This window comes from Saimiri boliviensis, chromosome 2, assembly GCF_048565385.1.
Source record: "Saimiri boliviensis isolate mSaiBol1 chromosome 2, mSaiBol1.pri, whole genome shotgun sequence".
Taxonomy (NCBI): Eukaryota; Metazoa; Chordata; class Mammalia; order Primates; family Cebidae; genus Saimiri; species Saimiri boliviensis.
In genome coordinates this window covers 236,869,668-237,013,846 of record NC_133450.1, presented here as the reverse complement: position 1 = coordinate 237,013,846, position 144,179 = coordinate 236,869,668, and the positions used below count along the sequence as shown (strand labels likewise).

The 144,179-nt window shown below is 43.0% G+C and overlaps 1 protein-coding gene across 5 annotated transcripts; it reads left to right on the top strand.

Moving 5' to 3' along the window:
• The first annotated feature begins 37,420 nt into the window (after positions 1–37,420).
• Positions 37,421–129,733, top strand: SPIN1 (spindlin 1). 5 transcript variants are annotated; one of them, XM_074395550.1, is made up of 6 exons: positions 37,421–37,518; positions 71,115–71,324; positions 97,396–97,444; positions 112,187–112,440; positions 118,022–118,255; positions 124,555–129,733. In XM_074395550.1, exons 2-6 carry the CDS (start codon positions 71,273–71,275, stop codon positions 124,752–124,754), a joined length of 789 nt encoding a protein of 262 aa, XP_074251651.1. In that variant the 5' UTR covers positions 37,421–37,518; positions 71,115–71,272; the 3' UTR covers positions 124,755–129,733. The 5 variants fall into 5 exon arrangements, with proteins under 5 accessions (XP_074251651.1, XP_074251653.1, XP_039330856.1 ...); XM_039474922.2 differs by lacking the exon at positions 37,421–37,518 and adding an exon at positions 38,235–38,388; XM_010348793.3 differs by lacking the exon at positions 37,421–37,518 and adding an exon at positions 38,889–39,256.
• The last annotated feature ends 14,446 nt before the right edge of the window (positions 129,734–144,179 follow it).

Below are 144,179 nucleotides of genomic sequence, written 5' to 3'. Positions count from 1 at the left end.
CTTGTTGAGTGACAGAAATCGACTTGGGATTGTTATAACTTACGTGAAACTGAGAACAGCACCACCAAATGCACTGGTACTCTGAAAACCTTGTAAAGGGAAGAACATGAAGAACTAACAACTCTGAACCTTAAGGAAACTTCCATCAGTCTTGTCTTAGGAGGAAAGTAGATAGCTTATGTCCCGGCAGATGAGGTAATTAGACAGGCCCTCCACTGTGAATTTATGTGTTCCAGCCCCTTGGGAAGTAAACTGCCTGAAGCCAATCAACTAGTGGGTATTAGTGCCAAGGAGCAGGTGACAAATCGCCCCCTGCTCATTATAACGGAAGCCAGAATGCCTCAGCTCTCAGGGAGGGAGGTGTGAACCCCTCACATCCTCTCCTGCAGTGGGGCACTTCATGAAAACTAGAGAATTACTTCCCTTTATTCTTGATAGTCAATAACAATCACTTATTTGGGGAGAAATATTAGGCTTAAAAACAAGCAAACAAAAACACGAAAAAACAGGCCAGGCGCGGTGGCTCAAGCCTGTAATCCCAGCACTTTGGGAGGCCAAGATAGGTGGATCACGAGGTCAAGAGATCGAGACCATCCTGGTCAACATGGTGAAACCCCGTATCTACTAAAAATACAAAAAATTAGCTGGGCATGGTGGCACGTGCCTGTAATCCCAGCTACTCAGGAGGCTGAGGCAGGAGAATTGCCTGAACCCAGGAGGCGGAGGTTGCGGTGAGCCGAGATCGCGCCATTGCACTCCAGCCTGGGTAACAGGAGCGAAACTCCGTCTCAAAAAAAAAAAAAAAAAAAAAAAAAAAAAAACAATAATGAAAATTGTGTTGACTTAGATGGACACTTTGATTAATCATTCTCCTATAAATTATATTTGATAGGTGAGGGCACGGTGGCTCATGCCTGTAATGCCTGTAATCCCAGCACTTTGGGAGGCTGAGGTGAGCAGATCACCTGAGGTGAGGAGTTCGAGACCAGCCTGGCCAACGTGTTAAAACCTTGTCTCTACTAAAAATACAAAAATTAGCCAGGCATGGTGGTGTGCAACTGTAATCCCAGCTACTCAGGAGTCCGAGGCAGGAGAACAGCTTGAACCTGGGAGGTAGAGGTTATAGTGAGCCAAGATGGTGCTGCTGCACTCCAGCCTGGGCGACAGAGTGAGACTCCGCCTCAAAAGAAAAGAAAAGAAAAGAAAAGAAAAGAAAAGAAAAGAAAAGAAAAGAAAAAAGAATGTCAACAGTATATATCAAAAGCACTTTCTTTTTTTTTTTTTTTTTTGAGACGGAGTTTCGCTCTTGTTACCCAGGCTGGAGTGCAATGGCGCGATCTCGGCTCACCGCAACCTCCGCCTCCTGGGTTCAGGCAATTCTCCTGCCTCAGCCTCCTGAGTAGCTGGGATTACAGGCACGCGCCACCATGCCCAGCTAATTTTTTTGTATTTTTAGTAGAGACGGGGTTTCACCATGTTGACCAGGATGGTCTCGATCTCTTGACCTCGTGATCCACCCGCCTCGGCCTCCCAAAGTGCTGGGATTACAGGCTTGAGCCACCGCGCCCAGCCCTAAGGACACTCTTTCCCGCATTTTGTACTTCAGTGGCCGCACAGTAAGGGATGACAAGAATCTGAAAACACTGCCCACTCGTTCATTCACCAAATCAAAAAACTCACAACTCTTTCCCCCCAAAAGTTAACAGAACCAGAAACAGCCACCAGGCTACTTCTCTATTTCCAACCTGGGCCGGTTCACCCCTCCATAGGCAACCTAGCAGTCCCCCGCTCCCAGGAAGTCACCATATTGATGCGTAACTTAGTGTGGACACCCGATCGGCATAGCACACTACAGCACAGAACTCTCGGACTCAAGAGATCCTCCAGCCTCAGCCTCCCGAGTAGCTGGGACTACAGGCACTGCGTCCAGCTCTATTTCCTTCTCAACCATGTTAAAGAAAAATTATTCCAATTCTTGTTAAAATGATTGGGAAGACTTATCTAAGATTATTGCATCAGAGGAGAGAGATCTCCCTTATCTCTGAAGGCACAAGGACACAGAGAAGCATCTGAACAAACATGCCTTTCAAGTCCAAGGTCAATTACCGTCGGAGGCTGAACTCCAAAGGCAGGAGAGACAGCTGGGACTGATAGCCAAAGAGCAGGGTGGGGTCAGTGAGTGGAAAATTACTGACAGGAGGCACCAAGGGTCAGGAGATTCTGGCTAACCCAGCCTAACGAGACTCTTGCTAAAGGTAGGCTAGGAACTTAGAAAGCATCACCTTATCAAAGGTGGAGGATGATCAACTTGACGAGACATCAAGGGTGACCAGATTTCAAGGAAGACGAGACTCTCATAAAACTGACTCTCAAAGATCTCTTTATAAAGGCACTCATGATCTAACCACCTCCCAAGACTACACCTGATACCATCACTTTAGGGATTTCTACTTATAAATGTAGGGGGGACACAAACAGACTATAGCAGTATTATTAGCTTTTAATAATCCCACACTTTGGCTGGGCAGGCCAATCACCTGAGGTCAGGAGTTCAAGACCAGCCTGGCCAACATGGTGAAATCCTATCTCTACTAAAAATACAAAAATCAAGTCCATTCCTGTAATCCCAGCTACTTGGGTGGCTGGGGCAGGAAAACTTCTTGAACCCAGGAGGCGGAGGTTGCAGTGGGTAGAGATCACACCACTGTACTCCAGCCTCTGTGACAGAGTAAGACTCCATCTCAAAAAAAAAAAAAAAAAATTAGCTGGGTGTAGTGGCTTGTGTTTTAGTTATCGGGAGGCTGAGGTGGGAGGATCCATTAAGCCAGGGAAGTTGAGGCTGTGGTGAGTTGGGATCATGCCGCTGTACTCCAGCCTGAGCAACAGAGTGAGACCCTGTCTCAAAAAAACAACAACAAAAAAGTTGTCGGCCGGGTGCGGTGGCTCAAGCCTGTAATCCCAGCACTTTGGGAGGCCGAGGCGGGTGGATCACGAGGTCGAGAGTTCGAGACCATCCTGGTCAACATGGCGAAACCCCGCCTCTACTAAAAATACAAAACATTAGCTGGGCATGGTGGCACGTGCCTGTAATCCCAGCTACTCAGGAGGCTGAGGCAGGAGAATTGCCTGAACCCAGGAGGCGGAGGTTGCGGTGAGCCGAGATCGCGCCATTGCACTCCAGCCTGGGTAACAAGAGCGAAACTCCGTCTCAAAAAAAAAAAAAAAAAAGTTGTCTGTGCTCTTACCCAGAAGCTCCCCTCAGTCTCAGAGGCCACCAGATAGGGCATTGGTGCCTCATCTATCCCAATGCTAGATCACAGTGGGAGCTCTGGCTCCAGGGTCCTGCTGTGTCAAACCCTAGGACAATCACAGCAGTCCTCTGACAACAGGGATGAGCCTTGCATTCCAATAACATGTCAACCTAATGGTTCCATGGAGAATATGTGGAGAATTCCACTGTGGCCCTTTGCTGGCGTCTCTAGGATGCAGCCTCTCCAGGGAAGGCTGGTGAGTGAGCCTGTGTCCAACAAGATTTGAATCTGCACAGCAGGAACCTACCCAGCAGCTCCAGTGACAGGCACGTGAGGGTCCTGGCTCCTAGTGCAAAAGCACATACAAAGGAGAAATAAGGAAGCTTAATTTTCCCCGTGGAAAATAAGAGACTCCTGCAGCTTTTCCCTCTTTCTTTCCTTCCTTCCTTCCTTCCTTCCTTCCTTCCTTTTGAGATGGAGTCTCACTCTGTGGCCCAGGCTGGAGTGCAGTGGAGCGATCATAGGTCACTGTAATCTTTTTTTTTTTTTTTTTTTGAGACAGAGTCTTGCTCCATCGCCAGGTGCCAGGCTGGAGTGCAGTGGCGCGATCTCGGCTCACTGCAACCTCTGCTTCCTGGGTTCAAGCAATTCTCCTGCCTCAGCCTTCCAAGTAGCTGGGACTACAGGCGTGGACCACCACGCCCAGCTAATTTTTGTATTTTTAGTAGAGACAGGGTTTCACCTTGTTGGCGAGGATGGTCTTGATCTCTTGACCTCAAGATCCGCCGGCCTCCGCCTCCCAAAGTGCTGGGATTACAGGCGTGAGCCACCATACCTGGCCAGGTCACTGTAATCTTGAACTCCTGGGTTCAAGCAATCCTCCCACCTTGGCCTTCCAAGTCACTGGGACCACAGGCACACACCAACATGCCTAATTTTTAAATCTTCTGTGGAGATGGGGGTCTGCTGGGTTCAGTGGCTCACATCTGTAATGTCAGCACTTTGGGAGGCCAAAGTGGGAGGATTACTTGAGAACAGGAGTTCAAGATCACCCTGGGTGACATAGAAAGACCTTTCGTCACAAAAAATGCAAAAATGTTAACTGGGCTTGGTGACATGCATCTATAGTCCCAGCTGCTTAGGAGGCTGAGGTGGGAGGATTGCTTGAGCCCAGAAGTTCAAGGCTGCAATGAGCTGTAATCATGCCACTGCACTCCAGCCTGGGTGATAGAATAAGACCCTGTCTCAAAAAAATAAAAGAAAATGAGAGCTGGCATCTCACTCTATTTGTCCAGGCTATTCCTGAACTCCCACCTCAGCCTCCCAAAGCTTTGCAGTTACAGGTGTGGGCCGTCCACTGTACTCAGCCACCTTTTCTTTCTTTCACGTTTTCTTCCTTTCTACCTTTTCACTGCAACCTCTGCCTCCTGGGCCCAAGCCATTCTCCCACCTCAGTCTCCCACACAGCTGAGACTACAGGCATGCACCACCATACCTGGCTAATTTTTTTGTATTTTTAGTAGAGATGGGTTTTCACCATGTAGGCGAGGCTGGTCTCAAACTCCTGACCTCAAGTGATTCACCCACCTGGGCCTTCCAAAGTGCAGGGATTATAGGCTTAAGCCACCATGCCCAGCCGAGATGGTGTTTTGCCATATTGCCCATGGCTGGTCTGGAACTCCTGGGCTCAGAGCGATCCACCTACCTTAACCTCCCAAAGTGCTGGGATTGGCAAGGAAGGGCAGCTCACGTCTGTTATCCTAGCTACTTGGGAGCAGGAGGTTGCAGTGAGCCGAGCTGAGATCACACCACTGCATAACGGAGTGAGACTTTGTCTCAAAAAAAAGGCGGGGGTGGGTTGGGATTATAGATGTGAGCCACCACACCCCTGCTACCTTTTCTTTCAATATCTTTCTCTGACCTTTTCTTCTTTTTTGTTTTTGTTTCTGAGATGAAGTTTCACTCTTGTTGCCCAGGCAATGATCTCAGCTCACTGCAACCTCCACCTCCCGGGTTCAAGTGATTCTCCTGCCTCAGCCTCCTGAGTAGCTGGGATTACAGGCATGCATCACCTTGCCTGGTTAATTTTGTATTTTTAGTAAAGATGGGGTTTCTCCATGTTGGTCAGGCAGGTCTTAAACTCCTGACCTCAGGTGATCCGCCCACCTCGGCCTCCCAAAGTGCTGGGATTACAGGCGTAAGCCACCACCCCACAGCCTGTCTGTCCTTTTAAAATATGTGTAAATCTTCTTTTTTTTTTTTTTTTTTTTTCTTTTGAGACGGAGTTTCGCTCTTGTTACCCAGGCTGGAGTGCAATGGCGCGATCTCGGCTCACCGCAACCTCCGCCTCCTGGGCTCAGGCAATTCTCCTGCCTCAGCCTCCTGAGTAGCTGGGATTACAGGCCCGCGCCACCACGCCCAGCTAGTTTTTTTGTATTTTTAGTAGAGACGGGGTTTCACATGTTGGCCAGGATGGTCTCGATCTCTCGACCTCGTGATCCACCCGCCTCGGCCTCCCAAAGTGCTGGGATTACAGGCTTGAGCCACCGTGCCCGGCCAAAAATATGTGTAAATCTTCTAATGGCCAAAGAAGCCTCTTGCCTGCCTCCCAATGCCATGAATGTTTCCTCAAGGACCCAAGAGACATCTCCATGAGATGTAATCATCAAGAAAGAAGATGCCCCTGTCTCCCAGTTTGAAATGCAATTACCAAGGAGGAGAACGGCCCTGTCTCCCAGTTTGCAGAGAGGAGCTGGCTTCCCTTGCCACCTGACTCCACACTGCAAACCTACTTACTGCAATATGCTGCAGCCACTTGCCTGTACAAAAGAGGGAAATTTCTTTCAGTCTTTGCAATCTTCCAGCAGATTGCCTGTGATGCACATCACTCTATTTGATGCTTATTCGATAAGGAAACTGTTTTCTTTCTCATATACCTTCATAGAGAGGTTTTCTGGCTTGGAAGGGGATTTTGTTTTAAAATCCATTTTCAAAGCACTGGCCAGTAACAGCCCCCAGCGCACTTCCCTCGGGCCCCAGGGGAGGGCTGTTTTTCCTCTTGCATCTTGGAAGCACCCAGGAGCTCCAGAAAAGACCAAGACTGGCCGGGCATGGTGGCTCACACCTGTAATCCCAGCACTTTGGGAGGCTGAGGCAGGCGGATTGCCTGTGCTCTGGAGTTTTAAACCAGCCTGGGCAAGATGGTGAAACCCCATCTCTACTAAAACACAAACAAACAAAAATTAGCTGGGCGTTGTGGCATGCGCCTGTAGTCACAGCTACTCAAGAGGCTGAGGCTGGAGAATTGCTTGAACTCGGGAGGTGGAGGTTGCAGTGAGATCACACCATTGCACTCCAGCCTGGGTGACAGAAGGAGACTCCGTCTCCAAAAAAAAAGCAAGACCCAGAGGGGCTCCAGGCCAATTACCCTCAGTCAGAATTTCTGAATAAGAAATAAAATAAGAAAATAAAAGGGAAATTTAAAAAAAATGTTTAGCCGGGCACGGTGGCTCAAGCCTGTAATCCCAGCACTTTGGGAGGCCAAGGCGGGTGGATCACAAGGTCAAGAGATCGAGACCATCCTGGTCAACATGGTGAAACCTCGTCTCTACTAAAGATACAAAAAATTAGCTGGGCATGGTGGCGCGTGCCTGTAATCCCAGCTACTCAGGAGGCTGAGGCAGGAGAATTGCCTGAACCCAGGAGGCGGAGGTTGCGGTGAGCCGAGATCGCGCCATTGCACTCCAGCCTGGGTAACAAGAGCGAAACTCCGTCTCAAAAAAAAAAAAAAAAAAATGTTTAAACTCTCCAGGTGATTCCAGTGTGCAAGCATACCTGGGGTTTGCCACCCTGGGAGGACCAAAGAAACCAACCGACAAACCCACTGCCAGTGGAACTGGACCCTTACGTAGAACTATAAAGACACAAAAACATGGCCCAACTTCACCCTTAAAAGACTTCCCATCTTCCTGCTCCAGGTCCCTTGAGGCTTGCCTGCTTCCTCATTCTTCATAAGCTCGGTTCTTTAGTCCTTTCATTGAGGGAACAACATCCTGGCATTAAATTTCCTTTTGTGGCCGGGTACAGTGGCTCACACCTCGTATTAGTCTGTTTTCACGCTGCTGATAAAGACATACCTGAGTCTGGGAAGAAAAAGGGGTTTAATTAGACTTACAGTTCCACGTGACTGGAGACATCTAGGAATCATGGTGGGAGGTGAAAGGCACTTCTTATGTGGTGGCAGCAAGAGAAAATGAGGAAGAAGCAAAAGTGTAAACCCCTGATTAACTCATCAGCTCTCATGAGATGTATTCACTATCATGAGAACAGCATGGGAAAGACCAGCCCCCATGGTTCACTTACCTTCCCCTGGGTCCTTCCCACAACGCATGGAAATTCTGGGAGATACAATTCAAGTTGAGATTTGGGTGGGGACACAGCCAAACCATATTACACCTGTAATCCCAACATTTTGGGGGGCCAAGGTGGGAGGATTGCTTGAGCCCAGGAGTTCAAGACCAGCCTGATGCCATCTCTACCAAAAACGCTAAATTAGCTAAGTGTGGTGGTATGTCCCTATAGTCCCAGCTACTCAGGAGGCTGAGGTGGGTGAATTGCCTGAGCTCAGGAATTCGAGACCAGCCTGGGCAACATGGTGAAACCCCATCTCTACTAAAATACAAAATATAAGCCAGGCGTGGCACCACCACGCTCAGCTAATTTTTTTTGTCTTTAGTAGAAACAGGGTTTTACCATGTTGGCCAGGCTGGTCTCGAACTCCTGACCTCATGATCTGCCTGCCTCGGCCTCGCAGAGTGCTGGGATTACAGGCATGAACCACCTAGTCTGGTCTTTTCCTTCTTCTTTTTTTTTTTTTTTCTTTTAACACCATGGCTGGAGTGTAATGGCATGATCTCAGATCACTGCAACTTCTGCCTCCTGGGTTCAAGTGATTTTCCTGCCTTAGCCTCCCAAGTAGCTAGGATTACAGGCATGCGCCACCATGCCTGGCTAATTTTTTGTATTTTTAGTAGAGACAGGATTTCACCATGTTGGCCAGACTGGTTTCGAACTCCTGACCTCAAGTGATCCTCCTACCTCAGCTTCCCAAAGTACTGGGATTACAGGTATAAGCTACTGCACCCGACTGACCACACTTCTCAAATACTACATGATGATAACCTTCTGTTCACATTTGATAGTTTACCTTAGAAGTAAGCAGGTTTACTAATTAATTCCCCTTGGGAAGATCTTGTGACTTGATAGTGATATTCTGTCTCTGAGTAAAGAATCTTATCGAGCCGGGCGCGGTGGCTCAAGCCTGTAATCCCAGCACTTTGGGAGGCCGAGGCGGGTGGATCACAAGGTCAAGAGATCAAGACCATCCTGGTCAACATGGTGAAACCCCGACTCTACTAAAAATACAAAAAATTAGCTGGGCATGGTGGCGCGTGCCTGTAATCCCAGCTACTCAGGAGGCTGAGGCAGGAGAATTGCCTGAACCCAGGATGCAGAGGTTGCGGTGAGCCGAGATCGCGCCATTGCACTCCAGCCTGGGTAACAAGAGCGAAACTCCTCCTCAAAAAAAAAAAAAAAAAAAAAAAAAAGAATCTTATGGAAAGTACCACAAATTGTTGATGTACTGATGAATGCATAGTCTGCTGACACTGAATAGGATGCTGATTTATTTTAAGACTAGCTGAAGCATGAGGTTCTACCGATTGTCTTGCTTGTAGGAATTTTTTAGCCCATATGATGTAATCTGTAGTTAATGATCACGACTTCTGTATTGTACCTGCCTATGAAAAGAGAACAACTCCAGTATAAGAAATCTTCCTCCCTTCTTTTAAACTTTCTTACAAAAACCTTTTCAGGAGTTCGAGACCAGCCTAGCCAACCTGGTGAAACCCCGTCTCTACTAAAACTACAAAAATTAGCTGGACGTCGTGGTGCACACCTGTAATCTCAACTGCTTGGGAGGCCGAGGCAGGAGAATTACTTGAACCTGGGAAGCGGAGGTTGCAGTGAGCCAAGATTGCAACATTGCACTCCAGGCTGGGCAACAGAGCAAGACTCTTCTGAAAAACAAAAACAAAAACAAAAAAAACTTTTCACCATGGTGGGGTGTGGCAGCTCATACCTGTAATTCCAGCACTTTGAGAGGCCGAGGCGGGAGGATCCCTTGAGGCCAGAAGTTTGAGACCTGCCTGGGCAACACAGTGAGACTCCCTCTCTATTTTAAAAAATTAAAAATAAAAAACAGCCGGGCGCGGTGGCTCAAGCCTGTAATCCCAGCACTTTAGGAGGCCGAGGCGGGTGGATCACAAGGTCGAGAGATCGAGACCATCCTGGTCAACATGGTGAAACCCTGTCTCTACTAAAAATACAAAAAACTAGCTGGGCGTGGTGGCGCGTGCCTGTAATCCCAGCTACTCAGGAGGCTGAGGCAGGAGAATTGCCTGAACCCAGGAGGCGGAGGTTGCGGTGAGCCGAGATCCTGCCATTGCACTCCAGCCTGGGTAACAAGAGCGAAACTCCGTCTCAAAAAATAAATAAATAAATAAATAAATAAATAAACAAATAAAAAATAAATAAATAAAAAACAACAACAAAACCTTTCACCTAGTGACACACTCCAGAACAACTCCAAGTTTGTTGATGGGTCTTCCTAGGCCAATCCTCACCTTCAGCTTTCAGTAATCACTTACACAATTATTTCTCTCTCAACAGCCTCAGTTTTGGTAGACAAAACCAGCCGACTCACTGCCCCAGTCACTCCTCTATGAGGTTTTCACACTCTAGGCTACCACACACCTACCCAAATCACCCGAGAGCCAGGAACCAGACAACTAACAGACAGCCCCTACACTCCAGGGGCCACTGAGATTATGCAAACTAGCCAATCTTAAACCTGCTTTTGCTGCCCCTCCCATTCCTTCCTGTGGAAAAGTCTAAAGAAACTTACTCACAGTTTTACCCTCCTCTTTCTTCCTCCTGACTAAACCTGATGCTTCCCCACCCAGAACCGCCCCACCTATCCACCCTATCCCCATAGCATGACCTCTCCTCTTGGAAACTGTGAGTAATTATGTTATAAATGAAATATACCTAGTCTTTGTCCCTAGTTAACACAGAGCACCTAAACCCCTTCGAATTTCTTAAGAGATACTTCTGTCTTTTGCTTTCTTTTTTTTTTGAGACTTAGTCTCACTCCGTCACCGGGCTGGAGTGCAAAGGTGTGATCTCAGCTCACTGCAATCTCTGCCTCCCAGGTTCAAGTGATTCTCCTGCCACAGCCTCCCAAGTAGCTGAGATTACAGGCGTGCACCACCACGCCCAGCTAATTTTTGTATTTTTAGTAGAGATGGGGTTTCACTATGTTGGCCAGGATGGTCTCGAGCTCCTGACCTTGTGATCTGCCTGCCTCGGCCTCCGAAAGTGCTGGGAATACAGGCATGAGCCACTGCACCCTGCCATCTTTTGCTCTTCTTTTGATCACACCCGAATTTGTGCTGATGAGGTGACTTACAGTGGGGCTGCTATCTATGCTAGCTTCAGGATGAGATTGGTCACCAGAAAGACCAAAAATGTAATCAGAGGGTGGGAACTATCAGCACCACCTTCCCACCTCTGGAAAGAGGATGGGCTAAAGATTAGGCGCTGTAAAAACTCTTTTTTTTTTTTTTTTTTTGATGATGGAGTTTCGCTCTTGTTACCCAGGCTGGAGTGCAATGGCGTGATCTCGGCTCATTGCAACCTCCGCCTCCTGGCTTCAGGCAATTCTCCTGCCTCAGCCTCCTGAGTTGCTGGGATTACAGGCACGTGCCACCATGCCCAGCTAATTTTTTTTTGTATTTTTTTTTTAGTAGAGACGGGGTTTCACCATGTTGACCAGGATGGTCTTGATCTCTCGACCTCGTGATCCACCCGCCTCGGCCTCCCAAAGTGCTGGGACTACAGGCTTGAGCCACCGTGCCCGGCTTGTAAAAACTCTTTAACAGGCCAGGTGTGATGGTTCACGCCTGTAATCCCAGCACTTTGGGAGGCCCAGGCAGGTGGATTACCAGAGGTTAGGAGTTCCATACAAACCTGACCAACATGGGAAAACCTTGATGAGCTTGGAGTTGGTGAACACTTGGAAGTACCTGGAGGGTGGCGCACCCAGACAGGGCCTGAGAGCTCTGCGCCCCTTTCCCGCACTGTCTTACCCTTAGCATCTCTTCAATCTGGCTGTTCCAGAGTTGTATCCTTTATGGTAAACCAGCACATGTAAGTCACTGTTTCCTGGAGTTCTGTGAGGGGTCTTAGGAAATTAGTCCAACCCAAGGAGTGGATTGTGGAAACCCCCAATTTAAAGCCCATCAGTCTTGTCAGACTGAACCCTCCAGTGGTGGGATCTGATGCTGTTTCCACGTAGTTAAAGTCAGAATGGAATTGAGTACACCCAACTGGTGTCTGCTGAGGAACTGCCTTGTGTTTGGGGAAAAGAAACCCCCACACATCTGGTTACAGAAGTGTTCTGTGGTGAGTCTGAATGTACAGAGGGGGAAAAAAAATCTGTTTTTCCTTTACAGTAATAAACTCTCTTTTCATTGCCATCTCTCCTGTTCTGTTATCCTCAGTACACCTTAAATTTTGTATCAATACACCGTATTATAAAACATTATGTCACTGTCTCTAGAAGTAAGCTCTGTTATTGGGGAAAGAGACTAGAACTGGCTGGGAACGGTGACTCACGCCTATAATCCCAGCACTTTGGGAGGCCAAGGTGGGCGGACCAGTTGAGGTCAGGAGTTCAAAACCAGCCTGGTGAACATGGTGGTGAAACCCCGTCTATACGATAAATACAAAAATTAACCTTGCATGGTGGCACGCGCCTGTAATCTCAACTACTCAGGAGGCTGAGGCAAGAGAATAGCTTGAACCTGGGAGGAGAAGTTTGCAGTGAGTTGAGACTTGCCACTGCCCTCCAGCCTGGGCAACAAGACTGAAACTTCGTTTCAAAAAAAAAAAAAAGAGAGAGAGAGAGAGAAAGAGACTGGAACTGCCCAATGGGTTCGCCTTGCCTACTGCCTAGACAAAGCTATATAAACACAGGGAAATTGCAATACAGAAAGAGCAATTCATGGAGATCTGGCTGTGCCGGAGACCAGAGCTGTATTACTACTCAAATCAGTCTCCTGGAGTATTCAGGGATCAGAGTTTTTAAGGACAATTTGGTGGATCCGGGGAGGCCAGTGAGGCGGGAGTGCTGATTGGTCAGGGATGAAATCACAGGGAATCCAAGCTGTCTTCTTGTGCTGAGTCTGTTCCTGGGTGGCGGCCACAAGATCAGATGAGCCAGTTTATTGATCTGGGTGCTGCCAGCTGATCCATCAAGTGCAGGGTCTGCAAAATATCTCAATCACTCATCTTAGGAGCAGTTTAGGGAGGGCCAGAACCCTGTAGCCTTCAGCTGCATGACTCCTAAACCATAATTTCTAAACCTGTGGCTAATGTTAGTCCTACAAAGGCAGTCTAGTCCCCACACAAGAAGGAGGTCTGCTTTGGGAAAGGGTTTTTTTGGTCTTTGTTTTAAACTATAAACTAAGTTTCTCCCAAAGTTAGCACTGCCTACATTCAGGAATAAACAAAGACAGCATAGAGGTTAGAAGCAAGAAGAAGGCAATTTAGTTAGATCTTTTTCATTGTCTCAGTCATACTTTTGCAAAGGCATTTTCTTTTTTCTTTTTTCTTTGTTTTGTTTTGTTTTTTTTTTTTTTGAAACGGAGTTTCGCTCCTGTTACCCAGGCTGGAGTGCAATGGCGCGATCTCGGCTCACCGCAACCTCTGCCTCCTGGGTTCAGGCAATTCTCCTGCCTCAGCCTCCTGAGTAGCTGGGACTACAGGCACGAGCCACCATGCCCAGCTAATTTTTTTGTATTTTTAGTAGAGACGGGGTTTCACCACGTTGACCAGGATGGTCTCGATCTCTCGACCTCGTGATCCACCCGCCTCGGCCTCCCAAAGTGCTGGGATTACAGGCTCGAGCCACCGCGCCCGGCCTTCTTTTTTATTTTTACAAAGACAGGGTTTCACCATGTTGGTCAGGCTGGTCTTGAACTCCTGACCTCAGGTGATCCACCCGCCTTGGCCTCCAAAGCGCTTGGATTACAGGTGTGAGCCACCGCGCCCAGCCTGCAAAGGCATTTTCAAGACCTTTGTGTAGTGTGGACACCCGGCATGGTCCATGAGCCCAGAAGCATTATTTAAATATGGTTAAACCAAACACAAAGTCAAAGTCATACATTTCTTGGATATAACGTTGTACCAAAAAAAAAAAAAAAAAAAAAGAATTAAGAAAGTTTGGACACATTTAAATATTGAATAATACTTTGTTGACTACCAGGCAAAAATGAAATCCAGGGAACTCACCACCCAGTCATTCCTGTGGACCTGAGGTCCCTGGTCAGTCTGCTGTCTTCTGTCCTTCTTTTGATGTTTGTTCCTTTTTTTTTGAGACGGAGTCTCCCTCTTTCACCCAGGTTAGAGTGCAGTGGTGCGATCTCGGCTCACTGAAACCTCCGCTTCCCGGATTCAAGCAATTCTTTTGCCTCAGCCTCCTAAGTAGTTGGGATTACAGGTGTGCACCACCATGCCTGGCTATTATTTTTCCCCATGCTGCCCGCCCCCACCCCCCCAATTTTGTGTGTGTTTTTAGTAGCCACGGGGTTTTACCATGTTGAGCAGGGTGGTCTCAAACTCCTGACTTCATGTGATCTGCCCGCCTCAGCCTCCCAAAGTGCTGGAATTACAGGCGTGAGCCACTGCTCCCGGCCATGACATTTGTTTCATATATAATACCCAGGACTGTTAGTTGTACTTAGTATGAGGCATAAGGAAACTACCACAACTCACACATATGAAATAGATAATTTGAATAGCTGCATAACTATTAAAGAATTTGAATTCATAATTTAAAAACTCTCAAAAAGGAAAAATTCATGGACAGATGGTTTCATTGGAGACTCCTGCCAAATGCTTAAAAAAATTAACACCAGTTGTACACAATCACTTTTAGAAAATAGGAGAGAAGGGAATATTTCCCGACTGATTTTATGAAGTTACTATCAGCCTAATGCCAAAACCAATTAAAGTATAAAAAAAATAGACCAGGCACAGTGACTCTCATCTGTAATCCCAGTACTTTGGGAGGCTGAGATGGGAGGGTCACTTGAGCCCAGGAGTTCCAGAGACTAGCCTGGGTAACTGGTAAGACCCCATCTCTATTTAAAAATAAATAAACTGATTAATTAAAACAAAAAACTACAAACCTATAACCCTCATGAGTAGACATGCAAAACTCCTTAATAAAACAACAATATATTTTTAGAAATTATACAACATGTCTGAGTAGGGTTGATTTTAAGGATGCAATCGTAGTTTAATATTTGAAAATCAGTGTAATCTATTACATTAACAGCTTAAACAGAAGCAAATCACATAGTCATGTCAATAGATGGAGTAAAAGCTTTTGACGAAGTTCAACACCCATTAATGATTAAAAATTTCAGAAAAAAAGGAATAGAAAAAACACTTCCTTCATCTACTAAAAACCTACAGCTGCCAGGCACGGGCTCATGGCTGTAATTCCAACGCTTTGAGAGGCTGAGGCAAGAGGATCTCTTGAGTCCCTGGGCTCAAGACTAGCCTGGGCAACATAGAGAGACCCTGTTTCTACACACACACACACACAAAAAAAGCAAAATTAAAAGAAAATTAGCTGAGCATGGTGGCTCTTGCAAAGCATCAGGATCACTTGAGCCTGGGAGGCAAGGCTGTGGTAAGCTGTGATCATACCACTGCACTCCAGCCTTGGTGACAGAGTGAGTGACACTCTGTCTCCAAAGAAAACAAATTAACAAGCCAGGCACGGTGGCTCAAGCCTGTAATCCCAGCACTTTGGGAGGCCAAGGCGGGTGGATCAGAAGGTCAAGAGATTGAGACCATCCTGGTCAACATGGTGAAACCCCTTCTTCTCTACTAAAAATACAAAAAAAATTAGCTGGGCATGGTGGCGTGTGCCTGTAATCCCAGCTACTCAGGAGGCTGAGGCAGGAGAATTGCCTGAACCCAGGAGGCGGAGGTTGCGGTGAGCCGAGATCGCGCCATTGCACTCCAGCCTGGGTAACAAGAGCGAAACTCTGTCTCAAAGAAAAAAAAAAAAAGAAAAGAAAACAAATTAACGAACAAACCTACAGTTGACATACTTGATAGCGAAACACTTAATGTTTTCCCTTTAAGATCAGGAACAAGACCGAAAAAAAAAAGATCAGGAACAAGGAAAGGATGTGAGCTCTTATCAGTCTTAATTTAACATAATGCTGAAAGTTATATGCAGTGTATAAAGCAAGAAAAGGAAATCAAAGGCACACAAACCACCTGGATCAGAAAGGAAGAAATAAACTTGTCCATGGCTGGGCACAGTGACTCACCTCTACAATCCCAGCACTTTGGGAGCCAGGCTGGGAGGATCACTTGAGATCAGGATTTCAAGTCCAGCTTGGCCAACATGGTAAAACCTATCTCTACTAAAAATACAAAAACTTAGCTGGGCGCGGCAGTGCAGGTCTGTAGTCCCAGATGCTCAGGAGACCGAGGCATGAGAATCACTTGAACCTGGAAAGTGAAGGCGGCAGTGGGCCCAGACGGCGCCACTGCACTCCAGCCTGGGCAACGGAGCCAGACTCCATGTGAAAAAGAAAATTGCTGGGTGTGGTGGCTCACCCCTGTAGTCCCAGCACTAAATAAATGAGGAGACATACCATATTGATGGATTAAAAGACGGAACATAGTAAAAACGGCAATTCCTTCCAAGGAATTGATATACAGGCATAATGCAATTCCTATCAAAACGGCAGCAAGATGATCTGTAGATATAGGCAAGATCATTCTAAAATGTGTATGGAAGGGCAACAGAACCACAATAGCCAAAGGAATTTTGAAGAAGAATAAAGTAGGAGCAATCAGTTTACTTGATTTCAAGACGTGTAATACAGCTACAGTAATCAAGTTGTTTGGTATTGGTAGAGGAATAGACACGTATATTAACACAACATAACATAACCTAACAGAGACCCAGGAATAGACCCACGTAAATATGCCCAACTGACTAGGCAAAAGCAATCCAACAGAGGAAAGATAACGTCTTCGCAAGATGGTACTGGAGCAATTGTACATCAAAAAGCAAAAAAGATGAATCTCAACCAAGTCGCACACCTTATAGAAAAACTAGCTGGGCACAGTGGCTCCCACCTGTCATCTCAGCACTTGGAGAGGCCGAGGCGGGCAGATCACGAGGTCAAGAGATGGAGACCATCCTGACCTACATAGTGAAATCCTGTCTCTATTAAAAATACAAAAAATTAGCCAGGTGTGGTGCGTGCTTGTAATCCCAGCTACTAAGGAGGCTGAGGCGGGAGAATCACTTGAACTGGGAGGTGGAGGTCGCAGGGAGCCGAGATCCTGCCATTGCACTCCAGCCTATCGTCAGAGATTCCGTCTCAAACAAACAAAAAAAAAAAAAAAAAAGAAAAGAAAAGAAAAGAAAAACTCTTTTGGCCGGGCTCAGTGGCCCACACCTGTAATCCCAGTACTTTGGGAGGCCGAGGTGGGTGGATCACAAAGTCTGGAGTTTAAGATGGCCTGGGCAAGATGGTGAAACCCAGTCTCTCCTGAAAACACAAAAAATTAGCTGGGCATGGTGGCAAGCGCCTGTAATCCCAGCTACATGGTAGACTGAGGCATATAATTGCTTGAACCTGGGAGGTGGAGGTTGCAGTGAGCAGAGATTGCCCCACCGCACTCCAGCCTGGAAAACAGAGTAAAGAAAGAAGAGAAGAGAGGAGAAGAGAAGAGAAAAAAGAAGAAAGGAAAAAGAAAGAGAGGAAGGAAGGCAGGTAGGTGGAAGGAAGGAAGGAGAGAGAGAAAGGGAGAAGGGAAGGGAGGGAGGGAAGAGAAAGAAGGAAGGAAGGAAATAAAGAAAGAGAAAGAAAGATCTTCCCAATGTTTAGGAAGGGAGGCAGAAGGAAACATACATATCTATAGCTCTCTTTTCTCACATAGAGAAATGTAGATAGAAAATACACACACAAAAAGACCCAAGAATAACTTTAAAAAATAAACTGCTTTCAGCAGGTCATAGACTTAAAACAAAAAACAAACAAACAAAAAAAAACCATGAACACCGGGCGCGGTGGCTCAAGCCTGTAATCCCAGCACTTTGGGAGGCTGAGGCTGGTGAATCACGAGGTCAATAGATCAAGACCATCCTGGTCAACATGGTGAAACCCCGTCTCTACTAAAAATACAAAACATTAGCTGGACATGGTGGCACGTGCCTGTAATCCCAGCTACTCAGGAGGCTGAGGCAGGAGAATTGCCTGAACCCAGGAGGCGGAGGTTGTGGTGAGCCGAGATCGCGCCATTGCACTCCAGCCTGGGTAACAAGAGCGAAACTCCGTCTCAAAAAAAAAAAAAAAAAAAAAAAAAACATGAACAGCCTGGGTGAAGTGGCTCAGGCCTATAATCCCAGCACTTTGGGGGGCCCAAGGCAGGCAGATCACTTAACGGCAGGAGTTTGAGATCAGCCTGGCCAACATGGTAAAACCCCGTCTCTACTAAAAATACAAAAATTGGCCGGGCGCGGTGGCTCAAGCCTGTAATCCCAGCACTTTAGGAGGCCGAGGCGGGTGGATCACAAGGTCGAGAGATCGAGACCAACCTGGTCAACATGGTGAAACCCCGTCTCTACTAAAAATACAAAAATTAGCTGGGCGTGGTGGCACGTGCCTATAATCCTAGCTACTCAGGAGGCTGAGGCAGGAGAATTGCCTGAACCCAGGGGGCGGAGGTTGCGGTGAGCCGAGATCGCGCCATTGCACTCCAGCCTGGGTAACAAGAGCGAAACTCCGTCTCAAAAAAAAAAAAAAATACAGAAATTAGCCTGCCTTGGTTGTGGGCGCCTGTAATCCCAGTTTCTTGTGTGGCTGAGGCATGAAAATTCACTTGAACCAAGGAGGGGAAGGTTGAAATCAGCTGAGATCACACCACTGCACTCCAGCCTGGGCAACAGAGCAAGACATTGTCTCAAAAAAAAGAAAAAAAGAGGTGGGGTGGGGGCGTGGGTGGGAATGGAGACAGCAAACCACCAGGGCAGGTATGTACCTATGCAACAATCCTGCAGGTTGCAGGATGTGCACATGTAACCCAGAGCCCAAAGTACAATTTAAAAAAAAAAAAAAAGAAAGAAAGAAAAAAAGAAATGAACAGTACAATGTCTAAGATAAAGAAAAACAAAGCAAACAAACAAAACACTGGATAGGATTAACAGCATCTTAGACAAGGCAGAAGAAAAGATGCCATTGGAAGATCAAGCAATAGAAATCATGCCAAATTGGGGCCGGGCGCGGTGGCTCAAGCCTGTAATCCCAGCACTTTGGGAGGCCGAGGCGGGTGGATCACGAGGTCGAGAGATCGAGACCATCCTGGTCAACATGGTGAAACCCCGTCTCTACTAAAAATACAAAAAATCAGCTGGGCATGGTGGCGCGTGCCTGTAGTCCCAGCTACTCAGGAGGCCGAGGCAGGAGAATTGCCTGAATCCAGGAGGCGGAGGTTGCGGTGAGCCAAGATCGTGCCATTGCATTCCAGCCTGGGTAACAAGAACGAAACTCCGTCTCAAAAAAAAAAAAAAAAAAGAAAAAAGAAAAGTAAACTGAAAAATAAATTGGTGAGCTATGGGATAACATCAAATGGCCTAACATATTTGGGCCAAAAATTTTTGAAGAAAGAATGGCCCGTGTTGTCAAATTTGATGAAACTATAAACCCACAGCTCAAACAAACGACAAAACCCAACAACCTCAAGCAGAAGGAGCATGAAGAAAATTACACCAAAGTACAATATAATAAAATTGCTGTCCAGGTGTGGTGGCTCACACCTGTAATCCTAGCACTTTGGGAAGCCCAGGTGGATAAATTGCTTGAGTCCATGAGTTTGGGACCAGCCTGGGCAACATGGCAAAACCCTGTCTCTCCAAAAAAACCACAAAAATTAGCCAGGCATGGTGGCACACACCTGAAGTCCCAGCTACTCAGGGGGAGGCTGAGGTGGAAGGATGGCTTGAGTCTGAGAGGCAGAGGTTGCAGTGAGCCAAGATCTCGTCACTGTACTCCAGCCTGAGTGACAGAGTGAGATCTCATCTCCAAAACAAACAAATAAATAAACAAAATTGCTTAAAGTGAGATATAAGGCTAGGCACGGTGGCTCACACCTGTAATCCTAGTGAGAAAGGTAGAAAATGGCAAGGCAGGCAGTTAGGATGAGTCATTGGTTGAATTCTTTCATACAGAAGAGCAGCCGGAATCATCAAGCTTCAGGAACAGACAAGGGACCTTGCAAGGGGGCTTGCCTAAGTCAGGCCCACAGCTGCACAGATCAGAAAGGATATACAGCGGCCGGGCACGATGGCTCACGCCTGTAATCCCAGCACTTTGGGAGGCTGAGGCAGGTGGATCACGAGGTCAAGAGATCAAGACCATCCTGGTCAACATGGTGAAACCCCGTCTCTACTAAAAATACAAAAAATTAGCTGGGCATGGTGGCACGTGCCTGTAATCCCAGCTACTCAGGAGGCTGAGGCAGGAGAATTGCCTGAACCCAGGAGGCGGAGGTTGCGGTGAGCCGAGGTCGTGCCATTGCACTCCAGCCTGGGTAACGGGAGCGAAACTCCGTCTCAAAAAAAAAAAAAAAAAGAAAGAAAGAAAGAAAGAAAGAAAGGATATACAGGTGACACGTCCACAATAGAAAAATTCTGTCCCCTGACACATATGCAGTAAAGGGAACAAAACAATATGGAGTAACTCAAGCTAACGGCCCGAATGCACATGAGGAAGAAGGAGTGGAGCCACCAGAAATTTGCACCTTATGCAAATGAGATGCCTAAGCCTCATAGGTTTCTTACAAAAGCCTTTACATTCAACTGTAAAATCAGTAGGCTGGGTGCAGTGGCTCACCGCTGTAATCCCAGCACTTTGGAAGGCCTCTAATTCTTTTTTTTTTTTTTTTTTTGAGACAGAGTGTCGCTCTTGTTACCCAGGCTGGAGTGCAATGGCACGATCTCGGCTCACTGCAACCTCCGCCTCCTGGGTTCAGGCAATTCTCCTGCCTCAGCCTCCTGAGTAGCTGGGATTACAGGCACGTGCCACCATGCCCAACTAATGTTTTGTATTTTTAGTAGAGATGGGGTTTCACCACGTTGACCAGGATGGTCTCGATCTCTCGACTTCGTGATCCACCCGCCTTGGCCTCCCAAAGTGCTGGGATTACAGGCTTGAGCCACCGGCGCCCGGCCAGAAGACCTCTAATTCTTCACCTCCTATTAACACAACATCATTAGCACAAAGTCACCACAAGTCCTCTGGTCAGGCATGGCTCCCTCTGTGCAGATGCTCTAGGAAGTACACACTGGCGTATTCCCACCACGAACCCCTAAACTTCCTTCTTCTGCAGTGTTTCACTCTCAACCCAGGAATCTGAAGCAATGATTTCTAAATCATGTAATTTGAGGGGGAGAGGTGATGAGAAGGTTGATATGTTTAATTGGTAACTAAGGCATAGAAAAATCAGCTAAACTTGGGCTGATTAGTTGATGGCTCATGCCTGTAATCCCGGCACTTTGGGAGGCTGAGGCGGGCAGATCACCTGAGGTCAGGAGTTCGAGACTACCCAGACCAACATGGAGAAACCCAGTTTCTTTACAAAAATTAGCTGGGCATGGTGGCGCGTGCCTGTAATCCCAGCTACTCAGGAGGCTGAGGCAGGAGAACTGCTTGAACCCGGGAGACAGAGGTTGCAGTGAGCTGAGATTGTACCACTGCACTCCAGCCTGGGTGACAGCATGAGACTCCGTCTCAGAAAAATAAAAAATAAGCTAAACTCTAACGGCCGGGCGCAGTGGCTCAAGCCTGTAATCCCAGCACTTTGGGAGGCCGAGGCGGGTGGATCACGAGGTCGAGAGATCGAGACCATCCTGGTCAACATGGTGAAACCCCGTCTCTACTAAAAATATACAAAAAACTAGCTGGGCGTGGTGGCGCGTGCCTGTAATCCCAGCTACTTAGGAGGCTGAGGCAGGAGAATTGCCTGAACCCAGGAGGCGGAGGTTGCGGTGAGCCGAGATCGCGGCATTGCACTCCAGGCTGGGTAACAAGAGCAAAACTCCGTCTCAAAAAAAAAAAAGCTAAACTCGTGTCATTTTTTCATATGTAGAAAACACCTACACACACACACACACACACACACACATGGTACATTCACATATGGGCATGCTCAACAGGTTTTTAACTGCCCAAACACATTTGGAATTCATCTGTGTAGAACATTCCAACACTCCTGCCTCAAAGGATGGTTGATCAGAAGACTGAAGATAACAAACAAAATTCTTGGCCTTTGGTTTGCAAAATAGGCTTCTGAGGTTTCAAGGCAGAGATTTTAGTTTGAGACAACAAAGTTTTGAAGTCTGCAAGATCTGTTTGAGATTCAAATGCCAAATTTCCTTTTTCTTTTTTTTCTCTCAAGTGCCAAATTTCTAAAGATATATTTACTTTAGGAATATGAAAAGATTGCATGAGATTAGCACTCTGCTGTCCCCTGCGATAAAGATACCTTCCTCTGTCTGGGCAGGAGACAGTTGCTGATGCCATGAAAGGCATGAAAGCCTTTGGGTCAGGGCATGAGAGCGTTCTCTGGCACTTGGCTGCCATTGCCTAGGAGTTAGTGTCTTGGCTGAGTCTTGGGGTATCATTTCTGTCCTGGCCTGCCTACACCTTCTTAACCTATTTATGCTCGAGGCTGCAATTTTGTGTGTATGAAAAATCAGACCTTGGCAATGATCTTGAGCAATAGAATATAAATAACTCTGGCAAGCTTAGGGTTCCAATAATGGAACACTAGTTAAATATTATCCAGGACATGTATTATCTGCTGGAATGCCAAGGCTCCCCTGCCTGTGCCACAGCGTTTGTGCACCTCTCAGACTCATCTTGACACTCAGAGAGGCTGTGGGCAGGCCTAGCACCCCCGCTGAGACTGGGCACTTTTCATGTACACTCTGACTATAGTCAGTAGATGACCTAGTCTTGGAGGAAAACTGTGAAAGTAACCACCCCCAAGGTCACTGTTTGAAAGCACTGTGGTTTCTTAGATTTAATCTATTCTATTCCATGCTGATGATTTATGGTTTTCACATCAAAGAAGTGAGCACTTACACTTTTTACCCTTAGGGCAAATCTGGCCAGGGGAGGAGGGGATTAGTTGGTCTCTCACACACAGGAACAGGCATTTTCAAACACAGATGCAGATGTAGAACCAGTAACCCTTTGGAAAGCTTGTCTTTTGTTTTAGGGAAATTATCTGTGGGCTGGCTAGTATATAAACTAACATTTACACTTGATAAAGACTGAAAGTGGAATATTTTGATTATTTGACATTGTGAGTCATGTGAAAAACACTTTTTTTGTTTGTTTGTTTTTTTGACTTTTTTTTTTTTTTTGAGATGGAGTTTCCCTCTTGTTACCCAGGCTGGAGTGCAATCGATTGATATCAGTTCACTGCAGCCTCTGCCTCCCGGGTTCAGGCAATTCTCCTGCCTCAGCCTCCCGAGTAGCTGGGACTACAGGCATGCACCACCATGCCCAGCTAATTTATGTATTTTTAGTAGAGATGGGGTTTCACCATGTTGACCAGGATGATCTCGATCTCTTTTTTTTTTTTTTTTTTGAGACGGAGTTTCGCTCTTGTTACCCAGGCTGGAGTGCAATGGCGCGATCTCGGCTCACCGCAACCTCCGCCTCCTGGGTTCAGGTAATTCTCCTGCCTCAGCCTCCTGAGTAGCTGGGATTACAGGCACGCGCCACCATGCCCAGCTGATTTTTTGTATTTTAGTAGAGACGGGGTTTCACCATGTTGACCAGGATGGTCTCGATCTCTTGACCTCGTGATCCACCCACCTCAGCCTCCCAAAGAGCTGGGATTATAGGCGTGAGCCACCGCACCCAGCCCGAAAAACATGTTTAAAGACAAAATTGGCCTGGCTCAGTGGCTCACCCCTGTAATCCCAACACTTTGGGAGACTGAAGTGGGTAGATCACCTGAGGTTAGGAGTTTGAGAACAGCCTGGCCAACATGACAAACACCCATCACTATTAAAAATACAAAAATTAGGCCAGGTGTGGTGGCTCACGCCTGTAATCCCAGCAGTTTGGTATGCTGAGGAGCGTGGATTATGAGGTCAGGAGTTCAAGACCAGCCTGGCCAATATGGTGAAAACCCGTCTCCACTAAAAAAAAAATACAAAAAATTAGCTGAGTGTGGTGGCATGCAGTTGTATTCCCAGCTGCTTGGGAGGCTGAGGCGGGAGAATTGCTTAAACCTGGAAGGTGGAGGTTGCAGTGAGCCGAGATCACGCCACTGCACTCCAGCCCAGGCAACAGAGCAAGACTTCATTTCAAAACAAAACAAAACAAAAATACAAAAATTAGCCAGACATGATGGCGCACACCTGCAGTCCCAGGTATTCAGGAGGCTGAGGCACCAGAACCATTTGAACCTGGGAGGCAGAGGTTGCAGTGAGCCGAGATTGTGCCATAATCTCCATTGCACTCCAGCTTGAGTGACAGAGACTCTGTCTCAAAAATAAATAAAGACAAAATCAAAAATTAATCCTCTCCAGTGCTTAAAGTTATATTCTATAATTTTAAGGTATTTTTTTCTTTTCTTTTTTTTTTTGAGACTAAGTCTCGCTCTGTCGCCCAAGCTGGGGTGCATTGGTGCAATCTCAGTTCACAGCAACCTCCGCCCCCAAGTTCCAGGTTCAAGCAATTCTCCTACCCCAGCCTCCTGAGTAGCTGGGACTACAGGTGCCTGCCACCACGCCTGGCTAATTTTTTTTTGTATTTTTAGTAGAGATGGGGTTTCACAGCATTGGCCAGGCTGGTCTCAAACTCCTGACCTTGTGATCCACCCGCCTCGGCCTCACAAAGTGCTGGCATGACAGATGTGAGCCACCACACTCAGCCCAATTTAAAGTTTTTAAAAAACAAACAAGTGTTTCTGAACAAGGGAGTAAAAAAATCTGTTATCTTGGTATAGGAAAGATGTTTCTAAACAGTGTAAAAACTAAAGAAGCAGGGCAAGAAAATAGTGCCAAATTTGACTATAAACAAATTTTAGGCGAGGTATGGTGGCTCATGCCTACGATCTCAGCACTTTGGGAGGCCATGGCACGAGAGGATCACTTGAACCCAGGAGTTTGAGACCAGCCTGGGCAACATTGCAAGACTTCCTATCAAAAAAAAAAAAAAAAAAAAAAAAAAAAAAAAAAAAAAAAATTGGCCTGTGCATGATGGTATGTGCCTGAGGTCTCGTTTACTTGGGAGGCTGAGGTGGATGGCTCGCTTGAGCCTAGAGCATGAGGACACAGTAAACTGATGATTGCACCACTGCAGGAAAATAAATACCATAAACAAAATAAAAACTGAAATAAAAAATTGGGTAAAAATTTTGCTACATATGTGACAACAGATCAATATTCTTCAACATGTAAGGAGTTCCTGAAAATAGAGGAGAAAAACCAAAAATCCCAATAGATTAGACCATAATATGAACAATTCACAAAGAATAAATTTCAAAAAAATTTTTTTGCTTTATTCTTTAACAGCTTTTTTGAGATACAATTCATGTATTATACGATTCAGCTTTTAGTATATTCATAGTTGTGCATTCATTATCATAATCAATTTTGTAACATTTTTATTACTCTAGAAAGAAATGTAAGCACCTGACTAATTCTTCCAGCCCACTGTGTAACCTCCCAGTGGGTTCACTTTGCCCTCTGCCTAGACAGAGCTAATTTATCAAGACAGGGGAATGGCATATAGAAAGAGTAATTCACAGAGAACTGGCTGTACAGGAGACCAGAGGTTTTTCTGTTTGTTTGTTTGTTTTTGAGATGAAGTTTCACTCTTGTTGCCCAGGCTAGAGTGTAATGGCAAAATCTTGGCTCACATCAACCTCTCCCTCCTGGGTTCAAGCGATCCTCCTGCCTCAGCTCTCGAATAGCTGGGATTACAGGTGCACACCACAATGCACAATTTTTTGTATTTTTAGTAGAGACAGAGTTTTAGTCAGCTCCTGGGTGGGGGCCACAAGATCAGATGAGCCAGTTTATTGATCTGGGTGGTACCAGCTGATTCATCAAGTGCAGGTCTGGAAAATATCTCAAGCACTGACCTTAGGAGCAGCTTAAGAAGGGTCAGAATTGTGCAGCCTCCAGATGCATGACTCCTAAACCATAATTTCTAATCTTGTGGCTAATGTTGGTCCTACAAAGGCAGTCTAGTTATTAGGCAAGAAGGAGGTCTCCTTTTGAAAAAGGGCTATTAGGGTCTTTTTTTGGGGGGGGGGGTCTTTGTTTTAAACTATAAGTTTCTTCCAAAGTTTAGTTCAGCGTACCCCCGGAATGAACAAGGACAGCTTGGTGATTAGAAGCAAGATGGAGCTGGTTAAGTTAGATCTCTTTCACCGTCTCAATCATAATTTTACAAAGGTGGTTTCAATTGCAAAGACAAAATTATAATAATTCACTGAGACCACGACATTGCAGTAAAGAAAGACTTCAATTGATATGAGGCTGTTCACACCACACGAGAGACAGAGTTATTACTCAAATCAATGTTACCAAAGGCTTGAAGGTTTGGGGTGTGTTAAAAATAGTTCAATCGGCAGGGAGTTAGGATATAGGTGCTGATGATTGGTTGAGGATTCAATCATAGGTGTGTGGAAAATGATCCTTATGTCTGAGTCTGCTTCTCAGTGGGTGCCCAGGACTGGTTGAGTCATGGGCCTGGGTGGGGCCATCTAGTAGTCAAAAATGCAAAGCCTGGAAAGACATCTCAAAAGGCCAATCTTAGGCTCTACAGTAGTGACGTTATTTACAGGAATAATTGGGGAAGTTGCTAATCTTGTGGCCTCTGGAGTAATGTCTGGTAACCTTTTAAATAATTTTGCAAAGACAGTTTCAGAAACTGTGTTCTCCTTAGCCATCACCCCTCACTTCCCTATTCTCCCCAGTCCTAGGCATCAGTATAATTTATCTCTATGATTTTGTCTTCCAATTCATGAACATAGGATGCTTTTTAACTTGCGTTGGCATTTAATTACCTTCAACATTATTTTATCCTTTTGGAATCTATTATAAGTAGAATTATTTTCTTAATTTTATTTTCAGTTTGTTCATTGCTACTGTATAGAAATATAACTGATTTTTGCCGGGCGCGGTGGCTCAAGCCTGTAATCCCAGCACTTTGGGAGGCCGAGGCGGGTGGATCACGAGGTCAAGAGATCAAGACCATCCTGGTCAACAAGTGAAACCCCGTCTCTACTAAAAAAGTACAAAAAATTAGCTGGGCATGGTGGCATGTGCCTGTAATCCCAACTACTCAGGAGGCTGAGGCAGGAGAATTGCCTGAACCCAGGAGGCGGAGGTTGCGGTGAGCCGAGATCGCGCCATTGCACTCCAGCCTGGGTAACAAGAGTGAAACTCCGTCTCAAAAAAAAAAAAAAAAAAAGAGAAATATAACTGATTTTTGTATATTGATCACATATCCTAAAATCTTGCTGAACTCATTTATTAGTTCTAAGAGGTTTTTTTTTCCTTTTTTTTTTTTCTTTCTCTTGCCTCAGCTCCCTGAGTAGCTGGGATTACAGGCACGCGCCACCATGCCCAGCTAATGTTTTGTATTTTTAGTAGAGACGGGGTTTCACCGTGTTGACCAGGATGGTCTCGATCTCTCGACCTCGTGATCCACCCGCCTCGGCCTCCCAAAGTGCTGGGATTACAGACGTGAGCCACCGCGCCCGGCCTTTTTTTCCTTTTTTGATGTAATAGTATTGCTTTTGTGTAAAGTTCTAAGAGTTTTTTAGTGGATTCTTTAGGAAGAAATTACTTTTAAATACATAAAAAGAGATCAACTTCTATATTAATAAGATAAATACAAATCCAGATTATCACAGGGTATGATAAATTCACCTACTAAATTGGCAAAGATCTAAAATTTTGATATCATTGTGTAGGTGGGTTATCTATTAAGACAAATACTCATACTTTTTCTTCAGAATCCTGAAATCACCATTGCAAAAGTATAACTGACCTAGGCTGGGTTAAAGAGACCTGACCTAGGCCGGGTACAGTGGCTCATGCCTGTAATCCCAGCGCTTTGGGAGGTTGAGGCAGGTGGACCACCTGAGGTCAGGAGTTCAAGACCAGCCTGGTCAATATGGTGAAACCCCATCTCTACTAAATATACAAAAATTAGCTGGACATGGTGGTGGGTACCTGTAATCTCAGCTACTCAGGAGGCTGAGGCAGGAGAGTCGCTTGAACCCAGGAGGGGGACGTTGCAGTGAGCCAAGATCACACCATTGCACTCCAGTCTGGGTGACAAGAGCAAAACTGTCCCCCACCAAAAGAAAAAAAAAGATCTGACCTTACCAACTCCATCTTGCTTCTAACCTCCAAGCTGTCTTTGTTCATGCCTGGGGGTAGGCTGAACTAACTTCGGGAATAACTTATGTTAGAAACAAATGCTTATTCCTTGGTGCCGAAAAGAAGAACCAGCGCGCAAAGAACTTTTCTCAGCAAGGCGATTTTACTTTCCGCAGAAAGGGTGCTTTTTGGAAGTCTGATTGGCATGACAGCACATGAGATAAAGAAAAGCAGTTTTTATCCCTGATGCATTGAGTCCTTACTGGTATGCCTTATCTCCATTGGCTGGAGCTGGACTGCACTATCTAGACTGATCTCGATTGACTAAGAACTTAAAACTTTCCTAAATGGGTAAAGGCACAATGAAGAACAAAGAAAGGAAGGGGGTTGTTTACAGGAAACTAGGAGAGTAATAACATTTCCAAATAAGGAGGAGGCATAGGCTTTAGGCCAGGAGATGCCTGGGCATATTCGGACATGTCTGAGCAGGCTATAGGCCAGAACAAATAACTTGGTTAAAGTACAAGGACATAGAGTGTACTTATTCCCTTACTATATTTAGCAGCTACATCGGGCTTAACAAGCAGTTACTAGCAAAAAGCAAGGAAACTTGAAGGAAGATAGTTTTTTGTTTTTGGTCTTTTTTTGAGAAACTATTATTTCTATCACATTATTTACTCTTCAACAAAAATGGAAACTTTGAAGAGGAACTTTTTACTTTTCACACTTACAGTTTGAAGCAAAGATGATAACAGCCCTTTCCCAAAAAAACTGCCTTCTCACCTGGGGACTAGACTGTCTTTGTAGGACTAACAAATTAGTCAAAAGATTAGAAATGATGGTTTAGGAGTCATGCAGCTGGAGGCTACAAGATTCTGACCCTCCCCAAATTGCTCCCGGGTATAAACAACGTTATTGTAAAACTGAAGATCAGTGCTCGAGATATTTTGCGGACCTGGCACTCGATGGATCAGCTGGCACCACCTGGCTTGATAAACTGGCTCATCTGATTTTGTGGCCTCCATTCAGGAACTTACTCAGCTCAAGAGGACAGCTTCAACTCCCTATGATTTCATCTCCCACCCAATCAGCACTCCAGAGTCACTGACCCCACCCCTCACCCATCAAAGTATCCTTCAAAACTCTGCTCCCTGAATGCTTAGGGAGACTGATTTGAGTAATAATAAAATTCCCATCTTCGTACAGCCAGCTCTGTGTGAATTACTCTTTGTCTATTGCAATTCCCTGTCTTGATAAATAAGCTCTGTCTAGCCAGCAGGCAAGGTGAACCTGTTGGGTGGTTATAAATTTATAAAATATCCTCCTTCTCAACTTAACCATAATGTTGCCATCTTCCTGCTCCCCAATTAAACAATTATCAACGATCGTCAAGTACCCAGTTTACTTGCTGTTTGACAATTATTGTTATTATTATTATTGAGACAGAGTTTCCTTTGCTCTTGTTGCCCAGGCTGCTCTATTTTTAGTAGAGGTGGGGTTTCTCTATGTTGGTCAGGCTGGTCTCGAACTCCTGACCTCAAGTGATCCACCTGCCTCGGCCTCTCAAAGTGCTGGGATTACGGGTGTGAGGCACCATGCCCAGCCTTATTATTACTTTTGAGACAGACTTTCACTCTTGTCACCCAGGCTGGAGTGCAGTGCTGCTATCTCAGCTGACTACAATCTCTGCCTCCCGGGTTCAAGGGATTCTCCTGCTTCAGCCTCCCAAGTAGCTGGAATTACAGGCACCTGCCACCGCACCTAGCTAATTTTTGTGTTTGTAGTAGAGGCAGGGTTTCACCATGTTAGCCAGGTTGGTCTTGAACTCCTGACCTCAAGTGATCTGCCTGCCTCGGCCTCCTAAAGTGCTGGGATTACAGGTGTGAGCCACTGCACCCATCCTGACAATTATTATTATACTATCCTTTTCATCAGCACTACATCAGGTCAAGTCCTGTCCCGAAAAGTTTATTACAGGAGTCTTCTACATTGTCTCCTGTATCTCAAAATTCCTCTTCTACATTTTCTTCTAGATAGCACCAGACTGACTCAGCCAAGTTTATTCCACAAACCTGACCAAACATCTCGAATGGTTTCCAGCTGTATGGTGAAACTCCTTTGTATATATATGTAGTTCTTTACAGAACTTGTTTTGATTCTTGACATAACTCTGTAAGAATGGGTAAGGAGAGTTTAAATTCCCCCAATATCCTTGAGCTTCATAACCCCTGTGTCCTAATAAATCCACATGACCCAGTATTCCTAGACCACATCATGCATTTATTCATAATAAGCAGTTGTTGAACCCTTCCTGTGCTCTAGGAGTATACTGATAAAAACAGAGTTTGTTGTGCCCTCTGGACTTTATAATGGGGTAAGAGAACAGGGGATATACAAGTAAACAAATTGATACCCGTGCAATTACAAAAAGCGATCGATTGCCGGGCGCAGTGGCTCACGCCTGTAATCCCAGCACTTTGGGAGGCCGAGGCGGGTGGATCACGAGGTCGAGAGATCGAGACCAACCTGGTCAACATGGTGAAACCCCGTCTCTACTAAAAATACAAAACATTAGCTGGGCATGGTGGCGCGTGCCTGTAATCCCAGCTACTCAGGAGGCTGAGGCAGGAGAATTGCCTGAACCCAGGAGGCGGAGGTTGCGGTGAGCCGAGATCACGTCATTGCACTCCAGCCTGGATAACAAGAGTGAAACTCCGTCTCAAAAAAAAAAAAAAGCGACCGATGCTACAAGTAGAAACAATAAGAACTAAGTAAAAGAGAACAGTGGGCAATCTACCTGTGCAGGTGATCAGGGGAGGCTTCTCTGAGGAGGTGACGTTTAAAAGCATTTATTTGCCTGCTGTGCAGAAAATGACCTGTAGGGAGGTGGGGTGTCAGCCAAGGGAAATGGAAAGAAGCCTGGTAGTTGGCCAGATGGCTGAACTCTGCTCCTGCTGTTTCAAGTCCTTCATTCAGCAAACATTTCTTGAGCACTATGTGATGTTTCCCCCCTCCCCCACCTTGTGATGTATATAGACTTTGTGTCCCCCCGGCCCAGAGGCTAATGAAAAATGATATCTGCTGAACCAGTGAACGGAAGGGCTGTTCTGGTTTTCTTTATACAGACAGGGACAATTTCAGTTGTTTGAGAGAAGCCTGGAAGGGCATGCACTGTAATTTGTGATTTTGCTGAGGCTCCAGGAGCATGGCATTAAGCCATAGTATAAATGAGTGTGGAGAGAGGGTGCCTTCTGAGGGACATAGTTCCTGGATTCTCTTTGCCCCTTGTAGTCTCACTGCTGCTGCCGGGCTTCCATCGGATAGTGGCAGGCTAGTTTGGGGGAGAAAAAAACATATTTTTCCTCAACCATCTCTGAGTTCTTTGAGATGGACTGCTAGAACAAAAGACAGATTAACAAGAGAAAAGCAAACAAGTTTATTAACATGACTACCTTATAACTACGTGGGAGATAACTCAGAAATCAGACAATCTCAAGAGTAGATATCAAAGAATTCGCTTCAAACGTAACATCATTCCCTGACAGAAAGAACGATGGGCATAGGCCAAAACACCCTCATCCTCCCCCCTAGGACTGCCTGGCCAAGAGGTGCAGAGTAAACAAAAGCCAGGTCTGTGATGCAGATTGAGCTTGTGCTTTTTGCATTAAGAGTTTTCAGTGATTTAGTCATCCTTTTCTTCCTGTTACAGAGAGGAAGACACCATTACAGATGCAGATTTTCTTTATAGAGTAAGTTTCTCTTGCTGAACTTCACCACTGGCTCCCTCTCCCTTTAATAGAAATGTAAATAACATCTCTAGGAGGCCATTGATTTCCACTGAGCTCCTGTACCAGCTTCAGCAGACCAAACCAAGTCCCTCCTGCTAAAGATTGTTGTCACCAAACTGAAACTAAGTTAGCTGACCTGAGAAATCAGGAGAGAGAGATAAAAGTCACATTTCCAAACAGGCCAGCTTTAGCTGGCATGACAAGGGAGTCTCCTCTGCTTTAACCTTTACAAGGAAAGCAACTTTCAAACTATCAATTTGCTTTTTGTTCTTTGTTTCTGCTTCCTTCAGCCTTTTACCTAAGGACTAAGTTATGATATATACTTACATATTTATATATTTATCTTGCCCAAATTCCTATCTAAGGGTTCTGGGGAGTCATGTCCTACAAACCATAAATTCTCATCAAATGGGTTTTATTTAACACTGTATATCATGACTTACTTCCCAATCTGACTCTGGCATAACAAGGAAGAAAATCAGAATATTTACCCCAAATCATGTTTCTCTGCCATATCTTGAAATGGCCCTGCAAAGCCATCGCTTATGGGAAAAATCCACATTCTGCAGAGAATCCCCTTTCCCCCTCAACCTTTTTTTTTTTTTTTTTTTTTTTTTTTTAAACTTTCCTTCCTTTCCAGATCCAGGAGATAATCAACCAAGAGCCAGGCACACTTTTAGGTCCAATAAGAAACATTTTACAATCTGTTTACTCCGAAGTCTGCTATCTGAGAGCTTCCTCTGCACAATAAAACTTGGTCCCCACAATCCTATATCTTACCCTGAACATTTCCTTTCTATTGATCCCAGGTCTTCACATAAACTCAACCGACTGTCAACCAGAAAATGTTTAAATTTACCTATAGCCTGAAAGCCCCCTCTTTGAGTTGTCCTATCTTTCAGAACAAAACCAACGTATTTCTTTTTTTACTTATTAATAGTGGGCTTCACCCAAACAGGTAAAAGTTTTTTTTTTTTTTTTTTTTTTTTTGAGACGGAGTTTCGCTCTTGTTACCCAGGCTGGAGTGCAATGGCGCGATCTCGGCTCACCGCAACCTCCGCCTCCTGGGTTCAGGCAATTCTCCTGCCTCAGCCTCCTGAGTAGCTGGGATTACAGGCACGCGCCACCATGCCCAGCTAATTTTTTGTATTTTTAGTAAAGACGGGGTTTCACCTTGTTGACCAGGATGGTCTCGATCTCTTGACCTTGTGATCCACCCGCCTCGGCCTCCCAAAGTGCTGGGATTACAGGCTTGAGCCACCGCGCCCGGCCTTTTTTTTTTTTTTTTTTTAAAGATGGGGTTTTATCATGTTGGTCAGGCTGGTCTTGAACTCCTGCCTCAGGTGATCCGCCCGCCTTGGCCTCCAAAGTGCTTGGATTACAGGCGTGAGCCACCACGCCCGGCCCCATGTATTTCTTAAATGTATTTGATTGATGTTTCATGCCTCCCTAAAATATATAAAACCAAGCTGTACCCTGACCACCTTGGGCATAGGTTCTCGGGACCACCCGAAGGCTGTGTCACGGGCCACGGTCACTCATGTTTGGCTCAGAATAAATCTCTTAAAGATTTACTCTCAACATATCCATCCAAAACCCTCACTGCCCACATTGCAGAGGTGAGCTCTCGAAACCTCTTCTTGTTCTGAGGGTTGCATGATTGGTGAATGTTCTTTGCTCAAATAAGCTCTCTTAAACTTGTCTGATATTTTTCTTTGTCAGGAAGAAGCTTTAGTGTGGAGTCCAGTGGTCTGAGGCTTCCTGAGAAGCAAACTAAATGGACCCCACCATTCAAGACTCAACTCTAGCAAGGTGATGGGATGGTGGGATGAAGGGTCAGAGGATGGGGGCTGGGCCTGGGACTGGGTGTGGCTCCTCCAGAGAACATCTGGGTTTTTTTTTTCTTTTAAAAACCAGTTACGCCGGGCGCGGTGGCTCAAGCCTGTAATCCCAGTACTTTGGGAGGCCAAGGCGGGTGGATCACGAGGTCAAGAGATCGAGACCATCCTGGTCAACATGGTAAAACCCCGTCTCTACTAAAAATACAAAAAATTAGCTGGGCGTGGTGGTGCGTGCCTGTAATCCCAGCTACTCAGGAGGCTGAGGCAGGAGAATTGCCTGAGCCCAGGAGGCGGAGGTTGCGGTGAGCCGAGATCGCGCCATTGCACTCCAGCCTGGGTAACAAGAGCGAAACTCCGTCTCAAAAAAAAAAAAAAAAAAACCCAGTTACTTCCCATGGAAGAATAACTTCTGTATTGCAGTTGTGGAGAAAACATGGGGATGCCATCCATAGGCTCTAAGCCATTAGTAAGCCCTGAGCCAGTGTGGAACTTGCCCAAGCTTGTCTGGAACTCCTGGGTTCACACAATCCTCCTGCTGAGGCCCCCCAAAGTGCTCAAAGTGCCGAGATTACCGCTGTGAGCCACAGCACCCAGCCTCATAGTGTCTCTATTGACCTCTACTCTCATAGACTTTTGTCTATGCCGTGGAGATACAGCGGAGAATAGAGGAAAGGATGTATGCTCTGGGAGATTACAAGACTATGATAACGTGACAGAGGGCTAGAGAAGGCATGGAGCACGCTCCCACCCTTGCCAGCCTCCTGGAAGCCAGGCGAGCGGGCAGCACCTGGAGAGGCTCCCAGCAGGGCTGCGTGTGCTCAGTTTGTTTCTGACCCTGTCTCTGTGCTTTCGTTATTTGCTCCCCTCCTCTGGTCTTAACGCCGACCATCCAGGCAGGTGCTGGTCACTTCGGTTCTGACCCACAGCCGGGACTCCACACTTCCTCACATGGAGCCTGTGTCAATTGTGGCTCTCAGTCAGAGATCTGGCTCAGTGCCTCATCACATCCAACGCAGAAGAGATGCCTCTGTCTCAATGAGGCCACCATCCTATCAGAATTCACGTTAGGTGTCTCAGTCCATTTTCTGTTGCTTGAAACTGGGTAATTTATAAAGAAAGAGAATTTTTTTTGTTTTGTTTTGTTTTTTTTTGAGACGGAGTTTCTCTTGTTACCCAGGCTGGAGTGCAATGGCACAATCTCGGCTCACCGCAACCTCCGCCTCCTGGGTTCAGGCAATTCTCCTGCCTCAGCCTCCTGAGTAGCTGGGATTACAGGCACGCGCCACCATGCCCAGCTAATTTTTTGTATTTTTTAGTAGAGACGGGGTTTCACCATGTTGACCAGGATGGTCTCGATCTATCAACCTCGTGATCCACCCGCCTCGGCCTCCCAAAGTGCTGGGATTACAGGCTTGAGCCACTGCGCCCGGCCTTTTTTTTTTTTTTTTTTTAATATGGAGTTTTACTCTGTCACCCAGGCTGGAGTGCAGTGGCATAATCTTGGCTTACTGCAACCTCTGCCTCCTGGGTTCAAACGATTCTCACACATCAGACTCCCGAGTAGCTGGGACTACAGGCACATACCACCGCACCTGGCTAATTTTTGTTTTTGTTTTTTATTTTTTGAGACGGAGTTTCGCTCTTGTTACCCAGGCTGGAGTGCAATGGCACGATCTTGGCTCACCGCAACCTCCGCCTCCTGGGTTCAGGCAATTCTCCTGCCTCAGCCTCCTGAGTAGCTGGGATTACAGGCACGTGCCACCATGCCCAGCTAATGTTTTGTATTTTTAGTAGACACGGGGTTTCACCATGTTGACCAGGATGGTCTCGATCTCTTGACCTCGTGATCCACCCGCCTCGGCCTCCCAAAGTGCTGCGGTTACAGGCTTGAGCCACCGCGCCCGGCCTAAACCTGGCTAATTTTTGTATTTTTAGTAGAGCTGGGGTTTCACCGTGTTGGCCAGGTTGGTTTCGAACTACTGACCTCAAGTGACCCACTCACCTCGGCCTACCAAAGTGTTGGGATTATTACAGCTGTGAGCCACTGTGCTCAGCCTTTAATTTAAAAATAATTTATTTATTTATTTATTTAATTTTATTTTATTTTTTTGAGACGGAGTTTCGCTCTTGTTACCCAGGCTGGAGTGCAATGGCGTGATCTCGGCTCACCGCAACCTCCGCCTCCTGGGTTCAGGCAATTCTCCTGCCTCAGCCTCCTGAGTAGCTGGGATTACAGGCACATGCCACCATGCCCAGCTAATTTTTAGTATTTTTAGTAGAGACGGGGTTTCACCATGTTGACCAGGATGGTCTCGATCTCTTGACCTCGTGATCCACCCGCCTCGGCCTCCCAAAGTGCTGGGATTACAGGCTTGAGCCACCGCGCCCGGCATTTATTTATTTTAGAGTTGGGGTATTGCTATGTTGCCCTTGTGGAACTCCTGGGCTCAAGCCATTCTTCTGCCTTTGCCTCCCAAACTGTTGGGATTACAGGCGTGAGCTCCAGTCCTGTGTATTCTCCATAGCTCCCAGTGTGACCATTACTAGAGGCAAAATTTAAATCAGGGGCTGGGGATGGAGAGGGAGGTAGGGCAGCATATTTCACTTTGAAGACATTTTCTGTAAATTTTGGAGTGGGTGTGCTACTGACATCTAGTGGGTGGAGGTCAGGGATGCTGTCAAACATCCTACAAAGCATGGAACAGACCCCACACAAAAGGATTATTCCATCCCAAAAGTCAACAGTGCTTAGGTGGAGAAATTCAGGGCTCTAACCAGTGAGATGAAATGTTCCAACCAGCAGAATTCTGGGCACCTACTTTCTTCCCATCCCTCCTTGTTTCTGAGCTAACCCCACTATATAAGACATTAAACAGTCTGGACGCAATGGCTCACACCTGTCATCCTAGCACTTTGGGAGGCTGAGGCCGATGGATTGCTTGAAAGCAGGAGTTTGAGAACAGCCTGGCCAACATGGCAAAACCTCATCTCTACTAAACAAATAAAAAAAAAATTAGCTGAGTCGGTCATGGTAGCTGACTCCTGTAATCCCAGCACTTTTGGAGGCCAAGGCGGGTGGATAACCTGAGGTCGGGAGTTTGAGACCAACCTGACCAACATGGAGAAACCCGAACTCTACTAAAAATACAAAATTAGACTGGCGTGGTGACGCATGCCTGTAATCCCAGTTACTCGGGAGGCTGAGGCAGAAGAATCGCTTGAATCCGGGAGGCGGGGGTTGAGGTGAGCCGAGATAGCACCATTGTACTCCAGCCTGGGCAACTCCGTCTCAAAAACAAAATTTGCTGGACGTGGTGGTACATGCTTGTAGTCCCAGCTACTCCGGAGGCTGAGGCACTGAGAATTACTTGAACCCGGGAGGCGAGGTTGCAGTGAGCCAAGACTGCGCCACTGCACTCCAGCCTGGGCAACAGAGTGAGACTGTCTCTCACACACACACGACATTAAATACACAAATCAAAGTGAATAATCTCTCAACACTTGTGAACCTGTCAGTACAGCGATGCACTTTTATATCCCGGTATTGAAATTAGCCCTCTAGTTGGCCTGTGAACGTCCCATGCCTGCCAAGTGTGTCATCTGAGACAAGCACTTCAATTTGAGCAGGCACATATCAATCTTATTTGGAAGAAAAGGTGCCAGTAAAAGCCCAAAGAGTATCGCTACCTAATAATTGTGCTGCACTTTGGAGTGTTCAAGGTGCTTTCCAATAAGATGTTCTGAAATTTGATCTGAAGACGCTTTGGGAGGCGGTTTATTAGGAAGCGGCTGTCCTGCCGCACTCGAGGAACCGGGTCAGTGACCTGCTCCAGGACACGGGGCTGGCGGGGACTGGACAGCGGCCGGCTGGACTCAGCCTCCAAGTCCCGCACTCGATTCTGCAGGAATAAAAACTGCTCTTCATGCGACCTCTCTCCCTTCTCCCGTAAACAAGCAACAAAATGCTGAAAAGGCATCCTAACTGAAACGGAAGTCAAATGAATTCGCCTGCGATCACGGGAATTTTTGGCTCTTAACCTTGCGAGTGGAGCCGGGTGAGTTCCATTTGCGGCGGGGGGCTGGACACAGGTTTCCGGGCTTCCAGAGCCACGTCCCGTCCCCACACAGCCTAGGCCAGCCCAGGTGCTGGTAGGTGAGGCTCCGGGGCTCCAGCTGCCCTGAGCTACCCGGGCAGGGCTCTGCGCGGGGAGGCGGCAAGCGGGGTGAGCGGGCGACGCCGCCGGCCTCTGCGCAGTGCGGTGGTGAAGACGCCTCTTCCAGGGAGCCACAGGAAGCAGATCCGTCCTTTCCAAGGGCTCGCGTCCCGCGGCCCTGAACCGGCGCGCTGGAGGAGCGCCGCGGCGTTCCCGAGGTTCAGGGCTCCCAAGGCTCGCAGCCCAGGCCCGTGATCCGGCTTCCTCGGTATTCGCGCTGCGCCCCTCAGGACGTCCGACTTGCGGCTTACGTCCCAGGACAAAGGGGGCCTGTTCTTCCTGAAAGTCCTACTGCGCGAAAACGAAGCCCTTCTCTGGCTGCCTGCCTTCCGGGCGAAGCTGCGGCCCCGCCGGCTCCGGGGCTCCGTGCGCCGGCCACCGCCCATTCCCGGCGCGCACCTGGAAGTCCCGAGCTTGGCCCCGCCCTGCCGCCCGCCAGGTGAGCGGCGCCAGGCCCCGCCCCCGCTCCCCCCGCCCTGCTCCACCGCGCCTGCGCAGTCGGCCGTCGGCGCCAGGCGCCGGGGCGGCGCGGCCGTCGCAGTTCGGCGGGCGCAGTGCGCGTGCGCCTTGGCTGCTGGGGGGCGGGCGGCGTCCGCGGCGAGGGAGCGGGGGCGGGGAGGCGCCGTCTGGCTCGGGCTGGGGCCGGCGGGAGCGCGAACGAGCGACGGCGGCAACCGTGGGCCTGTGGACGGCGGCCTCAGCGGCCAGCAGGTAAGGTCCGCGCGGGGCGAGCGTGGGTCGTGCAGGCCCGTGAGGGGGTGCGGGTTGCGGGCGGGCCAGGGGTGCGGCAGCCTGGCCGGGGGCGCAGGTGAGCGCGGCCCGCGCGGGGCCCGGCGGAGCATTGTCCGGCGGGCGGCGCCCGCACAGCGCCCCCTGCCGGCCGGGCCGCGGCGGGGACCCGGGCGGGGCGGGCCTGGGCCTCGGGGCGGGCGCGCGCTCCTTTGTTCGCCGGCCCCCACTCCTCCGTTCCCCCGTCTCCGCCGCCCCCCGCCAACATGGCCGCCACCCTCCTGTCCCCAGTTGCCCGGCCGCCGCCGGCCCCTTAGCGCGCGCTTTGTTTGGAGCAGAGCTGGGAGGCCCGCGGGCGGGGGGCGGCGGCGCTGCGCAGTCGGGCGCGGGGAGGGGGCGCTGCGCCAGAATGCGGGCGGGGAGGGGGAGCGTTGCATAATCCTGGGCCGGCGACGGGGGCGGGGCGGGGGGAGGGGCGGGACCCCGGCGCGGCGGGTAGGGTCACCCCGGGGACGCGGGCCTGCCCTCGGGCCACCCCTCCCAGGCCCGGGGGATGGCCGCGGTCCTCGCAAGTTGCAGGCTGCCGGAACGCCCACCGGCCGGTCCTCGCGCCCGCGCAGCCCCCTTCCCCGTGCGCCCGTCTCCTCGCCGCCCTCCGTGGAGGCGCGGCGATAGGGTTGCGTGCTCTGGAGGGAGACACGCAGTTTTCCTCTCCGTCGTGAGTGACCTTGGATGTGTTCGTCAAGGAATGAATGCGTCGAAGTGTGCGATGCGGGACCTGCGCAGCGCCTCGGGTTTGGCTTTCTCCAGCGTCTTAGTGCATTGATTGTGCCTTCTCGGTTTTACAGAGGTTCGTTTTTTGAGTAATGGCTTCAGTGATGTCAACCCATACGCATTTCAAAGTTTGTTTATGCAATTGTTTTTACATTTATTCTTTTTATTTATAATTTTCGAATTAGATTTTGTGTTTTGGAGAGATTTTTCCGTACCTGGTGAAAGTGTTTTTAATCTTGGTAAATATGGATTATTTGGCTATTTTATCACGTTCGTCAGAAAGCAATGCCAGGAACATTTAAATGTTTTAAAGGCTTTCGCTCTGCGATGACTTGTGCCAAAGACGGCATACATACCAAAATTGGAATACCTGTCTAACTTTTTTTTAATTGGAATTTTCTGGAAGGAATTCTATGCAGTCTGAAAGGATTGATGAAGAGTACAATAATTGTTTTTTACATCGCATTTGTTAAGCAGTGATAATTAGACAAACTTGGAGATTTATACCTGGACATACTGAGTTTTTGGACACTCTTGAAGTGAAGTTTTGGAAAGGGCAGGTGAAATGAGGCTTATTCCAACCTCCCCTTCTCCCCCTCAGTTTGGTTAAAAGGCAAACACCAAAATATTGCTGTAGCTGCTAATTTACAGAACGTTCATTATCAGATTTGATAATTATATATTAAGGTTGTATAATATGTGTATGTGAGAGTTATAGGTAGTAGGTCGTACAGTCTTATGAAAAATACAATTTCTTTATAATCTTCTGAGTAGCGAAACGTTTACTGTTAAAATGGTTATGAATTGTCAAGGCAATAGGGCCAGTATATGTCTTCAGTTATCTTTTTATGCCTGAAATCCAGGCAACAGTGTAAATGAATGTTCCCTGGGACAGCCATTGCAATACCGTATGTTGGTCATTGGTGTCCTTACAGTTTATCTCAGATAATGGTGTGTCTCCCTTGTGAACTGAGGGGTGATGATATTGCTGTGGCTTGTGTGTGCCCCTCTACATTTTGTGGGTACTATCTCAAATTTGGCTATCATATTGAGAAGATGAGGGTTACTAATTTGGTTTTAACTGGAAGAAATTTAGGCGGTTTTCACTTCCCAGTGACTTACTTGATTGCACATAGTTACAGCATTACTGGTTGCACTCCTTAATTGCTAGCAACTTTTTTCTAGTATGTTAGGTATACGTTCTTTTGGTTTCTCTTTTAAAATAATATTTGCTGAGAAGGTATTTAAATGTTAATACTGTATTTGTTTATTTTTATTGGATGCTTAATTAAATGTGTTTTCTTTCCCTTTTCCTGAATGAAAAGAAATTGGAAGAAGAGAATCAACTTTTTTTTTTTGAGCCGGAGTTTCGCTCGTTACCCAGGCTGGAGTGCAATGGCGCGATCTCGGCTCACCGCAACCTCCGCCTCCTGAGTTCAGGCAGTTCTCCTGCCTCAGCGCGTGCCACCATGCCCAGCTAATTTTTTTTGTATTTTTAGTAGAGATGGGGTTTCACCATATTGACCAGGATGGTCTCAATCATTTGACCTTGCGATCCACCCGCCTCGGCCTCCCAAAGTGCTGGGATTACAGGCTTGAGCCACCGTGCCCGACCTGAGAATTAACTATTTTGTGCAAGTATTTTGTTCAGTTTAGAAGATATGGTATTGTGAAAACAGTGTAGTCTCTGGAGTTAGACCTGGAGTCAGAATGTATATCTAACATACTAGAAAAAAGATGCTTGGAAGAATGGCCTTCCAAGTCAGAAGCATCTGGGTTGAAATGGACCAGCATCCTTACTGGTCGAAAGCCACATGACTCATTCATCATGCAGCCTTTTTGTTAAAGAAAAAAATTTTTTTAATGCTACTCGAATATTTCTAATTTTTTTCTCTATACACACGTTTGTTACTGAAAATCGCGAAAATAGCACATTGAAGGTCCTTTTATTGGAGTTCAAACATTTGAAAACCAGAAAATTTAATTATGCTGTAGCCAAACTACCCAATGTTTTCTTTACATTCCTGTCCCACAAGTGGCTTTACTTTGATTCTTGATGTTGGGCTTCATCTCACTGACTTCAGCCTTCTAACACATATGGGAATCTTAGGACCTACTGGCTCTTGGGGTCACATCAGAGAGGAAAGCTAAAGTATGTTGAAGTTATTCAAACACATTCAAGCTACATAGATCTCTTATAAATTACTGGTATCATGGTAGAAATGAAAAGATAACAAAAAAAGACATCACAGAACTCTTTTATCAAGGTTATTGGTATATAGGCTGTCCTAGCATAGAGTAGCTTTCTCAACCTGGTGCATAAATTTACTAGCAAGAAAAGTACAAGAGTAATATTCAGGGTTGAATTGACTTGGTGTCATGATTCTGTTCTAGCATTCTCAGGCTGTGATACACACAAACTACAGCCACATTGGAATGGTTCCCTTCTTGATGCATTTTGGACTCCCTTTAGGCCAGTGTCTACTAGTTCTTTTTCAAGCCAAGGAAATCCGTTGAGTAACAAGTATCTCAATTTTACCCTATTTTCTTTCTGCATAGATAGCAGTGTTCTTCCTTCTCCTACTCCCAAGGCAAGCCATTTCTGATGTCCTGGAAGATTCTCTTCTATCCAGTTGTTGGAACGAATCTTCTCATAGAAGGGAAGGGGGATTTGGTACTAGGGTTGAAAGTCGTGTTGCTATGGTTCTTTATTGACATCTCTGAAGAGGCCCCTGAGTCGTCCCGGAAATTTTCTTCAGTGAGCATTTATGAAGCCTCTGAGGTCAAGGTTGGGTTAAACTTTTGTGGTTGGGTCCATCCGAGGTCTCCTCAACAGCACTAAGCTCTTCCTGGATCTTTGGGACCCAGTGGAAAGTGATTCCAGCTCTCAAATTGCTGCAAGGAATTCTATGACCCAGAAAGAGCCTGAAAACCCAAACTCCAGCAAATAATGGTTCAAGAGCCAACCCCCAGAGCCTTTTAAAACTTTCAATTCCTTATCTATAAACTGGGATAAAACCTATTGTATAAGGCTATTCTGAGAGTTACATGAAATGGATTTATAGAGTTCTCAGTACAGTTCCTGAAATACAGCAGCTGATGCCAGTAGATTTCCTTCCCTTTTCTACTTTTGAACTTTGCTGTAGTTATTAGCATTTTTTTGATGTTGAGAAGTAAACCATTGGCTTAGTTGTCCATCAGTATTCAGTCCAAATTAATTTGAAATTAGTTGTTTACTGGGAGCCTCTTCATGACCTTAAAATTGCCATTAACCATTTATAGAACAGGTGGTGTTTGACTAAATACGTAAACAGGGCCAGGCATGGTGGCTCACGTCTGTAATTCCAGCACTTTGGGAGTCCGAGGTGGGCAGATCACCTGAGGTTGGGAGTTCGAGACCACTCTGACATGGTGGTGCATACCTCCATCTCCAAAGAATTAGCAGGGTCTGGCTACTCAGGAGGCTGAGGCAGAAGAATTGCATGAACCCAGGATGCGGAGGTTGCAGCGAGCAAGGAGCCGAGATCATGCCATTGCACTCCAGCCCAGGAGAAACCCCATCTCTACTAGAAATTCAAAATTAGCCAGACGCGGTGGTGCACACCTGTAATCCCAGCTACTTGGGAGGCTGAGGTAGGAGAAACGCTTGAATCCGGGAGGCAGAGGTTGCAGTGAGCTGAGATCATGCCTTTGCACTCCAGCCTGGACAACAAGAGCGAAATTCTGTCTGAGGAAAAATAAATATAAAAAAAAACCAGAGATGTATCTTTACAGACTTTGTAGTCTAATAGAGGAGATACAAATGCATATGGTGAGGGAATTTTGCACTAAAGGGTATCTGGGAAGAGAAGGTGATTCTACAGAATATCAGAATGGGAGAGGAAAGACATCTGGCTGGAGGGGAAAGCAGGAGCAGAGGCACGAAAGGAGTTAGAGAGGGACTTCAGTCCCAACCAAAAGTTAGCCCTTGTTTCCTTTCTTCCCTCCCTCCTTCCCTTTCCCTTTCTCTTTCCCTTTCATTCTTTTTCCTTTCCCTTTCCTTTTCTTCCTTTGTGAGTATGTTTATTTATAGTGCAGGATGAGAACACCTACCTCATCGGGTGAGCTTAAATGAAGTGAAATGATTCACAGACTCCTGGTATTCAGTAAATGCCCAGTTGATATTGATGATGTCACCACTGCCAACACCACCTGTAGTTTCCTATAGCTGGTCTGTCTGGGGATGAATCTGGAGGCCATATTTTAAGTTCTGTATATAACATTAAGGTGGTTGGTGATTAATTTGTAGGTAGGGGAAAGCCATTGAAAGATAGGGACAGGATTGGACCTGTGTTTTAGAACAGTATTAAAGGGGCTTTGGAGAAATCTGCCCATGTGGGAGCTTACTTTCTAGAGTCTAGTCTGTTAGAGAAGCTGGTGAAGTCATTTGAGGCATGGAGTATGGGTCTAAAGTCAGAATATTTAAAATTAAAAATTTTTTTTTTTTTTGAGACGGAGTTTCGCTCTTGTTACCCAGGCTGGAGTGCAATGGCGCGATCTCGGCTCACCGCAACCTCCGCCCCCTGGGTTCAGGCAATTCTCCTGCCTCAGCCTCCTGAGTAGCTGGGATTACAGGCACGCGCCACCATGCCCAGCTAATTTTTGTATTTTTTTTAGTAGAGACGGGGTTTCACCATGTTGACCAGGATGGTCTCGATCTCTTGACCTCGTGATTCACCCGCCTCGGCCTCCCAAAGTGCTGGGATTACAGGCGTGAGCCACCGTGCCTGGCCTCTTAAAAAATTTTTTAATTTTTAAAAAATTTCTCTGGTCAGGGTGGAGAAGACAAAGTCAGAATATTTAATGTTATGTTAAATGTTCTTTTGTTTCCTGAGGGGAGAAGGGAGAAAGGATTTATTTAATGTAAATCTTATTTTATCCAAACGTTGAGAGAATAGATGAAGAGACTGGTAAGGCATTTTTGTACCATTTGAGATGTTAGATTATAGTAGCATCTTAACAAAATAGGCAGAATTTTTAAAAAAACTAGATTATATTTGTTTGTAGTTTTTTTGTTTTGTTTTGTTTTTGTTTTTTTGAGATGAAGTTTCGCTCTTGTTAGCCAGGCTGGAGTGCAATGGCTCGATCTCAGCCCACTGCAATCTCCGCCTCCTGGGTTGAAGCGATTCTCCTGCCTCAGCCTCCCGAGTAGCTGGGAATACAGACGCGCACCACCATGCCCAACTAATTTTTGTATTTTTAGTAGAGATGGGGTTTCACCATGTTGACCAGGATGGTCTCGATCTCTTGACCTTGTGATCCACCTGCCTTGGCCTCCCAAAGTGCTGGGATTACAGGCGTGAGCCACCGTGCCCCCCCTGTTGGTAGTTGTTTATGTTTGGGCCTGTCTGGATATTTGAATTACTATTACTTGACACAGGCAATAAGGAGAGAAAAGAATGTACTTTTTACTGCTTTGGTTTTTTCTTTTTTTTTTTTTGATGGAGTCTCACATTGTTGCCTGGGCTGGAGTGCAATGGCGTGATCTTGGCTGCTTGCTCGGTGCAACCTCCACATCCTGGGTTCATGCGATTCTCCTGCCTCAGCCTCCTGAGTAGCTGGAAGCACTCAGGAACACACCACCACACCCTGCTAATTCTTTGTGTTTTGTTTTTTTTTTTGAGACGGAGTTTTGCTCTTGTTACCCAGGCTGGAGTGCAATGGCGCGATCTCGGCTCACTGCAACCTCCGCCTCCTGGGTTCAGGCAATTCTCCTGCCTCAGCCTCCTGAGTAGCTGGGATTACAGGCACGTGCCACCATGCCCAGCTAATTTTTCGTATTTTTAGTAGAGACGGGGTTTCACCATGTTGTCCAGGATGGTCTCGATCTCTCGACCTCGTGATCCACCCGCCTCAGCCTCCCAAAGTGCTGGGATTACAAGCTCGAGCCACCGCGCCCGGCCTCTTTGTGTTTTTTTTTTTAAGTAGAGACAGGGTTTCACTATGTTGACCAGACTGGTCTCAAACACCTGACCTCATAATCTGCTTGCCTCAGACTCCCAAAGTGCAGGGATTACAGGTGTGAGCCACTGTGCCTGGCCTCTGCCATCCCCCAGAAGGAGTCACACTCTGTCGCCAGGCTGGAGTGTGGTGGCATAATCTCAGCTCACTGCAGCCTCTGCCTCCTGAGTTCAAGTGATTCTCCTGCCTCAGCTTCCCAAGTAGCTGGGATTACAGGCGTGTGCCCCCACACCTAGCTTATTTTTGTATATTTTAGTAGGGAGTTTCACCATGTTGACCAGGATGGTCTTGATCTCTTGATTTTGTGACTCAGCCTCTCACTGTGCCTGGCCAGATTTTTTTTTTTTTTTGGTGGAAAGGGTTTGAATTACGCTGTTTTTGCTTTCTCTTTAGAGCCTAATTATAGACCCATAGATTTTTATGTATCCAATATGTGTGTGTGGTTTTTTTTTGAGACAGAGTTTCGCTCTGTCACCCAACCAGAGTGCAGTGGCGCAATCTTGGCTCACTGCAGCCTCCACCTCGGTTCAAGCAATTCTTCTGCCTCAGCCTCCTGAGTAGCTGGGAGTACAGGTGTGTGCCACCATGCCCAGATAATTTTTGTATTTTTGGTAGAGAGGGGTTTCACCATGTTGGTCAGGCTGATCTCAAACTTCTGACCTTGTGATCCGCCTGCCTCGACTTCCCAAGTGCTGGGATTACAGGCATGAACCACTGTGCCCAGACTTTTTCTTTCTTTTTTTTTTTCTTTTCTTTTCTTTTTCTTTTTTTTTTTTTTTGAGACAGTTTTGCTCTGTCACCCTGGCTGGAGTGCAGTGGTGTGATCTTGGCTTACTGCAACCTCCGCCTCTTGGGTTCAAGTGATTCTCTTCCCTCAGCCTCCCAAGTAGCTGGGACTACAGGAATGTGCCACCATGCCTGGCTAATTTTTTGTATTTTTAGTAGAGACGGGGTTTCACCTTGTTGGTCTGGCTGGTCTCAAACTCCTGACCTCAAGTGATCCACCCACCTCAGCCTCCCAAAGTGCTGGGATCACAGGCGTGAGCCACTATGCCTGACTTTATCCAATGTGTTTTAATGAAATACTCACTGTTTTTCCTTAGCTTGTCACAACATGGACATGTTGAGGTCCTTTCAAGCTAGTTCTCTTTCCTTTGACGTGACACATAACTGAAGCCTTTCTTGCTTTCTGACACAAAATGTCTGAGGTTCACTATGTGCTTTTCCTGCCAAGTACGTATCAGTCATTTCTTTTTTTTCTTCTTCAATTCAGGTAAGTCATTTCTTTTAGCTTGTTTTATTGATGAATAGAATTTAGATACTAAAATCTGGGTGTTACATGTTCTTGCTGTTAGGATGTCCATGCTTTCATTGGACAGCCATGGGAAACGTACAGATTTGGACTTTTATATTGCTGTTTCTAGTTCAAATTTAACATCACAGTTTTTACTGTGAGTTTATCCTTTTTTCTCTAACGTTGAAAATTAACATTCTGAGAGAGATCCAAGATGGCTGATCACTAGCAGCTCGGGATTGTAGCTCCCAGTGAAAGCACAGAGAACGAGAGGGTGCCACACTTTCAGATTAATTTTTGTTGCTCACACACCAGGAGATTCCCAGCGGAGGAGCCCCTTGGGTCGCCAGTGTGACTCTCGTGGCCGGTGTGGCCGTTTTGCCAGCACGTCAGCGCAGTGGTTCTTGCTGCACAGTCAGAAAAGCACCAGCAATCTTAACCGCTGTTTTAGCCAGTGCAGTGGGTTGCTCAGATTCCGGCGCTGGGAATCATCAAGTTGGACGTCCACTCAGAAACCCAATTAGAAAGTCTGTAATTACAAAGACAACAGGTGGATAAATTTATAACGAAGGGAAGAAACCAGCCTAAAAAAGCTGAGAATACCCAAAATCAGAACGCCTCTCCCTCTACAGGTGATCATAGTTCCTCATCAGCAATGGAACAAGGCCTGATGGAGAAGGAGTGTGTTCCATTAACAGAAGCAGGCTTCAGAAGGTGGATAAGAAACTTCTGTGAGTTAAAAGAACTCGTTCTAACCCAATGCAAAGAAACTAAGAACTTAGAAAAAAGGTTCGACGAAATGCTAATGTGACGAAGAGAATGAATCCAAGCTGGAAAATACGCTGCAGGATATTATTCAGGAAAACTCCCAACCTAGCAAGGCAGGACAATATTCAACTCCAGGTAATACAGAGAACACCACAAAGATATTCCTCAAGAAGACCAACCTCAAGGCACATAATTGTCAGATTCACCAGGGTTGAAATGAAGGAGAAAATACTAAGGGCAGCCAGAGAGAAAGGTCAGGTTACCCACAAAGGGAAGCCTATCAGACTCACAGCAGATCTCAGCAGAAACCCTACAAGCCAGAAGAGAGTGGGGACCAATATTCAACATCCTTAAAGAAAACAACTTTCGACCTAGAATTTCATATCCTGCCAAACTAAGCTTCATAAGTGAAGGAAAAATAAAATCTTTTGTGAACAAGCAAGCACTCAGAGAATTCATCACCACCAGGCCTGCTTTCCAAGAGCTTCTGAAAGAACCACTATACACAGAAAGGAGCAACCAGTATCAGCCTTTCCAAAAATACACCAAAAATTAAAGAGCATCAACATAATGAAGAATTTACATCAATTAACCGGCAAAACAGCCAGCTAACATCAAATGGCAGTATTAAACTCACATATGTTATTATTATTATTATTATTATTTTTTTTTTTTTTTTTTTGAGACGGAGTTTCGCTCTTGTTACCCAGGCTGGAGTGCAATGGCGCGATCTCGGCTCACCGCAACCTCCGCCTCCTGGGCTCAGGCAATTCTCCTGCCTCAGCCTCCTAAGTAGCTGGGATTACAGGCACGCGCCACCACGCCCAACTAGTTTTTTGTATTTTTAGTAGAGACGGGGTTTCACTATGTTGACCAGGATGGTCTCGATCTCTCGACCTCGTGATCCACCCGCCTCGGCCTCCCAAAGTGCTGGGATTACAGGCTTGAGCCACCGCGCCTGGCATGTTATTATTAATCCTAAATTTAAATTGACTAAATCTTCCAATCAAAAGACACAGCCAAAACCCATCAGTATGCTGCATCCAGACCCATCTCACATGCAAGGATACACAAAGACTCAAAGGGAGGGAGAAAGATTTACCAACCAAATGGAGAGCATAAATAAATAAATAAAAAGCAGGAGTTGCAATTCTCACCTCTGATAAAATAGACTTTAAAGCAACAAAGATCAAAAGAGGCAAAGACGGACATTACATAAGGGTAAGAAGATCAATGCAACAAGAAGAGCTAATGGTCCTAAATATGTACACACCCAATACAGGAGCACCCAGGTGCATAAGACTTATAAAGAGACTTAGACTCCCACAAAATAATAGTGGGACACTTCAATATCAAAATTAGACAGATCAATGAGACAGAAAATTAACAAGGATATCCAGGACTTGAACTCAGATCCGGAACAAGTAAACTTAATAAACATTTATAGAACTCTCCACTTTTTTTTTTTTTTTTTTTTTTTGAGACGGAGTTTCGCTCTTGTTACCCAGGCTGGAGTGCAATGACGCGATCTCGGCTCGCCGCAACCTCCGCCTCCTGGTTTCAGGCAATTCTCCTGCCTCAGCCTCCTGAGTAGCTGGGATTACAGGCACACGCCACCATGCCCAGCTAATTTTTTGTATTTTTAGTAGAGACAGGGTTTCACCAGGTTGACCAGGATGGTCTCGATCTCTCAACCTCGTGATCCACCTGCCTCGGCCTCCCAAAGTGCTGGGATTACAGGCTTGAGCCACCGTGCCCGGCCAGAACTCTCCACTTTAAATATACAAAATATACACTCTTATTAACACCACATCACACCTACTTACAGGTTTAAATGAAATATTGGTTGGCTGCTTGTTTGTTATTTTCTTCCCTCATTTTTTCCATTATTAAGCACAATTATTGGTGTAAAAGAGGTTTTCAATACCCATTTTTAGACTGCATTCTAGCCTGGGCTATAAAGCAACACTTCCGTTCTCTCTCCCTCTTCCTCTTCTCTTTCTTCCTCTCCTTCATTCTTTTATTTTTCTTTCTTTAAAAAAAAATTCTTAGCAACATTAACATAATTGCTTTATCTTGCAGTACAAATGTTGTAGTTTGAAAATAACACTGATAACAATAAAGCAACTGTAGGTTTATGTTTGGTTATGGTTCTTTTTGTTCTTCAGGTGTACCCACATAAGCATGTACAGTCGACCTTCTGATTTGTAAGGCCATTTGAAAAGATTTTCTCTAATGATATGTGATAATTGGTTATTTTTCTGAAATTCTTTTAAGAATTGTGTTTTTTATTTAATGTGGTTTTTAATGTGTAGAACATGTATGTGAACATTTATGTAGTTCAGAGGTTGACGCTGTGTTAAAAAGTTATGTGCACAGCCTCACTTTCCTTTTTTTTTTGAGACAGTCTCACTCTGTCACCCAGGCTGGAGTGTAGCGCCATCTCGGCTCACTGTAGCCTCTGCTCCCCGGATTCAAGCGATTCTTCTACCTCAGGCTCCTGAGTAGCTGGGATTACGGTCCCCTGCCAGTGTGCCTGGCTAATTTTTGTATTTTTGGTAGAGACAAGGTTTCACCATTTTGGCCAGGCTGGTCTCGAACTCCTGACCTCATGATCCACCTACCTCAGTCTTCGAAAGTGCTGGAATTACAGGCGTGAGCCACCTCACCGAGCCCACAGACTCACTTTCATTCTGTGCCTCCACAAATTTTTCTCCTTTCTCAGATAATTGTTTCTGCTTTTTTTCTTTTGGTATTTCATTTTTGCAAATGTAAGCACATCTGTATTTTTTTATTTCCCTTTCTTAATAGGCAGCATTCTATGCACACTGCTCTGCGTCCTTTTGCTTCATATATTCTGGAGATCGCTTCATAGAAGCTGTGTATTTTGTGCTTGCAGCTCATCGCCTGATGATGAACATTTGGGTTGTTGATGTTCTCTTGGCTGTTACAATTATTGGGGCAATGAATAACCTGTCATATATTGTTTTGTATTTGTGCAGATACAGCTTTAAGGTAGATTGTTAGGTGAAAGTAAACATTTGTAATTTTGTTCGTGTCAAAACAATTACATTTTCTTTCTGTTTTTTTATTTTTTATTTTTATTTTTATTTTTTTTGACACGGAGTTTCGCTCCTGTTACCCAGGCTGGAGTGCAATGGCGCGATCTTGGCTCACTGCAACCTCCGCCTCCTGGGTTCAGGCAATTCTCCTGCCTCAGCCTCCTGAGTAGCTGGGATTACAGGCACGCACCACCACGCCCACCTAATTTTTTTGTGTTTTTAATAGAGACGGGGTTTCCCCATGTTGCCCAGGATGGTCTCAATCTCTTGACCTCATGATCCACCCGCCGCGGCCTCCCAAAGTGCTGGGATTACAGGCTTGAGCCACCGCGCCCGGCAAACCTAATAAACCTTTTAATTTTTTTTTTTTAACTATTTGTCTCTTTAAATAGCACTTAGTTTAAAACAGTCTCAGTATAATGTGTATCCATTGTGGTATATGTGGTCTGTTGTTGACAGAAACGTCATTAGGTGGTGCATGACTAATTACTTTGGGCCTCAGCTTCATCTTATACCATTTTCCCCCTTGCTGTCTTTGCTCCAGCTGTGTGGGGCCTCCTTCATTCTCCTGTGCTCACCGTCTTCTCCACCAGGAATCTTGGCACTTGTTCTCTCCCTCTGCCTGGAGTGCCTTTCTTTGTTAACAGTTATCCCTGGTCTTCAGAGTTTGGCTCAGGCATCACTTTGTAATAAAATTTTCTGTGTGCGTGCTTGCAAATTTTTACTAAGGTAAGAGCTTGGACTGTGCCGATATTTATCACCCACTCCAACAGGTGTCCGTTGTCTGAAGTTTTTTTTTTTCTTGAGACAGAGTCTTGCTCTGTTGTCCAGGCTTGAGTGCAGTGGTGCAATCTGAGCTCACTGTAGCCGTCGCTCTCCAGGTTCTGGTGATTCTTCTTCCTCAGTCTCCCGGATAGCTGGGACTACAGGTGTATGCCACCATGCCTGGCTAATTTTTCATTTTTTATTTTTTTTATTTTTAGTAGAGATGGGATTTCACCCTGTTGGCCAGGCTGGTCTTGAACTCCTGACCTCAAGTGATCTACCTGCCTTGGCCTCCCGGAATGCTGGGATTACAGGTGTGAGCCACCACTCCTGGCCTGAAGTCGTTTTTTTTTTTTTTTTTTTTTTTTTTTTTTTTTTTTTGAGATGGAGTTTTGCTCTTATTACCCAGGCTGGAGTGCAATGGCGCGATCTCGGCTCACCGCAACCTCCGCCTCCTGGGTTCAGGCAATTCTCCTGCCTCAGCCTCCTGAGTAGCTGGGATTACAGGCACGCACCACCATGCCCAGCTAATTTTTTGTATTTTTAGTAGAGACGGGGTTTCACCATGTTGACCAGGATGGTCTCGATCTTTTGACCTCGTGATCCACCCGCCTTGGCCTCCCAAAGTGCCGGGATTACAGGCTTGAGCCACCGCGCCCGGCTTGAAGTTGTTTTTGAGACAAGGTCTCACTCCGGTTGCCCAGGCTGTAGTGCAGTGGCTCAGTTTTGGTTCATTGCCGGCTCGACCCTCCCGGGGCTCAGGTGATCTTCCCATCTCAGCTTCCAGACTAGCTGAGACTACAGGCATGTGGCACCATGCCTGGCTAGTTAATTTTTGTATTTTTGGTAGAGACAGGTTTTTGCCTTGTTGCCCAGGCCGGTGTTGAGCTCCTGGACTCAAGCGGTCTGCCTCAGCCTCCCAAAGTGCAGGCATTACAGGCATGCGCCACCACGCCCAGCTGTCTGAAGTTCTCCAGCTTTTTTCGTGACCTTTCTGCAGTCAAGTCCTCTTGGTGCCTACCACAATTACAGTGTTATCTTAGTTTATGTAATTTAATTAATTTTAGTTTTCCCACAAAGGCTGAGTTTCATGAAAGCAAAACCGTTCCTGTTTTTAACTATAATTACTTTTCTAGTACCTAGCTCAGTGTCTGGTTCCTGAGGGCTCAAGCTACCCTGTGCAGTAGCTAGAATTAAATAATGAGGAAATCGAGGCTTGTGTAGTTGATTAAATGTCTTGTTTGCTGCACAGATGTCTCATATAGTGATTAGGAAGTAACAGTTTGGTGACTTCTAATTGTAATTTTTCTTTCAGGATCAAACGGTTTAGAAAAATCCACTAGGATGGATAAAGAAAACAGTATATGGGGGGGGGGTATGTGTGTATGTGTTAAGGCATTTGTTACAGGGATTTGAGTTCACACAGTGTAGGAGTTGGCTAAGCAGTTTCTTTCTTTCTTTCTTTTTTTTTGAGACGGAGTTTCGCTCTTGTTGCCCAGGCTGGAGTGCAATGGCGCGATCTCGGCTCACCGCAACCTCTGCCTCCCGGGTTCAGGCGATTCTCCTGCCTCAGCCTCCTGAGTAGCTGGGATTACAGGCACACGCCACCATGCCCAGCTAATTTTTTTGTATTTTTAGTAGAGAAGAAGGGGTTTCACCATGTTGACCAGGATGGTCTCAATCTCTTGACCTCCTGATCCACCCGCCTTGGCCTCCCAAAGTGCTGGGATTACAGGCTTGAGCCGCTGCGCCCGGCCGGCTAAGCAGTTTCTATCAGGCTATTGTCTTTCTGCTCCATAATTGAGTTTGAAGTCCACAGAGCAGTGGTTTGAGAAAGGAAGATGGATGTAAAATGGGGAAGTTGCCATAGGCAGGGAGGATGGAAAGCCATGCTACTTCTAGCTGCCTCTGTTCTGCTTGTGTGGGTGGCCTGTAAGAGCTGGATCCTTGGCAAATGTAGCCCGGGAGGCACAGAAGCTTAAGGAGAACCCAGAGGAACAGAGGAAGGTAGAGTGGATGTGGCTGTGGTTCTAGGCCAGCCACTGCCTCACAGGACTGGGGCGAGTCAGAAGATGAGCAGCAACAGTGTGTGCAAGCTGCAGGGTGGTTGCTGTATCTCTGCACCCCTCAACTGCTGCACAAGAATCTCTTGAGCCTTGCAAGTTGGAAACATAAAGGAAAGGAAATTCTGAGGAATGTAGTTCAGCTCAGCCAAGTTCAAACCATCCAAAGAATAATGAGCTCAGGCTTCTGGATTTTTAGCTCAGGTAACACTTAAGGAATCTGAAGGTTTCTGTGACTGCTCTAAAAGTGCAAATGTAATTCCCAATTTGTGGGTGAGATCATTGATTGGTAGGAATGGAATCCTGAATGTTCGGATTGGAGACATATGGTCAGATTCTGTTCAAACTGGAGACCTTAAATCTTTAAATGTTGCTCAGCTACCTTTGAGGGAGAAGCAGCCTTTCCAGCCCTTCCCAGAGGAACTTAATCTCCCTTTGCCTGAAAAACCTGTAATTGGCCTCCCTTTGGGTAGTTGCCTTGTAAGATACTGTCTTTCTGGGAATCTGCCCAGTAATCCTTCTTTCTTGTAGATCTGTGACTGGACTGTTCTTGCAGCAGGTCCCAGAGAGTGAGGTAACCATGAGAAAGGCATGCTACACTCTGAAAGGTTGTATAGTTTTGGCACTATATGGTCATGACCCTCAAGGAATATTTGTGGCAATGGATCTTAGGGGCATCGTATAATAGTGGAAGGAACATAAAGTTGGATCAGGCAGAATTTATTGATATGGGCTCACTACGTAGAGATTCTGAATTCAGTGTTAACAGTTCGAGGAGTTAGAAAGGGCTCTAACAGTTGAGTTGATTGGCTGAGGCCCATCCTACGAGGTCTAATGTCACAATTAGATTTTTTTCCGGCCTAACAGGGAACTCCACTGAACACTCATCTTGTATGAGTGTATATTTGGCCTGGCATAGTGGCTAATACCTGAAATCCCAGCACTTTGGGAGGCCAAGGCAGCAGATGAGCTAAGGTCAGGAGTTCGAGACCAGCCTGGCTAACATGGCGATGCCCCATCTCTACTAAAAATACAGAAATTAATGTGGTGGCCCATGCCTGTAATCCCAGCTGCTCAGCAGGCTGAGGCAGGAGAATCGCTTGAACCGGGGAGGCAGAGGTTGCATTAAGCCGAAATTGTGCCAACGCACTTCAGCCTGGGCAACAAGAGCTAAACTCCATATCAAAAAAAAAAAAAAAAAGGCCAGGTGCAGTGGCTCAAGTCTATAATCCCAGCACTTTGGGAGGCCGAGGTGGGCGGATCACTTGAGGCCAGGAGTTCAAGACCAGCCTTGACAGTACAATATGGTGAAACCCCGTCTATTAAAAAAAAGAAAGAAAGAAAAAAAGAGAAATGTGTTAATAGTTTGATTTTGCATTTGTCAGTTTCTCTTTAGTTGTGATACTTTTTGCTTTATACATTATCTTATGAGGGTATATTCTTAGATGCTTAGGTATTCAGAGCTTTATAGTTAATAAATAATTTTAGATTATATATAGATTAACATATAGATTATAATTATTAACATTAATTAATAATAATGATAGTTACAGGCACGAGCTTCTGGCCTGATTTTTTTTTTTGAAGGATACTTTTGATGTGTGCGGAATGGTAAGTTGTCAGTTTTCTTTAAGGCGTTAAACTGTTGAATTCTGACCAGGTGCAGTGGCTCACATCTGTAATTCCAGCACTTTGGGAGGCCAAGGGGAGAGGATAACTGGATCTCAGGAGTTTGAGACCAGCCTGGGTAACATAGTGAGACTTCATCTCTAATTCTTTTTATTTTTTTAATTTTTATTATTTATGTATGTATTTATTTTTTGAGACGGAGTTTCGCTCTTGTTACCCAGGCTGGAGTGCAATGGCGTGATCTCGGCTCACCGCAACCTCCGCCTCCTGGGTTCAGGCAATTCTCCTGCCTCAGCCTCCTGAGTAGCTGAGACTACAGGCACGCCCCACCACGCCCAGCTGATTTTTTGCATTTTTAGTAGAGACGGGGTTTCACCATGTTGTCCAGGATGGTCTCGATCTCTTGACCTCATGATCCGCCCGCCTCGGCCTCCCAAAGTGCTGGGATTACAGGCGTGAGCCACCGCGCCCGGCCCTAATTCTTTTTAAATAAAAGAGAAGCTATTGAATTGTATCGTCAGTTTTCATTCTTTTTATAAGAGGTAAACTGTCAGTTTTAATATTCGTTCCCATGTCTGGAATCTCTCTTGATTTTTTGTGGTGAGGGCTGTTCAGAGGACAGAGTCTTGCTCTGTCACCCAGGCTGGAGTGTAGTGGTGGAGTCTTGACTCACTGCAGCCTTGACCTCCCAGGCTCAAGTGATCCTCCTACCTCAGCCTTCCGAGCAGCAGCTGGGAGTATAGGCCCGAGTCACCCTGTGCCTGGCTATTTTTTATAGTTTTTGTAGAGAGAAGCAGGGTTTTGCCATGTTGCCCAGACTGGTCTTGAACTCCTGGGCTCAAGGGATCTGCCTGCTCAGTCTCTCAAAGTGCTGAGATTACAGGCACAAGCCACCATCGTGCCCAGCCTGGAATCTCTTTTGGTACTTCAGGCTTTACAGTTTTTTTATGTCTTTGGTTTTCAGCTGTTTTACTGTGATGTGGGTATATATATGATGTATTTGGGTATATATTTCTTTCTTTCTTTTTCTTTCTCTTTTTTTTTTTTTTTTTGAGACAAAGTCTTGCTCTGTCACCAGGCTGGAGTACAGTGGCATTATCTTGGCTTACTGCAACCTCTAACTCCTTGGTTCAAGCGATTCTCCTGCCTCAGCCTCCTGAGTAGCTGGGATTACAGGCATGTGCCACTGCACCCAGCTAATTTTTGTATCTTTAGTAGTGACAGGTTTTCACCATGTTGGCCAGGATGGTCTCAATCTCCGGACCTTGTGATCCGCCGGTCTTGGCTCCCCTAAGTGCTGGAATTACAGGTGTAAGCCACCGTGCCTGGCCTCGGGTATATATTTCTTTATTCATCCTGCTTGGATGCTTGGATTTTATTGAACCCATGAGGGGATGTCTTTCATTAGTTTTGAAAAGTTGGCAGGCATTATCTTCTCAACCATATCTGCTATTCCCCCTTTACCCCTCCTCCCCTGCCTTCTGAGAGCTCACTTAAACACGTTAGACCTTGGTCTCTTACCCTCTTTGTGCTTCATCCTGGATATTTTTATCTGGTCTCTCTTTGTTCAATAATTGTTAACAAGGTTAACTTACTGTTAATCCTATACGTTAGTGTGTGTGTGTGTGTGTGTGTGTGTGTGGTTTTTTTTTTTACTTTTGGAATATCCTTTTTTTTTTTCTTTTTTTTTGCTTCTGGAATATCTGATTTATTGATAGTTGTCTGTTGGAAGTTTTCAATCTTGTGTTTTCTTTATTTGAACATTGTAATTATAGCGACTTTAGTTTTCATTTAATGATTTCATTTGTTGGTACACTATTCTCCTAGCTTAAGGTATGATTTTGCAGTTCTAACACTTGGCAGCCCTGTGGGGCCTGTTTTTTAATTTTTAAGTTGGTTTTCTCTGTTATCCAGGCTGGAATGCAGTGGTGTAATTATAGTCACTGCAGCCTTGAACTCCTGCACTCAAAGGATCCTCCTACCTCAGCCTCCCAAGTAGCTGGGACTGTAGGTGTGGGCCATGATACCTGGCTAATTTCTTATTTACATCTGTTTTAGAGATGGGAGTTTCATTGTGTTGCCCAGGCTGGTCTCTAACTCCTGACCTCAAGGGATCTTCCCACTTCAGCCTTCTGAGTTGCTGGAATTACAAATATGTGTTACCATGCCAGGCTCTGCTTCATTTTGCTTGTTTGTTTTTTTCTGCTGGTTTTTATTCATTTTGTCTCTTTGTTGGCTGTGTGTGTGTGCGTGCGTGCACGCATGTGTGCGCGTGTATGTGTGTACATATGTACACATCTAGTAGATTACATTTCAAATATTGTTTGAAAAATTTGGGGTCTAGGATGATATATCCAGAGAGGATGTATGCTTGCTTCTACCCCAGGCACCTCAGGGAATAGGCAGTCTGGGATCACCTTGGTTCTGTTTTAGGGATAAAGATGAGTTGAAGTTGAGCTACACATCTTAGAGCCTGGCTGCTTCCCTTTTCCTCCACTTCCTAAGTGCAGCAATTCAGGATTCCATCTTGAAGGTAGATGAGTTTACCTGTCACTCTGCAATCCCCGTTGGTATTTTCTGAATTTTAGTTATTTCTCCTAATCTTAGCAAGCTGTCAGATTCTCAGCTGCCCTTAACACTTGGCAGTTGTTCTCAGGGACCAAGTGGTTATAAATGTAGGGTTTCCCTCGTTAGAATTCTGTCTCTCTGATACCTTACTATCTTTCAAGTTATTTGATGCTTTCATGCATATATTTGGTGTCTGTTCAACTTTTTTTTTTTCTTTTTTTTGGTGAGGCAGGGTCTCGCTTTGTTGCCCAGGCTAGAGTGCAGTGGCATGATCATGGTTTCCTGCAGCCTTGGCCTCCTATGCTCAAGCAGTCCTTCTGACTCAGCCTCCCTAGTAGCTATGACTGTAGGCATACATCGCTATGCCTGACTAATTTTTTAAATTTTCAGTAGAGATGAGATCTCCCTATGTAGCTCCGGCTGGTCGTGAATGTCTGGATTCAAGCAATCCTCCCTTGCCTCCAAAGTGCTGGGATTACAGGCATGAACCACTGTGCCTGGCTTGTGTTCAACTTTTTCTCATGGTAGTTTTCAGTTATATACAGAAGTCAAGAACGTGGTGCAAAAGAACCCCGTTTGTTTCCTTGACGCAGTTCCGGTAGTCGTCGCTGTAGCGTCCTTGCTTCTGGTGAAACAGGATGTTCCAAGCTCCTGTAATGTCCTTCTCTTCATCTGGAATTGGCTATTTCTCTAAGAAACTCTGGCTTCTCATGGCTTTTTACTAGAGATATCCTTGTAAATTTTACTTTAATTTTGTAGCTGTTGGGGGGATTATCAGTCCATTATTACCAAGAGTTGACCATTTGCACTGACACTTGCAGGTGGCCTTCAGAAACCTATCAAAGATCCAGAAAGATTGCTTGTTGTCCATAGTTTTAGGTAGACAGGGTTGTGCTGTGGACCGTTTGACAGTTTCATGAAACCAATGGCTGCCTTTTCAGAATCTTTCTGAACACAATGAATGAAATACACAGGATCACAACAGAAAACAGTGATATCGAAACAGTTACACAAATATTACTACCTTGTTAAATAGAAGACTATGACGTCTTTGTCCGTAATTTAAGTGACAAGACAATATTGTTGATATATAGATAATTCACATTTTGTTTTTGTTTTTGTTTTTTTTTTTGAGACGGAGTTTCGCCCTTGTTACCCAGGCTGGAGTGCAATGGCGCGATCTCGGCTCACCGCAACCTCCGCCTCCTGGGCTCAGGCAATTCTCCTGCCTCAGCCTCCTGAGTAGCTGGGATTACAGGCACGCGCCACCATGCCCAGCTAATTTTTTTTTTAATATTTTTAGTAGAGATGGGGTTTCGCCATGTTGACCAGGATGGTCTCGATCTCCTGACCTCGTGATCCACCCGCCTCGGCCTCCCAAAGTGCTGGGATTACAGGCTTGAGCCACCGTGCCCGGCCGTTTGTTTGTTTTGAGATGGAGTTTTGCTGTCACCCAGGCTAGAGTGCAGTGATGCAATCTTGACTCACTACAGCCTCTGCCTCCTGGGTTCAAGCAATTCTCCTGCCTCAGCCTCCTGAGTAGCTGGGACTACAGATGTGTGCCATGACACCTGGCTGATTTTTGTAATTTTAGTAGAGATGATGGAGTTTTATCATGTTGGCCAGGCTGGTCTCTTAACTCCTGACATCAGGTGATCTGCCTGCCTCAGACTTCCAAAGTGCTGGGATTACAGGCGTCATCCACTTGCCTGGCATGCATATATATATATTTGTTTTTTTAGATGGAGTCTTGCCCTTTTGCCCAGGCTGGAGTGCAGTGGTGCGATTTTGGCTCACTGCAACCTCAGCATTCCAGGTTCGAGTGATTTTTTTTTTTTTTTTTGAGGCGGAGTTTCGCTCTTGTTACCCAGGCTGGAGTGCAATGGCACGATCTCGGCTCACCGCAACCTCCGCCTCCTGGGTTCAGGCAATTCTCCTGTCTCAGCCTCTTGAGTAGCTGGGATTATAGGGACGCGCCACCATGCCCAGCTAATTTTTTGTATTTTTAGTAGAGAAGGGGTTTCACCATGTTGACCAGGATGGTCTCGATCTCTTGACCTTGTGATCCACCCGCCTCGGCCTCCCAAAGTGCTGGGATTACAGGCTTGAGCCACTGCGCCCAGCTCGAGTGGTTTTTGTACCTCAGCCTCCTGAGTAGCTGGGACTACAGGTGTTTACCACCACACCTGGCTAATTTTTTAGTGGAGATGGGGTTTCACCCCATCTTTCATCTTGGCTCACAGGTATGAGCCACTGCGCTGAGCCAAAGTTAAGGTTTTGATATTTATTTGAGACAAATCAATTGTGGGGTAGTCTTTGGCTCATCTCCTTTTATATATTTGTTGGAAACAGGTGCTCAAAGTTGCAAAGAGAATGAACACTCAAAAGATTTCTCAGCAAGGCAGATTTACTTCTGCAGAAGGGTTCTGCTCACCTCACTGCTGGGAGAGCACACTGAACAAAGGAGGGAAGGGGTTTTTATCCCTAACGCAGTCCCTGTTTATTCTATTTCCTGCCCCTGTTGGTTGGAATAACCAATCTAAGCTACACTTGATTGGCTATAGCTAGGAGCAAAGAGGGTTGTTTACAAATAAGGAAGAGAAGTGAGTTAAAGATTGGGACTGGCAGGAGAAGTTGTTTACAGAGAGTAGTTAGGAATGAGAAGGTACAAGGAAGTTGATTTTGAGAACAAAGAACAAGGAAGTTAGACTTTGAAGAGCAACCCATTATATCTGACATATTCATCAACAAATAATTGTTGATGGGGAATTCTGTTGAGCATTGTAGATGTGTGTATCATTTTGATACAGTCTGACTTAGGTCAAAGTTAATTGGTTTCTACAGGACTACCCTCACTTCAGATACCAACTGCAAACTTGAGGGGCTCCCATGTTACTTCCATTTCTGACTGAGTCCAAATGTGGAGGTTTCCATCACTCAAGTTTGATAATTCACTTAGGATGACTCATAAAACTCAAAGTACAGTACTGATAGTTTATTACAGTAAAAAATACAAATTGGGACCAGCCATAAGAAGTACATACAGGGGGAAAAAAAGAAGTACATACAGGATAGTGTCTGGGAAGGTCCCTGATGAGAAGTGTTCATGCCCTTCTATGGAGACAGGGTGGATCATCTTGGCATATTCATGTGTGACTACATGCAGAGAGTATTAACTAGGAAAGTTCATGTAAGCCTCTGTGTCCAGAGTTTTTATTGATGCTTCATTAAATCAGCATGATCCATTGAATTATTGGCCTTGAGCTTGAACTTAATTCCTAGCTCCCCTCCCTGAACTTTGGGCTGCTATCCCAGGGCTCAGAGCCCCAACCTTCTAATCCCATGATTGGTCTTTCTGGTTTGGCCAGACCCTCACCCCCACATCTTGAGACATCTTGTTAGCATAAACTAGGTACTCACCATGAATTATGGAGATGCCCTGTCCCTCACAGGACATTTCAGGGATTTAAAGGGTACCAACCAGAGCTGGGAGAAAGGCCATCCAAGCTCTTTGTTACATCATAGTCAGCAATTCTGCTTTCAGTTTGATGCCTAAGGACCAGACCTAGTGATATCACATGGCTGACCAGAGCTCTGCCTGAGCGGCTGTGCGAGAACACTGTGTACTCTGTGCTGGTGGCATGTCTAGTTAAGTGTCAGTTGATGAGTTTAAGTGATATTTTGAGGTCTACAATAAATGCAATGGAATGGAAAGATGTGATTTCTATTGTTGAGAAATTGGAAGTACTCCTACTAATACTGTGGTTTGCTGCATACATTCATGATGGAAGGAAGTGCTGTACTTCAGGTAGAGGTTAAGAAAGATGACGATAAAATTTTTCTCATGTCCTAATCCATGGTCCTTGTAAAATTTGACCATATATTAATAATTGTATTAAAAATTGTTATTAAGATGTTTAGTGGTTTAGGGTGTATAATAATTGTTATATTGATAAGAGAATGTGGGGCTCTGAAGGTCTTTAGATATTTACTTGGTATATGTGATAGCTGCTTTGCCAGTATCCTTAAATAGCTGAACACTGTGTAATTAGCAATACTTTATAAGGATTGAGATCTTTATTTTAATCTTTGAGGTTTTAGCTAAAGGCACAGCCTACACCATTGGGCCCTAGAACATTGTCCTTAGGTGCCATCCATTGTAACATTTATTTTTTGAGACGGGACCTTGCTCTGTTACCCAGTGCAGTGGTGCCATCTTGTTTCACTGCAACCTGTACTTCCCAGTCTCAAGTGATCCTCCCATCCCAGCCTCGCAGTTAGCTGGTACTACAGGTGTGGACCACCACACTTGGCTTTTTTTTTTTTTTTTTTTTTTTTAATGTTTTGTAGAGATGAGGTGTTACTGTGTCACCCAGGCTGGTCTCAAACTTTTGGACTCAAGTGATCTTCCCACCTCTGTCTTCCAAAGTGTTGGGATTACAGGTGTGAGCCCCACCCCACCCATTGTATCATCTTACATAATAATATCTAGTAAATTCTCTTAGTTACCTAGGAAAGTTTCGAGTTGTACTCCGAGTGTTTTTTCTTTCCAGAACTATAAAACCTAAAACCATTGACCCTTAAATTTTTGTTGTGAAAAATTTCAAACGTAGAAAAGTTGAAACAGGCAGTAAATACCTGTGCTCAGCACCTGCATTCAGGAGTTGCAGATGTTCCCATCGTTTTCCTTTTTTTAAAAATTTCTGTTCTTTTAAACCATCCTTTCTTATCCTGTTTTTATTTTGCTTATTTTTAGAGATGGGGTCTCATTCTGTCACCCAGGCTGGAGTGCAGTGTGACTTGATCAGAGCTGTTTGCAACATCAAATTCTTGGGCTCATGGGATACTCCCATCTCAGCCTCCTGAGTGCTGGGACTACAGATACACACCACCACAGTTTTAAGACAACTCGTTGACAGCCCAAGCTTCAGTTTATACTTGACATGTTTCACTATTAGTGCTTCTGATGTTCAGATTTGGGAACTCAGTATTTTTGTTTAAACAGTTTTAGGAATCTGTTTTCTTTTTATTTATTTATTTAGAGATGGAGTTTCCCTTTTGTTGCCCAGGCTGGAGTGCAATGGCGTGATCTTGGTTCGTTTTTTTTTTTTTTTTTTTTTTTTTTTGAGACGGAGTTTCACTCTTGTTACCCAGGCTGGAGTGCAATGGCGCGATCTCGGCTCATCGCAGCCTCTGCCTCCTGGGTTCAGGCAATTCTCCTGCCTCAGTCTCCTGAGTAGCTGGGATTACAGGCGTGCGCCGCCATGCCCAGCTAATTTTTTGTGTTTTTAGTAGAGACGGGGTTTCACCATGTTGACCAGGATGGTCTCGATCTCTTGACCTCGTGATCCACCCGCCTCTGCTTCCCAAAGTGCTGGGATTACATGCTTGAGCCACCGTGCCTGGCAATCTTGGTTCATTTTAACCTCTGCCTTCTGGGTTCAAGCGAGTCTCCTGCCTCAGCCTCCCAAGTAGCTGGCATTACAGGCATGCACCACTACACCCGGTTAATTTTGTATTTTTACTTAAGACGGAGTTTCTCCATGTTGGTCAGGCTGGTCTCAAACTCTCGACCTCAGGTGATCCGCCCATCTCGGCCTCCCAAAGTGTTGGGATTACAGGTGTGAGCCACCGCACCTTGCTCTATTTTCTTTCTCTTTCTTTTCCTTTTTTTTTTTTTTTTTAGGTGGAGTTTTGCTCTGGTTGCCCAGACTGGAGAGCAGTGGTGTGATCTCTGGTCACCACAACCTGTACCTCCTGGGTTCAGGTGATTCTCGTGCTTCAGCCTCCTGAGTAGCTGGGATTCTGTAATTCCGACAGGCGCCTGCCACCATGCCCAGATAATTTGTATTTTTAGTAGAGATGGGATTTCTCCTTGTTGGTCGGGCTGATCTCCAACTCCCACCCTGAGGTGATCCACTCACCTCGGCCTCCCAAAGTGCTAGGCTTACAGGTGTGAGCCAACGCGCTTGATCCTATTTTCTTTTTATAAATAGTATTGTTCAGTGACAGTAGCAGGCAACAAATACTTTGATATGTAGACTTTACTTCCTGAGAATTACTGCTTTTATATCTGAAATGTTGAAATATTTGTGTATTAGCCTTTTTGGAGATAATACATTGTCATTGATTTTGTAATACCCTATTCCTTTATTGAAGCAATCTATGTGTTTATTTTTAAAATAGGAAGTTTATCTTGACAATGCTAGTTGGAATCTGTGGGACCTTCACTAAATTATTTTAATGTCTGTGCTGCAGTTTTTCAGTTTCCAAGGTGGAATAGTTATAGTACCTAACCCTCCTCCGTGGTTTTTGTGAGGAGTTCATGACACATAGTGAGTGCTTAGTAAGCAGTCATTTTCCTGGTAAGAAGTTGGAGAATTTTCTGATATCCTTTGAGATTATTATAGAATAAGAATTTTGAGTTTCAGAATTTAAGTTCATGACACATTTTGACGATTATTTAGTAAAAGTGCAAGCCTGGATATGTAACTATATTTAAAGTTGGACTTAGCAGAGGAGAATTCAGCATCTTTTTCTTCTTAATTACTTTTTTTTTTTTTTTTGAGACAGAGTTTCGCTCGTTACCCAGGCTGGAATGCAATGACGCGATCTCGGCTCACTGCAACCTCCGCCTCCTGGGTTCAGGCAATTCTCCTGCCTCAGCCTCCGGAGTAGCTGGGATTACAGGCACGCGCCACCATGCCCAGCTAATTTTTTGTATTTTTAGTAGAGACGGGGTTTCACCTTGTTGACCAGGATGGTCTCGATCTCTTGACCTCGTGATCCACCCGTCTTGGCCTCCCAAAGTGCTGGGATTACAGGCGTGAGCCACTGCGCCCAGCCTCTCCTTAATTTCTTATGCAAAATTTGAACTGAAATAAAAGTTCACAGATTAATGTTAGTGAATACTAATGTGCTCTTCACCTACATCAACAGATATTTTGCTATATTCATGTTGAATAAAAATTGTAGATGGTACCATTGTTTTGAGCTAGTCTCCTGCCTGCACTAGGCCACAATCGACCAGACTAAAATCTAAATGGAGCCACCCATGCTGAGGTTCCAGACCACTAAACTGAGGTGTAATCAGGAGAGTAATAGCCTTAATTTCTCAAACCAGGCAGTTTTACTTGGCATGATATTGCATTTCCCAATCAGTTATTTCTGTTACCCTGTTTTCTCTTTCCTTCCTTACAAGGAAAGTAACTTTGAAATGACCAATTCACCTTTTGGTTTTGCCATCCTGAAATAATCAAAAGGATCATAGTCAAGTTTAAAAGTTTTACTCAGGCTGGGAAGAGTGGCTCATGCCTGTAATCCCAGAACTTTGTGAGGCCAAGGCGGGTGGATCACCTGAGGTCTGGAGTTCGAGACTAGCCTGACCAACATGGAGAAACCTCGTGTCTAATAATACAAAATTAGCTGGGTATGGTGGTGCATGCCTGTAATCTCAGCTACTCAGGAGGCTGAGGCAGGAGAATTGCTTGAACATGGGAGGCAGAGGTTGCGGTGAGCTGAGATTGCGCCATTGCACTCCAACCTGGGCAACAAGAGTGAAACGCTGTCTCAAAAACAAACAAACAAAAATTAGCCGGATGTGGTGGCACACACCGGTAGTCCCAGCTACTCCAGAGGCAGAGGCAGGAGAATTGCTTGAATCCGGGAGGTGGGGATTGCAGTGAGCCAAGATTGCGCTGCTGCATTCCAGCCTGGGCGACAGAGTGAAACTGTCTCAAATAAACAAAAACAAAAACAAAATAATTTTATTCAGGTGCAAAGCTGAGAGTAGCCAACTGGGTAACAGAATCCAGAGGAATGGAGCCAGCCCTCTGAAGCTGAAAAGTTTAAGGTCTTGCTTATGTGGGCAGAAAACAGATTTAACAGGATTGCCACATTTTCCATACAAGGCTGGTTTATGAGTTACAGCAATTTGATTAGTTACAGTTCTGTTCTTTTCTTTTTCCAATTTAAAAGAGTTTATTTAACATTCCTTCTTACTGTGGTAGTCTTGAGGTCTATGTATAAGAGAAGTAAGAGGGAAGTTAATCTGTAATGAAGATCAAGTTTAGACAGATAGGGGTCTTTTTTTGGAGCCCTTTAGTCTTTTACAATATTTTACAGAACACTGTAGGTAAAGAGGCTGATCTATAATCAGAGGACTAAAGTTGCCTGTCATGTGACTAAGGTCCCATAATCACATTTCTTTAAGGCTGAAAATAATTTAAACTTACAGCAGATTTGATTTTGAATTTTTTCTCAGTTCTTTGTTTCTGCTTTCTTCAGGCCTGTTCTGTCTATACAAGGAGCCTCTGCTCTGCTCACTGGAATGCTCATTCTATTTTATGGAACAAAGCATTGTTTGATTCTAGAATCATAAATAAAGCTGTTTTAGATTCTTAAACCACATTATTGTAATTTTGTCTTTCGATACTTATGTTATCCCTCATGTATGTATTTTCTTCCCTGGAATCATTTGAAGTTAACTTACAGAAATTGTGAGTCTTCCTCTTTAGACATTTCAGCATGTTTCTCCAAATAATATATTCTCAGGCATAAACACAACATCATCGTGCTTTTAAAATGTAATGATAATCTCACAGTATCTATTATGTAGTCTACATTTACATTTCCCCAGTTGTCTTAAGAATGTGTGTGTGTGTGTGTGTGTGTGTGTGTGTGTGTGTGTGTGTGTATGTGTGTTTATTCAGGGTCTTACTCTCTCGGCGAGGCTAAAGTGCAGTGGCTCTATCATGGTTCACTGCAGTCTTGACATCCTGGTCTTATGGGATCCTCTTGCCTCAGCCTCTTGAGTAGCTGGTAGCTGGTACTAGGTATGTGCGCCACCACAGCCAGCTATCCATACCATGTTTATCAATTGAACTCCTAGGCTCAAGTGATCCTTTCAAAAGATTAGAATTACAGGCTTTAGCCACTTTGCCTGGCCTTAAGTGTCTTTGGTAGCTTTCACCCACCTCTCCCCACCAACCATGTGTTTAGGGTTTATTCATTGTCTTATTGTTGAGTCTCTTTTAGTCTAGAGCAGTGTGTCTACCATTTTTCTTTTTTGACATTGACTTTTTGAGGAGTATGGCCCACTTTTCATGTACAAACACCACCTCTCCTTCTTTTTTCTTTTTTTTTTCCCCCTGAAGCATAGTCTTGCTCTGTTGCCCAGGTTGGAGTGCAGTGGCGTGATCTCAGCTGACTGCAACCTCCGCCTCCAGGGTTCAAGCAATTCTCCTGCCTCAGCCTCCCCAGTAGCTGGGATTACAGGCATGCGCCACCAGGCCCAGCTAATTTTTGTATTCTTAGAGACGGTGTTTCACTGTGTTGGCCAGGCTGGTCTCTAACCCTTGACCTTGTGATCAGCCTGCCTCGACCTCCCAGAGTGGTGGGATTACAGGTGTGAGCCACCACATCGGCCCCAAACTCCACCTTTCTAAGTCTATTTCCTCATGGTGTTGTCTAACTTGCTTCTTCTGCATCACCTGTGTTTCCTATAAACTAGAAATTATATCTGACAGCTTGACTAGATTTTTTTGAATATATGTATTTTGTTTGTTTTAGTGACGAGGTTTCACCGTATTAGCCAGGATGGTCTCGATCTCCTGACCTCGTGATACACCTGCCTTGGCCTTCCAAAGTGCTGGGATTACAGGTGTAAGGCGCTATGCCCAGCCTTTTTAATATATTTTATATTGCCACACCTCACCTGGAGATAAAAAATTTGACAAGAGTAATGCTTTATAAGTGATGTGGTCTGCTTTGTGTCATATCACATTAAGAAGTGGATGAAGTGAGGTTGATTCCCTTTTAATGATGCCAAATTGTTTGATCTTTCAATTCCTTGGTAGTATAGGCCAAGATTGCTCCATTGTAAAGCAACAACATTTTCCTCTTTATAATTAACAAGTAATCTCTGGAGCGATCCTTTGATACCATACAATTATTGTTCTCCAGCAACCTTTCTCCTGATGGTTTTAGCAACTTCTGATGGCTCTCTGAATGCAGGACTTTCTTCCTAATGGCCTTATAATTAAGCTCAGTTTGTCAGTATTCTTCATAACACTTGACAAAATATTTTATAACTTCAGCTAACCTAGAAATAATGCTAACTCTGAATTTCAACTTTTGTTTCCTTCAGTTTTTATTTATGAAGTTAATTACTTAGTAGGATAACTTAAGGTCTTTAAAAAAAACCTGAGCACAGTAAGTTTAGCTTTTTCCAGTCAAAGTAGAGTGGGATTTGTTTTAGGAAAGCTTTAGTTCATCTGAATTTTGAAAGCCTTACATGGCAGCTGTTAAAACAACACCAGGGTTCCATTAGTTAGCACTCAGGGTTTTCTTTTTGATCTGTTTCTGCATTCTTTCTGGTCTTAACAGGAGTTAGGATAAAGAGTTAGGTGGTTGAGGTATTTATTAATTGCAGCTCAAAAAAGAGAAAGGACTCTTTTTAAAATTTTACCGTTATTTTTTAGACAACATCTAAACATGAGAGAAGGACTGTTTTTTTTGAAACAGAGTCTTCCTGTATTGCCCAGGCTGGAGTGCAGTGGCATGATCTTGACTCACTGCAACCTCCGCCTCCCTGGTGCAAAGCCTCAGCCTCCGGATTAGCTGGGATTACAGGCGCCCGCCACCACACTTGGCTAATTTTTGTGTTTTTAGAGGAGATGGAGTTTCACCATGTTGGCCAGGCTTGTCTGGAACTCCTGACCTCAGGTGACCCCCCACCTCGGCCTCCCAAAGTATTGGGATTACAGGCGTGAGCCACCGTGCCTGGCCAAGGGAAGGACTCTCAACTGGAATTTTGCGTTCTAATATTGTTCAAATAGCCACCTTGTATCCTTCACCCACTGCAACTCTTCCTTCAACTCCCGTTTAAAAAAATTTTTGGTTTATTAACAAGTTCAACTTGAAATTTTAATGAAGTGGAAAGCAGTAGAAAATATTGCTAAGATAAGCTTAAATCTGATAGTGAGGAGGGTGCATAGTTCAGAATACCAGTAAGTTAAAATTTTCATTTGATCGAATGAATTTGTTAGGATAAATTGATTTTATGTAGTTAAAAAATTTCTTTAATCTGGCTGGACGCAGTGGCTCATGCCTGTAATCTCAAAAAAAAAAAATTTTTTTTTTCTTAGTCTTTGAAGAGGTTCTGTAAAGAGCACAGGAAGGGAGTGGAGTCATGGGATGTTTTTTTAAAATTTGGAAATACTACATTATGTTGTTTTTTTTCTGTGACAATCTTACTCTGTCACGCAGGGTGGAGTGCAGTGGTGTGATCTCAGCTCACTGCAACCTCCACCTCCTGAGTTCAGGCAATTCTCCTGCCTCAGCCTCCTAAGTAGCTGGGATTACAGGTGTGTGCCACCATGCCTGGCTAATTTTTGCATTTTTATTAGCTATGGGGTTTCAAACTCCTGGCCTCAGGTGGTCCTCCTGCCTCAGCCTCCCAAAGTGCTGGGATTACAGGCATGAGCCACTGCACCCAGCCTATATCATGTGTTTTTTGTTTTGTTTTGTTTTGTTTTGTTTTTAAATAAAAAGCTCTTGATCTTCTTTATTACTGCATTTTTTTGAGATGGGGTCCCACTCTGTCACTCAGGCTGGAGTGCAATGGCACGATTTTGGCCCACTGCAATTTCTGCCTCCCAGGTTCAAATGATTCTCCTGCCTCAGCCTCTCCGGTAGATGAGACCAAGGGCACACATTACCACATTTGGCTAATTTTTTTTTTTAAATTTATCTTTTGTGGAGACAGGGTTTTGCCACATTGGCCAGGCTAGTCTTGAACTCTTGAGCTCAAGTGATCTGCCTACCTTGGCCTCCCAAGGTGTTGGGATCACTGTTGTGAGCCACTGCGCCTGGCCTTTACATCATGTGTTGTATGCTGATGGGACTGTGCTAGTGGTAAATGTATACAGAGGAAAAAGGATGGGATTGATTAGGCAAGTGACGGGGTTGAACGTGGCTCAGAGATAGTGCATCTTTTATTATGGAGACAAAGGATACTGATCAGTTAGTCAATTTGCTTGTAAAGTGATGAGTAGTTCTCTTTGCATTTGTTTTCATAGCCACTTGCAAGCCTATCTGCTGAGGCTGTGGGTATTTGTTGAATGCTCATGTGAGATATGAGATGACAGATTTGAAGTGAAAATTTGTATGTTTTTCATCCATGTTTAACTGCTTTATGCTGTAAGTACTCTAGGAAGGGATTTGGGTTTGGGTTTGCCACACAACAGTGACAGGAAGAGAAGGGTAAGAAAATTGAGAACGGCAGTGAAAACAATCATCATCATGTTGTGATTGACCATCCATGAAAACTTAAGCAGAGTAATGAGGGAAGTTAGTCCCTGAGGAGTAATGCGATATTGGAGTAACAGTAAAGCCGTAGATAAGTGGTACTGGTGGCATCAAAGAATTGTTGGAATGGGAGTGTCAATGTAAGAAAACTAGAATGATCAGAGGTGGTTTGAGTGTGAAATAATGGTTTTGGGGTTATTACAGTTATTGTTGATAAAAAGGTCTATGTCGGTATTGTGAGAATAGATGAAGTATAGGGTAAATGGGTTGAAGAATGGTAATGGGAATCACGGAGGAAAAGAAGTAAACCAGATACCATGATCTTCAACAAATGTGTGTAGATGACTGGAAGATTAACAGGTAGAAAACTAACAAGAAGGGATAGCCGTTGTAACTAGCTTTATGGCATGTGCTTCCAAGGTGAGGATTTGAGGCAGGAGAGATTGTGTTGGGGCTGTGGTGAGAGATATAAACAACCACCTTTTGGGGGAGCTATTGGCGGATAGGGTCATATGCATATGTTAAGAAGTATGTGGTCAAAGCATTTTACCTTCTGGAGAAGTTTGGGCAGGTGGGGAAGAGAGTTATAGGGGCCCATTAGATAGGTCTGAATGGGAAGAGAGTTGAATGAGGGAAAACAGGGATATGAGATTTGATGTGGCAGTTGGATAGGCTCTCAGGGGAAGGCAAGTAAGCAACCAGTTGTCCTGATAGCCTTCATCTTAGGCCTAGTCTCTGTAGATCATTGAGTAGTGAGACAGACCTGTTATATCTCTAGGAACTAAATTTGGCTTAAAAGATAATTTGCTTCCGTAAAATGACTTTAGCATTTACATGGGTGAGGAACTTCTTTGAGGCTTCTCTGGAATTCCTGGACCTTTTTCTTTAGTCTCTGGAAGCTTGTGAGCAGAAAGGGAAACACAGAGACTTGTTGGCTATGATACTTTCTTTTGTCCAAGACCCTGGCCTGCTGATCTTCAGCCTCGCTGTTGCTCTCTCATGAACATGATTTCCTGTGCCGCCCCCATGTTGTCCTTCCACTCTTGCCTCCCCAGTGACCTCACACCCCTGTCACCCATCCCCATAGTCTGGTTCTTTGTGTCCATCAGAGAGATGAGCCATGCTGTCTAAATCTTCTGTGACGTTCCAGCATCTACCTTTTTCTGGTTTCTAGCAGCAGCATGCTTTAGGATAATAATGGGGATGCTAGACAACAGCTGTATTGTGTTCCAGTTGATGTTGGAAGAACTTTACTTTTGGGTCTTGCACTTGTCCCAGGCTTCTTTTTTTAAAGAGTCTATTGCCTCTTTTTTTGCTTTCTATTTTGTCATGTCCTGAGAAACCAGGTCTTAGGAAATAAAGTTAATTGCTTTGGGACAGCAAATACTTTTGCTTAAAATTTTATGTTTAAAGGCTCACTAGGCATAATCTTGCTCTCTTGATGCTGTAGTAATGAATTGTTTCACTATTTTACAGAGTGCTTGTGATTTCACGTATTTTTGCTGAACTTGTAAAAGAGACACTTGGATGGTGGATTAACGAGAACACTAACATTCTGTGAAAAATTTCAAATTGGAGAATATTGAATTTTCACCCTAGTCCAGCAGCTCTGCTGCTCACTTAAATACAGATGAATGAAGACCCCATTCGGAAAGACACCTGGCCAGCGGTCCAGAGCTGATGCAGGTAGGCATTGTGGTTCTACGCATATTTTAATACAATAAATTTCAAATAAGTGTAAAATTGGGTACTTTCACATAATAGCTAGTGAAAAACTTTGTTGTTCCTAGTATTTTATACGCGCATGCATATGTTAAGCAGATTTAAGTTTCTTGAAAAGGAGGTAGTCACACAAAATTTATGTATAATCCTCTAGTAAGTTATAAATGTCTAGTAAGTTTAGCAAGTGAATTATAAATATCTGTTAATAGGATTATAGTGAAAGGAGTTATTTCTTTTGAGTTAAAGTGAGATGACATGAGTTGGGTTTAGTGAGGTTTTGTATATTGAGAGTAATTTTATGGAAAAAAAAACTTGGAATTTCTTGTGTTTATTTGAAAGAACTTCACTGATGTGGAAATTTTTATAAAAATTACATTAATTCTTTTGTGGTATGTAGTTAATACAACTTGAGTAGAAGTTAGTCTTTGCCTGATTTTTAGTTCCCCCAAAATAAAGATAAACAGAATCTTATAGGATACTCTGTAAAATAGGTAAGTTATACTTTCTTTGTGACTTGAAAACATTCCTGTCCATTTCAGACATAGATTTGAATGTTGAAAAAAGTCTCTCATAACATGTTAGGGTTCTTTGACAAATGAATCAGAATTATCCTAGAAAAATGATTATTAATAGTACAAACTTGTTTACATGATTTAGAACAATTTTATTTGTTTACTTATTTATTTTGTTTGTTTTTCCCTAATACAGATTTTGGTAATTTTCTTTTATTTACTATAGTAGTTGGAGTTCCTTTGTAGAAAAACCACAAGAATTAAGATTTCTAAGTACCCCTTATCTTTATTTTAGCTTCTTTTAGAGACGGAGTCTCACCGTGTTGGCCAGGATGGTCTTGATCTCTTGACCTCATGATCTGCCTGCCTTGGCCCCCTAACTGCTGGGATTACAGGCATGAGCCATTGCACCCGGCTCTTAGCTTCTCTTTTTGAAGATAATACTCATTTAAATATTTAATATTTGTCAGTAAGATTAATTTGGGCTAGTGATGACTGAAATTTAAGGCATCTGAGAGTTTATTCAGATTCCTAGTCCTTATTAGCATATAAAGATCGACACATTGTTTAGTCCTCTTGAGCCTTAGTTTTTCTCATCTAAAAAAATGGGACTCTTTTTTTTGTTGTTGAGAGGGAGTCTTGCTCTGTCACCCTGGTGATCTTGGCCCAGTGCAACTTCCACCTCCCGGGTTCAAGCGATTCTCCTGCGTTGGCTTCTCTAGTAGCTGGGATTACAGGCGTGTGCTACCATGCCTAGCATTCATTCATTCATTTATTTTGTATTTTTAGTAGAGATGGGATTTTGCCATGTTGGCCAGGCTAGTCTCAAACTCCTGACCTCAAGTGATCCTCCCACCTTGGCGTCCCAAAGTGTTGGAATTACAGGCGTGAGCCACCGTGCCTGGCTAAAAAATGGGACTATTTATTCATGTACCTATTGGGGTTAAGGACTAAATGAGCTGTGAATCAAATGTTTAGGTAGGTGCCTGGCACTTTTAATACTGTTATTATTGTTGATCATAATGTTTACAATAAATTTTTTTTTTTTTTTTGATATGGAGTTTCGCTCTTGTTACCCAGGCTGGAGTGCAATGGCACGATCCCGGCTCACCGCAACCTCCGCCTCCCGGGTTCAGGCAATTCTCCTGCCTCAGCCTCCTGAGTAGCTGGGATTACAGGCACGTGCCACCATGCCCAGCTAATTTTTTGTATTTTTAGTAGAGACGGGGTTTCACCATATTGACCAGGATGGTCTCGATCTCTCGACCTAGTGATCCACCCACCGCGGCCTCCCAAAGTGCTGGGATTACAGGCTTGAGCCACCGCGCCCGGCTTTTTTTTTTTTTTTTTTTTTTTTTTTGAGACGGAGTTTCGCTCTTGTTACCCAGGCTGGAGTGCAATGGCGCGATCTCGGCTCACTGCAACCTCCGCCTCCTGGGTTCAGGCAATTCTCCTGCCTCAGCCTCCTGAGTAGCTGGGATTACAGGCACACGCCACCATGCCCAGCTAATTTTTTTGTATTTTTAGTAGAGACGGGGTTTCACCATGTTGACCAGGATGGTCTCGATCTCTTGACCTCGTGATCCACCCGCCTCAGCCTCCAGCCTCCTGAGTAGCTGGGATTACAGGCACACGCCACCATGCCCAGCTAATTTTTTTGTATTTTTAGTAGAAACGGGGTTTCACCATGTTGACCAGGATGGTCTCGATCTCTTGACCTCGTGATCCACCCGCCTCAGCCTCCCAAAGTGCTGGGATTACAGGCTTGAGCCACTGCGCCCGGCTACAATAAAATATTTTTATTTCTTCTCATTAATTGAAAGAAGTGCTGTCAGGTTTTATTGATTGGTGAAACCTCGCAGGTCTCTGTCATTTGAAATAGTAATTCCTTTTCTAAAGTTCATTTATGTACAGCATACAGTATACAGCATTCCAAATTCAACAGTCTTTCTTTAAATTTCCATTTTTATTTTGGATTCGGGGGTAAATGTGCAGGTTTGTTACAAGGGTATATTGTATGGTGCTGGAGTTTGGGCTTCTGTTGATTCTGTCACCCAGATAGTGAACATAGTAGTTCTAGCAGGCAGTTTTTCAGCCCTTCTTCCCTTCAGAGTTCCCAGTGTTGATTGTTTCCATCTTTATGTCCATGTGAACCCAAGATTTAGCTCCAGCTTACGAGTGAGAATATGCATTATTTGTTTTTCGCTTTTTGCATTAGTTCATTTAGTATAACGGCCCCTAGCTGCATCCTTGTTGCTGCAAAGGACATGATTTCATTCGTTTTTATAGCTGTGAACATTGCTGTTTATCGATTTTGGTCATCTTCCTAGGAAGATAGCTGGCTGAGTAAGGTGATGTGTAATATGGTATAAGTAACTGAAGGAACTAAACCAAGAGTTTTTTTTTTTGTTTTTTTTTTTGTTTTTTTTTTTTAAGGAGATTGTTAATCTTAACAAGTACTTTGATCTTACATTTTCTTATTCTTTGATATTTTTTATAGCATATGGCATAGGCCTAAAGCCAAAGTAGGTCTGTGTTATTCCTAGTTGACCTGTTAGATATTTTAGCGTAAGAGACTGTGAGGTTATTTTTCAGTGTTGTGTAATTAAGAAAATACAAGAAAAATAAACCAAAGTGCTTTTTCCTACCTGTTCTCTCTCTTATTTATTTATTTATTTTTTATAAGAGTGTCTCTCTCTCTGTCTCTCTCTCTCTCTCTCTCTCTCTCTCTCTCTCTCTCTCTGGCTGGTGTAATTATAGCTCACTGCAGACTTGAACTCCTGAGCTCAAGCAGTCCTTCTGCATCAGCCTCCTGACTAGCTGGGACCACAGGTGTGTTCCATCAACCCTGGCTAATTTTTTTTGTAGAGGCGGGGTTTTGCAATCTTGCCTGGGCTGGTCTTGAACTCCTGAGCTCAAGCAGTGCTCTTGCCTCAGCCTCCCACAGTGTTGGGATTACACTCGTTAGCCACTGTGCCCGGCCTCCACCTATTCTCTTATGTAATTCAACACAACACAGCACCTCTGGTCACCCAAATGTGGGAAGGGGAGGAGTTGCTTCCCACCAACAACCGAGCAGTTCTGCAGCAGACAACATTTCACTTCAATCCATTTCTGATACTACCTGGAGACAGCATCAAATCTCATAGGTTGAGGGCTCAGTCCCATAAGACTGTCCCCTACTTCAGTCCAGATGCACAGCTGTGTCTCTGGAATTTCTGGACTGAACATCTGTAAATTGAAGTTTCTACCACCCCATCCCTGGGCTCAATTAATTTGCCAGAGAAACACAGAACTCAGTGAAACACTTTACTTTTAACAGTTTATTATGAAGGATGTTACAAAGGGTACAGATGAACAGCCAGGTGGAAGAAAGAGATGCATAGGGCAAGGCATGCAGGAAGGGGCATTGGTGCACCTACCACCCTCCGGGAAACTCCAGAGTGTTACGCTGTCTGGGAGCCCTTCTAAACCCTGTCCTTTGGGTTTTTATGGAAGCTTCATTGTGTAGTCATGATTAATTACATCAGTGGTCATTGATGATCAACTCAACCTTCAGCCCCTGTCTCCTCCTGGATACTAGTAGGAGGCTGAAAGTCCCGATCCTCTAGTCATGCCTTGGTCCTACTAGAGACCAGTCCTCATCCTGAAGCTGTCTCTGGTTATCCCATTAGCATCCAGAAGACACTTTACAACTCCCGAGTTTCCAAGGGTATTAGAAGCTGTAAGTCAAGAGGAGGAGGAAGACCAAATGTATATATTTCACAGTATCACAGAAGTATACCCTATTTGGGAAAGATTGCCGACCCCCAGGATCAGTATTGTTTGTAAAATAAAGCCTTTTTTTTTTTTTTAAATAAACAAAAGAGTCTCACTTTGTCACCCAGGCTGGAGTGCAGTGGCACGATCTCAGTTCACTGCAACCTCTACCTCTTGGGTTCAAGCAATTCTCCTGCCTCAGTCTCCCTAGTAGCTGAGACTACAGGTGCACACCAGTACTCGGAGCTAATTTTTGTATTTTTAGTAAAGACAGGGGTTCACCATGTTGGCCAGGCTGGTCTCAAACTCCAGGCCTTGTGATCCACTCACCTCTGCCGGTGGGCCTACAGAAGTGCTGGGATTAAAGGTGTAAGCCACCTAAAATAAAGTCTTAATCATTCTTCTGTTAACATAGATAAATGCTTTGCTGCTTGTAAGTCCGTGTGTCAGCTTCCAATGTGTCTTTTGCATATGAAAGAAAAATCAAAAGGGGTTTGTCTCAAGGAAGCAAGAAGTCCCGGTAGGCATTTCAGAGTTGTTTAGGTGGCTCAGCTATGCCCTCAGGCAGCTACCATCTCAAAGGCTTTTTCACTCCTGTTGTCTAGTTCCTGGGCTGATAGGGCTTAAATAGCTGGGAGCTTTAGCTGCCCAGCCTCCTGGGGCATCTCTTTTCTTATGGGGACCTTTACGTGGAGGCTTCCAGATAGTGTGTGTGGCCTTTATCTAGCCTTGGAATTTGGAATTTACGCAGGTTCACTTCTGCTGCATTCTATTCATTGGGGCAGTCACAAAGCCTCGCTAACTTTCCAAGGAGGGAGGATAGACACTATGCTTGATGGGAGAAGTATCAACGAATTTGTGGCTGTATTTTAAAAACTGCTACAGTGGTAAATAGATTGAGTAGGCAACTTCCAAGTCTTTGATATAGAGAGTGAATGATTGAGGAAAAATTTGAATATTAGAATTTTATGTTTTCGTTCTCTCATTCAACATAATCAGGAATTTCTGTTTTGAAAATAACTTAGGTTTTTCTATAATTACGTTGAAATTTAATTGGTTGCTAAAGTAGTAGTTTATGCCTAAGGACATTGGGTAGCAAATACTATTAGGGTATATATGGTAAAATTTTTTTCACATGTTTTCCCAGGTGTTAGCTTCCATTTTAGTTTCCCCCCCCCCCCCCCAGCAAACTTTGCAGTATTTTCCTTGTATGATATATTTTAATCATATTGATGGTATAAGGCATGGTAGTCATAGATGCTCATGTACCTACTACTCAAATATAACAAATATTTTTCGCTTTATTTTATTTTATTTTTTTTGAGACAAGAGTCTCGCTCTGTTGCCCAGGGTGGAGGTACAGTGGCATGATCTTGGCTCACTGCCACTTCCACCTCCTGGGTTCAAGGGATTCTCCTGCCTCAGCCTCCCAAGTAGCTAGGATTGCAGGTGTCCACCACCACGCCTAGCTACTTTTTGTATTTTTTTAGTAGAGACGGAGTTTCACCATGTTAGCCAGGCTGGTCTTGAACTCCTGACCTTGTGATCACCTGCCTTAGCTTCCCAAAGTGCTGGGATTACAGGCGTGAGCCACTGTGCCTGGCCGTTTTGTTTTTTGTTTTTTTTGAGATGGAGTCTCACTCTGTTGCCCAGGCTGGAGTGCAGTGGCATGATCTCAGCTCATTGTAACCTCTGCTTCCTGAGTTTAGGTGATTCTCCCTTAGCATCCCTAGTAGCTGGGTTTATAGGCACCCATCACTGCGCCTGGCTAGTTTTTGTGTTTTTAGTAGAGATGGGCTTCACCATGTTGGCCATGCTGGTCTCAGACCTCAATTTATCCTCCCGCGTTGGCCTCCAAAAGTGCCAGAATTACAGGTGTGTGCCACCTTACCTGGCCATTTTAAGAACTTTTTCTTTTAAAAAAGTTTATTTTATTTTTATGAAATTAATAAAAGTTTGTAATTGAAGATATGAAGTAGTGCTAAATGGCTTATAACAAAAAACAGTAGGTACTCTGGAGGTAGCAATTTTTAACTCTTTTTTTTTGAAAAGGAGTTTCGCTCTTGTTACCCAGGCTGGAGTGCAATGGCGCGATCTCGGCTCACCGCAACCTCCGCCTCCTGGGTTCAGGCAATTCTCCTGCCTCAGCCTCCTGAGTAGCTGGGATTACAGGCACGCGCCACCATGCCCAGCTAATTTTTTGTATTTTTAGTAGAGACGGGGTTTCACCATATTGACCAGGATGGTCTCGATCTCTCGACCTCGTGATCCACCCGCCTCAGCCTCCCAAAGTGCTGGGATTACAGGCGTGAGCCATCGCGCCCGGCTTTTAACTCATTTTTATTTTCACTTTCCAAATTTATAAATAATAAGAGTATATGAATTTCTTTTACATATTGACTTGAGGATTTTAGCTCCTTCTCTCCTACTAGCCTTCTAATAATGTTTTTGGCTAAAATTGTGTGTATTGCTTCTATTAGAATTAATGTATACATACTGAATACTGTAATGTATAATTACTTTTTTTGTTTGGTACAACAGTTTGCTTTTCCTGTAGTTTAGTGATCTTTTTTTTCTATTTCCTTAAATTTCTTAGAAACTTGACCTCATAAACTCCTCAGTAGCTTTGTAAGACCTTTCTCAGCATAATTTCTTGCAAAGTCAAATGTGATAATTCATCTGTTAGATGTTTTTCTAGCACCTTTTGTTTTTTTCTAATTTGTGTTGATTGCTGTCTAGACTGATGCAACATTGCCATTCTGAGAATTCCTTTTTTCTCTCTTTTGTGTTGGATTCTCCTTATTTCATGAATGCCGTGCCTTTTGTTTTTTGGTTGGCAGTCTTATCTGGGTGAATAGGCAATGAATGAATTGATTGCTAAAGCTACAAGTGGGTTATATAGTAGTTTGTTCATAATCTCCACTTTTGTGTGTCTTTGAAATTGTCTGTAACAGTCTTTGAAAATGCACATAGAAGATAGTATTTTCAGACTTTGTGTTGATACTGTCTTTATTCTACCCTAATGGTCCGTCCATTGGTTGGTTAAGATTCTAGATTGGAAATATTGTTAAGTCAAAATTTACCCTGTTTCTTGTCTTTGAGGTTCCATCGTTGCTATTTAGGAAACTTGGGTGACATTTTTATTTCTCATCTTTTGTGTGTGTTCAGTGGGTTTTATTCTCCATTCTTTGGAAACTTTTAGAATTGTCTTTTTATGTCTTGTGAAACTTTATGATAATGCCTGTTAGTGTGTATCTTTTTCATTTACTGTTCTAGACTTTCAGTCCTCAGATTAATCCTTTAGGCTAGGTACAGTGGCTCAAAACTGTAATCCCAGGGCTTTGGGAGGCTGAGGTGGGAGGATCATTTGAGGTCAGGAGTGTGAGACTACCTGGGCGACATGGTGAGACCTCACCTCTACAAAAAATTAGCTGGGTGTGGCGGTGTGAACAAAAAAATAGATTTATTCTGTAACAATGTGGAATTTTATGTTACTTCTTTATCTCCTGTTTCTTCCTTTCTGTCCGAAATGCATGCTACTTGGATATTCGGCCTCTTAGATTGATCTCCCACTGCCCTGTTTCATTTTCCCATTCTTTTTTGTTTTTTGAGATGGGGTCTTGCTTTGTCGCCCAGGCTGGAGTGCAGTGGTGCAATCTTGGCTCACTGCAACCTCCACCTCCCAGATTGAAGCAATTCTCCTGCCTCAGCCTCCTGAGTAGCTGGGATTTACAGGCACATGCCACTGTGCCCGGCTAATTTTTGTACTTTTTTAGTAGAGATGGTGTTTCACTGTGTTGGCCAGGCAGGTCTTGAACTCCTGACCTTGTGATCCGCCCACCTTAGGCCTCCCAGAGTGCTGGGATTACTGGTGTGAGCCACCGCGCCCGGCCCATTTTCCCATGCTTTGGGGAAGCTTACTGCCTTTTTATTTCCTCAGATTTTTTTTTTTTTCCTGTTTCAGTCAGCAACTTAATTTCTAAGTGCCTTCCCTCTTACCCCCTCTTTTTCTTTTACCCATGCTGGTCTCAAACTCTTGGGCTCAGGACATCCTCCTACCTCAGCCTTTTAAGTAGCTGGGAATACAGGTGCATGTACCGTTGCACCCAGCTTTTTTATTCTCATGCTTGTTCATTTCATAGATTCAAGCAGCTTACATTTCTGGAGATATAAATTATTATTTTTTTTTCCAAAAAGTATAAACTTATATTTTGTAGGAAATGTAGGTTTACAAAACAGTAGCAGTCGCTACCACCAATCCAGTTGATGGACTTTCCCCTGAAGGGGGACGTTTAGATCCTATTCCGCTGGGCAGGGGTAAAATGATTCGTTAGTCGTGCAGGTTAACAGTAAATTCTTCTCCAAAGGCTGGAGCTGTCAAGGCACAGTCTGCATGATGCTCACCCTGTCTGGCTCTAGGGTGGGGGTTGCTTGCTCTGTAGGTAGGAATTGGGGTAGGTGGGGGGGTTCAGGGAAGGGTCTGGACCCTAGGACTTCTGTTGGCAGGAGGGTGCTGGGAAAACTCTGCCTTGGGCTGGGGAGTCCCCCTCTTGCCTCTTTGGGGAACAGATGGGAAGGGCGTAAGTGGGACCCCGCTGTCTGGAGGGCTCGTGTCTGAGCAGCAGGGAGCCCTTAGCGTCCACTCCAGCAGACCTACTGGGAATTTACTACCTGAAGACAAAATACAGGTCTAGGGTCTTTTTTGTGATTTTGGGAGAGTCGGGGCTTTGGTGGGAGGAAAGAGCTATGGTGTAAGGTCACAGTCTGAGAGAAGAGTCCTTGTGATCAGAGGTTGTACAGAAGCACTTTCCCCACGTCCTGCCTCATGAGATAAGGTTACCAGGATTGCATTATCATGTTGTGTTTCTCTGGACTCAATGGGTCAGGGTTCATAGTGCAGCCACCAAGATAGAAGTCACAAATGGGATGCATGTGTGTTAACAGACGGTGGCCTGGGCAGAGGTCAGGGGGCACTAGATCCTTCGCAAGAAAGCTAAGTGATCAACAGGTGAGATGCGAGAAGCCAGGCACATGGCAGCTGACACGTACGTGGCCCAGGACGTGACAAAGCCTTCGCCCTGGTAGGAATCAGAGGGGCTGCTGTAGGACAGGGCATCGTAGATGGGGTCGATCTTATCCAGATAATCTTCCAACTCCTCTCCCTCCTTGTCCTCTAGATCCAGGGAAGCACCTTCCACGGCAGGTGGCCCTGGAGATACCAGGATGGGGGACCCCAGGCTTGTGGCTCCAGGGTGTAAGAGTCTTGACTGTTCTTCCAAGGTGGACAGTTCATGGTATCAAGGCATTTCCTGCTCAGTGGATGAGATGCCAGCATCAAAGTAGGGAGTCTTGAGTGGGCTGTGCCCCGAGGCCCCCAGAGTGAAGAGCTGGGAGGGCTACAGCAGGACACGGGCGGGGAGGTCAGGATTGTTTGTTTTGAGATAGGGTCTTGCTGTGTCACCCAGTCTGGATCACAGTGGCATAATCTTGGCTCACTGCAGCCTCAGCCTCCCAGGCTCAAGAGATCTTCCCACCTCAGCCTCCTGAGTAGCTGGGACTGCAGGTGCAAGTACTGCCATGCCCTGCTAATTTTTATATTTTTTTGTAGATAACAGGGTTTTGCCACATTGCCCAGGCTGGTCTTGAACTCATGAGCTCAAGTGATCAGCTGGCCTTGGTCTTCCTAAGTGCTGGGACTACAAGCATGCACCACTGTGCCTGCCTATAAATTGCTTTTTAAAAAACCCTTTCTAATATTAGCCCTATTGCTTATAAGTTTCTTTATGTCTCTGCTATTCGTCTGTTTGATTTGAAGGCTTTCCTTGAGTTTCTTGATCCTAGGGTGATCCTCTAGGAAGGCACCAAGACAATGGGAAGCTGTCTGTGAGGAAATGGTTCTTGTTGCCTGGTAGACTTCTCCTGCCTTACTGGGAAGTTTGTCTGTGAGTGTTTTCTTTGGAGATGGATTGTCATGTGTCCTCCTTAGATAATTATCGCTCATCTCTCAGATTTTCTTATTTCTCTTTCAAGTTTATATTGTCATATTTCTTTACCGGCTGGATCCCCAGAGACGACTGTGTATCATACAAAGCTGAGCTTATAAAATCTGCAGAGCAGGCTGGTGCGATGGCTCACGCCTGTAATCCCAGCACTTTGGAAGGCTGAGGCAGGCGGATCTTGAGGTCAAGTGATCAAGAGCATCCTGGCCAACACGGTGAAACTCTATCTCTACTAAAACTACAAAAACTAGCTGGACATGGTGGTGTGCACCTGTCATCCCAGCTACTTGGGAGGCTGCTGCGGGAGAATCACTTGAACCTGGAAAGTGGAGGTTGCAGGGAGCCGAGATAGCCACTGCACTCCAGCCTGGATATAGAGTGAGACTCTGTCTCAAAAAATAAATAAACAAATAAAATTCAATATAAAATCTGCAGAGCAACAGGAGAGTATCATCTTGGTAGACTCTCAGTGACATTTTCTTTTTTTTTTTTTCTTTGAGACGGAGTTTCGCTCTTGTTGCCCAGGCTGGAGTGCAATGGCGCGATCTCGGCTCACCACAACCTCCGCCTCCTGGGTTCAGGCAATTCTCCTGCCTCAGCCTCCTGAGTAGCTGGGACTACAGGCACGCGCCACCATGCCCAGCTAATTTTTTGTGTTTTTAGGAGAGACGGGGTTTCACCATGTTGACCAGGCTGGTCTCGATCTCTGGACCTCGTGATCCACCCGCCTCGACCTCCCAAAGTGCTGGGATTACAGGCTTGAGCCACCGTGCCCGGCCGACTCTCAGTGACATTTTCAAACAAAGGTATGGTGAGTACTCAGTGCCATCTGTAAGTTCTTGCAAACTGTGACTTCACGGAAAACAAAACCAGTTTTTTCCCCCTCATCAGTGTTATAAGGAAACAACTTTGGACAGTAAACTGACAATATTCGAGGACCTGCTTTACATTGTTTTGTGAAAAGTCTCAGTTTTCAAGAACCTGTTGACAGTTAAGCGAGAACTCAAGGGGAGGAGTGAGTCATAGGGTTGGAAGTCAGTAAGTATGATATAGATGGGGATTGGTTTAGAATTTCTAATCCAAATGAGCTGCTGGATCAGAAATTGGTCTTTATCATTGGAGCATCCGAATCTACACTAAGTTCACTTAAAATAGTTGGTCTTATTTTGGAACATATGTCTGAGTAAGCCTCTGTTAAACAGTTTTGGTTGTATTTTGTTTATCTTGCATATTATGTTTTAGTATAGTTTTAACTGTTTTAGTCATATAATAGTTTATTTCATAAATTATGGTTCTATTCTCTTCAACAGATAGATATAATAAAGCTATATAGTAAAGGATTTTTTTCTCTTTTCCACTGGAAAGTCAGGGATGGGTGATATAACTCCACTTGTGGTGACAAACTGTTATCATTATCTAGTTAATATGTACCCACTAGACTTACTCTTTACTTGCTTTTTCTGCTTAGCAGTGTGTGGGTCACCACTTTTTAGCAGTATGTAGAGCTCTTGTTTTTTTTACAGATGAATAGTACTCCATTGTGTGGCTGTACCATATTCATTTGGTAATCCATTATTACTAGACATGTGAGTTGTTTCTAGTCTTCTGTTGTTACAGATAATAGCTACAGTGGGCCAGGCAGGGTACTCAACACCTGTAATCCCAACACATTGGGAGACCGAGGCAGGTGGATCACTTGAGGTCAGGAGTTTCCAACATGGTGAAACCCGACCTCTACTGAAAATGCAAAAATTAGCTGGGCGTGGTGGTGGGCGTCTATAATCCCAGGTACTGCTGAGGCAGGAGAATCACTTAAACCAGGGAGGCAGAGGTTGCAGTGAGCTCAGATCGCACCACTGCACTCCAGCCTGGGTGAAAGCGTGAGACTCTGGCTCAGAGAAAAAAAAAAAAAAAAACTACGATGACTACCTTTGTCAATGTGTCTTGCTGTTGTGTCACTGGATAAATCTCTGGAAATAGAATTGAGTCAAATCTTCAGTTCATGGATAATTTTGTGAGATCTCAGCAGACTCCCCTCCATTGACTCCATTATTTTGCATTCTTTTTTCTTTTTTGGAGATGGAATCTCACTTTGTTGCCCAGGCTGGAAAGCAGTGGCATGATCATGGTTCACTGCAGCCTTGACCTCCCGGACTCAAGTGATTCTCCCACCTCAGCCTCCAAGTAGCTGGGACTACAGGCATGTGCCACCATCCCTGGCTTATTTTTGTATTTTTTGTAGAGAGTGTTTCACTGTGTTGACCAGGCTGTTCTCGAACTCCTGAGCTTTGTGAGCCGTGATGCCCAGCCCATTTTGCACTCTTACCAGCATTAAGATATGTAAAATATTTCTTTTGCCTCACAGTTTTGCCAGGAACATTTGTTGTCAAATATGTGGTTTTGTCCGTTTTATGGGTGAGAAATGGTGTCTCTGTTCAGTTTTATTTGTGATCTTAGCTTGTAAGGGTCTACTTGGCCTTTCTTTTTCTGTTATTACATCTGTTTTTTCCTCATTACTTGTATAAGCTTTTTTACATCAGATTTATTAACCTTTAATCTGTGGTGGGCTGATTTACCTTCTTACACTTCTGTTTTGTAGAGTCAGTCTCTTGGAAACAGCCTTTCTTGAGTCCCTGGTCTTTCACTTACATCTGTATGCGTTTGTCAACCTGTTACTGTTAGATACAGTGAACTCCAAGTTTCTCTTCCAAGAATTGGTATGTCAGTATGTTCAGCCCTCTTATTATCTAATTCTCCATTTTAAAGTTTAACTTCTTGGTTTTTTTGCGCCCCCTTACCTCTAGTTTCCGTAAACAGTTTTCCCATCAGTTCTAATTAGTAGTTCACATCGGTACCCTGATCACCTGGTCTGATCTGTTCCATTACCATCCTTCCTGCCACACTACTCACCCCACCACTCTGGCTCACTCCCCTGCTCTCTTTAAAAATAGCCAGTTGGAATTAGTTTAGACTGTGTGGCCCAACCCTGGCCAGTAGGGAAACAACACAGCAGTAGGGGCTACCTGCATCAGGAATAAGAACCCCTTCCCCTCCCTTGACCAGATGTGTGCTCTCCATTGCTCCATCTGTGAGATGCACCCTTCTATAGAAGTGAATTGTCTTGCTGAGAAAATTAATATTTGAGTGCTACTTCTTTTGTAGCACCGAAAATTCACATGTAACATTACCTAAGTTATACTGAAACCGTCTTCTCTTCTAGGTTATATCTATGGTTTCTCAGATCTATACGTTTATGTTGCTTTTCTTGTTTCTTGAGAGGTATCCTTCAATAGCTTCCAGAGAAGATGTGTATGAAATAAAAATTTTAGCCCATATATGTATGGAAATGTATATAATGTCAGTTAATAATTTAGCTAGGTATGAAGTTCAGGGTTTAAAATCATTTTGTTTCAATATTGAAGATATTACTCTCTTGTCTTCTTGTTTTCTAACACAGTTTTGTTGGTTTATTTTAAAGAAATGGGGTCTAACTATGTTGCCCAGGCTGGACTTGAGGTCCTGAGTTCAGGTGATCCTCCGGCTTCAGCTACCTGAATAGCTGGGACTACAGATGTGTGCCATAGCACCGGGCTTTATAGCTCAGTGTTGATGACAGAAGAGTAAGTGTAGATTAAAAGTTTTTAAATTTATAATCTTGATTCAGTTTTAAAGTTGCAAAGAGATAATGGGTTTTATTTTTTTAGAGCAGTTTTAGGTACTCAGGAAAATGGAGTGGAAAGTAACAGAGTTCCCACATATTCCTTTCCGTCTCATATTTGCAGCATACCCTCCCCATCCCCGCCCCACATCTCACAGAGTAGTATATTTGTTAAAGTTGATGAACCTACATTGGCAAGTCATTATCACCCGAAGTCCATAGTTTACATTAAGGTTCATTCTTGGGGTTTCACCGCCCTGAAAATCCCTTGTTTTCCCGTTATTTTTCTCTCTCACCTCGAACCCCTGGCAAGTGCTGGTTTTTTATTGTCTCCTAGTTTTGTCTTTTCCAGAATAACATACAGTTGGAATCGTACAGCATGGCGTTTTTTCAGATTGGACTCATTCACTTAGTAATTAATGTGCACATGAATTTCCTCTGTGTCTTTTTATGGCTTGAGAGCTCATTTCTTTTTAGCACCAAATAATATTTTATTGTTTGGATGTACCAGTTTATTTATCTATTCACCTACTGAAAAAACATCTTGGTTGCTTCCAAGTTTTGGCAGTGTTGAATAAAGCTGCTATAGACTGGCAGTGGCGGCTCATACCTGTAATCTCAGCACTTTGGGAGGTTGAGGCAGGCTGATCTCTTTAGCCTGGGAATTTTAGGTCAGCTTGGGCAACATGTCAAAACCCCTCCTCTATGAAAAATAGAAACAGTAGAGGGGTGTGGTGGCTCACACCTGTGGTCCCAGCTACTTGGGAGGCTGAGGCAGGAGGATGGCTTGAGCCAAGCAGGGAGAAGCTGCAGTGAGCACTGATTATGCAACAGAGTGTGAGACTCTGTCTCAACTAAAAAAGAAAAAGAAAAGAAGCAACACAGCAGAATGAATAAAACTGCTGTATATATCTGTGTGCAGATTTTGTGTAAGGATATTTTCAACTCAGGTAAATATCAAGGAGCACAACTCCTGTTTTATGGTTAAATGTGTGTTTACTTTAGAAGAAATTGCCAAACTGTCTTCCAAAGCGGCTGTACCATTTTGCATTTCCACAAGCAACTACTTTTTTGTTTCATTGATCTTTCTCTATTGATTTTGATTTTCAGTTGTTGTGATTTCTGCTCTAATTTTTATAATTTTATTTTTCTCTCTTCACCTTGGATTTAATATTCTCTTCTTTTTCTAGTTTCCTAAGACAGAAGCTTAGATTATTGACTTTTGATCTTTCTTGGCTGGGCGTGGTGGTTCAGGCCTGTAGTCCCAGCACTTTGAGAGGCCGAGGTCAGTGGATCACTTGAGGTCAGGAGTTTGAGACCAGCCTGGCCAACATGGTGAAACCTTGTCTCTACTAAAAATAGAAAAATTAGCTTGGCATGGTGACACATCCCTGTAATCCTAGCTACCTGGGAGGCTGAGGAAGGAGAATTGCATAAGCCCTGGGAGGCGGAAGTTGCAGTGCACTGAGATCATGCCACTGCACTCCAGCCTGGGTGACAGAGAGAGACCCTGTCTCAAAAAAAAAAAGGAAAGATTTTTTTTTTCCAATACATGCATTAATTGCTATACATTTCTCTGTAAGCACTGCTTTTGCTGCATCCTACAAATGTTGGTAAGTTATGTTTTCATTTTCGTTCAAAATATATTTAAATTTCTCTTGGAATTTCTTTGACCCATGTGCTTAGAAATATGTTGTTTAATCTCCATTTTTGAGATTTTGAGATTTCCCTGCCATCTTTCTGTTGCTGATTTCTAGTTTCATTCTGTTGTTGTATGACAGCATACTATAGTGTTGTCTTTTATATTTGTGAAGCTGTGTTTTATAGTTCATAATGTTGTCTGTGTTGGTACATTTTCCATGTGAACTTGAGAAGAGGTGGTATTCTGCTGTTGGGCGAAGTAGCGTATAGATCTGACCATAGATCAAATTCATAGTCAAATGGATTTGATGGTGCTGTTGAGCTCATCTATATCCTTACTGATTTTATGCCTTCTGGATCTGGCCTTTATTGATAGAAGGATGTTGAAATCCACAACTGTAATATAGGTTGAGCATCCCTAATCCAAAAACCTAAAATCTGAAATATTTTAAACCGGAAACTTTCTGAGTAACTTACATGATGCCGCAATTGGGTGATGAAGATGACATTAATACTAAAGAAAAAATGCCTGTTGACCGCATGGGGAAAATGTGTGATGGGCTTACTGAAGGACTAGAGCAGGGTCCGTTTGTAACAGAACAAGGAATCTTGTCAGTTTATACAAATAGAGACTTTAAAGACAAGTCAAACACAAAAAAACAGCATTGTGGTAGAGAGCAAAGGCAAGCTGTTGTTTGTTGTTGCTGTTAACAGTTGTTACAGATATTCTGGTGCTGCTACTGTGTGGCTTAGATATCCTGAACACATTATTTTTTCACTGTATTAATGGCATGCCATATTTTTTACTGTTAAGAACTTGTATGTGAATTAGTGTAAGAGAATGGTTGCTGTTGGTAGCTTATATATTCAATGTTAGGAATGATGACGATAACAAACACAGATACCCACATGGGTTGAGCTGGTGACACCTTTGCTTTCTGATACTTCAGTGAGTATAAACTTTGTTTCGTGCACAAAATTATTTAAAATATTACATAAAATTACTTTCAGGGAGTATAGAAGGTTTATATGAAACATAACTAAATTTTGTGTTTAAACTTGGGTCCCATTCCCAAGATACTTCATTTTGTATATGTAGATATTTTGACATGTGAAGCACTTTTGGTCCCAAGCATTTTGAATAAGGGATACTCAACCTATAGTGGAGTTACATATCTCTTCCTATAGTTCATTAGTTTTTTCCTCACATATTTTGATGCTCCGTTTTTAGGCACATACACGCTAAGGATTGTTGTGTTTTCTTGGAGAATTGACACCTTTGTTTTATGTAACGCCCCTCTTTATCTTTGCTAACTTTTCTTCCTCCAAACCTCTGCTTTCTCTAAGATTAATATAGGTTCCACTTTCCTTTGATTATTGGTAGCAAGCTATATCTTTTCTTCATCCTTTTACTTTAAATCTGTGTATCTTTATAGTTAAAAGTGGATTTCTTGTATATAGCATAAAGTTGCATCTTGTTTTTGATCCACTCTGAGTCTGTCTTTTAATTAGTATATTTAGATCCGTAACATTGAAAATGATTATTTATGTAGGTGGAGTAATATTGTATCATATTTGTGTTACTGTTGTCTATTCTTTGCCCTTGTTCCTTTTTCCTATTTTCACCTTCCTCTCTTTTCTGCCTTTTGTGGTTTGAACTGAGCATTTTATATGATGCCACTTTTTTTTTTCCTTTTTTAGCATATCAAGGATATTTTTTGTTTTTAATTTTTACTAATTTTTTTCAATGTTTAAAAATAGAGACAGAGCCAGCCTGGCCAACATGGTGAAACCCCGTCTCTACTGAAAATACAAAAAAATTAGCTGGGTGTGATGCAGGCACCTGTAGTCCCAGCTATTTGGGAGGCTGAGGCAGAAGAATCGCTTAAACCCTGGAGGAGGAGGTTGCAGTGAGCTGAGATCGTGCCACTGCACTCTCCAGCCTGAGCGACAGAGCGAAACTTTGTCTCAAAAAAAAAAAGAGGGTTTCACCATGTTACAAAGGCTGGTCTTGGACTCCTGAGCTCAAGTGGTTCGTCCACTTGGGTCTCCCTAAGTGCTGGGATTACAGGTGTGAGCCACCATCCCCAGCCAGTTTAAGTTCTTAAATTTTTTTAGTGATTGCCCTGCAGTTTGCAATATAGATTTACAAGTAATTCAAGTCTACTTTATTTCTTTGTCCTTCTCTTTTTCTCTCTCTTCCTTTCTCCTTTTTTTTGGGGGGGGGGGTGGGGAGTGGGTGGAGGATGGAGCCTTGCTGTATCACCCAGGCTGGCGTGCAGTGGTGTGGTATCGGCTCACTGCAACCTCTGCCACCCAGGTTCAAGCTGTTGTCGCACCTCAGTCTCCCCAGTAGCTGGGACTGCAGGCACCTACCACCATGCCTGGCTAATTTTTCAATTTTTTTTTTTGAGATGGAGTTTCGCTCTTGTTACCCAGGCTGGAGTAAAATGGCACGATCTCGGCTCACCACAACCTCCGCCTCCTGGGTTCAGGCAATTCTCCTGCCTCAGCCTCCTGAGTAGCTGGGATTACAGGCACGCGCCACCATGCCCAGCTAATTTTTTGTATTTTTAGTAGAGACGGGGTTTCACCATGTTGACCAGGATGGTCTCGATCTCTCGACCTCGTGATCCACCCGCCTCGGCCTCCCAAAGTGCTGGGATTACAGGCTTGAGCCACCGCGCCCGGCTCAATTTTTTTTTTTAAGAGACGAGGTTTCACCATGTTGGCCGGGCTGGTCTTGAACTCCTGTGCTCAAGTGATTCATCTGCTTCAGCCTCCGAAAGTGCTGGGATTTTAGGCGTGAGCCACCACGTCCGGCCTCTTTCTTTCTCCCTCCCTCCTTTTCTTTCTCTTTTACTCCCTTTTTCCCTCCTCTGCCCCCCGACCCTGCTGTTTTCTTAAAACAAACAAACAAACAAACAAAAAAAAGTACCCTTTCCAAGCCTACTTTGAAATAACATTATATTGCTTCAAGGATAGTGCCACCTACCTTATAATGATAAAATATAGTTGGCCTTCTGTATCCATGGGTTTTCTATCTGTAGATTCAACCAAACACAAACTGAAAATATCCAGAGAAACACCATTGTGCCTGTACTAAACATGTACGTTACTGTCTTTTTTTCCTAAATGATACATTATAACACCAATTTACATAGCTTTTGTATTTGGTATTATTAATAATCTAGAGACAATTTAAAGCATATGGTGGGGGGTATGTGCCTAGATTAGTTGCAAATACTACACCATTTCATATAAGAGACGAGCATCCATGGAGTTTGGTGTCGAAGGGCGTCCTGGGACTAGTCCTTCACAGATACCGAAGGATGGCTGAATTCCCAGTTCCTCTCTCAAGGCTGGTTGTGTCGTTGCTGCCATTCATTTCGTGCGTGCGTGTATACGTACATTGTTGCTCAATTAAGACAAGAAAAATAGGCCAGGCCAGGATGCTGTGGCTCATGCCTGTAATCCCAGCATTTTGAAAGGCCTAGCTGGGAGGATCACTTGAGCCCAGGAGTTCAAGACCACCCTGGGCAATGTAGTGATACTCCATCTCTACAAAAAATGAAAACAATTGGCTGGCATGATGGTGCATTCCTGTAGTCCCAGCTCCTTGGGAGGTTAAGGTGGGAGGATCACTTGAGTTTTGGGAGGTTGAGGTTTCAGTGATCCATAATGTTACCACTGCTCCAGCCAGGGTGAAAGAATGTGAGACCCGGTCTCAAAAATAAACAAATAAATGTGTTTATATTATTTTTATTTCTTCTTTAATCTTCTTCCCTTATATAGATCTTCTTCCCTTCTGACCTATGTTTTTCTTTTTTTTTTTTTTTTTCTTTTTGAGATGGAGTCTTGCTCTGTCGCCCATCTGTGCAGCGGTGTGATCTTGGCTCACTGCAACCTCTGCCTCCTGAGTAGCTAGGATTACCAGTGCCCACCACCAAGCCTGGCTGTATTTTCCATCTTTCTAAAGATCTCCTTTTTTTTTTTTTTTTGAGACGGAGTTTCGCTCTTGTTACCCAGGCTGGAGTGCAATGGCGCGATCTCAGTTCACCGCAACCTCCGCCTCCTGGGTTCAGGCAATTCTCCTGCCTCAGCCTCCTGAGTAGCTGGGATTACAGGCACGCGCCACCATGCCCAGCTACTTTTTTTGTATTTTTAGTAGAGACGGGGTTTCACCATGTTGACCAGGATGGTCTCGATCTCTTGACCTTGTGATCCACCCGCCTCGGTCTCCCAAAGTGCTGGGATTACAGGCTTGAGCCACCGCGCCCGGCCAAGATCTCCTTTTTAACATTCCTTACAAGGCAGGTCTGCAGGCGACAAATTTTGTCCCTTTTTGTTTGCCTGGGGAAGTCTTATTTCTCCTTCCCTTTGAAGTATAATTCTGTAGGCTATAAAACTATAGGATAGTAGTTTTTTCCTCTCAACACTTTAGATAATTTCCTCTACTATCTTCTTTCTTTGCATGGTTTCTGAGGAGAAGTTTTCTTTCAAGATGCCTTTCTTTTCCCTTTTCCTTTTTCCCTTTCTGACAGAATCTTGCTCTGTCACCCAGGCTGGAGTGCAGTGGCCTGATTTTAGCTCACTCCACCCTCCACCTCCTGGGTTCAAGCAGTTCTCCTGCTTCAGCCTCTGGAGCAGTTGGGATTACAGGCACGTGTCACCATGCCTGGCTAATTTTTGTGTTTTAGTAGAGACGGGGTTTCACCTTGTTGGCCAGGCTCGTCTCAAACTGCTGACCTCAAGTGATCCAACCACCTCGACCTCCCAAAGTGCTGGGGTTACAGGCGTGAGTCACCGCGCCTGGCCAAGATTTCTTTTCTTTTCCTTTGATTTTCTGCAGTTTGAATATTTGATATTCCTAGGTGTAGTGTTTTTCAGGCATTTATTTGGCTTAGTGTCCTCTGAGCTTCCTGGATTCATGGTTTGGTGTCTGTTATTAATTTCTGGGAAATTCTCAGTGTTTGCTTCACATTGCATCTATTCTTTTCTTTCTCTTCCTGCTTGAATTTTCATAATGTGTAAGTTTTGCCTTTTGCACTTGTCTCATAGTTCTTAATATTCTGGGGTGTTTCTTTCTGCTTTTCCGTTTTGGAAGTTTGTATTAAGATGTTCTCAAGCTCAGAGGTATTTTGCTTAATCCTGTCAAGTCTGTGAAAGGCATTCTTCATTTCTGTTAAAGTGTTTATCCATAGTATTTTTTTGATTCTTAGAAGTTCCGTCTCTGTATATATTGTCCATCTATTCTTTCATGTTGTCTACCTTATTTGTTAGAAATTAACTATGATTAATATGCTAAATAATAGCTGAATAATATGCTATTATTTAGCATATTAATCATAGTTCATTTAAATTCCTGGTCTGGTAATTCCAACCTCCTGCCTATTTGAGTCTGGTTCTCATGCTTGTTTTGTCTCTTAGAATTCCTTTTTACATTTTCATAAGCCTGTGATTTCTTGTTGAAAGGTACACATGATGTCTGGGTAAGAGGAGCTGTGGTAATCAGTCTTTGGTAAGGTATACTGGGGAGGGGAAGCAGTCTGTAGTCCTACGATTATGTGCCAGTCTTCATCAGCTTGTACACCTCAGTTGTGACCTTCGCTTGTGCTTCCCAGTCTCCCTACCCGTGCCCCTTGTTGGACAGGATGGCTTGACCAGCTTCTCTAGCTTGTAGAGGAAAATTTAAGGAAAGTGTGGGGTCCTTGTAAGAGAGCCCCCAACCCCTGGAGTTTCTGTCAGACCTGTCCATGCTGACCCTCCAGCAGGGTCAGTTGCAGTTTCGGTTTCCTCCCCATGGCCCTGGTTCCTGTGGAGGTTTCTGATCTAATCACTTGTGATTCTCTACCTCTGCCTGTCTCTCCAGTTTTGGGGGCAGTTGTTTGGTGACTTCAATTCCCTGATCAGTCTAAGAAGTTACTGATTTTTTAGTTTGTTTAGCTTTTTGTTAGGACGAATTGGTTAACTTCCAAGCTTTTTACGTGCCTGGTTATCGTTATTCATTTTTTACTTTTCAGGAGCTGCTTTCCCCTTTCATAGCCTCTTGTTCCCATTCTGTTGTTATAATATCTCCAGTTTCCTTGAAGATGCCAGTTTATAATCATTTTAGTTCTCAGATCATTTCAGGGAAAGTGGTGCTGCTTGCTTTCGTTTTTCTCAGACTGTGGCTGTTGATTGTCCATTCCTGTTTAAGATTAAAGGGTTCTTTGATTATGAATCGCTTACCTTTTCTTGACTGATAAATAGCAAGTTCCATTTCTTCTAAATGGGAAGGTTGACTCTGTGGGGGCATAGGGCAATGTTTAGCATTTGAGGCACCCTTTCCTAGAACCCAGCACTCAGTACATCCAGTGTGGGGTTGTGTGTGTGTTGAGGAGTGGAAAAGCGTTCTTGACACGTGGTGCAATTCCAGCAGATCTTGAAAGACTTTTTGCTTTTACTTCTTTTTCTCCATTTCTTAACCGCCTTCATGCTTGTCTGCTCCAAGCCCAGACGTGCTCCAGGGACGCATCAGGTAGACTTGCTCCTGCTTCTAGTCTCTGTCTTGTCTTCACTGTTTGGGGCCATCATATACTTAATTCTTCACCCATTAGCCGTCGGCGAGCTTCTGTCCACGTCGCAGTGCATGTGAACGTGCTGGGTCAAGAGGGCTGAGCGGTTCTTGCAAGTCAGGCCCATCTCCCTGTTTTTGTCTCCAAGGTGGAACAATAAGCTTTTGTTTGATTTCAGATTGCCTTAAATGTATTGAGACTTGTATTATTATTATTTTATTGTTCTTAGGTGGAGTCTGACTCTGGGCTGGAGTGCGACTACAAGATTGCAGTGGCGCAATACTGGCTCACTGCAACCTCTGCCTCTCGGGTCCAAGCAATTCTCTTACCTTAGCTGGAATTGCAGGCAGCTAACATCATGCCTGTTTTTTTTATTTTTACCCTGTATTTTTGGTAGAGATGAGGTTTCACCATGTTGGCCAGGCTGGTCTCAAACTCCTTATCTCAAGCTATCCACCTGCCTCAGCCTCGTGAAGTGCTGAGATTACAGGTGTGAGCCACCATGCCCGGCCTGAGACCTGTATGACTCAGAAAGACGATGTATCTGAGCGAATGTTTCCAGGTGAACTCGGAAAACTGTATTTTGGCATTAATAGTTTAGTATTCTTTAAATGTCAACTAAGTAAGGTTGGGTGTTCAGGTCTTCTGTTTTGCTTTTGATTTTCTTTTTAAAATTTTTCTATTTTTTTTTTTTTTGGTGTTGCCATATTCATGACATAGCTTTCTGATTTTCCTATGCACTTGTTGCATCAACTCTGAGAGAGGAGAGTTGTATAATTAAGTATAATTATGGATGTGTCTTTGTCTTTAATTCTGTCAGTTTTTGCTTCATGTATTTCCATTCTCTGTAATTGAGTTCATATGGATATAAGATTATTATGGCTTTTTAATTAATTCACTCTTTCATTCTTTTAGCATTTTGAATTGTTCTTTTGATTTGTGGTAATATTGTTTGTCTTGAAGCTAATCTGTCTGATAATAGTCTTAATTGGGACAGTTAGACTATTTCTATTTAGTAGACTATTTCTATTTAGTTTAATTATCAGATGTGTTGCAGGTGGAAGGTATTTTTTGCTGGATGGTTTAAGTTCATAGGTAAATTGATTGGCCTTTTTTTTTTTTTTTAATTTTGAGATGGGGTTTTGCTCTTGTTGCCCAGCAACAGCGTGATCTTGGGTCACTGCAGCCTCTGCCTCCCAGATTCAAGCAGTTCTGGTTCTCCTGCCTTAGCCTCCTGAGAAACTGGGATTACAGGTGCACCACCACACCTTGCTAATTTTTTGTATTTGTAGTAGAAACGGGATTTTGCCATGTTAGCCAGGCTGGTCTCAAACTCCTGACCTCAGGTGGTCTGCCCCCCTCGGCCGTCCGAAGTGCTGGGATTACAGGCATGAACTACTGTGCCCAGCCCAGTTTGCTTTTATTTTTATTTTTTAAATTTTTTGGAGACGGAGTCTCACTCTGTAGCCTGGGCTGGAGTGCTGTGTCGTGATCTTGGCTCACTACAACCTTCACCTCTCGGGTCCCGGTTCAAGCAATTTTCCTGCCTCAGCTTCCTGAGTAGCTGGGATTACAGGCATGCTCCCCCATGCCCAGTTAATTTTTGTATTTTTTGTAGAGATGGGGTTTCACCATGTTGGCCAGGATAGTCTTGATCTCCTGACCTTGTGATCTGCCTGCCTCTGTCTCCCAAAGTGCTGGGATTACAGGTGTGAGCCACTGCGCCTGGCCTTATTTTTTTTTTAAGCACCTTAAAGATTTATTCCACTGTCTTCAGGCTTAATATGGTTTCTGACATCAATTTTGGAGCCAGTTTTATTATTTTTTTTTTCCAATTTTTAATGTATCTTCTTTAGGTATTTAAAAAAATCTATTTGTATCAATAGTTTTTAGAAATTTGATGAAGAAGTGCCTTGGTCTGGTTTTCTTTGTTTTTGGTCTTTCTTTGGCTTTGTTGAGCTTATTAGCTCTGTTGTTACACGCTTTTTATCACATCTAGACAACTTTCTGTCATTATATTTTCCCCTCACTTCTCTCTCTTTGCCTTTGATTCCACTTTCCTGTGTGTTAGGCTAGTTGATACTGTTGTAAAGGTCACCGAGGTTATGTTCATTGTTTTGTTCCAGATTTTTCTTTCTGTGCTATTTTGGGTAGTTTGTATTGCTGTGTGACAAAGTCACTGATCTTTTTATCTCACATTCAGTGAATTTTTAATTTCAGATCATGTATTTTTCACTAATTTATTTGTTTCCTTTATATTTTCCATTTTTGTATGTTAAGTTTTTGTATTTTCCTTTAAATTTTTGAACATATGTATTGATGTTCTCTTAATGTCCTTGCATGCTAAATACTTTATTTCATTCATAGCCTATTTGATTATGGGGTTACAATCTGCTGCCTTTTTCATGTCTAATAATTTTTGTTGTTATTGAACGTTTGTAATCTCGTGTTGTTGAGTGTTGGGACTTTGTTGATGCCCTTTTACAGAGTGTTGGAGTCTATTTTGGCAAGCAGGTGCTGAGCTTTTGTTCTAGGCTTCCTCACATTTCCATGTTAGGGCCATCTTTTGACATCTTTATTGATTTCCCCAAGTGTTAAGAGGTGGCGATGGGATCTGAACAACTATACCCCTTTGTAACTTCTCAGAATTATGTGCAGATCTGTGTGCAGTCAAAGACTTAAGACATGCTCCCCCAAATGCAGACTTTTTGAGTTTTCCACAAATTCCAGCCAACCCACTGACTTACGACATGGTAAAAAGATGGTGTTCTGGGTTCCCCCTTCATGTACCATTGCCAGGAGTGAGGTCCGGGCCTGTGCACGGTTCCTTTGTTTTCTGCTCCCACGTCCCACAGACTTGTGCTGCCTATTGCCCAGTGTCTAAAACCAGGTGTTTCATATATTTCATCCTGTTTTTCAGTTGTTTATGACAGCAAGACAGTTCTGTACCATTTAGGACTTTATGGCTAGGATTGTCACTTAGTCTTGTTTTGGTCTTTTGGTCTTTTAAATTTTTATTTTATTTTTTGAGACAGAGTCTTACTCTGTTGCCCAGGCTGGAGTGCAGTGGTGCGATGTTGGCTCACTGCAACCTCTGCCTTCTGGGTTCAAGTGATCCTCCCACCTTAGCCTCCCAAGTAGCTGAGATGACAGGCATACTCCACCATGTCTGACTGATTTTTGTATTTTTAGGAGAGACAGGGTTTCTCCATCTTGGCCAGGATGATCTCAAACTCCTGACCTCAAGTGATCTACCATACTTGGCCGCCTTTCAAAGTGTTTAGATTATGGGCGTGACCCACTGTGCCCAGTTAGGTTTTTTGTTTGTTTGCTTTTGTTTTTTGAGACAAGTCTTTCTCTGTCACCCAGGCTGGACTGCAGTGGCACAAACAGTTTACAGCAGCCTAAACCTCCTGGGCTCAAGCGCTCATTCCACCTCAGCCTCCTGAGTGGCTGGGACCACAGGCGCACACCACTACGCCTGGTTCATTATTTTTTTGTGGTGACAAGGTCTTGCTGTGTTACCCAAGCTGGTCTCAAACTCCTGGCTTCAACCAGTCTTCCTGCCTTGGCCTTCCAGAGTGCTGGGATTACAGGCATGAGCCTCCAGGCCAGGCTGACACTTAGTTTTTCTTGTAGCTCTTGTCCATTCAGTTCTGGTTTTGTGCTTTCATGGCTAATTTGAGTGGGTAGAGAACTGTTGCCTCTATTATTGTCTTTCAAGAATCTCTTTTGTTTATCTCCCTTGTAAAAGTTCAGTAAACAAATAGCTTTCTTACATGTTTGCTGGTAATGGCGTATTTTCTTTTCATGTTCTGTATAGCAGTTTTGCAGAAGTTAAGATTTTCCTGAGTTATGAGGTATTTTTATATCTGGTTTTCGTTGACTGTGTACTCATCTCTCTTCCAGGCCATGCTGGAGTATCTGCCAACATGATGAAGAAGAGGACGTCCCACAAGTAAGCAGTTCTGAAACCTGATTCTAGATAGTGTTTTGTGACCTTTGTACACAGCATATAAGATCACCTAGGTAAGGCCCCCTCCCTTCTGATCGAGGGCCTCCTAGCTCACAGAAGATGTAGTGTGCGATGAGGAATAGTATCTAGTCATCTTCTCTTTCCCTTCCCTTTTCCTTGGTCTGGCTGAAGTGTGCCAGGTCTACCTGTAACCATTAAAAGCCTTTGGGACATGATTTTTCTCCAGTTGAATGGGAACTGGGCCAGTGGAAGGAAAACCGTTCTGGCACGTGTGGCAGGTGTGTGGCGAACCTCTCCCTCTTCTCTCCTTGGAATGACTGTGTGGCCCTGGTATGCAGGCTTCCTCTCCTGGTCTTGGTTCACTGTTTGACAAGGAGCTCTTTTTGGGCAGAGACTGTGTCTTATGCTGGGAGGGCCTGCCTAGGATGCTGTCACACGCTTACTGCTTTAGAGCATTTTTAAATGAAGGAAAAGCTTATGAATTTAAGGAAAGCATATCCATGTTAAAAGACAGTGCAATAACCATGTATTTAAACTGACAAGTGTGCTCTCAATCCTAAATTCTGTAGATACCAGCTTACAGAATCCACCTTTTTCCCTAAATTTTTCTTTGTTTGTGACATAGTTACATCCAAAAAAGAAAATAAAGATTCTATTAATATCTTCAATTATAATATCCACTTTTACTTTATTATGTACAATAGATTTTACAACTACCCTCTACTGATAACTTTGCCACTACAAACTGGAAATGTCACTTGAACAATCTGTTCTGATTGTAAGACGCTTCTTAATCATAGATTATTAAATAAGGAGAAGACACTCCTTAAAACATTTTCCCCCAAAATATTTATATTGAAATTATATGCTTCTTAGCCACCACACTGTAATAGCTGAAGCGGTTGAGAGGCCTCTTGGCTGTCACGGAAGGGCGGATAAATAGGCATGCCCTTCAGTAATTGTTAGTGATTGGACCAAACAAAAATCTCCAAAATGTGTATGTGATACATAATGTAAATATTTGTAATATTTAGCTTAAGAAACTGCCTGTAAAGTAAAAATGTGAAAGTAAGCTATGTATGTTCTTGTTTCTCTGAGGTTTAATGGTTTCTCAAATTTTATCCATGTGCTAATCACCTTCATGGTTTTGCCATATCCAGTGATATGTTTCTGTTCATTATCATGTCATTACCATAAATGGTAAGCCACGTCTTGCTGCAAATAGAACGTAACAATAAAAACAAATATAAGCTGTAAATATTAGGTAATGATGAAAAACTGAAATACAGTGGGGACAAAGGCAAGTTAAACCTTAACTTTGCAAGACCAGAACAGTACATTCAAAATAGATTTTGCAAATTAAGTTAAAGGCTTTTAGAATGTTAATATGCATCCTAATCATTTTTCCATATTTTCTAATCATCTGTGATTAAAAGTTCATTTACTTTGGATTTCAGATATTAATGGGGCTTTTGGGTTATTAATTGGGTTTTGTGCAAGAAGATTCCGTGTGCCTTATCCTAATAAGCAATACTATTCATTAATTCATAGGTTTGATTCCCTAAAGCATAAGAAACAAGCACCTACCTGAAGTTCATATGTATAGTAACTGAAAGAATCTCTCATTCTCTGTGTTCCACATTTGGGGACCTTGATTTAGTGCCTTCACAGGCATACATACCTGTCTTGAAGACTGGAAGCCTTGAGCACATTACTGTCTAGCAAAAGGGAGAAATTGAAAGGAAAAGTTGTCAGTCCCATTTTCCTGTTCTCAATGCAAATCTGAAGATGGATAGAAGGAAAGGCTGAAACACAAGTTTCCACATTCACGAATGATGATTATTATTGTCTTTCACATGGAGTGAGCAGGGATGGCTTTATGGAGCTTTGAAGAGGCTCTCCCAGGTGCTGGTCTTAGAGTTAGGAAGCCTGATGGAGTTCGGCTGTTAGGCCTGTGGAAGTTCCTTAATGTGTCTGAGGTTGGCTTAGTCCTTTCTAAAATCAAGGTATTGGACTAGAACGATGAGATTGGAAGCTTTTTAGCATAGATTCCTTTCTATAATGCAATTTTTATGGAAACCAAATATAAAAAAACAAAACTATAGTATCCTTCTTCCCTTCACTTTCTCCGCTTCTGACTCACAGAAGTTGTAAGGAGTAAGGGCCATCTGGCTTGACACTGGGTCTCTGTGATGATGGCCACCCCTTCTGTCTCTTCCCAAATCAGTACAGGGGGTGCTGAGAAAGAACCTCTGGTTGTTTGAGGGAAAAGTCACAGAACTGCACTGAGTGAGCAATAGCGCATGTCCCTGAAGGTGTTGGGAAGAAGGTTTAAGGAGTCTGGTGTGAAGTACTGAGACCACGCAGGAAACATTCTATAGTTTCTGTTTTGTGAGAAAATAGAAGTAAGTTTGTTTTTTTCCTATAGGCTGAGCACCTCGAAGTGTTTGGGTCAGACTGGTGGATACCCCTTTCTGGGCTGGCTATGATTTGGAAAAATATTTGCATTAAAGGTTCCCCCCGCCTTTTTTTTTTTTTTTTTTTTTTTTTTTTTTTTAGATGGAGTCTTGCTCTGTTGCTCAGGCTGGAGTGCAGTGGTGCAATCTCGGTTCACTGCAGTCTCCACCTCCTGGGTTCAGCTGATTCTCCTGCCTCAGCTTCCCAAGTAGCTGAGACTACAGGCGTGCCCCAGCACGCCCAGCTAATTTTTGTATTTTTAGTATAGACAGGGTTTCACTGTGTTGGCCAGGCTGATCGCTAACTCCTGACCTCAAGTGATCCACCTGCCTAGGCCTCCCAAAGTGCTGGGATTATAGGCGTGAGCCACCATGGCTGGCCTAAAAGTACATCTTGGAGGGAGAATATAGTTGGAGGGATGTCTGAGACAAATTTCTTCCTAGTGGTTCTTTGCTTCAGTTTTAAAATGTAAGTTCCCTTCCCTGCTCCTGCAATTTGAATAGGGAATCAATTTCCATTCCACGCTATTGTTGAAACAGGTGATTGGGCTTTGGTATATTTTTCACTAACTTAGATTTAGAAAGTAGACTAGAATCTACTATACAGTAAGTAGAGGGATTTCCAGGGATTTTTTTTTCCTTCCGTTTTATAAGACAGAAATACTAGTCACTGACAAAGAATGTCTTTGTACTCCTCGTCCCTGGGGTGTTCTTATGCAGTTTTCACGATGGCCCTGTCACATAGGAACTCCGAACCTTTTATTACAGGTGAGGGAACTGATGCATGGGGGTATCAAGTAACTTGTCCAAGGTCGTGTAGCCAGTAAGTAGGTGATTGAGCTAGGACTCAAATAGGATGGTCTGATTCTAGAGCCCATGTTATTAACTACCACGCCATAGTTACTGAACTGCACGTTTTGTTTTCTCATCTCAGAAATTGGTTATTTCAGTTGTCGACATGAAGACTGGGTAATTCTTGGTGCACCATGGTGTTGACAGTCATAAGTTGGTCAGAACATTGAATGCTTTCTAATCACCTTGCAGTAAGTCTTTCATGCCAGTCATGAGAGTAGCACTTGGAGGCCCTGAAGCTGTTTGAATGTTTGCCATGGACATCTCTGCTATTTCCAGAGTGTACAGTGTGTAGACAGAGTAATGAAAGGAACCATACTAATGTAGATGGAGAAATGACTTTTTTGGGGTCTATCTTCTTTTTACTGTTGACAGTTTAATCTGAAAAATGACAGTACTTGGTATAGAACTTTTATTGACTAACAGTTACCAGCAAAGCAGGTTTTTTCCCTCTCTGATGTGCATCTTGCAAAAAGACAATTATTTTGATTTAGCCAGTCTTTTCTTCTAAAATCTGTAGCCCAGGGTAAGAGAATTGCTTTATAACAATACCAAATAGACCAAGAGTATCAGTAATTAGTCCTTACAACCTAGCATACAGCGTATGACAGGCATTTACAGGTATGAGGTAGAATTGTGATTGTTGAAAATTTAACATATATTATGTCTGTAAATACTGACTACCAAGATTAGATATTTAAGTACTGATTAGGAATAGGAGTTAATTCAAGCCGTTAAGGGAGTCTAAGTCTAGGTAAAAAGATGAAAAGTCTTTTTTTTTCTTTCCTTTCATTTAATTTCTTTTTTTTCTTCCCCTTCCCCCTGCCCCCCAGTAAGCCTTTTGCATTCCTAAAAAGGTTTTTCAACACAAGATGTCAGCACAGAGTAAATAGTGCTTTCAGAACTTCTTTGAAGTGTTGAGCAGAGTACATACATAATGTTTCCTACAATCTCAGTTGTTTTTTTTTTTGGGAACACGAAGACATAGTGTTCGTTCTAAATCAGTGCTACCCAAGGTATGGTTCGTGGATTGGCTGCAGCATCAATTCAGCAGTTGGGAACTTCTAGAAATTCTTTGGTTCCTCTCTTCAGGCTGCTGAATCCAAGAGGCTTTGGGGGCTGGTCTGGGGAATCTCATTAGAGGCTCTCCAGGTGATTCAGATGCATGCTGAAGTTTGAGAAGCACTAGCCTAAATCATTTTTGGAATGATATAGTAAGCACATTGGAGAACTAAGTTAAATTGTGTTTGGAAATTAGCACACAAAACTATAGCAATGTAAGGTGGTTGCAGTGCTGTGTAATTGTTTACCATTTACTCAAATTCAGACTACAAGAAAAGTTCTTTTTAGCCATTACACAGATACCCGTTTATCTCTAATGATGCTAAATACCTTTTGATCACTTTATTTTGTTCTTGAATTATTTGTTTCAAGAAATAGCTTCTGGAGTTATGAAACAAGAAAAGAGGTTATAGATGTTTAATTGTGGCTGCATTTCAAGATGTCCCAGGTTGAATGAAGTATCTTGGTATTTGCTTTACAGTATTGCTCTGTGAGGGGATGTTACTAACTGGTAAATGAGAGCTAAGAATATTTTAGACTCTTTCCCGAGAAATTATAAGAGATTGAAGGGCTTTTAGAAATACGTATTTTCAGAGAGTTTTTAAATCAAAATCACTATATTCAAAAAAACTTTCATTTTAAATCACATTGGAGTTGCTAATCACTCTTTATTGGGGATATTCTGAATGATCCAGAGATAACCAAAGGGTGTTTGTTTTCATTTTATTCCCTTTCCAGTAATTCCTAATAGTTTGCTTTTATATACTCTATTTCAACTCATGTAAATAGGCTTTAACTTTTATTATTGTTTTTCCTGATTTTTTTTTTTTTTAGACTTCCTAGTAGGTGATTAGAAATTAAAATTTCTTGGAACTTGTTCAATATAAAAATAACCTTTTACTTTGGGAAATTTTAAATATACACAAAAATACAGAGTAGTATATCGTAAGTCTTGGCATTCCTCACCTAGCTTCAGTAATTTACATTTTGCCAAATATCAGATATTCTTAGTGTATCTAAACCTGTCTTGAAGTAAGTACTAGTTGGAAGAACTGAAATAAAACAGCTTCCATACTTCAGTACTCTTAGTAGTGAACACAGTCTAGGTTTGTTTAAACACTTATACTTGTGAACTTTGGCTACTGAGCAGCTTGTGCATTCAAGGCCCAGTAATTTTAACAAGTAGTATGTTATTCTGATTACTTGTTTTTTTTTTGCCTTCAGGGGGAAATTACCTTTGTTTCCTTTGCCTTTTCAGTCAAATTTAGTTATTAAGTAAATTGGACAGAAATAGTATCTGTAACAGATATTCTTTAATTCTTCTTTTGGAAATAGTAAAATTACATTCTGAAAGAAGACTTGCTCTTGAACCACAAAAAGGCAATACAAATTAATGTAGGAATTGCTATCCTTGAAATATGTAAATCTTGCCGGGCGCGGTGGCTCAAGCCTGTAATCCCAGCACTTTGGGAGGCCGAGGCGGGTGGATCATGAAGTCAAGAGAGCGAGACCATCCTGGTCCACATGGTGAAACCCCGTCTCTACTAAAAATACGAAAAATTAGCTGGGCATGGTGGCGCGTGCCTGTAGTCCCAGCTACTCAGGAGGCTGAGGCAGGAGAATTGCCTGAACCCAGGAGGCGGAGGTTGCGGTGAGCCGAGATCGCGCCATTGCACTCCAGCCTGGGTAACAAGAACAAAACACTGTCTCAAAAAAAAAAAAAAAAGTAAATCTGTTTTTATATATAATTTCTTGGTGAATTAGTATACACATTGCATTAATATAGCAGTAATTTAAAATTGAGTTTTATGTGGCTACAAAACTGAAATACTTAAGTTGTAGAAAATTTTGAAAACAGGTAAACACAGAGGAAGAAAACTTATTTATAATGCTGTCACCCAGAGATTGTCTGTTAATAATTTAACGTATATTGTTAAAAACTTTTTCCTACAAACCTATAATGATTGCGTATAAAAATTTTTCATGTGGTCATATTTTATGCACTTCTGGGTTTTTAAAATTTTTCTGAGACTGGGTGCAGTGGTTCACACCTGTAACCCCAGCAGTTTGGGGGGCCAAAGTGGGAGGACTGCTTGAGCCCAGGAGTTTGAGACAAGCCTGGGCAACACATTGAGACCCTGTCTCTACAAAAAATAAAACATTAGCTGGGCATGGTGGCAGGCATCCGTATGTAGTTCCAGCTACTTGGGAGGCTGAAGCAAGAGGGGTTTGGAAACTCCTCTTTGAGCTGAGGAGTTTGAGGACAATTTGGGCAACATAGCAAGACCCCGTTTCTTTAAAATTAAATTCTTTTTCAGGATTTTAATATGTATATAGTTATTTTATCATAGAGATATATACTCTGAACTTTTTAATTATTGGGGCTGGTTAGTAAACATTTTATGTTTAGTTTCTCCTATTAGCAGTATCTTTGTGCATATTATTTTCTTCTGATAAATTTGTAGATATGGACTCACTGGAACAATGGAAACTCCAAATGGTAAGGCTTTGGACAGATACTGCCAAACTAATCGCTAGAAAGGTTTTATTCATTTTATACAGAGGTAGAAAATAGTACTTCATCACAATTTACATTGAAATCATCAAAATTCTAAGTTTTTGTTATCGTTAATATGGAAAGATCATCCTGCTGGCAGACCAGAACACTAAGAAATTTCTAGATCTTAAGCAGATAGGAACAAATTTATATCAAGAGTCCACTAAGGAACTCTGGTGCCAAAAAGTAAATAATCAAATTAGATCGAGAATGCTGCCAGGATCAGAGATAGTAGGGGCTTGGGTACAGTCACCAAAATAAGGGAAGAAGAGTAATTGTACAGAATTGTCCCTGGAACAGAAGATGCTCAGCTTACCTCTTCTTGCCTTAAAGATACCTGTCACTTCTTAGCCTCTGTGCAGCTACCAGGGTCATGGCTTCTGTTATCAGAACCTGCATTTACTACTCAGAGGCCAGAGAGTCTGACTTGAGCTGAGGACATACATTGTATGTGCAGATGGCACTTCATCTTGACTTATATCTACAAATACTGACACCAAGAATCATGAGACATCTTAGAGCACTAAACACATAAAAGACAGTCACTATGTATGTGTAGGAAACAGAGAAGAACTGATTGTAATGAGTTCCTGGAAGAATCAGGAAAGAAATGAAACTTGTCTTCAGATATCAGAAAGCATGTTCATTAAAAAGAAAAACCATTCAAGATACGATGACAGGCCGGGCGCGGTGGCTCAAGCCTGTAATCCCAGCACTTTGGGAGGCCGAGGCGGGTGGATCACGAGGTCGAGAGATCGAGACCATCTTGGTCAACATAGTGAAACCCCGTCTCTACTAAAAATACAAAAAACTAGCTGGGCGTGGTGGCGCGTGCCTGTAATCCCAGCTACTTAGGAGGCTGAGGCAGGAGAATTGCCTGAGCCCAGGAGGCAGAGGCTGTGGTGAGCCGAGATCGCGCCATTGCACTCCAGCCTGGGTAACGAGAGCGAAACTCCGTCTCAAAAAAAAAAAAAAAAAAAAGATGACAATGAAACAACCAGTTTTTAGACATTTAAAATACTATGCGAGTTATGTAATAGGCTGAAAGTCGAGTTTACTTAATTCACTAACAGTTGAACTAAAGATTTCTTCAAGATGAAAAGTATGAGAGGACAGTCGAATCACGGAGGATTGATCTAGAAGTGCTAGCATTTGTCTAATGAGATTCCAAAAGGGGGTGAAGGAGAAGAATAATCCAGACTGCATATGAGTGATAATTTTCCTTTGGTCTCTTCAGATTGACCAAGTTCTTGTGAGGGATAATTAAAAACACATGTCACAGGTCTTCCTGACATTTTAGAATCTGGGAACAAAGAAAATTCTAAAACACCTTGAAGACCCAGCACTTTGGGAGACTGAGCTGGGGCAGATCACTTGAGGACAGGAGTTTGAGCCAGCCTGACCAATATGGCAAAACCCTGTCTCTACTAAAAATGCAAAAATCAGCTGGGTATGGTGGTGCACACGTGTAATCCCAGCTACTTGGGAAGTTGAGGCACGAGAATTACTCACGTAATTCTGGGAGGTGGAGGTAGCAGTGAGCCGAGATTGCGCCACTACACTCCAGCCTGGGTGACTAAGTGAGACTCTGTCTCTCAAAAAAAAAAATAAAATAAAACACCTTGAAGAGAGAATTGCCCCTCAAAAGAACAAGAATCAGATTGACTTCTGTCGTCTGTAATTCTAGATGATTAAAGGAAAAAAAAAATTTTCTCTCAAAGTACTGAGGGGAAAAGATTTTGAAACTGATTTGTATGCATAGGCAATTCAGGGATGAGGACAAAAATAATATTTTGAGGCTTACAAGAATCTAGCAAGTTCATATTTCTGAACTTTATCTCAAAGAATTACCAGAGGATGTATCTAAGAGGACAGAATATATGTGAGAAGAAAACGTGAAAATATTGAGCAAAAAGCCTTTCTTGTTTCTAAATAATGCAGCATTTTGAAAAGTTACTATTAAGATAGTAGCAAAATGGGCCGGGCACAGTGACTCATGCCTGTAATCCTAGCTCTTTGGGAGGCCGAGGCGGGAGAATCATGAGGTCAAGAGATTGAGACCTTCCTGGCCAAGATGGTGAAACCCTGTCTCTACTAAAATACAAAAGTTAGCTGGGTATGGTGGCACATGCCTGTGGTCGCAGCTACTTGGGAGGCTGAGGCAGGAGAAATGCTTGAACCCCGGAGGTGGAGGTTGCAGTGAGCTGAGATTGCACCACTGCACTCCAGCCTGGCGCCTGGTGACAAAGCAAAACTCTCTCTCAAAAAAAAAAAAAAAAAAAGGTAGCAAAACGAAAAATAACAATTTGGAACAAAAGCCTACATTTCAGCAATACAGTAGAATTAGCCAGGTAAGGTTTTAAGTCTTTATTTTAAGGATTTTTGTTTGGTGTTGGTGTTGCTTTGGATAGGGGGTGAAAAGTATAGGTTTTGATTAATCATAGATTTTAATAGAAAAATGAGAGTTTAGTTATGATGTTTGGAAAGTTAAAGGTAATTGCTGGAAGACTATAAGTAGGATGCATCATTTGCACTAGAAGCTTTATTTAGTGAAAAGAAACTATTATTCTAGCTGTACTGATAAAGGAAGAGAGGAAAGTGAGGAAAAGAAAACGGAAGACAAGTATATAACAGAACAAAATGTTAAATATGAGACTCATAGTATGATTTACCACAGCAAAAGCTAACTTTTTAAAATAAGATGAGGAAATAAAATCAGTTCAGAAGGGAAGAATATGCATCCTCAGAATTAAAGGACCCTGGGTCCAGTTTGAGGAGGACTTCAGGCCAGATGCGAGCCCGTTGTGTAATGCCCAAAGGGAGTAGACCTTTTTTGCTCGTTGGAGGTGTCTAATATTAAAGCTGTTTATTCTGAAATGCGATTCTAGACATTATCAGGAGCAACTGCAGATAATTCCCATTTACAGAGGAATGCTGCTAACAAGTGTAGGAGGGAACAGCGACAAGTAAAAATTCTGCTGTCATATATGTCAAGTTTATGTTTGTTTCATTGAAAATCAAGGGTAGAGACTGGGCATGGTGGCTCACGCCTGTAATCCCAGCACTTTGGGAGGCCAAAGCTGGAGGATCACAAGGTCAAGAGATCAAGACCATCCTGGCCAACATGGTGAAATGCCATCTCTACTAAATATACAAAAATTAGACAGGCATGGTGGCACGCGCCTGTAGTCCCAGCTACTTGGGAGGCTGAACCAGGAGAATCACTTGAACCCGGGAGATGGAGGTTGCAATGAGCTGATTTCATGCCACTGTACTCCAACCTGGCGACAGAGCAAGACTCCGTCTCAAATAATGAATAAATAAATAAATAAATAAAATCAAAGGTAGAAAATTTCATGCTGTTAGAGAGGAACACATGGAGAGAGAAGGGGGAAGATTTATATTAAAGAATTGGCTAATGCAGTTATGGGGACTGACAAGTTCAAAATCTGCAGAGTAGGCCAGCCATCTGGAGACCCAGGGAAGAGTCGAAGCTGCAGCACGAACAGGCAGTCTGGAGGCAGAATCCCTTCCTTCTCTGTGGAGGCCAGTGTTTTTCTTGAATGAGGTCCACCTGCATTATGAGGGCAGCCTCCTGTGCTCATAGTCTGTAATCCAAAGGTTCATTCCCGCTAAAAATTGCTTTCAGAGTAACATCTAGACTAGTTAGTGTTTTACCATGTATCTGAGTACTGTGGCGTAACCAAATTGACACACAAAGTTAACCACCATACTGGTGAAGATGATATATTTGCTTATAATTTTAGTAGTAATCATGGAATGTCTATGTAAATTACAAAATGGGACACATGACTGAATTCTGTCCTTAGTGAGGCTTGAGAACTAACCTTAGCCTTTGCACTAAACGTGAAGAAAGCTTGATCCTGTATAGGGAGTAACTCACTGGGTCTTTTGCTTAGAAACCAAAAGAAGATATGTAACTGGTTATCAGTTTAAGGAAAAAAGTATTGCCAAAAAGGATTCTTGTGTTCTAAAGTGGAAATGTTATCTCCTTCATCAGCTGTTTTCCTTAAGAGGCCACTTGGATATTATTGTATATTCCAAGAGATTATGCAAATGTCTAAAAAACCTCCTTCCTTCTACCTCCGAGTAGTGAAGTTACAGACTTTTTGTTTATTTTTAGCTGATATGTGTTGGTTCCTTACAGTGAACAGTTTTGAATTTAGCTCTTTGTCATCTCCTTTCTCTCTGCAATCCTAATTTTAATCCTTTTTCTGATGCAAGTGTTGTAGACAGTCAGTGTACTTACTCTACTTGACATATGCTTTCCTGTTTTTGAGAGTTGTGTTAAATCTGTAATATCAGAACAGATAATGGTTACACACTGTTGTCTCTCCTTACCATCATTCAGTTAAATTTATTCATTGCTTTCTCCCAGTGCTGTGCTGAACCTTCTCTGTGAGTTCCTTGATTATCTGAAGCTCATCGTCATGTGATTTTATAACAGTATCCCCTGCCTTCTGACATACTCATTACAGTTTTGTCTGTGGCCTTTATACTTGAAGGTAGTGTACATTCTTGGCTGATGAACAAATCTTTGGCTCACATTTTCTTTTCCCGAAAACCTTACGTTTATTACTCTGTTGCCTTCTGGCATAGAGTGTTGCTGTCAAATTCTGAGTCTTTCCCTTACACATGATTGGTTCTTTTGTCTAAATGCCTAAAGAGTGTTACTTTCTTTAAAATTCATTTGACTTGGATATGCCTTAGCTTCAGTCATTCTGTGTTTTTCCATGGGGTTCCTTTGTATGTTCAGTTGTTTTGTTTCAGGAAAGTTTTCTTGAATTGCGGTTTTTAGTACTCTCTTCTGTGAACTTTGATTTTAGTTTTTAGTTCTTCTGTTATACAGAAGTTGGAATATTTGTTACCATCTCTTAATTCTTTTTGCTTTTGTCCCCATCTGTCCCCTTTTCATCATCCACTTCCCTTACATGCTCTCATGGTGTCTATTTCTTCTCATGTTCTAGTTTAGTCTTCGTTTCTGGAAAAAAAAAAAAAAAAAAAAAAAAAAAAAAAAATCAAATTACTCTTGATTCTTTGTTTTCTCTGGTAGTTCTGACATCTTTTCTTGTCTCACTATCTCATTTTTGTTCTTAGGTTAGTTAGGGTTCTCCAGGGAAATAGAATCGTTGGGAAATAGAATGAGCTTTATTGTGAAGAGATTTATGAAGAATTGGCTCATGCTGTTTTGGAGGCTGAAAAGTCCCATGGAGTGCTGTCTGTATGCCAAGCCTCAGGAAAGCTGGATGTGGAATTCAGTCTGCAGGCCTAGAACTAGGGGAGCCAGTGGTGTCAGTTTCAGTCCAAGGGCACGAGAAGACTGATGTCCTGTGGGAATTTACTCAGGATGATGGCAAAAATATTAAGGGGAAAATATTAGAGAAAGTCATAGCATATAGTCTCAAACCCTTTTGGAAGGCCTGAGGGCTTTTTCTGTAGTTCTTGGCTAAAGACAGCCAGAGTCTCTTTGCAGGAGCTAAAGAGATTAGGGCACAAAGACAAAGGAATGTGAGTAGTTTACCTAACTAGCTTGTTTACTCATGTGGTCTTAAAACTAACCTTTGGGCTGGATAGCTGTCTTGGGGGAGGTTGACCAGGGTTATTACCCACTGATTGTGTTTGCTTTGGGCATTGGAACCTGTCCTTTAATCTTTCAGTATAGTGGTGTTGACTCAAGCCTTTGTCAATTAAACTTTACTAAATAAACGTGAGTCTCACTGAGTGGTGGGGGCCGGTGGCTCTATCTTTTTACAACCCTCTCCAGGGTGTCTGTAAGCAGCCATGGACCCTCAAGCCACATTGGCAAAGCATAGTATCTGTATGTCAGTGTACTTTATTCATCTGTCCCTGAGTCAGGGTTTGCAGAACAGACCCCTGCACACCCCCCTCCCTCCCCCAGGGTCACCTCTGTGACCCTGACATAGTTGGCCAACATGGGGTGACCCCATCATGTCCCAGTTCAAGCAGGCTAGCAGGAAGAAAAAGGGGCAGATTCCTCCCTCCTCCATCTTTTGTTCTGTTCAAGCCCACAGAATGGATGATGGCCACCCACGTTGGTGAGGGCATCTTCTTTGTTCAGTCTGCTGATTCAAATGCACAGACACACCCATGAATAGTGTTTAATCTGGGCACTTTGTGGCACAGTTAAGTTGACACACAGAATTAATCATTGCAGTTCCTCTTTCATGGCTTCTGCCATTTGCTCTGTGTTAGTAGTTTTCATCTACTTCATGAGCCAATTTTTGAGGCCTGCTCCTGCCTGTCAGAACATCCTTCACATTGTTAGTCTCTTTCCTCCTCAAAATAACTTTGTGTGTTGTCCAGCCATGATGCTTCCAGATCATGTGAGTAAGAGGATTCTAGGAAGGCTTTCATAGCTTAAGACCTCTTTCTTGTGTAGCCACCTCTGTCATACTTTCTGAGACCTGCCACCCTCCTTTGTGCCTGAATCCTGCCTTCTTCCCGCTGTGGTCCTGTCCTGCTCAGTGAGGATTGTATACTCAGAAGGGCTTTGTCTTTCAGGAAGGAAGGTTTCTGGGTGTTTGCACAGTCCCGAGGGGTGTAGGCAGACCTGGGTTTTCTGGCCTCACCGTCTTGCACTTAACCTTGTCCGTCTCCTTCCCAGTCTCCCTGGTTAGGCTCCGATCCCCTTGCTTAGTTTTTCACACCAAAGGAGAAGCTTCCCTTCTGTTGTGAATACTCCTCGTCGTCTCTCATGGCCTGTTCCCCTCTGACGTAGCTACATTTGTGTTACCAGTCTAGAGGAAATTCTTTCTGTTTAGAAAATAGATAATTTTAGTTTTAAACATTACAACCTACAATAAATTGTTTCTTTAAAAAACTTGTTTATTTTATATGTCAGACATAAATCACTTTTTTTCATGGTTTATGAAATGAGAGCTTTATATCCAGAAAACTGTGGGAAGGGAATTCCTTTCAGCTGTTTTCATTCTTGGCATATATCAGCATCCATTGTGTTGGTTTTGGCCTTCAGCTTGCCTCCAAGAAGCCAGGGTTTCAAGGTGAAATGAAGATTTTTTTCCTCATATCAAGAGCCAGGTGTATTATTTATAAACATCCTATGTAGATTTTTCAGTTGTTAATAATCGGAAAAAAATAGTGTGTTTCAGTAATTTTTAATATTACATTGTTTTTTATAAACTTCAGTTTTAAGATTATATGTTTCCTAGACAAGTAATATTTCTGTAGTGCATTGATAAAAGCTAGTTTGGACTTCAGTTTAAGAGAAAATGGTCTAGTTTATTTTTGTTTAAGCCTGTACAGGCACAATTACTTGGGCACTGGAGTGGGTTAAATTGAATAGTCATATATTTCTTTTTAACTTGAAATGGATTCATACTATATAAAGCCATATACCTGTGTGATTATTGGTGAAATATATTTCATGGGTCAGCCCTTCTGCTTCTTTAATTAACTTAGATAATTTTGAGCTGTTAGAATTAAACTCATAAAGCTGAGGACCTGATTAATAGTAGGGCTTAAGTTGCTATTGACTAGTAGTTTTTTTTCCCCCTCTGTGTACAGTTGAGGTGCACAACAAGTTCCTGTTACTAACATACCATGTTACACACTCACCACCACTGGTACACGGGTAGAAGAGAACCACCTTGAGTCATCTGAAGCAGGAATGTGGCACACATGAGTTTGTACATATTTTGGGACCATCTGTAATGAGAGCGTATTAGCCAGTTATGTTAGATCTAGGCATGCATACTTTTGAGATAATACCTTATGTGTGTATATGTGTGAATGCAGAAAACATCGGAGCAGTGTGGGGCCGAGCAAACCTGTTTCCCAGCCCCGGCGGAACATCGTAGGCTGCAGGATTCAGCATGGGTGGAAAGAGGGGAATGGCCCTGTTACCCAGTGGAAAGGAACCGTTCTGGACCAGGTGCCTGTAAATCCTTCTTTGTATCTTATAAAATACGATGGATTTGACTGTGTTTATGGACTAGAACTTAATAAAGATGAAAGAGTTTCTGCGCTTGAAGTCCTCCCTGATAGAGTTGGTAAGTTCTTTTTACTATTTGTGCATTATATGCTTTAAAAATGATAATTGAAATGGATGCTTTTTTATTTTATATTATTAATACTTTCACTTTTATTGGAACACAAGCTCCTCTCCTGATAAACATTATATTAAATCACTGAAAACCACAAAAAATGGATCCAAAGCAGTTCAAGGAACTGTGTAGGGGATATAGAGATGTGTATTCCCCCCTCCCCCGAGAGGTTCACAACTTAATAATTTATAATATAGTTATTTCTAACATTTTTGCTCACTGTTTTCTGGACTTTGATGGGTAAGGTTATCAGTAGCTCAAATCTCTTGTGTGTTGATCTCATCAGATACAAAAGCTAAGAGAATGTGCATTTATTTTACAATCTTTATGTGAAAGTGTATCTTTGATTGTATAAAATGTAAATGGTAATTGTACTTTGAGCCAAAATTTAAGCAACCAAAACGTGATCTTTATTTTACACAGAGCTTGTTTGAACAGTATTTGTGGAAATGAATGGCTCTTTTAAAATGTCATACAGTGTCAGTTTTGCCTTACAAATGTTCCTTAAGACATGAGGTCTAAGGTAAATAATAATTACTGATTTTATTTTTTAGTAGGGTGGGATATACCCAAATTATTACTTTTTTGCAGTATTTATTTTGAAATATTTTCTTACTACACTGATGCTGCTCTTGTTTAAAATATTGGTTTGTACTTTGAGAATTGTCTTTAACAGTCTATACCATTAAATAATAAAGCTTCAGCAGATCTAGACTTTGGAGGTAGGAATTTTGGGATCAGATTTCACGGGAAGAAATTAATTGAGTCTCCTCACTTTGTTTTTCTTCAGACTGTGCCACTGTATTCCTGGGATATAACAGTTTCCCTAGCAAGTTAATTCTGGCATAATAGCAAGTTATTTTGTTAATCTTCTGTTTAGATATCAAGTGCAAAATCTTTGCTCATCTGCATAAATATGGTTCAGTTTTCAAAGAAATCTTTCTTTAAATATAAATCTTTATTATTACTCCTAAAGGTGATATAGAATCTGTTATTTTCAACATTCTCATCTGTTCTTGTGTGACTGAGTACCTGCTCTTCCTCTTGATGCACATCCTACATTTCTTCTTGATCATGACGTTCATCCATTTCTCACATAAGAAACTTTAACACATTAAGAATTTTAACAGCAGAAGTTTAGCCTCTGCCCCTTCTGAGACAAGACAAGTAGCTCACTTGGAGGTTCCTGCAAATTGCTGCGTGACCTGTGGTTGTTAGTCTTTTTGTCATTGAAGGCTAAAAACCGTGCAAGTATCTCTGGTGATGGTAATAAGGTGCCATGTTGTTTGTAGTTTGGGATTATCTCAGGTTCCAACAATATTGATTTTGTAAACAATAAAGCAATTTAAAAAGAAATCCAAGAGCTTCTATGTAAATCAGCAACATATACGCCTACTTCAGCTGATAGTTGCTATTAATTTTAGTACTCACTGTATTATGGTTGGTGCGAAAGTAATTGCAGTTTTTGCCATTGAAAGTAATGGCCAAAACAGCAGTAACTTTTTCATCAACCTGCTTTAGTCTAAAAAATTTACTTGCTTTTCATGTATGTTTTACATAGGAAGAAATTTGCTTCAGGCAGTACATTAGAGTATAATTAAAATTATGTTTTTCTTAAGCTAAAGTTGGAGAAAAAAGTCAGTCAGCCAAAATGCATATGATGTCACAGAGCAGTGGTTCCCAAAGCAAAGTCCGGGGACCCTTGGGTTCTCTGAAGCCCATTCAGGAGATTTGCAAGGTCAGAAATATTTTCATATTGATAAGCTGTAATTTGCCCTTTTCACTCGTTTTCCTCAGTTACGCAGTGGAGTTTCCCACTATCTGTTTGGAAGATTTGCATAACTTAGTGAACACAAAATTTTCTTTATGAGCAATGCATGGTACCAGATCATGCACTGGTGGTAGAGCTGTAAAAAGTGCAAGACTAACTACTTTTCAATTGTTAAAAAAAAAAAATGTATAGCATAAAATTTACTGTCCTAACCATTTTTAAGTGTACAGTTCAGTAGTGTTAAGTACATTCACATTGTTGAAACAGTTCTCCAGTACTTTTTCATCTTGCAAATCTGAAAATTTACCTATTAAACAAAACAATTGTGCCTTTCTTCCCATTCCCAGCCCCTGGCAGTCAGCATTCTACACTCTGTCTCTATGAATTTGACTACTCTGGATATAGAAGTGGAATCATACATATTTGTTTTGTGAATAACTTACTTAGCATAATGTCCTCAAAGTTTATCCAAGTTGTAACGTGTGACCAGATTTCCTTCCCTTTTAAGACTGAAGAGAACATTCCATTGTATCTGTATACCACAGTTTATCTGCTTACCCGTTAAGGAACATTTGGATTGCTTCTACCTCTTGGTAGAACGTAAAATTGTGAATAGTGCTGCTATAAACATGGGTATGCAGATGTTTCTTTGAGATCCTGCTTTTGGTTGTTTTGGTTGTAGGCACAGGAGTGGGATTGCTGGAGTATATGGTAATTATAATTTTATTTTTAATATCATAATTCTAACTTCTTAGGTAGAACTGCCATACTGTTTTCCACAGCAGTTGTACCACTTTCCAGTCCTGCCAACAGTACACAATGGTTCTCCATCCCTTAGTCAGCAGTTGTTATTTACTGTTTTTGTCATAGTGATCATCCTCATGGGTGTGAGATGATACCTCATTTTGTTTTGATTTGCATTTCTTTGATGATTAGTGATGTTGAACATCTTTTCATGTGCTTGTTGGCCACTTGTATATCATCTTTGGGGAAATATCTATTTAAATCTTTTGACCATTTTTTAATCAGGTTATTTGATTTTTGGTTTTGAGTTGTGAGAGTTCTTTATGTGTTCTGGAGGCATGAGTTTTAATCTAAGAGTGTGACAAATTTATTAATGGTTTCAGATTCTACATTGTAACTAATCTTTAAAGAGTTAACTGTTGAATTTTGTGGTTTCATATAAGAATATCTAGAATTACTGAAAGTTAAAATACTCTTTTTTTTCAGTGTCATAACTTTGTAAGGCTGGATTTTATACATCAACCAAAAGAACAGATCATAACAGATTGAGCACTAAAACAGATACGAGAATCTAGTTGTTCTTTTTGAAACCTAGACAATTAGATTTGCAAAAATGTAAAATTATGCCACTCTTCTTACTGTATTTTGATAGGAAATAGTTACTTGTAATTTAAATTACATTGTTATACAGGTATTTTAAAATAAATATTTCTAGATTTGTTTTTTTTTCTTTGAAATAGTAAATATTGGTAGGAATTGTCTGTTTAAACAAATGCTTTTTTAGGTCTTTAGTAATTTCTGTTTATTTTTAAATTATGTTTTTAGAGACAGGGTCTCGCTTTGTCACCCAGGCGGGAATATAGTGGTGTGATCATGGCTCACTGCTGTCTCGACACCTTGGGCTCAAGTAATCCTCCTGCGTCAGTCTCCTGAGTAGCTGGGGCTACAGACGCACACCATGATACCCTGCTAATATTTAATTTTTGTAGAGATGAAATCTCATTATGTTGCCCAGGCTGGTCTCAAACTCCTGGCCTTAAGCAATCCTCCTGCCTGGGCCTCCAAGTGCTAGGATTATAGGTGTGAGCCACTGTGCCCAGCCAGTAGTTTTTAAGAATGCAGATACAGTTCTGAGATCTAGTAGTCTGAGAGCTACTGGCTTTAAGAAATTAGTGGGGTTCTTTTTTTAGTGTCATGCACAGGGAGGAATTTGTAATTTTTTATTATTACTTCACACTTAAAGTAAACCAACCATATATGTTTAGGGTATGCTGATAAAATTAATAGCAATACATTTGTGAAGAAAATCTAACTTGTTTCTTTTGATTTAACAGAAATAGAAGTCTGATGAATGAGGAAAATAGGAGTGCTAATTGTTTTTTATTGTTGTTAAGACAGGGTCTCATTCCTGTAGCCCAGGCTAGAGTGCAGTGCCGCCATCTTGGCTCACTGCAGCCTTGGCTTCTGGGTTTAGGTGATTTACAACCTTGGCTTCCTGAGTAGCTGGGGCTACAGGCCTGCACCGCCACACCTGGCTAATGTTTTGTTTTTTTAGTAGAGACGGGGTTTTGTCATGTTGCCCAGGCTGGTCTCAAACTTTTGGGCTCTAGTGATTTGCCCGCCATGGCCTCCCAAAGTGCTAGGTTTACAGGTGTGAGCCACAGCGCCTGTCTCAAATTGGTTTTTTTTTTTTTTTTTTTTTTTTTTGATTTTTAAAAGAATTGTTTTAATTTTAGGTAAAGACAATTATCTGAAATTGTCAACTGGAGAAACCTTAAAACCAGTAGGATCCTTTATAATTTTTCCAGTATTAAAAAGACGAAGATGATAATTTTCACCCACTTTTGAAAAGTATTAAGGGCTAGGACTGTTAATCTATTATTACAGATACCTGAGCCCCAATTACAGTGGGCATCTGATTAAATCGTACAACAGATACTGACCTGCTATGATCTAGGTATAAAAGAAGAAAAGGAAGGTCTCTGTTTTCATGGGGATACACAAGCAGCAAACAAGTACCACAGATACATAAAGTGGCATAACTTTAGATCATGGTGAATGTTATAAAGCAAAACTGAGTAATGTGACTGGGATTGGTGGGGCTACCTTCACCTTGTTGGTCAGGAGAACCCTAAGAGGAACCGGCCTTCTAAAGGTGTGAGGAAGAACTTTTAACAGGCAGAGGAGAGTGTGCCCTAATGGGAGAGGAAGAAGAGCAGAGGAAAGGAGGCATGGGCAGTGAGGAGGCAGATAGCAAAACTTGAGGGCAGAGGTGTGATGGCTTAGGGCTTGGGGGCCATAGTGAGCAGTTTGGTTGTTTCTCAAATTATGAAGATAAGGCGTGGGAATGTTGTAAATCACACAATCTGGTATCAGTGACACAGTGATTACTTGGTTTCAGTGGAGAATAAGATTATAGGAGCAAGAGTAAAAACCTATGCCTTAATAAAAAATGGAAACAAGACTAAAGGAAAACAAACACCAGTTTCTTTAAAATAAAATTTAAAAAATCTGCGCCTTGAATAGGTTCATTTCTAAGTTTTAAATAAATGTTCTGTGGTCATGTGAGATGCTAATACAGGAAAAGCAAGGTGAACTATATACAGGAACTCTATTTATGTAATTCTTCTGTAAGTCTGAAGTTATCTCAAAATTTAAGTAAACAATAAAAAAATATATTTTATACCTTGAATGAACAATTAACACTTTTGATGTGGGTACAGAACCAGGAGCAGACGAGTCCAGAAGATTTTTTTTTTTAAATCATGTTTTTTTTTTCAATTAACTGACTTGGGACAAAATACTTCTATTTCTGTTGAATTCAACTCTGAGCTGGGGCCCAGTAGTTTGTGTTGGGTTTTTGTACTTTTTAAAGCCTTCCCAGATTCTGATGCTTGCTAATACATTGCATGGACAAAATTTCAGATAGGCTTCTTTAGTAAATTCAGTCTTCATAGGCTGTAATCAGTGAAACAGTTTGTCAACTTTTATTTTTATTTTTTAAATCCCCAGCAACATCTCGAATCAGCGATGCACACTTGGCAGACACAATGATTGGCAAAGCAGTGGAACATATGTTTGAGACAGAGGATGGTTCTAAAGACGAATGGAGGGGGATGGTCTTAGCACGTGCACCTGTTATGAACACATGGTTTTACATTACCTATGAGAAAGACCCTGTCTTGTACATGTACCAGCTCTTAGATGATTACAAAGAAGGCGACCTTCGCATTATGCCTGATTCCAGTAAGTATATATTGGCAACTTTTATTTTGGATAATTCAAAGGGGTTTGGATTTTAGTACAGGATCTTTGATTGGCTATTTTGCAGATACATTTTTATTTTTGGATATATAATTATTCTTTTAGTCATACACAAACACAGACTTTGAAATTTTTCATCTTGTCATGAATTTTAGATAAGAAAATGTTTGATAATCAGTTCTGCTTGGCTTCTGTAATAAAATACAAGTTGTTTTATAATTATTAACACTACTACATGTTATTTACTTTTATTTAAAAACACGATGGAATAGGGACCAATAAAACACGTCCCTGTGTACCCCTGCTCAGCTTTAACAGTTGCTATCTCATTGCCTGTCTAGTTTTATCTGTTAGTCCCACCAATGCAATTATGTTGAAGCCAGCCCCAAGACATTGATTATTGTATCTATAAATACATGAACTTCAGAGCAGCAGTGTTCAGCCTTTTTTTGGCACCAGGGGCCAACTAGTTTTGTAGAAGAAAGTTTTTCCACGGATTAGGGGTTGGGTGTAGAGATGGTGCTTTTGGAGGCATTAGATTCCCACAAGGAACACGCAACCTAGATTCTTAACATGCGCAGTTCACAATAAGGTTTGCACTCCTTTGAGGATCTGATGCCCCTGCTGATTCTGACAGGAGGCGGAACTCAGATGGTAGTGCTCTCTTTGCTGCTGCTAACGTCCTGCTGTGTGGTGTGGCCCAGGTACTGGGGACTCCTGATTTGGAAAACATCAGTTTTAGAAAACAGCTCATTGGGGGAGCTTTTCTGTAGCAACTGAAGTACAGAGTCAGTGTTGAGAAGATCATTTAGCTGTTTCCACAGGTGGTCTGTTCACGCAGGGACGGTAGAAAAGCATGTACCTGAGCTAATTTCATTAGGCCTAGAAAAGCTTTATTGTGTTATTTCTGTTTTGTTGTTGTTTTTGTTTTGAGACAGAGTCTTGCTCTGTTGCCCAGGCTGGAGTTGTGGTATGGTCTCAGCTCACTGCAACCTCTCCCATCCCTCCCCAACCAGGCTGAATCAAGTCTCCTGCCCCAGCCTCCTAAGTAGCTGGGACAGCAGGTGCCTATCACCATGCCTGGCTCTGTGTGTGTGTGTGTGTGTGTGTGTGTGTGTGTGTGTGTGTGTGGACAGGGTTTCACCGAGCTGCCCAGGGTACGACCTCCTGAGCTCAACTGCCGTCAGTCCTTCAGTCTTGGCCTCCCACTGTGCCCCACCACGTTAGAACTTCTTCTAGACCATACAGTCAGTCCATTTAAAATGTGCAGTTCTGTGCTTTTTAATACATGCACAGATACGTACAGTCCTCACCACAGTCATTTTCAAAACGTTTTCATCACCTCAAACGAAAACCTTGTATCTGATAGGTATTAGTCCAGTCCTTCATTCCTTCAGCTTCTCTTCCTCCTAGCCTTGAGCGACCAAGAATACTTGCTGGGTCAGTTTCCCTGTTGTGGACTTTAATAAGAATGGACCATATGGTGTGAGGTCCTTTGTGCTACTCTTCACTTAGCATGTTTTCCGTTTCATCCACGCTGTAGCGTCTTATCAGTACTGCATTCCTTTTATTGGCCAAATATGATTCCATTGTATAGATATACTATATTTTGATTAGCCAGTTTATCCGATAAAGGACATTTGAGTTGTTTCCCGTCTCTTGGTTGTTATGAATAATGCTGCTCTAAACATTTGTGTACAGGTTTCTGTATGGACATCTTTTATTTCCTTTGGTTTTATTCTACCTAGGTGTGAAATTGCTGGTTCCTCAAGAGAGCCGCTTGCCTTGGCCTCTCAAAGTGCTGGGTTTACAGGGGTGAGCCACTGCACCCAGCCTATTGGCCCTATTTTTATCATCTGTGGTGAAATATTTATTCATTTTCCCTGCCGGTTTTTAAATTGGATTATCTATCTTTCATTATTGCATTGTGATAATTTATTTTTTTATTTTTTAATTTGTTTACATAATAAGACCCTTATCAGATAATAGGTTGCAAATATTTTCTCCCATTCCATGGCATCTGTTTTTACTTTCCTGATGATGATCTTCGAGGCCACAAAAGTTTTAAACTTTGAAGTTCGAGTTATGTTTTCTCTTGCTGAGTGTGCTTTTTGTGACCTAAGCATCTTTTGCGAAATCTGACGGCATGAAGATTTACACTTGTTTTCTTCTAAGAGTTTTATAGTTTTCACTCTTAAATATAGGTCTTCGATGCATTTTTAAGTTAATTTTTGTCTGTGGTTCAAGATAAGGGTCCAGCTTCATTTTTTTGCATGTGACTGCCTATCCAGTTGTCCGAGCACCGTTTTTTGAAAAGACTATTCGTTCCCCCATTGAATGTTTTTGGCACCTTTGTTGAAAGTCAGTTGACCACAGATACATGGGTGTTTTTCTGGACTCTCAGTTCTGTTCCATTAGTTTGTGTGTCCGTCACTATGCCAGTGCTGCATTGTCTTGATTACATTGCTCTGTAATAAGTTTGAAATCAAGACGTTTGAATCCTGCTTTTTTTCCCTCCTCTTTTTGAGACAGTCTCACTCCATTGCCCAGGCTGGAGTGCAGTGGCACAATCTCAGCTTACTGCAGCCTTCACCTCCCAGGGAGCTGGGATTACAGGCATGTACCATAACGCTCAGCTAACTTTAGTATTTTTCGTAGAGACAGGGTTTTACCTTGTTGGCCAGGCTGGTCTCAAACTCCTGGGGAGAAGTGCCTCAGCCTCCCAAAGTGCTGGGATTACAGGTGTGAGCCACTGCACCAGGCCCCTGCTTTCCTTTTCAGGATTGCTTTGGCTATTCTGGGTCTCTTTCAATTTTGTATAAATTTTAGAATCAACTTGTCAGAACAAAGAAGTCACCTGGGATTCTGATGGAGGAGGCTATGTTGAATTTGTAGATGAGTTTAAAGAGTATTGCCCTCTTAATGTTAACACGTCTTCTAATCCATGAGCATGGGGTGCTTTTTCATTGATTGATTTCAACACTTTGAAAACATTTATTGTTTTGTTTTCTTTTTCTTTTTTTTTTTTTTTTTTTGGGGGGGGAGAAGGAGTTTCACTCTTGTTGCCTAGGCTGGAGTGCAATGGCGTGATTTCAGCTCACCGTAACCTCCGCCACCTGGGTTCAAGTGATTCTCCTTCCTCAGCCTCCTGAGTAGCTGGGATTACAGGCACCTGCTACCATTCCTGGCTAATTTTTGTATTTTTAGTAGAGATGTTTTACTACGTTGGGCAGGCTGGTCTCGAACTCCTGACCTCAGGTGATCTACCCGCTTCGGCCCCCCAAGTGTTGGGATTATAGGTATGAGCCACAGCACCAGGCCTCACATTTCTTTTATTAAATTCACTTCTAAGGATTTTGTTCTTTTTGATGCTGTTATATATATGAATTGAATTGTTTTCTTAATTTCACTTTGGACAAGCTCATTCTTTTAAAACCTACTCGATGGCCGTCACACACACGAATCTCTTGCTTTGGATAGATGTAGATGTAACTAGTAGACCCTCCATACATTAGCCATGTGACAGTTATCTCTATTTCCTTTTTGTTTGTTTTTTTAAGTTTGTCCTCTGAAGAAGTCAATTAATGAACTTATAATTTGTTCATCAGGTCTTGAATTTCTGCTTCTTAGATATATCTATTTTTAAGATTTGTGAGCTGGGTGTGGTGGCTCATGCCTGTAATCCCAACATTTTGGGAGGCCAAGGTGGATGGATCACCTGAGGTCAGGAGTTGGAGACCAGCCTGGCCAACATGGTGAAACCCCATCTCTACTAAAAATAAAAAATTAATCGGGTGTGGTGGCGCACGCCTTTAGTCCCAGATGCCCTGGAGGCTGAGGCAGGAGAATCACTTGAACCCAGGAGGCAGAGGTTACAGTGAGCCGAGGTCATGCCACTGCACTCCAGCCTGGGGGACAGCCAGACTCAGTCTTTAAGAAAAAAAATTGTGTATAAAGGGGTAATAAAGAGGTAATACAAATTATTTGTATACTAAAGAATTCGTCATGAGAACGTTCCTTTAAAAAGCATTTTTCCAACCTGTATGAAGTTACTTGAACATTTTTTTGGTAGATAAATACCTGGTCAGAGCAAGTACTGCTAACCTGATCATAGGAAATACAAGGGCATTTGCAGTTCTCCCATTTGCAGTTCTAACCGCTTTTTGATCTTTCCACTCCTTGAATTCTGCAAAGTCCTAAGCATGGTGTGTGTGCTGTGGAAGCTTACCTTTAGAAACAGTGGCCACGTTCTGATCTAATGAGTTCTGAAAGGGTCTTGTCCGACTGCCTGCTCTGGTGATAAAATGGGACTCTACATGAGTCTCTTGGCTAGCTCAGTGACTATAAGATTCACGTGTGATTGTGTATTTGTAATTCCTTTGTAAACACAAAAGTGCCACAAAAATATGGCAGTATGATGATACTGCTTAAGGGAAGAAAATTTTTAAAGAAAAAAGTGTAGCTTGTATTTCTTTACTTTTTAAAGAACTGATCATGCTCAGCCGTTTTATTTTTATTGCTTGTGATTCTTAGTACCAGAGATCACAGTTGCACTTTTTGGATTATCATTCAGTGAGAGAATTTATTGTAACCAAAGAGGCAGACAACTGTTAATACATGTACTTTTATATGGTCCACGCCAGGATACCTGTGAGAGTAAAATGGCATTACTGCCAATTGTGCCAGGATAACATGAACTGTCTTAAGCAGCTGGAACCCGGATTGCCCTATCCAAGGATAACTACAAGGAAAAGAGCTTTGAGTTTTTCAGAACCCATGCAATTTTTAAAAAAATACAAGTATACTAATTGCCTACCATTTTCCCTCTTTTTTTTCTTTTACTTTGTTTTTTGTTGTTGGAAGTGGTTTGCTGTTCCTGTGTGTTTTGTTATAGGCCAGAGGCAGTGCATTAACCTTGGCGTGATCTTGGCTCACTGTAACCTCTGCCTCCCAGGTTCAAGTGATTCTCCTGCCTCAGCTTCCCGCGTAGCTGGGATCACAGGCACGCGCCACCACGCCCAGCTAATTTTTGTATTTTTAGTAGAGGCGAGGTTTCACCACTTTGGCCAGGATGGCGTCGATCTCCTGCCCGCCTCTGCCTCCCAAAGTGCTGTGATTACAGGCATGAGCCACCGCGCCCTGCCAACTTTGGGGACCTTTTAGACAGTACAGATGCCTGGGCCATCCTCAGAGATTCCCTTGTACTTGGCCTGTGCTGAAGTTCATTCAACGCCAGTTTTTAAAGCATGGAAAATTTTTTTTAATTTCGAATCTGAGGAAGATGATGTGAAATGCCGTAAAGTTGAGGGTTAAGAAGATTTAAGGCAGGCGTCCCCAAACTGTGGCCCCCTGAGGCCATTTATCCGGCCCCCGCCGTACTTCAGGAAGGGGCACCTCTTTCATTGGTGGTCAGTGAGAGGAGCACAGTATGTGGCGGCCCTCCAACGGTCTGAGGGACAGTGAACTGGCCCCCTGTGTAAAAAGTTTGGGGACGCCTGACTTAAGGATTCACAGAGTAAAACCGATAGTACTTAGGCATGTTAAATGTATACCATATTCTCAGTAATCCCTTTAGGAATTGTCTGCCTTCAAATTATATTTCAAAACCACTCAGACTTACTTTCAGTTAATTACAGCTACAAATTAAACATGGACCAAAGGAATTTTGGGGTATGATTTTCAAAATTGTTCATGTATCTAGATTGGGGTTGGCAAACTATTTTTATGGAAAAGGCTTCATTGGAACACAACCACACCCATTTATATACATATTATCAGTGGCTGCTTTCATGCTACAGTGGCAGAGTTGAACAGTTGGGACAGAGACCGTATACCCTTAAGCCTGAAATATTTACTGTGTGGCCTTGTAAGAAAAAGTTTGCTGACTCCTGGTCTAGATAATCATCAATTCCGGGTATTTAGATTTTTTAAAATTATGAAAATAAATATGTGAGTTGATTTCTTGGGAGGCCAAGGTGGGTAGATCACCTGAGGTCGGGAGTTCAAGACCCATCTTACCAACATGAAGAAACCCCATCTCTTCTAAAAATACCAAATTAGCCGGGCATGGTGGCACATGCCTGTAATCCCAGCTACTTGGGAGGCTGAGGCAGGAGAATCATTTGAACCCAGGACACGGAGGTTGTGGTGAGCTGAGATTGCGCCGTTGCACTCTAGCCAGGGCAGCAAGAGTGAAACTCTGTCTAAAAGAAAATATGTTAGTTGATTTATATCTAAAAATGGATTTTAAAATTTTCTCTTTTTTTCTTTTTTAAATATAGATGATTCACCTCCAGCAGAAAGGGAACCAGGAGAAGTTGTGGACAGCCTGGTAGGCAAACAAGTGGAATATGCCAAAGAAGATGGCTCAAAAAGGACTGGCATGGTCATTCATCAAGTAGAAGCCAAGCCCTCCGTCTATTTCATCAAGTTTGATGATGATTTCCATATTTATGTCTACGATTTGGTGAAAACATCCTAGATGTCATCACAAACTGCCAAATTTGTGGAACTGTGAAATGTATTATTTGTAGACATAAAGACTTGATTGCTTTCCAGTTTAATGAAAGCTTAAATGTCCCTGCGAACCCACAATCTCTGCCAGCAGAACTGGTTTTGTTCTGAATAGTACAGATTGATGTGAACACAAAGCATTTTGTGTAAGGAGAACTCCTTTCTCTTAAAAGAAGTCTGTCTATTTGGAGGGGAGTTACAGGCAAGTTTGATAAAAGTTAAGCTAGTGTCATAGTCATTTAAAATTGTAATAGATCTTAATCATTTCCCCTTTACCCTAACACTCTTATTCTGCCGCCACAATGCAAGCATAGTTTGGTGTTTTTGTTATTGCCTTTTTTGAGATATATGTATATGTATCTACCTATATCTATATGTGTGTATACATATATAATATATACACACAGACACACACACACACACACACACACACACACACCCCACCCCACTGGCAGTCTTTTCTTTGTGGGATTGGGATAGGGGTGACATAATTTTCTTCAGTTTAATAGGAGTGCTTTACCCAAGTCAGTCATGGTTATGGTATTACTGCTCTTTATTTAAAACTAAAATTTGGGCACAGGAAGCATATAGAAACATTCAGCTTGTTTCAAAATATCCGAAGTTCAGAGCACCTTTTCAATCTGGAGCCCTAAAACCATACGTCCAAATGAGAATTCCTTGTGAACAGTTAATGACCCATATTAGGATTTTACAATCTAGTGAGAAATCTGGGTAAAAGGCTACCTTTAATTCTAAGCTTTGATTTTTTTTGGTTACATTTTAATCATCAATTTTTTTTAGCAAAGCCCGGGTTCTTGTTCCACACAGTGTCATGTAGGTGTGTTTTGGACAGCACGTATGGTCTGTTGTCTGTACAAATCGGTAATCTGGATTTCAGCACATGGATTTAAAAGGCAACAATACATCACTGGTTTGTGTGTTTTGGGTAAGTTTCTGGAGGAATACAATGTTTTTATATTGGAAGTTTAAGTTTTGAGTGGCATTATTGCCTCTAACAAGCTCTCTGGGACTTTTAAATTTTTGTTACTATTAATGCTAATGTATGATTATGGTTGGAAACTTCTGCCCCACCCCTTCCCCCTACCCCCTGGCTTTTCCTCACAGAGAATGTCTAGACAAATAGCAGCTTCGTCTCTTGACACCTCTTGTGGGGTGCATGTTTCTGCTCCAGGTGTGCTGTTAATGTGGATTCATTCCATTCAGTGGTCCCTTGGGGTTTGCATGTCAGTGATGCGTTACCATGGAAGAGCCAGCCGTTTGTGTTCACTTGGTGGGTGTAGGTAACAACAACCCTTTGCCACAGTCTTTACATGGTTTCTTCCTGCAAGGTTGTTCTAAACTGAAATAGAACTGCTAGTGTGATTGATTGGTCAGTGAAACAGCTGCTCTCACTTTGTTTTGGAGGAACCCTGGTGGTTTGACAGCCAGGAGAAAGGCCATATGTGAAACCAGTCTCTTGTGGAGATTGGAAATCCTCCCTGATATTTGGGCAGAGCCTAAACGTGCATGCTTGTCACTCAGACACCAGAAGTTTGAATCAGAGATCCAAGTGGCCTCTGTTGTGGCTGTTCTTGATGGTTTCCAGGCCTCATTATGCATGGTTTGCTTGATGCCCATTTTTTGTGCCTTGTGCTGTTGGATGGTAACGACCACTCACCATGTAAACACAGTACCTCAGTTTTCTGTCCACAGCTACAGTCGCTCTGTCCCTGTTGCTTCACCGAGAGCAGCCAGGGGCAAGCTTTTGAAAGCAGTGTGATACCCAAGTCATAGGTGCTTCTCTTTTGTGTGAACAGGTGTTATTCTGCAGATCTACTATGTGTTTTCCTGTTGACTCTTAAAAGTCCCTGCATGTAAATCTCAAAGCTGAGCCTGGCTCCCAGAGTCCAGACTGACATTGCAGCACAAGAATTTGCGAGTGTGTCCGGCATGCACGGACTGTGCAGCACTTCGCTTGGTAACTTTGGGTGGAAACAGAACGTTCATTTTGAAGTACCTTGAGGGTTGGGTCAATTGAGACATTTCTAGCATTACTTAATGACTTGCATTGTGGTTTTTCTGCAAGCAACTTTAATGACTTTTTTTAATACCACGTGATCTCCCGTTTCTAGATGAATGCAACATGTTGATGGCGATGACAGCGTTGAGTTTAATCATTGTTCCATTTATTGCCTTTAGGGCTGAGGGAAAGGGAAGGGTTTTTTCTCTCCCCATTTTCCCCCATTCTGTCTTTCTTTTGGTGGCTTACACCACACTTAATGACGCTATGACTAATTCTGCTCCCAAGCCCTTGTATCTTGGGCTTCGTTTTAGGCTCATGTGTCAGATCTGCATGCATTGCTTGCATTTTTCTGGTATCAGAATGTTGGTTCCTTGTTCTAGGAATTCAACATTAATTTCCAAAAGTATCATGGGACTTGTGACAACACAAGACATGAATCTATGTATAAAATTTATCGGCCTTTCTCATTTACCTGCTCTAGTATTACTGTATTGTGTGTGCGTGCGTGTGTGATGTCAGGCTGCCACGTAAAACTTCAGAGAAAAATCTTAAAAGCAGACCATCCTTTTTTGCATGCTCTATTCTAAGTAGAATGTTCAATGTAACTGACTAAAATTGCATGTTAAAGATATTTAGGTTTTTTTGTTTTCTTTATTTTTATTTGCTTTCAGTTTCCTGTATATTTGCTTACTGTGCCGTTTTAGTGGTTTTAGGATAAAAATGCACTGGTGAAGCAAATGTAGTGCCCACAGAAGGTGATTTTCCAGTTGTAAATGTCATGCAGCATTTGAAGGGACTGTGTTTTCTTAAAAAAATCACAGTTACTTCTAAATCAGATTTCGTTTCTTTTATCGTTTTATGTGCCAAACCACGAAGTGCATTGGGCTTGAATCTCTGAACACTGTAGACCCATTAGAAGACTGTTCCGATTGTCACAAATTGTAGTGCCTGAAAACACTCTTAAGCTGATTGTCTTAAAAAAATGAACGTTCTCCAAAGACAAAACAGGAACAATTATTATAACACAATAATTATGGTTGAAATGTCTGTGGTTCCTTGGAAATGCTGCGCTCTTTGTGTTTTTCCATCATTAGTGCAGTTGGAATGAATGTGTATAGGTCAGAGGTCTTCGTGTTCACATTTTAAAATTAGGTAAATGACCTCATCTTTCGAGCTTGAATTCATTTTTAATTTTAATTTTATTTTATACAATGTGTAGACAGTTCCCTGTTCTCTGCATTTAGAAGTATACACAATATAAATCTGTTAATTCTGTAAGTAATTTTTATAATTATGATGTAACTCTATCTTATCCTTAAAACATTTAAAATAAACCCTTTATGTGCAACTCCTGACTGTAAAGTTTGTGCTCATGAGCAAAATGTGATGTGTTAAATGTGACTCTGAAAAGTTTTTGGGCCATGTAACTTTTTCATCACATGTAAATGTCAGATATGCATAGAAACAGAAAGAAACAATTTTTATTAGATTGAGAATATTCAATAATACCTGAAAGAAGAGGAGGCAATCATCAGTATCCCACGTATATTAAATATTAAAGTTTGCAATTTGACATTGAGACAGTTTAACTTGCAAGATCCTAAACTTAAAAAAATTCTTTTAAATAGAATTAAATAATGTGTATTTTATACTTTCACATCTATTCTTGCTTCGAATATTTCTTATAATGCTTTTGCTCATACTTTAATAATAATAATGGGATTCTATAGTGAAAAATCACTATTTGTCAGTGCTAAGGATATGAAAAAATGAAAGTAATACAGGATATGAAATGATAAACAATGGGATTCTATAGTGAAAAATCACTATTTGTCAGTGGTAAGGATGTGAAAAAATGAAAGTAATTTAGGTTGGTACAAAAGTAATTGCAAATTACTTTTGTACCAACCTAAATTACTTTTGTACAAACTTAATAGCACATATATGTTTTATCATCTTTGATTATTTTGATCAAGGAGGTAAAAAGTAGAATTATGGCAATGCTTTAAATATTTTTAATTTTTTTTATTTTTAAAATGTTTCCCAGCTCATTTTGGCCGAGGGATTTCGTGCTTAAGTCTGGGATAACCTTCTGCCCGCTTTTGGGAGAATGTTGATACTTGGTGGGAGATGAATGCAGACTTGAGCTTTGGGACACCTGGCTTCTAGGTCTGTGTCAGTGCAGTGTCTGTGCTCCAAGACCATGGAGGTTACTGAGGTGGACTGATGCAGGGTCTCCTCTGGCTCTGGTGGAAGAAAGCTGCAATTTGGGGAGGAAATGAGCCATTGGGAAGCACTGGCGCCCCTCTTGAGTCCAGATTTTCTGACCTTCCTTGCTGAAGGTGTTTTCGATGTCTGTCTGTACTATCTGTCATGGGTATGGCTCTGTAAATATTGCCCTAAAATATAACAAGACAAGTTTAGTCTGAAGTTTGGAAGTTGATGACTAGTATTTGTAAATTAATGAATCAACTCCCCTATTTAAAGCAGTCATCACTCTGTTGGGGAATTTTTGTTTCTTCTCTTGGTACAGTTAAAACTCTGTGACGATAAAAGCATTTGACACTAATAAAGCATTCGTAAATGCTTAATAATTACCTTGCCAAGCACTTTCCATGCTATTTTATTTAGTTCTTGACAGTCTTCTGAGGAAGGCACCACTTTTCTGTTCTACAAATAAGGAAGGGCAGAGACTGAGTATCTCACGCAGGATTACTGAGGAATGAAGACTCATCTCTGTTTTGTGCCCAGACATTGAGCTGCTCTGACTGCCTCAATTAAATTACTTCAGTGGAGTGATTTGAGTAATCTATAGTATAATATTTTCTGTGACTCATTTTCTGTAACCTTATTTCATAAGTTAATATCTTAAAAGTGTTTATTTCCAAATTGCCAAATAAAAGGTTTTATATTAGTCATTAGAATGTAGGCATCTGTGTCTCTGTATACTAAGAATTATAACCCCAAATTATTTTTGTGCTTAAACAATAAATGACGTCTCCACCATGGCACACGTGTACCTATATAACAAACCTGCACATTCTTCACATGTATCCTGGAACTTAAAATTTAAAACAATTTTTTTCATAACTAAAAGAATAAGTGATGTCACTTTTTGGAAAGAAGGTATGCTAAAGAAATTTTTATTTTTCATCCTAAGAATATAGATACCTTATTTGAATTTTTAAATTTATTTATTTTGAGATCGCATTATGAGACTGGCTAATTTTTGTACTTTTGGAAGAGACAGGGTTTCACCATGTTGCCAAGGCTGTTCTCAAACTCCTGGGCTCAACCGATCCGTCTTCCTCAGCCTCCCAAAGTGGCGAGATTATAGGCATGAGCCATGGCACTCAGCCAGATAACTTTGTATTTTAAAGACACTTTAAATATATCATGAAAGTAGTATCTTCATAAACCTAATTTTTTTAACCACACAGGAGACTTTAAAAAGCCTAAGTTTCTTTTGCTTATGATCTACAATCTCATACTTAATTTTTATAGTAATTGGTTTGTTCTGTGTCATATACTTGTGTAAGTTTTTAGGCTGCAGAGTTGAGAGAATTGTTTGAATCTTTTAAGTTTCTTCTCCAGCCATTCCTAGATCCTCTGTCTGCCCTTGCAATTGGTTTTGGTAAACCAAGTAGCAGATGGTTTTCAAAAATTGTCATGGCACATAAGTGTGCCTAAACATGACATTGACATTCTTTCTGCTTAATATTTCAGTGAGGGCACTGGACCAAGTGGTGCACTGGCCCCTGCCAGCTCTGATCTGACACAAAAGTGTAGGGCCTTGCTGTGTATTTGTTTTTTTATATTGATTGTTCCAGTGGATGAGTAGGCTTACTCCTGGCTCTGCTTTTACCATCCTGTTTTTCATTATATTCAATTTATGCTTTCTGGGGGGGGAAGTTAAGAGCTTTATGTACCACACAAACTATTTAAAATCCTGAACTGGGTAGACACATTATAACTTTAAAATTGTCTGTTTCTATGTTGGAATGACTGAAGCAGCTTATAGGATGAAAAGACAGAAGGCCTTTAAAAAATCTTGATGTTGGGCCGGGCGCAGTGGCTCACACCCGTAATCCCAGCACTTTGGGAGGCCAAGGTGGGCAGATCACAAGGTTGAGTTAAAGACCAGCACTGGCCAATATGGTGAAATCCTGTCTGTACTAAAAATACAAAAAAATTAGCTGAGTGTGGTGGTGCATGGCTGTAATCCCAGCTACACAGGAGGCTGAGGCAGAACTGCTTGAATCCGGGAGGCCCTGATTGCAGTGAGCCAAGATTGCACCACTGCGCTCCAGCCTGGGTGACAGAATGAGACTTCGTTCCAAAAAAAAAAAAAAAAAAAAAAAAACACCTTCATGTTAACATAAGTAACAGTTGTTAACAACCCAGGGTTGAGTTGCAGCATTGTGAATTGTCTTCAGATACAGATTGTGAAAATAACTCAAGCTTTTTCCTCAAACTTGTCTTTATACGCCTTTGTAAGAAATTGGATAGCCACTTTCCTTGGTCTTTCCTGCACCCGCACACTGTGTATGCAGGTGTGAGCCTCTGGCCTTCTCAGAAAAATCTGAACTGTTAGAGAGATGATGTCAGCAGTAGCTCTTTTTCCTAAAGTCAGTCTTTATCCTGTACTGTGTTTTCTCTGTGTGTTTTATTTATTGGAGACCTGATTTTAACAAATGTTTCCTCTCGTTTTTTTTGTAATATTGTGGTAAAGTAGCTTTAACTACTGGATTAGCCACTAGATTCTCAGTTAAATCTAAATCTGATGGATGCTAGTAAGGACAAAATTGTGGTCATTTTCAGAGCAGTCCTGTAGGGGAGAGCAATGTAAGACAAGTGAACACAGCGCAGGCCTATGCCTGGCACAGGGAGTGTTGCCGTTCTGCTGGCCTGTCGTCATTGGGTGTCACTTAAGGCCTTACTGTGTTTTTCTTTTTCTTTTTTCTTTCTTCCATAGATGGGGTTTCACTATGTGGCCCAGGCTGGTCCTAAACTTCTGGACTCGAGTGATCCTCCCACTTCAGCCTCCCCACGTGCTGGGATTACAGGTGTGAGTCACACGCCTGGCTGGCTTTGTTATTTTTGATGTTTGAGACTACACTTTCAGTTCCACACAGTCAATTTTGCTTGTCATATAATGTTAGGAAGATTTCAGTTGTGACATTTTTTAATTTTTTTTTAGAATACTAGCATCTTCAACATACATAAAAATTATAATAAGCAGTGTTAAACATTTAGTAGAATGTTTCACATTTTCTACTTTATTGTTGCTGAGAAGACTATACATCTAACTTATGAATAAGCGGACACATCTATGGTGGGTTTTTTTTGAGACGGAGTCTTGCTCTGTCACCCAGGCTAGAGTGCAGTGGCATCATCTTGGCTCACTGCAGCCACTGCCTCCTGGGTTCAAGCAATTCTCCTGCCTTAGCCTCCCAAGTAACTGGGATCACAGGTGCCTGACACCACACCTGACTTTTTTTTTTTTTTTTTTTTTTTTATTGGAGGAGTCTCGCTCTGTCACCAGGCTGGAGTATAGTGGCGCAATCTCTGCTCACTGCAACCGCCACCTCCCGGGTTCAAGTGATTCTTCTGCCTCAGCCTCCGGGTAGCTGGGACTACAGGTGCACACCACCACACCCAGCTAATTTTTGTATGTTTAGTAGAGATGGGTTTCACCATGTTGGCCAGGATGGTCTTGGTCTCTTGACCTTGTGATCCGCCCACCCTGGCCTCCCAAAGTGTCGGGATTACAGGCGTGAGCCACCTCGCCCAGCCTGTATTTTTGGTTTTTGTTTTTTATTTTTTTAGACAGAGTTTCGCTCTTGTTACCCAGGCTGGAGTGCAATGGCGCGATCTCGGCTCACCGCAACCTCCGCCTCCTGGGTTCAGGCAATTCTCCTGCCTCAGCCTCCTGAGTAGCTGGGATTACAGGCACGCGCCGCCATGCCCAGCTAATTTTTTGTATTTTTAGTAGAGACAGGGTTTCACCATGTTGACCAGGATGGTCTCAATCTCTTGACTTCATGATCCACCTGCCTCGGCCTCCCAAAGTGCTGGGATTACAGGCGTGAGCCACCGCGCCCGGCCAGCCTGTATTTTTAATAGAAGCAGTTTCACCATGTTGGCCAAGCTGGTCTTGAACTCCTGACCTCAGGTGATCTCCCCTCCTTGGCCTTCCAAAGTACTGGGATTACAGGTGTGAGCCACCGCGCCGGCCCAAAGGGACACATCTGTGTTTCACATTTGCTTTTGTATTGTCTTAGTGTTCATGAACACTAGTGTCTTTTTAATTCATTTGTAAAACATGGTGCTGGAGTTGGCAGTCTAAGCTCATGGCTAGATGAGTAGTGACCTAAATAGCAGGTCTGCTTTTAGAACGAATTCCTGGGAGGAGGGACGCTGCATTCTTTTAAGGACAGTTGTGCCCAGTGAAGTTTATCTGTTGAAAACTACAGGAAAGTAACCATCATTACCTTTGTTTCTACTTTAAGACTTTAGATGCATGATGTATTTAATTAATTAGTCTTTTCCTTTCAGATATAATCTGAAATGGTTGGTCTTCGGAGAACTTTTAAAAGTCGATTATGTTTCTAGGGGGAGAAATTTGCAGATGTTAAAATTCACCTTGAATTTTTTGATATCCATCGCTAATTCAGTTTCTGGTATGGATTTGTAACATTGGTCCCCACATTCTAGGTAAAGCTAGCTGCTTTATAAATTGCAGCAGAATCTCATTCTCTTGATGTGTGCTCAAAAGAAGTAACTTTCAAGATTGCAAGAGTGATTTCTAAAGTCAGGTGGGCCATTGTATGTTCTTCCACGTGGAGCTTTGTGATGAGGCAGAGAGTATGGCAAGAAGAAAACTTGGCATATTTTGGTCCTGAGAAGGTAAAGGTAGTAGGCTGCCTTCCTAAAGGGTTAGCAGTTTAAAGGACATTTTAGACCTCTAGTCTAGAAAATGTAACTGTTGGCTGGGTGCAGTGGCTCACGCCTATAATCCCAGCACTTTGGGAGGCTGAGGCAGGTAGATCACCTGAGGTCATGTTGGCCAGCCTGGCCAACGTGGTGAAACGCTGTTTCTACTAAAAATAGAAAAATTATCTGGGTGTGGTGACACATGCCTATAATCCCAGCTACTCAGGAGGCTGAGGCATGAGAATTGCTTGAACCTGGGAGGCGGAGGTTGCAGTGAGCCAAGATCACACCGCTGCACTCCAGCCTGGGCAACAGAGGGAGACCCTGTCTCAAAAAAGAAAAAGAAAAAGGAAAATAACTGCAGATGAAAGTTTAAACTTCTTTAGACTGAAATTTCATGTGTATACCTTCCAAGTATTGTTTAGTTTTGTTTTTTTAGACGTAGGATCTTGCTCTGTGTCCCAGGCTGGAGTGCAGTGGTAAAGTTACAGCTTACCATAACTTTGACCTCCTGGGCTCAAGTGATCCTTCCAGGTAGCTAGGACTGCAGACAGGTGCCACCACTGCCAGCTGATTTTTCAGAGATAGGATTTTGCTGTGTTGCCCATACTGGTCTTGAATTCCTGGCCTCAAGTGATTCTCCCACCTTGGATTCCCAAAATGCTAGGATTTGAGGCATGAGACACCCATGCTCAGTCCTCAGGTTTTTATTGTAACTTATAAGCATGTCAATTCCAACTTAAATTGGCTTCAATGCTATTTAGATAGTAGCAAAAATGTATAGTATATTTTAAAAATCTGAGTATATATAAATAACTTCATAACCCACCTAAACTATCCTATGGAATAAAGTGGATATAAATATTTTGTTCTTAGAAAGTTCTCTGCCGTTTAATTATGATTTTTTTAAACACCTATTATGCTGTGAATTCATAGGGACTAGGTTCCAACAGCCCAGGCTCCTTTCCATTGGTTCTCTCAAAGTGCACTTGTCTGGGTGGAGCAGGCTGGTGTTTAGTGGAACCCAGGCACCTTTCTCTGGCTTCCTCCACTTTTCTGATCATTTTCCCTCACAAGTTTCCGGAAGCTATCCTGGCCCTTAGAGGGCTCGGGGCTCGGTATACTCTATCCATACGCACATCAATTGTTTTAAGAATCGTGCCCTTCACCTTGTTTACAACAATGCCAATAGCATGCTGGGTAACACTGTAGACTGCCCCGGTTTTGCCATGGTAATATTTGTGGGGCATTCCTTCTTGAACAGTACCCATTCCCTTGATGTCTGCAATACTACCTTTCTTATAGATGCACATGTATGTGGGCAGAGGAACAAATTATTTTCTAAAAAGTTTTTAAAAAGTACATCAGGTGCCTCTTCTCTTTCCTTTCGTGTTTGTGATTTTGGCAATTTACTGGAAGATGGTGGTTGGGGCCAAAAGGAATAATTACACCTTTTTTTTTTTTTTTTTTGAGATGAAGTTTCACTTGCCCAGGCTAGAGTGCAGTGCCACTATCTCTGCTTACTGCAACCTCTGCTTCCCAAATTGAAGCAATTCTCCTGCCTCAGCCTCCCGAGTAGCTGGGGTAACAGGCGCCCACCACCACACCCAGCTAATTTTGTATTTTTTTAAATAGAGATGGAGTTTTGCCGTGTTGGTCATGCTGGTCTCGAACTCCTGACCTCAGGTAATCCACCCACCTCGGCCTCCCAAAATGCTGGGATTACAGGCATAAGCCACTGTACCCGACCAATAATTACAAATGTTTAAACTGTCCTGTTGAAGAATTCATTTTTCCTAGATAAATGTAATTTGGTATGGTGTTCTACCACCTATCATCAGAGATGCAGTTAACAGGAATGGCTTCTAAAATTTGTGGTCACTGTTACATGATAAAAATTGGCCAGGCCAGGCATAGTGGCTCACACCTGTAATCCCAGCACTTTGAGAGACCAAGGCGGGCGGATCACTTGAGGTCAGGACTTGGAGACCAGCCTGACCAAGATGTTGAAACCCCGTCTCTACTAAAAATACAAAAATTAGCTGGGCATGGTGGTGCCTGGAATCCCAGCTACTCAGGAGGCTGAGGCAGTAGAATCGCTTGAACCTGGGAGGTGGAGGTTGCAGTGAGCTGAGATGGCACCATTGCACTCCAGCCTGGGTGACAGAGTGAGACTCCGTCTCAAAAAAAAAAGAAAAATTAGCCAGGTATGGTGGCAGGTGCCTACTGCCAGCTACTCAGGAGGCTGAGGCAGGAAAATCACTTGAACCTGGGAGGTGGAAGTCGCAGTGAGTGCAGTGATGGCACTATTGTGCTCCAGCCTGGGCAATGGAGTGAGACGTTGTCTCCAAAAAAAAAAAAAAAAGCCTATAAATGAAGTTATCTGATGGTTATGATTTGAGGGATTGACGGAGTACTGTGCCAGGTGGCAGCTGAACTTAGATTCTGGTAAAAATCAGCCTTGGACAGGGATTTTGGAGTCGGTTCTGTTCTCTGTTTTCAAATGTATCTTTGGTTTAGTTTCTTCCCTTGAATGATTTTCTTAACATGTTTAAACTAATTTCTTTATCTAGAATAACAGTATGATTTCCTAATTTTAAAAAAACACTTTGGAAAGATTAATTTGGTTTTTGTCACAATCAGTGACAGTACATTGCCTATAAAACTAGCAACATAATTTGAATCACCAACATGTAGTCTGTAAATGGTTAGTGTCCATTCTAAGTATGAGTAATCACAGCCTTCCATTGCTCACTTAGGTTTTGTTTTGTTGTTGTTGTTGTTGTTGTTGTTTTTAAGATGGCATTTCACTCTTGTTGCCCAGGCTGGAATGCAGTGATGCAGTCTCGGCTCACTGCAACCTCTGCCTCCTGGGTTCAAGCGATTCTCTTGACTCTCAGCCTCCCAAGTAGCTGGGATTACAGGTGTGTGCCACCACACCTGGCTAATTTGGTATTGTTAGTAGAGATGGGGTTTCACTGTGTTGGTTAGGCTGTGCTCGAACTCCTGACCTCAAGTGATACAGCTGCTTCAGCCTCCCAAAGTGCTGGGATTACGGGCGTGAACCACTGCCCTTGGCTGCTCACTTAGTTTAGTTAGATACTTTCTCCTGTTGGTGTCTTAAAACTAACAGTGACATTTGGGCTTTGGACTAGCAATGTCAAATTGATAAGGCATTCATTCTTGTGTTCTGTGATGATCCATTGAGGAGCTTGGGTCTAAAGATTGTCGTTTTGGTGTAGCTTTCAGGAAGAGAAAATGGAAAGTAAAACACAAATTGAAGCATATTCTCAGTTTACAGTCATAGTTCTCCTAGCTGAGCATTACTGGACAGAATGTTAATACTTTGGAATCCCCCAAGGCTGTTTCTGCATCTGCCCCAGAACAACACTGATGCACAGGATTTATTTAGCTACGGTCACGACTGTGGCTGGTCAGGCACCATATCTACTACTTGTTACGTTTTATGCACACACTATTCTGTAGTTTTATCATGAATTGAAAGGTGACGTTTCAGGTTCCTTCCCATTACCACACAAAAATATCCAAAAACTTTTCTAGTTTCTATGTCTTAATAATATAAAGTCTCCTAAAATCATTTTTATGTTTTTTTTTTCCCCCCTTTAGCAATAGCTGTAGTTACAGTGTCAAATTAGAAAAGGGGAATGAGATGCTGATGTTATTCTGGCTGGACACCGTCTTGAAGGGAACTGGATGAATCGCCAACTGAAAGTCTGTGTTCTGAGCTCTACTTCCTTTGAGAAAATACCAGCTTTATCTTTTTGATGGGCATATTGTGGGGATTTAATGGATTTCAAAAACATTCACAGAATTTTCCTGAAGAAACTATTAAAATGAGACTTTAAAGTTTCTTTTATAACTAACCATAATGTCAGCTGCCTTTGCACATTGTAAAAATCATAATGTCTTAAAGTAAAATTGTCCTACTTTCATTGAGGATTCTTGTGATAGTATAATTTTAAGCTGTGTTTTTTTTTAAATGTTCTTTAAACGAACAGTTTTAAGAATCTCACAAATTTGTTTCAGATTAAGTCTTAGTTCAGCATTTGGAAAGTACTATCCAGTGTTTTAAAAACGTTCTGGGTTTGAATGAGTTTGAGAAGAAAATCTCCCAAAAAGAAATGTATGAGAGTACATAATTGGAAAAAGGAGTAAGTTAATTCATACAGTGCCTAAGGTACCTTGAAGCATTGGAAGAAGTGCTCTAAACAAGTTCATCTCAAGTTCAGCAAAGTCCGTCTTTAAATCGGTCTCCATGTCAGGCTTTCAGGCACTGAGACCCAGGTTGGGTTAAGGGGCACCTCCAGCTGTGTTGATCAAGCCACCCCGGGTCCCTTCCCTCCTGGCCAACTGCGGAGTTGATGACGCGTAGCATTTCCTGTGATGTGGTGATTGGTGTTACAGGCCGCCTGAATGTTGGTGAGTGTCGCCTCCAGAGGCCTCTAAGATCCAAGAAATCATCCAGGCCCGGTAGCTGATGAGGACCATAGTCCCTGGTGAAGAAATGCAGCTCTTAGCTGATAATGTCCTGTCAGCTGGATGCAGGGATGACTCTTACACCTCAGAAAGACAAGATAGCTGGCCACCCCTCAGGCTACTTTTTTTTTTCTTTTCTTTCTTTCTTTTTTTTTTGAGATGGAGTTTCCCTCTGGTTGCCCAGGCTGGAGTGCAATGGTGCAATCTGGGCTCACCGCATCCTCCGCCTCCTGGGTTCAGGCAATTCTCCTGCCTCAGCCTCCTGAGTCAGCTGGGATTATAGGCACGCGCCACCACGTCCTGCTAATGTTTTTTGTATTTTTATAGAGACAAGAGTTTCACCATGTTTCCAAGGCTGGTCTCGAGCTCCCGACCTCAGGTGATCCGCCCGCTTCTACCTCCCAGAGTGCTGGAATTACAGGCGTGAGCCACTGCGCCCGGCCAGGCTACTTTCTAGTGGGAGAAATGGTGCTCATTGAGTCATAAACGGAAGGCCGGACCTTTCCATGGTTATGCTCCTGTTGTGGATAGTCAGGAGAGCTGTGGTAAAGGGCCTCACGGGTTTACAGACAGAAGAGCCAAATCTGAATCCTAAAGGACCAGTTGCCTGCTTCTAGTTTAACCACCTCTTGGAGACAGAATTGCAGGGCGAAGAACTATCGGCCAGCCTCAGGTGGCTTGTTGGAGTCAGCGGCTAGCTAGGTATCATGTCACTGAATTATGGCCATTTTCTCTTATACAAGTTATTCCCATGTTTTCATACCTTTATTTCCCTTCCTTATCAACAGTTTAACACTTTCTAAAAGGCCATGAGCCAAGTAAGCCCTTCCAGGAAATTCAGTTGCTACCTTAGATCCTTAAAAAGTGATGTTTTGTATGCTTTTTGTTCATCAGTAACTACCATTGTGCTTCCAACTCACCATTAACTTACTCCTCCGGGGCAGAAAGAAATGAAAGATCCAAGAGACAAGAATTTATTGCACATTAAGTTTGCTGCTCATCAGAGAGGATGGTCTTTAAGAGTGATCGATAAGAATGTGAGATTGTTATTGCCATTAAAGAGAAAAGTACAAATTTAGCTTAGTTCTTAACTGGCATTTATTCATGCTTCGAGAATTGGACTATCCAATTCTCGAAGCATGAATAAATGCCAGTTATAACCTATCCAAACGAGGATAGGTTCAAAGAACTCCTGTCTGTCAGGTGGCCAGGCAGCATTTATGAACAGAAAACAGAAATGAGGTAGAGAAAAACAACTGATATGCAGAGACAGCTTCATTGATTATAGCTCGATGTTTGGCTTTTTATACAATTTAAAATTGGTTCCTTTGTTGACTGAAGCTTGGCTGCTATGATTGTCTGAGACTGTTTGATATAAAAGTATACAAAAGTATACCGTTACGCATCTCTCTTGATGGGGATACTTTTTGCAAAAAAAAAAAAAAAAAAAATTTTTTTTTTTTGAGACATAAGTCTCATTCTGTCACCCAGGCTGGAGTGCAGTGGCACTGTCTTGGCTCACTGCAACCTCCGCCTCCTGGGTTCAGGTGATTCTCCTGCCTCAGCCTCCTGAGTAGCTGGGATTACAGGATTACTTCTGCCGCAGCCTCCCAAGTAGCTGGGGACTACAGGTGCGAACCACCACACCCTGCTAATTTTTGTATTTTTAGTAGAGACGGGGTTTCAGCAGGTTGGCCAGGCTGGTCTCGAACTCCTGACCTCGTGATCTGTCTGCCTCAGCCTCCCAAAGTGCTGGGATTACGGGCATGAGCCACCGCGCCCTGCCCAAAATTTTATGTTTCATAGTTGTGGGAACATCTTAGAGTATTCTTACACAATCCTAGAAGGTGTGGCCTACTGCACACCCAGGCTGTCTAGAATAGCCTGTTGTTCTGAGGCTACAAACTTGTACAGCGTGTCACTGTACTGAATACTGTAAGCAGTTGGAAAACAATGATATTTGTATGTTCAAACATACTAAACAGAAAAGGTGCAGCCAAAATAAAGTATTAGAATTTCTTTTTTTCTTTTTTTTTTTTTTTTTGAGATGGAGTTTCCCTTTGTTGCCTAGACTGGAGTGCAGTGGCATGATCTCAGCTCATTGCAACCTCTGCCTCCTGGGTTCAAGTGATTCTTCTGCCTCCTGAGTAGCTGGGATTACAGGCGCACACCACCATGCCCAGCTAATTTTTGTATTTTTAGTAGAGACAGGGTTTTGCCATGTTGGTCAGGCTGGTCTCGAACCCCTGACCTTGTGTTCCTTCTGCCTCGGCCTCCCAAAGTGCTGGGATTACAGGCGTGAGCCACCACACCCAGGCCTAGTATTAATCTTATGGTGCTGCTATCATATGTGCTGTCTGCCATTGACTAAAATGTCATGATGCTATGCATGACTGTACTCCTAATTGAGCTTTCAGTTAGTTACATACTAAGTTAGGTTGCAGTTCATTACCCTAAAGACTTATGTACTGAGGTGTCCTCAGGCCAAATACTCTTTTTTTTTTTTTTGAGATGGAGTTTCACTCTTGTTACCCAGGCTGGAGTGCAATGGCGCGATCTCGGCTCACCGCAACCTCCCCCTCCTGGGTTCAGGCAATTCTCCTGCCTCAGCCTCCTGAGTAGCTGGGATTACAGGCACAAGCCACCATGCCCAGCTAATTTTTTTGTATTTTTAGTAGAGACGGGGTTTCACCATGTTGACCAGGATGGTCTCAATCTCTTGACCTCATGAGCCACCGTGCCCGACCAGGCCAAATACTCTTAATCCACCTCTGGTGAGTGCTGAGTGCAGTGTGAGTGCCAGCTACAGCAGCTAATTTCTGGGCTTCACCCAGACTGAAATTAGAGCCCAGGAAACTGCAGTTTAAGGAGCACATTCTCCCACCCTTGAGTAATGTTCGAGGCACAAACCTACAGTCACTCAGGTTTGAGAATTATCATCTTAAGAGTTTAGAGGCAGTTCAAAGTCGTGGAGTTTTTTATTCCCTAATATTTGCAAGGTTGTATCTTGGGGATGAAGAGAAGATGCTTTTATGTTCCTAATGACCTGAATCTTTCTGTTATAAACCTTCAGGTTAAGTTTTATATCAATATATGAAAAAGACTTTGGAACTGTGGCAAGTATTAAAGTTGTTGAGTTTGGAGTTCTGTGAATGTGTCTTCCAGATTACTTAGATTATCTAATGAATATTATTTCTGTTGTAATTTTTCCCAAATATTCCTGATCCATGATAGGTTGAATCCACCGATGTGGAAGACTGGCTGTACTAAGATTTGCCCATTTATGAGCCAGGCTTAGTTTTACCTATGACCCCAGCCAGGTGAGTCTTACCTGCCTTTGGCCATTAAGAAGAGGATGGGCATTCCTGATGGGGAAAAACCTTCAGGCTTCATTCAGTACAAATGATGTTGGTAGTTTCATCAGAAATGAAGCTCAGTCACTTTTAGATGGCTTCTGGTTTATTCCTGAAAGGATACAAGAAGAATGCAGCCAAACATTTAAAGAGGCAGTCATACCATTTTAACAGACCCAGGAAGTGGAAGAGTAAGGAATGCTTACCAACTCAGTCCGTGAAACCAGTATTACCCTGATAGAAAATCTCTCACAAATATATTAATAGTTACAAAAAACCATGAACAAATCAAGTAACATAGATTTAGGCACCTGACCAAGTGAGACATGTTTAATACCAGAAAAGCAATTAACATATTTGAGTCATCTCAAATGATGGGGAGAGAGCATTTGACAAAGTCTGATACATACTTATGATAAAAATTGAAAAAAATTGGGATAGAAGAGAGTTGTTTCAGTTTGATGAAAGACATCCACAGGTCAGGTGCGTTGGCTCACACCTGTAATCCCAAGCACTTTGGGAGGCCAAGGCGGGCGGATCACTTGAGATCAGGAGTTCGAGACCATCCTGGCCAATATGGTGAAACCTTGATTCTACTAAAAATAAAAATAAAAAAAATTAGCTGCGCATGGTGGCTGGCGCCTGTAATCCCAGCTACTCAGGAGGCTGAGGCAGGAGAATCGCTTGAACCCAGGAGGCGGAGGTTGCAGCAAGCCTAGATGGCACTACTGCACTTCAGCCTGGGTGACGGAGCCAGACAGCATACTTAACGATGAGAGAATATACTCATAAGATCAGTGGCAAGTCAAAGGTGTCTGCACACACCACCTATTATTGACACTGTACCGCAATTTCTAACCAGTGCATTAAAGCAAGGAAAAGCATCCAGATTGGAAAGGGAGAAATAAAATTGTCTTTGTTTGCAGATGACATAATTGTATTATGTAGAAAATCCTAAAGGGTACATATACCCACACTCGTATGCACACAATGGAGCTAATGAGTTCAGCAAGGTTGCAAGATATAAGATGTATATACAAAAATCGGTTGCATATGGCTATATGCAATATAGCAATAAATTGTCAAAAGTAAACAACATCATCCATAGCAGCATCAAAAAGGTCAAAATAGGTCTAAGCAAGATGGCTCAAGCCTGTGATCCCAGCACTTTGAGAGGCCAATGGGCGCAGATCACCTGAGTTCAGGAGTTCAAGACCAGCCTGGCCAACATGGTGAAACCCCGTCTCTACTAAAAATACAAAAAGGAGCTGGCATGGTGGTGCATGCCTGTAGTTCCAGCTGCTTGGGAAGCTGAGTCAAGAGAATCACGTGAACCTGGGAGGTGGAGGTTGCAGTGAGCAGAAATCATTGCTATTGCACTCCAGCCTGGAGAACAGAGCAAGACTTCGTCTCAAAAAAAAAAAAAAAAAAAAAAAAAAAAAGTGTCAAAGTACTTCATAACAGGCCGGGCGCGGTGGCTCAAGCCTGTAATCCCAGCACTTTGGGAGGCCGAGGCGGGTGGATCACGAGGTCGAGAGATCAAGACCATCCTGGTCAACGTGGTGAAACCCCGTCTCTACTAAAAATACAAAAAACTAGCTGGGCATGGTGGCACGTGCCTGTAATCCCAGCTACTCAGGAGGCTGAGGCAGGAGAATTGCCTGAACCCAGGAGGCGGAGGTTGCGGTGAGCCGAGATCGCACCATTGCACTCCAGCCTGGGTAACAAGAGCGAAACTCCGTCTCAAAAAAAAAAAAAAAAAAAAAAGTACTTCATAACAAATTTGACAAAAGTGCAACATTTGTACACTGAAAATTGCAAGATATTGCTGAGAGGAATTAGCTAAATAAATTGAGAGATATTCCATGTTCATAGGTTGGAAGACTCATTGTTAAGATGGCAGTCCTATCAAAATCCCAGCAAGCTTTTTTTCTGTAATTAACAAACTGATCCTAAAATTTTTGTGGTAATGCAAAGGACTCAGAATAGTTAAAAAAAAAAAAAAAAGCTTGTAAAATTAAGAACAAATTTGGAGCATTTCCAAATGATAAAGTTTACTATAAATCAAGACTGTGGATTAAGGATAGACATACATATGTATCAAAGATTTGAGGCTCCTGAAATTAGCCCTTAGATTCATTCTTAATCAGTTTTGCTCACAAGTGCCAAGGATTTCAATGTTGAGAAGATTTGCCCTTTCGACAAATGAGGCTTGAAATCCACATGCAAAATAATGGATTTAGATCCTTATATTTTCCACAAACATTAACTTAAAATGGACCATACACCCAAATGTAAGACCTAAAACTCTAACACTTAGAAGAAAGCACAGGCAAGAGTCCATGACTCTGGGTTGGGCAAAGATTTCTTGTGTGATACCAAAAACACAAACTCTCAAAGGTAAAATTGATGAATTGGGCTGGCGCAGTAGCTCATAACCTGTAATCTCAACACTTCGAGAGGCCAAGGTGGGCGGATCACCTGAGGTCAGGAGTTCGAGACCAGCCTGGCCAACATGGCAAAACTCCCATCTCTACTAAAAATACAAAAAAAATTAGCCAGGCATGGTGGTTGACACCTGTAA

Coding starts and splice junctions, on each gene's coding strand:
- SPIN1 (XM_074395550.1), top strand. CDS start 71,273: ATGAAGACCCCATTCGGAAAGACACCTGGCCAGCGGTCCAGAGCTGAT. Junction 71,325..97,395: donor GCGGTCCAGAGCTGATGCAG/GTAGGCATTGTG, acceptor TCTCTCTTCCAG/GCCATGCTGGAGTATCTGCC. Junction 112,441..118,021: donor AGTCCTCCCTGATAGAGTTG/GTAAGTTCTTTT, acceptor TTAAATCCCCAG/CAACATCTCGAATCAGCGAT.